Source organism: Melospiza melodia, chromosome 1 (assembly GCF_035770615.1).
Source record: "Melospiza melodia melodia isolate bMelMel2 chromosome 1, bMelMel2.pri, whole genome shotgun sequence".
Taxonomy (NCBI): Eukaryota; Metazoa; Chordata; class Aves; order Passeriformes; family Passerellidae; genus Melospiza; species Melospiza melodia.
The window spans coordinates 80,129,508-80,251,403 of NC_086194.1; the positions used below are offsets into that span (position 1 = coordinate 80,129,508).

General features: G+C 44.3%; 1 protein-coding gene across 6 annotated transcripts; it reads right to left on the reverse strand.

Annotated features, from left to right (window-relative positions):
* Positions 1-9,966: 9,966 nt before the first annotated feature.
* Positions 9,967-120,398, reverse strand: NFATC1 (nuclear factor of activated T cells 1). Of its 6 annotated transcripts, XM_063159537.1 has the most exons (11): positions 116,283-116,401; positions 110,359-111,457; positions 101,111-101,270; positions 76,967-77,169; positions 73,678-73,850; positions 71,596-71,736; positions 56,411-56,466; positions 55,046-55,178; positions 42,237-42,616; positions 41,930-42,125; positions 9,967-12,508 (listed from the first exon to the last, which is right to left on the reverse strand). In XM_063159537.1, exons 1-11 carry the CDS (start codon positions 116,356-116,358, stop codon positions 12,459-12,461), a joined length of 2,667 nt encoding a protein of 888 aa, XP_063015607.1. In that variant the 5' UTR covers positions 116,359-116,401; the 3' UTR covers positions 9,967-12,458. The 6 variants fall into 6 exon arrangements, with proteins under 6 accessions (XP_063015607.1, XP_063015593.1, XP_063015622.1 ...); XM_063159523.1 differs by lacking the exon at positions 116,283-116,401 and adding an exon at positions 120,266-120,398 and having other exon boundaries at positions 41,930-42,616; XM_063159552.1 differs by lacking the exon at positions 41,930-42,125.
* Between the last annotated feature and the right edge of the window lie 1,498 nt (positions 120,399-121,896).

Sequence of the window (121,896 nt, forward strand, 5' to 3'; positions counted from 1 at the left end):
CACAGCCTGTCCAAAAACTTTTTTTTTTCTTTTCTTTTCTTTTCTTTTCTTTTCTTTTCTTTTCTTTTCTTTTCTTTTCTTTTCTTTTCTTTTCTTTTCTTTTCTTTTCTTTTCTTTTCTTTTCTTTTCTTTTCTTTTCTTTTCTTTTCTTTTCTTTTCTTTTCTTTTCTTTTCTTTTCTTTTCTTTTCTTTTCTTTTCTTTTCTTTTCTTTTTTCTTTTCTTTTCTTTTCTTTTCTTTTTCTTCCCTTCCCTTCCCTTCCCTTCCCTTCCCTTCCCTTCCCTTCCCTTCCCTTCCCTTCCCTTCCCTTCCCTTCCCTTCCCTTCCCTTCCCTTCCCTTCCCTTCCCTTCCCTTCCCTTCCCTTCCCTTCCCTTCCCTTCCCTTCCCTTCCCTTCCCTTCCCTTCCCTTCCCTTCCCTTCCCTTCCCTTCCCTTCCCTTCCCTTCCCTTCCCTTCTCTTTGCCAAATTTACAAACAGAATATTCAGGTCTGTTTAGGGCTTTAAGTGAATAGTGAGGTGTGAGTGCATATTATTACAGAGCCCACAAATTGCAGGACCAGACAGATAATGCAGGTTCCTAAGTTCAAAAACACAACACTGAAAAATTTTGCCAAGAAAGAACTGGTGGTGATTAAAAGTGAAGCAAAACTCCTGGTGTGAGAATAATCTCTTCTGTTGTTGGTGGTGTTGCATCTTTGTTGGAGGCTGCCACTCTGCAGGAGCTCAGTTAGCAAGGCCTCTGTTAATGTCTTGTGCTGCACAAACTGAGCTGGGCAAACTCCAGCTTGGGTTACAGCTCCACAGCCACAGGGATTTCCATCAGGGCAGGCTTGAATCCCTTAATTGCATCGGCAGAGCCAGAAGGACCTGAGACCACCGGGAACAAGGCACTGCCCTCAGCCTCAGTGATGTCTGTACAGCCACACGGGAACACAGGAGGGTTAACCCAAAACCTCACATCCAGCAATTTGGCAGGAAACGTTCAAAGAACCTTAGACTGGTTTGGGTTGGAAGGGACTTTAAAGATAATCTTGTTCCAACCCCTCTGCCATGGGCAGGGACACCTTGCACTGGATCAGGTTACCCAAAGCCTCATCCAACTTGGCCTAAACATTGTACACAACCAAGGCTAAAATACTATTTTTTCCATTGTCCTCACCACACAGACACTTGGAACGATGTCAACCTTTGCTTTTAAATCTGGGAACCAGGACATATTCCCTATCTGAAGCTGGCTGCAGAACACTCCTTCTGAGGCTTCCTTTTTGCAATTTGAAATCATGATGGAAACTGTACAGAAGAAAGATTGTGTTGTAGCTACAGGCCTTCTAAAATAATTGCTTTGTGGATAAATGGATAAATATTGATAGTCAGCACTGACTTCTATTTTTACACAGCATAACTGAAAAGTTATACATATTAAACTCAACAAAAAATGTCTTTCTAAAATAAGGAGCAAACCCAACTTCAAGTAAAAACAAAACAAGTTATTTTGGGGCTTCTATTTTTTTTTTTTCATTTTTTTATCATTACTCTATCTGTGAGTAAAATCCCAACACGGATTTCTTTGGGAATCTTTGAGGCTGTGCAAATACATATTGTTGCTAGGTTGTGAAGCCTCCCAGCTCTGTGAGACACAAGCTGCCCACATGAGCAGAGTAGGAGTAAAACTGTCAAAGGCCACAGGATCTGACTGACCTCGGTTTTGTCACAACAGCCCAGAGACAGCAGCAGCAGCAGGTAATGGCCCAATTCCGTCTGGCAGGAGATGCATCCCTCAAGGGGGTGCATCCATCTGCGGCAGGGACACCTGCTTTGGGTCTAGGAACATCAATACTGGTCTAGAAACTTATAGTACTGTAAGACTAGAAACAGCAGCATTTATACTAACACTTTTGCTCAAATTTTTCCAAACATGATCATCGCTCCTGCGCTGAGATTTTATCTTCACACTGTTCAGTCCCCTCCAGGTTGCAGCCTGGGACATTGCAATGAGAGAAGGACAGGATTTGGCCTCACCAGTTCGGTGCATATGGGCAGCAGAGAGTCTTCCTCAGCTGAGTATGAGCCTGTGCAGTGAGATGTCCCTGACTCAGTGCCTGCTGAGTGACTCACTGGTCACTCATCTCTTGCCTCCCTGGCAGCCTGTGTTAAAGTCTTTCACCAGATGCTTCTGGTTTACCCCCTTGCACACATCCCTCAGTGCTTTGCACCACCCAAAATGAGACCCCCTGCAAGACCTGGTGAGCAGACAGCATTTTCCTCTCTCCAAACTTGCCTGTCTAGGATTGCAATCAGCAGAAGGCAGAAACAAGAAATGATGGGATTGCTGTGGCTGTGTTCCATGTGCCATGCAGCTAAATCACTGACCTGCTGAAGAAAGAGAAGCAGATTGGAGGCTGGTGGGAGCAGGCACGACCCCAAAGGCACAGGTTCAGCCAGATGTCCCCAGTCAGGACGGGTGGCTGATGGGGCTTGCACTGCTGATAATCAGCACCTCTGGGTCCAAGAATGCTGCCAGACAGAGCCTGGAATTCCGTTGGGATGAAAGTGATGCAACTTCACCTCCTCTGAAATCAGCTGGGATGAAAATCTCCTTTAAAGAGCCAGGGCTGAGGCACATGAGTTTTCCCTTCTACAAGGCGGCCAAAGGGTAAAGTGTGTAGCACAGCTGATGCACTGACCCTTTTTTGGACTGCAATAAAGCTAGTTGTCTTCTATTCCCTTCACCCTTTCTCTGTGTTTTGCACAACATAACTTTGATCATAAAGCTCTGGAGAAGCAGGATTTTGAGCCCAAATCTGACCTCACTTATTCTGGCATCATTCAGGAATAACTACAGTCCTACTTGTAGAAGATCAACATCAGTCCAGCTCCTTTTAACTGGACAAAATTACTGGTCCACAGAAAGAAGAAAATAATCAAAGATGTGAACAATAGAGCCAGCTGAAGAAGGATACTGTGTTTTCCTCTTCTAAGTTCAAAAATTTTTTTGCTAGCTCTTTATATAATGCAAAATTTTATAGAAGAAACCAAAAATTGGAAAATTCCCATCAGCTGAAACAACTCCTGATATTGTCTCCAGTGGCAACTTGTATTATAAGACAGAATATGGCGCTGCTGGGATGTGTGGTTTCACTTATTTCAGAGTACTGACTGAACCCATTGGCCAAAGTCAAGTGGATATTCAGAAAACAGAACTGAGAAAACACTGCTCTTTCCCCACCCTCCTGTGTAAGGTCCATGCTGAGGAAGAGCATCCAGCAGGCAAAACTTGTGTAAGCAAGCCTTACTGACCTTACCATGCCTGTCAAGTACAAAGCAACCAGGAGCTGAAAAAGTTCTCCAGGGATCAGCGTGTCCTGCTTTTGTTGGGGAAGATGAAACAGGAAAGCCTTATAAATATGGTTGTCTGGCAAAAGATTTTGAGAATATGGAAACTATAAGTGAGATTGAAATGAAAGCAAGCTTTGAGATCCCTTAGTTACTGAACAATGGGAAAACAATGGTGTGGTTGGCTGAAGGTAATCCCCTTTCGATGAAACAAGACCCTCTGCAAGCAGACAGGTCCAAGGGTCAGAGCAGACCTCGCTAGCTTGGCAGAAGGAGTCCAAAGAGGAGTTTTCAGGGTTTAAAATGTAACACAGTATGGGAATGTAGTGATTCTTATAGGCTGTATGGAAATGCTATAGGATTTGTATCTTGTAGTAGATTGGTTAGTGAGAATTAGAATATTCAACACAGAAGAAGATTTATTGCATTGTAATGAGAACCTCGCCCTTTTATCCTCTCTTTTACTCTCTCATCCTCTTTATCACGCTCTTGCCTCCTCTCTCTGTACCACTCTACTTCTCTCAGGCCTGCTCCGAGCTGTGCCTGGCAGCTCCCAGCAAGGCCCTGCACCCAGGCCCTTTGCAATACACCCCAGGTTCCACGACCTGGCTGCAGAGATCTCTCATCTCCGTCCATCCCGACTGTCCTGCCCCCTGACGCTCCTACATGCTGTGACTGCCATCCCTGCAGGCCCGGTTTCAATGCCAGCAGCACCTGAGAACCCCCGGGGCTCAAACCCCCTGTGCTCTGCGAGGCTGCCCTGCATCCAGGGGCAGCTGGATGCTCAGGAGCTCACTGGGATGCAGGCACAGCACGCCACGTGCTGACAGCACAGCCAGCGAGCAGGGGAAACTTGGCTGTGGGGCCTTGCCAAAGGGCGTCCGCCTGCCAAGCTCCAGGCAGCCGCGCTGGGAGAAGATGGGAGGAGAGAGGAACCCCAGGCACTGACTGGCTTTATCTTCCAGCTGACAACCGGTCCAGATTAACTGCATGTGTGACCACAGAGGATTAAATTCATTCCTCATCATGGTTATGAAGCATGGCTGTGAAGCACAAAAAATGCAAGAAACAGAGGTATTCAGAGCCTTCACATAGCATGGTGCTGCGTTGTGTGACTCACTGGGTCTAGCAAATGAGAGGTTTTTATGTGCAGTCAGCCCTCTTGAGCATGGAAAAAGCCCAGGAAGGCTAAAATCTTGATTTCTTGAATCAAAAGATCCCAAAGGGCTTTGACCAAGTACCATGCCAGCTGCTGGGTCCACACCAGTTCTGAAAAAGCTCAGTAGCATCAGCTGTGTGTTTGAGCGGGCCAGTGGCAGAAGAGGTCCGCAGCACTAGGATGCAAGCATAGGTACCCTCTTCTCTTCTGAAAACTGCCCTCAGACTGGGGAGGGCTGGCAGAAGCAGCTGTGATAGTCTGGATAAAGTACCAGCTTTATGTAAAGCACAAACCCCAGGGCCAGGCTGCCTCAGTGACTTTCCGTTCAAGCTGAGCAGTTCAGACACATTAAACCGATACATATCTGCCTTGAAAGAAATGGCCTTTCTGTGTTTACCATCAGCCAGCATGGCTGGCTGGCCAGTGGAAGTGACACCCTGCAGAACCAGGCTGTAATCTGCATGGGGAGTGAAATGCGTCAGCAGCCACACGTGCAGCCTCCGTTATCCCACACTTCTCAATCCAGCTGTGAGGAAAGGAAATGGGGGGTTTGGGGTCAACCACTGGAGCAGTAGGTAGCAGCGATGAGTGATGCGCTGTTCCTGGGCTTGACCACTGTTTTAGAGCTCAGACTGTGCACTTGAGTCACCAAAAATGCACATCCTTTAGCCACAAAAATGTTTTAAGCAGCTCAGCAGCTCCTTAAACGGTGTGTTATATAAGAAATTATTTAACATTATTTGTCAATCAATAACTCCTCAGACCTATAAAGCTCATACAGTTCTCGTGTATGGAATGAGATGGAACCACAAATATAACAAAAATTTCCCAATATTATTTTTAGCACCAAGTTTTATTTCTTTAATTACTGTTTGATACACACACATATTTTAGAAAGGGTGGGGTAGACTAAACATTTTTTGCTGGATCTAAGCCTTTATGATACTCTTTACTACAGGACAACCGGCTTCACAGACACATCCTGCTAATGCAGTGGTCCTGGCCCTCTTGGTCACTGGCAGCAATACCAAGGGGTTGGTCTGCTAAAGGCAGCATCCCCCTCTGCAAGCTGCTACAGATGCCCTGGCACCCAGTGCCCACAAACATTGCCAAAGGTCTCTGGTGCCTGCCAGCTTACATTGAAGAAAGAGGAGTGCTGCTATTGAATCATAGAATCATAGAACGGTTTGGCTTGAAAGGGACCATAAAGCCCATCTAGTCACAAACTCCACTACCCCAGGTTGCTCAGCGCCTCATCCCACCTGGCCTTGAACACTTCCCTGGATGGGGCATCCACAGCTTCTCTGGGCAGCCTGTGCCAGTGCCTCACCAGGCTCACAGCAAAGAACTTCCTCCTAATAACAGTGAGGTTCAAGCAGTCACCTGCCTTGAGGGTGGCCCTGGGACGAGCCAGGTGCTTTGCTGCTGTGCTTCAGAGGGCATGGAGTGCTTGAGAGGAGCAGCTCTAAAAGTGTTGTCTCATCCCTCCACCACACCCCCTCACATTATATGGATTAAACCCTGAAATTACTGACTTTCTAATTGGTGAGTGAGAGTTTTCTGATCTCACTTGCCTCTGTTGAAACTGGATTTCTGAAGTGTCAGTGGCAATGTGCACTGCAGGGAAAGCCCAACCAGAAACTCCTACATGGGTCTGAGTGTTTGTGTAGATGCTTAGTTTACATTTGTGTGGCTGGGGTCACCAGTCATGGGAGGGGTTGCACCAGAGCAGACCTGAAAAACCCCAGTGCTACCTTCTCCCACGGGCACTTTCTGATGAAAGAACTTTGCTCTTGAAGGCAAGGAGGGGCAGGGAAAGAGTGCTGGGGTTCCCCCCATCCACACCTCCTCTGCCCAGACCACACTGCTCGGTTGGAAAGTTAAAGAAAATAGATGAGTTTTCATACACCCACCTCTGCAGACTCATCCTGCAAGTTCGGTAGTTTGTTCTCCCTCCTTCCCACGCATCGCCTCTGCCGCTCAGCCTCGGCCCTGGAGCCCCTTCTCCCATGTGCCCCCTGCTGCTGGGCGGGGAAGCCACCATCGCCCCCCTTTCATGGCTCTGGCCAGCCCGGTGTCCCAGGGGCGCGCTGGCACCGCGTTTGTTTCTGCAGGTGCGCTGAGCTGTGGCTGCTGCCGGCCCACGCCGAGCCCCACGGGCTGTGCTGCGGTGGGTCTCCCCTCCCAGCCTGGCTGGCGGCGCCGGGTGGGAAAGCTGCGGCCCTGCTGCCTTCTCCAGAGGCTTGCTGCTGCAGCCATCGCCATGTGCCGGCGGGGCACGGCGGCTCAGCACCAGAGGAGCTGCTCTCCGTGTGTGGGGTGGGGGGAAAGCATAAGAGTAACTCATTATATCCACCAAAAGGCATGGGCTTCATTTAGTGTTGTCATCTGACCAGGGCTGATATTTTTTGTAAAATACAATGTACGAGAAACCTGTGTTAAAAAAAAAAAAAAAAACCAAACAAACAAAAAAAAAAAAAAAAAACCAAAAAAAACCAACCAAACAAAAAAAAAACAAAACCCAAAAAACCAAAAAAGATTGCCATGAGGATGAGAGCTGGATCAGCTTGGCCCAGGCAGGAGCCCTGGAAAGGGTCCAGAGAGGCAGGAAAGATTCATGAGGAGTTTCCTGCAGAGATACTGTTCAAGAAATTGGGCAGAGGCAGTGTACATGTGAGGCCTGTGCGGCTCTGCTTGGGTGGAAGGGGAGCTGTTGTCTGGGAAAGCAGCCCATCCCAGAGATTTGGAGGGGAGAGAGTGGGAAAGAAGGTGCAGTCTGGATCAACCAGATCCAAAATAATATGTGGTTTGTATTTTCTAAGTAGAAAATTAAAGAAAAAAAGACCCCAAAAAAGTAAGTAGAGCAAATGATTTCATGTTGGAGGAAATGTAATTTTTCCTATTAAAAACCAAAACAAACCAGACCAGAAAATTCCCAGGTTTTACAGTTAAAAGAATGTCCCTTGCCTGGATGGGAACACCATCACACCGAGTTTTGGGACCCCACAGCATGTGTGCTCTTGGAGGTTTTGCAGCTCTGACAGCAGCACCCACTGCCAGGGCTTCCTTTGTTACTCTGGACCCCAAAGCTCTCCATCAGCAGCACTGGAAACAGTATGGGTACAGGAGCTGAGTGGGTGCAGGAGCTGCAACTAATTCAGAAGAGATGCTGGAAACCGACACTGATGGCATCTTTGGAAACTCTTTTACCAAGCTGAAAAAAAAGGGATTTCCTAAAATGACTGAAAATGAATTTTCCGCATCTGCAAAGAGTGGCTTGTGGGTTATCTGTCCCTGAAAATAGCTAAGGAAGCACTACAGTCAGCAACTTTTCAGTTTAAATGACAGCTGCTAATGTGCCCATGGGTGATGGCAAGTTCCAGGTACACTACCAGTTGTCTTAAATCCTGAAAACCCAACCGTTTGAACTGTTAAAGCTCTACAAGTCTGCACAGTACAAAAAGACGGTCTCTTAGGCCAAAAAAAAGCCAGTTTTGGATTCAAGGATGACCTGAAATTAAAGCCAACAGTTTGAGGATCTGTAATTGATCTGCTCAGAACAAATTATATGGCTACTTGAAGCGAATCCAAATATTTTTATTTTTTTAGAAAGAAGTGCAAAGAAGAAAAATATTAACTTGTTGAGAAAGAGGAAATTGTATGGGCAAACTAAAACAGGCAAGAGTTTGACCTCCATATTGTGCAAGTGTGTGCAAAGGTGGAGAACAGAGGACTCAATTTAGTTTGATGAACAATCTAATCAGTGCTTATGACATAAAATTAGACTCCATGTTTGAAAAAGAGCTACAGAAACTAACACAATTTTATGCCATTGACCTTAACACTCCTCTGTAATGTACTTGATGAGGGGGATTTTGTTTTATTTTTACTGAGACAAATTCAATTGATTTACAGTGATGAACGCAATAAAATTATACACATGCTGAAGGAAAGCTTAGCTTCAAGGCAGTACAACTCTGTCCAAGAAACTTAACTCCTCGAAATTTGCCATTTTCAGCTGGAAAGGAAAATCTCAAAGGCATGACTCCAGCAAGGCTATTTAGTCAAACAGTACCAGATGGATGTGTGGGATTTACCTTCTGCTTTGGTTATGAATGAAAGTAGTCAGTTAGGAGTTTGCTGAAGGCTATTTTTGCCTGGAGAAGTCTGGTCAAGATAAGGTTAATGTAGCTGTGCTTGGGTCTGTTGTGCTCTGCGTGAAGGATGTGTGGAAAAGGGAGGGAAAGGAAGCTCACAGGAAGCCAGGTAATACAATGACTAAAGTACATTGCTTGAGTGAATTCAGTTTGTGACATTTTGCTGGGATACAAAATGTCATGGTCTCCAGGAGAATTTGTGACTGAATTTTCAGTATTTTCCTTTTTCCAGGAACCTCACCAACAATACAGCTCATGCTGTCCATGAGGCATAAATATCACCGTTTCCACCCTCCAGACTGGGAAGCAGAGAAAGAGTTCTTTGACTGATCCCTGAAGAGCTAGGCCCTATCTGGGTTTTGATGGGCTTGGAGCATCTGCCTCTCTTTAAATGGCCAGGGCTTGGGTACCAGCCCCATGGAAGCCAGGTGTGATGGACTAAGCAGGGACTGACACATCATACTTACAGAAAGAGAAACCCAAGGCAGAGAAAGATCTTTCAACAAAGACTTCAATGCATATTTGTGTCTCCTTCTCCTCGAGGAATTTTTGAATGGTTTTTAAGTGCTTATGTAGAACCAGACTACTGTGGTAGGCATCATGTATAATTTAAAACTTGCCTTTGGTGCTGAAAAATTGAAGCAGCTGAGGTTTTCTCAGCATTTCATGGCCCATCAGGTGTCAGATGTTGGTACATACAGAGGCACCACCTGATGAGCTGATAGAAGCCCAGAGCTGTGTTCAGCCCAGCTTTGACTAAGCTGACACCCTGGGGCAGAGCAGTGGGGAGGTTCGGGGCTAGGACCCATCATACAGAGCAGATCCATCAATCACACCATAGGCAGCTGGTGGCCAGAGATCCCCCCCTGCCAGCCCATGGCCATCCCTTCTCCTGAGGGCTACCAAAGCCCTCAGCCTAACAAAAATGTCTCTGCTATGTACTGCACTGAAGGCCACAGATCCTAAGCCTACCCTTAGCAACCCAGGCGTTTCAGAAATGGTTCCAGGAAGGGCAAAAGAATCTGTTGTCCAAGCAATGCACACAGATGCCAAGTACTTTGTTGCGTGATCAATAAGGTAGCTTGTTTCACCACTTCAAACTCAGCCAAAGGGCTCTTTTGAATAGTCAGAATCATCCATGGCAAAGGTATTTTTGAACGCACCTATTTTTGAACATACCTACGCTCCAAGTTCAGAGCATTGTGGCTTTTTTGTTTTGCTTTGTTTTCAAAAAGGTTGATGAAAATGATTTTCCTAAACTGACAGCAACAACCGTAACACATGTACAGAAACAAGATAGCAGTCTCATACAGGAAATATTTCTGCTTTCGTTTTTATTTTATGAATACATATACAACAGATGCATAATCTTCCATTATCCAGGCTTAAACGTAACAGGTTGGGGTGGTTTTTCCCCCCCCCAAAATAGCTTAAAGAGGAAAATAAAAATCAGAATGAAGGAGCTGCAACATAACCAAACCATACATTCGAAAACTTTGCTAAAATTACTGCTGAAAAGTGCCTCTGTGTGTATGTGTGCATTGTCCTGCACGGTTAAAGCCTCACTCAAGATATTTAGTATATAAATAAAAAAATACTTTGGCATAATCAGAGATTCCTCCATGCACAGTTTATTGACATTTCTGAAATAATGAGAGAATAAAATCTGAGGACTATATAATATATAATTTCCTCTTCTTGGGAGCCATGTCTTTAAATGCAGTGGGGACATGAAGAGGAGTCTGTTGACAAGAGACTTTAACAAGAGACATAATAAGATGGTTATATTAGCAGGATGCAAGCAGCTTCATATAGAAGAGATGGAGAGATATATGTATATAATTTAAAAATGTTATTTTATATGAGAAAATAAGATTTTTCAAGATAACATAAAATGAACCACTCTAAGACTAGCTTCCAGCAAAACACTTTGCTTTATTAATTCTATTTTCTAGCTACAAGTCAAGCTGACATTTGTCGAGCTTTTTAACTTTTCATATGGCAGTCTATAAGAAACGTTTCATGCAATGTCTACAAGGCTAAATACAGGGTAAATAATTGGGATTAAACAGGTGAGGAATAACAGACTGTTTAAGGACCGGTAACAGCATATTATGTACATAGAGCCATATTATATTCTCATGTCTTCACAGTAATGTGCAAATGTGACAAATATGGCTTTCATTTTTTTTTCCCTTAAGAAAGTAAGACATAATTATACAGAAGAATGTTTTAAAACACTTAGTTAGATTTCACCTTTTTGTGAAACCTGTTCAGTCTTCATTGCATCGGGGTTAAGGAGCCACCCCAGTTCGGAGGTGTAGTTAGGATGTGTTTCCAGGAGGGGGCACAGATTCCTAAGGCACAATATTAATGTTAAACATTTTTAATTTAGTCATGCTATTTTATTTTAGTTTTGTTTTTATTTTTTAAATTTTTTTTTGGTTATGTGAAGTAATAGGTCGTTGCTAGTTATATAATAAGCTGTTGATTGTAAAAAATACAATGTTGAAGGCTACACTACATGCCTACCTGTGAGTCCAGGAACGTTAGCTAATCTGAAAACACACTATACAGCGCCGCATGTGAAACCAAGGTGGGTTTTTGGTAACATCCTTTTCCATACACGTAGCACAGAGTTATAAGGCTTCTGCGGAATAATAATATTATAACAATACAAATATTTTACACTCTTCCATAATGGTATTTACAGTTACTACAACTCATATTCTGACATTTGGTAAATAACATGTATCTTATATGCATCCTTCTTGCCTATCTAAAGTGCTTGCTTAACTGCATGAGGAAAGAAAATGCATACCTGCTTTAGGTGCAACAAACCCTCAAAAGAAGTAGCTGAAATATTTGCTGTGGATTTGAAATGCATTCTCAGAAATTGAAATTATTGCTAAATTCAGTGCCCTTACTAGGCAATCATCTATATTATTTGTCATATATAAATATATGCATATATACTAGTATGTATGTACATGCATACACATTCATCTATCGTGTAAAAGATAGATTTCAATTTTTTGTCCATCAACCTTTTTTATTTTGTGCTATTCAACTCACTTGTGCTATGACAGAAGCTGGATCAAAATCAGAATCTTACCATGCTACTACTACCAACCCTATGATTCATTAGCACGTAATGAAGGTAATGAAGGCGATATGCAAAAAGAAAGCTGAGATGATGATGAATCAGGAGGCTTTTGAAATGCACTGAGAATAAGGCAATAGGCTGTACATTACAGCAGAGGAAAAGCTGAGGAAATTCTGGAATTCATTAAGGTGTCTTACTGGAGTTGCGATTGCTCTCCCTACTCTGCTGCAGAGTCCTATGCTTTTTTCCAGTATCATTCTCCAGAATTCAAGCTCTAGAGTTTCTGCACCTACCAACACTTTTAATGGTAAGAAATTCAAAGCTTATTAAAAATGCCCTGATGCCACAACCTGGTAAAATAAGGCACTTCCAGGGCTGTATTCCAGGGGTGCCATGCCAAAAGGATCAGCAACGGGAAGAAGCGCTCAGATTTTGCTGAGTTTCCGAGTTTTGTCCCATGAAATGCGCCATCTTGGAGCATACTCCTTAATTTCTCTTTTGAGATGATTTTCTGTTTCATCAGTTGAAGTTGAGGAGCTACTTCTCTGTAAGCAAGAGGTAAATCTTCAGTTCCTGACATTCATTAAGTTGGAAGATCAGAGTGGTACCAGGCAATGTCTTCAGTTCATTCGGTTTCTCCTGACTTGAGGTGATGTGCCAGCCAAGTCAAAAGTGTGGATTTCATACCAGCCCACACTGAAAGCTATGAGTGGACATTGGTACTGGAAAGGTCATTCCTTATAATTTCATTTACTGCAAAGAAAGAAGACAAGAAAAGGAATCAGTTAGTATCCTGCTGCTGCAGGCAGTTGTCCTCAGTGCACAAACCCCCGAACTCGCACTCATTCCTTGAGAGCTCCAGTACAACTCTGAACAGTAAGTGTGACATCACCAGGTAGCTTGTACAGGCTGATCACAGTGCAAACCCAGCAGGATTAACCAAGGTTATTAACATGCTAAATACTGTGTAAAACCAGGCATCACAAAACCAGCAGCGTCCTGGATCTTTGATTGCATCAAACATACTTAACATTTCAAATTGGTTACAGATAAAACATTTCATTTCCTCTAGAACTGCCTCAGAAATGCAAAGCCAGGAGGACCACAGGAGATCCTAGAATAATCTACTCCTTCCACAAAAAGAGCTGCTTGGAAAGTATGTTAGCCATGGTAGGTACTGGTGGCAGAAGGCTGCCAGTCTCTGAACCTGGATATGTGCAGCTGCAATGCCTAGATAGAATAAAACTTTACATGCTGATTTTTTCCACTGTGGGTTGACATTAAGGAAAAAAAAAAAAACAAGAGAGGAAGCTGCTGCATGCTTGCCCATTCCCTAGAGCTGGTAACATGTTTAAATATATACCCTCCCATAGTGGTGATCAATGCATGTGGACATGCACTCTTTACTTCTATCCACACAAACAAATGAGAGGAACAAACAAGTTAAAAAAACTCCAGGCAAGAGTCAGAGGAGAGAATAAACAAGGTCTGCTATCTCAGCATCAGCCAGCCAGACTGCATCTCCACTGATAAAGAGTTGTTTTCTTTATTCACAAGTCTTCTTTCTTTCTTTTCCCCCTCCCCTGAAGATCATCAAGCAATACAGTTTCCCACACTCCAATTATGTCCATGTGATTTTTGGCAGATGGACAGGAAATGACTGAACCTGGCAAAGGTCATCGACACAACATCCCTTTTATTTCCACTCCACCTCCCTACAGCAACTGCCACCACCTGATTTACATGGAGATAGACAAAATGCCATCAACAGGACTATCACTGCTTCTGAGCTTCTCTAACATGCCAGGACTGGGAAACAAGTGCCCACGTCATGGAAGCACCACGGAAAAGCCTGCATTTTCCTTTCCTTGCGGGCTGCTCTTCACAGTAATCCAGATAACTTCGTGTGTTTACTGGAAAAGACCAAGCCTGTGTAAAACCAGCTTCCTGAAGCAATTAGTTGGGGGTTTGGTGTTGGTTTTTATGGCTTTTTTTTTTTTTTTTTTTTTTTTTTTCCTGCAGACCTATTGCCCACTTAGTAATTGCAGCACATGAATCAGTCAGGATTTGTGTCACAGGTCCTGGCCATCAAAACCAATTCTACCAATGGATACACACGCCATACTTCAGAGAGGAAATATCAGTTGCATTTGTAACTGTCTATTTACAGCAGCAAACTAAGAACTATGGAAATGAGCTGTGAAAAGACAAAGCAGGTCTTCCCCTTGAGAGTGCTGTGGAGTTCATCTTTAATATTACCAAAGAGCAGAAACAAATTCAAGTGGCAAGCCCTGCACTGAGGCAAAGGCTGCTCTGTACGCATCCAACCCCAACCAGAAGTGCAGCCCCATTTACACATGGCCAGACTCCAGAGAGCTTTAGGGACTGAGTCGCTGCCTTGAGTGCAAACAGCATTCAACTTCTGTGGAATTCTGCCACGATGCTTTTGTAAAGATCGCTTCTGTGATAAACTTCTCAAGGCATTCTCAGGTCTGCAGCAAAACCACACAGCAACACTTTTGTATTTTATGTGACAGTGAAAACAAATCCTCCTACCGGCCAGGCAGCATCATAGTTTTGCTAACTTTCTCTCAAAGCTTCTCTTAAATCAAATAAAATTAAGACACTAGTCAGGGCTATCCTCACTCTTTGTACAGTTAGTTACTGCTTAGAAACATCAAATAATGAATATTCACAGTGCTTCTGTAAAAGGTAAACATAAACATCACTGGCATTTCATGGGGACAGGGAGGTTGAAACGTGAAGGGCCTCCCCATCTCAGTCAGGATTAGCACCAAGGCATCTCAAATCTCTCTGACTAATGCTGTAGCACTTGCTGAGTTACTCTTGCTTCTTTCAGTAAAACTTTCAAAAGCAACAGCCTCAGCCTGCCAGCTCATGCTTTCCCCTATTAAAGGTATGTAGCAAAGGTATTTTGGAAGCAACTTGATGACATGAGCCGAAGGTCCAACTCCAAAACCAGCTTAGACTCTCAAGAGGCTGCCCCTTCCAGTCCCTCCAGGTCCCTTCAGCTGATCCTCTGTCACTTGAGCGCTGCAGGACATGTCTTACTCCAGATATGACACAACTTTTCCTTTCAGCTGGGAGCCCACCTGCTTTGGCTCAGGCCATGAGACCACAGTGCTCCTTGAGTCACACTCTCTCCATCTCTCAGCACCCAAATCAATTTGTCCGCAGCTGAAATCACTCATATTCTCTTACTGACTCACAACAGTTTATTGCTTGTTTTTATTTTATATTACTTTCTTAAGAGAGGTGGACTTCTGCTACCTTGATGAGTAAGCCTGGTGTCCTCATGCAACAACATCTGGCAGCTGTTCAACAACAGTCACTAGACTGTCACCACAGACTTGGGAGACAGACTTGGGAACCTCAACCCAAATGCATCCATTGCCAGCAGATCACAACCAACGAGGGCCAAGACCACCAAGAGGACGCTCAACATCTCTCTCCTCCACAGTTGTCTGTGGACAGCATGGCTCAGATACAGCTCATTTTATTTCACTATTTCACTTGCTGTTTCACTTGCTGTTTGTAAAGACCCACTGCAGTGTCAAAAATGCAAAATATTCCCAACAATGCAGAGGAAAAAACCTGCAGAGAGGGACAAGGGTGCATGCAAAAGGCTGAGGTGGGGGAATATGTGGCAGCACAGCTGACCTTGCAGCAGCAGCCAGCTAGCAGAGATGAAAGGGGAAGTGTGATTCGAGCGGGCTTTCCCTCACTGCCCACCCAGACACCTGAGGCTGCAAGGAAAACCCTCTGGTGGGAAGAAATGGGGGAAAACCAGGAGGCAAGTGCAGGTGAAATGTGCTGGGTTTGCTAGAAGGATGATCCCCGCTACCCTCAACTGCATGGTCCAGCACTCCCATGAGGACTCTCCACATTTTTTATGATTTCTGGAAAATTTACTTCCTTTTAATACTCCAAAACATGTTAACATTTCTGTTGCATGCTAGGAAATATTTTATTTTGCATCAAATGGAGTATCTTGGAACGTTTTTCTTGACCCCAAACAGATTTTTCTTTCATTTGGCAAGAAAACATCAATATTCTTGTTGTAGGCTGACCCAAGACTGTCCTTCCCAACAGCAAATCAAACCTCTGTTACTAAAATATGGTTCTGCTGAAGTATCCTGTGTGTCCATCCATACCAGTGTTACAACCACCACTACTGTCAGTTCTTTGGGAAGGAGCATAAGAACCAGCACACCTCCACTGAGGCTGTCTCTAGTTCATCTTTGCTCTGCTGGAGAACTTTGTGAGCTGTCTCTGCAGGCCCTCAGCTGGGTAATAATTAGCACTGACTCCGTGATTGCAGAAGGCTGATCCATTGCTTCATTCTCTATCTCATACTCTACTGTATTTACTAAGAAGCTCATGACCCTTACAGACAGTCTGATACAGCTTTGACCTAATTGGTCAATCCATCCAAACACCATCCAGTGTCCAATTAAAAAAATCACCCTTTGGTAAACAAATCTCCATAACACATTTCTCATTATTTTCTCTGAGCTTTCTCACAGCCTTCCCCAGGAAAATCCTGGGAAAGTCTGTGCCTGTGGCTGTGGCCACTGAGCTGCTGCCACAGTGCCAGAGGTCTGCACCCTTGCTTCTAATGGACTTTGATGAACTTTCTTCCATTAAGTTTTCTAGTAACCTTCTGAACCTGTTTTGGCCTTCACGGTTTCTTGTAGCAGTGAGTTCCATGGTGTACATATGTGAGAGTGGAAAAAGTTTGGGGTTTTTTCCTGTTTTAAATTTGTTTCTTGTAAATTTAATTCATGTTTCAAGTAAATGAGCTGACTGTTCCCTGTTCACCATCTCCTTTGCCATCTATCACTTTGGTATCCTCAGAGCTCCACTTGGTCCTGTAGGACTACTGCAGAACTTCCCAGAGAGGCAAAATCTGATATGCAGATAAAGTAATTGACACTTTTCTCTCGGCTCTCACATTTGTAACAATATATTTATTATATAATCAAGGAGAATCAGCTGGTTACAGTCTTGAATGCTTAAGTTTTGACTCACAAACCTGCTACTATTACAGGAGGATTGTGCATGTTCCACAGAACAGCAATATTCAGTGCAATCAGTATTTTGGCCCAGGTTTGAGTTTCATTCCTAAAGCAAATGCTGGTCTTTGATTCCTCAGCTTCTTGGATACACATCCATCCATGTCTGCAGTACCATTCCAGGAGTCGCTGGGTTTTGAATAAGCACAACATTCTTCAAAGAAAGGTTCCAATGGTTTTACACTAATTTTTAAAACAACATGACCTGAGTACTAACAAAGACTCATTTTATAAGCAGGACAGATGAGACACAAATGATTACCCAGCTTGTTGCCGGCCCTACATACATCTTAGCAGCAGATCTGGGATAGCATGCAAGATGTTTAACCCTCAGTGCCTAGAGTAGCACAGCACTTCCCTTAAGCACCAGGTTGATCCCTATCAGACCAAACAGCTGAGTACTATGATTTACAGTGCCTTTGTCATCAGATTTTTTTTCACTGTTTTTCTGCTGGCTTTGGTGGGGAGGCCACTGTCGCTTTCATAGCTAACACCTACAGTTCCCCACAATGCCTTCTCTCAACTGATATTTTCCATTGTCATGTTCAGCTTTTCCACTGACAGAAAAGTCAAAAAATAATAACGCTGAGAAATGCAGGTAACACGTGACCTCTCTACCTGTCAAGGCTTCTGAAAGAGGAACCTTTCCTTTGCTAAACAGCAGATGCCACATTAGCAGGATGTGGTGAGCTGTTACCCCACATTTTAGTTTAATAAGGAGTTTTTTTCCTCTTATATTTAATTTTGCTTTGAAATGCCCTTGCAATGGAAATTTCTGCTTTACTAATTAGCAAAATCAGTGTCTTACCGATGCACCAGTTTGGGTTCCTGCACGGAACGGGACAACCAGATATATCTGTACAAATGTGGGTTCCATATATAGATGTGAACTTCATAGGAAATGCAGTATTTTTAACATTTGGTGGCTGTACATGGATTCCATCAACTGGCAAGACTTTGAATTTCTGCAGATTTCTGCTTTCCTTGCAGACTACTATTGTGGATAACAATGTGGCCTTCTGTTTTAATAAAACCCCTATTATTCAGAGACACAGTTCTGCCTTCCAGCTCAGACACTGATCCTGCTCAGAACAAAGAAGCTGCAAGGTCGGTGGTGCAGGGAGTTAGGACAGGGCAAATGCACAGGGTTTCCCCAACTGGGGAGTTTTTGGGGATACAAATAAGAGAGTATACAAGACTTCATATTCCTAAAGGTGAATATCCCCCAAGAGTCTGAACAAATGGGAAGTAAGCTGAGAGTCATGGTCAAGCTCACAATTATGAAAAGCTGAGTCTACAGTTTTGTGAGTGAATGGTATCAGTTTGAAAACATATCCCATTCCTTTTCACATTGCAAGCAGAAACATTAAATCTCAGGTTTCTGGCTAGGTGAAGTTGCTGTCTTGTCACACATGTGGAAGCCAAAGACCAATGTTCCCATGACTTCAATCCATGTCAGCATGAGCCCAGAAAGGCCTGTAGAAGGAGACTGAGTAAGGTTTTATCTACTGTTGTGGCCTTCTATAATGCACTCTTCTATTTCAAAAGGGAGGTTCACCTCACTCTTTTTTGATTCTCAGAGAGGTAAGGTAAGAGTTTAGGCAAAAGGACACTTAGATGCTTTGCACTGAGCTGACAACTTGTGATTCACATGCCCCCGTTGCCCTGTAAATAGCAATGGCATCAACTCAACTCCTTCAGGTTGGTTTTTGGTTTCCTCATCAATAGAAAGTGCCACATGGCATGTTCCAAGACATCCAGGCATGCAGGGTCACATGAAGTTTCTATCCACAACCTTTATTCATTACTTCATGTCCACCTGTGTCTGCGGGGGACCACTGCCACTAACATGGAGCAGAACTGAAGACAAGAGGCTGAGATGCCATAAACGCTCTCTTGATGAAAATGAACCAACACAGCCGGCTCTGACTGGTTCACATGACATAGAAAACACAAGTAATACCAGCTGCACCTTTCAAGCTACGTGTGTGGAAAACCTGTGGTAAATCACACTCTGATAGTGCCGTGTCCGGACAATAACACTTCATCTTTCTGATGGCTGTAGCTGCCCAAGCAGTACGATGCCATGACTGGACACCTTATTTGGATGGTGTTTGATGCTGGTCAGATTGCACAGCTTCTGTGTCACAGCCTCCAGAAGCTCTGTGCAAGGTCTGAGCCACCTCCAGAAACAAGCAGCAGTCCTGAAAGCAAAACTGCTTTGGTTTGGCTCATTGTTTTTGCCTCCTGGCAGAACTCACTAGCTCAGGTCAAGCCTCACATGCGTACAATTACAGTGACACTCAGGTCAGGAATCTCTCCACACAGCTCATTTCACAGCGTGGATGCACCCACAAGTGCTCTGAATTTCTGCTGTCACTATTCAGCACAGGAAGAGAGCTGGGGACACATAGCTCTGGAGTGACTATGAGTTTGATTCCTACACCATGCTACCTGTAGTAATGCTTTGTAGTATGACATTCACTTTGCTGCCTATAATTATTGCCCTCGAACTTTTTCCACCAGGAGTGATGCCATATCTTGCTCCATCAGGCTTCTGTGCTCTTGTACGCCCTTCTTTTAGATAAATGCCACATATTAGAATCACTGAAGAGGAATTCAAAGTTGCAAATGAATGCAGAGGAAGCCAAAATACAGGAGGAAATTTTTTTTTCTTATCTCCATGTAGAGATTTTATTTTAAGAGAAAAATGGCTAAATATAGATGCATGTACAGTGACTAAAAAAAATTAAGCTCCTAGTATAAACCATCCCATGACTAAAATTCTCCAGTTTTTATCAGGGTACCTATTTCCTCACAACTAATAAGCATCACTACTTTTTGACAGACAAAAACTGCAACAAACAACATATAATTGTTACTCAAATCACAGAAAAAAACTGGTTTTTCTTACAGAAAGTATTTTTTCAAAGCTAGTAAGCATTGTTCTGTGAGTGAGGCAAAACATCAAAAAACAGTGATATAAATTCCTGAGGTGCCAGACTGTAATCCAAAACTATAGATCACATGAAACCTTACTGAATTAAAAACCAAACAAAACAAGTCTTGTGAAGCAGTGGAAAATATAACTTCACACGTTCCACAAAGAAGTCAGATCTTGTATTACCTCAGGTGTCCTGGATGTGTTTAAACCTTAAACTTATTTTTATCTGTTTAATCATAATAAGCCACTACCACAGGGCATGCTATTTTTGGAGACAGAGAATAGGGCAGTGGAGCAAGTGAGTGACAACAAGCAGCAGGTTTAAATAAAACATGATCCTCCCATAAGAGCATCAGCTTGGCATGATGGAAGGCATTGTTGTGCATGACAGCCATTACCACGGAGCCATCTCCTACCTGCTCTTCCCTCTGCCTTCTTTAGTTTAACAACTCCAAGTCTGCAGGGTGGTTGCGCTGCGGAGGGCTAATGGGAAAGGTTCCTTCTGGTGTGATGACAGCACTGTGCGGCAGCAATTTAACTGGGGCTCTTGAATAGGTGCCCAGACTAAATGAGTCCCATCCTATCGCACCAAAATTTCTGGGTTTCAGGTTTTTTTTCCCTCCCATATGCAGCCCTGGAAACGCCCTGCGTCTCTTGCTCTGCAAACACTTAGGGATGAACTCCCCGGCTGCTGGAAATTAGCTTAAGGATCAGCAGAGCTGCAGTGATTTCCAAAACACTGGAGTCTAAACTTCAGCTTGTTTTTACTCTTAGTCTGAGGATGGCTGCACTCAATCTAATTTGTCCTTTTTACCAAAGAATCAGAGACTCAAGAGGAATTTCAGTTTGCCCTCACTGAGGCCAACCTTGCCTGGGGAGACAGGCATTTGGGCTGTGCAGAGGCTGCAGGATCTGCCCCGGTATGATGCAAGCTTCATCTGACACACACATACGCACACGTGTGAGGGCAAGGCTGGGCAATGAACAAATAAACCACATTTTAACCAAAATGATGTGTTTACGTTCCTAAGAGTATCTGTAAGGGAAACAAAACAGACATATTTTATGTTTTACACAAAATTTCCGTGCGACAGATACACTACACAAATGTTACCTAAGGCGGCCAGAACCTGAGGCCAGCGCTGCTGGAAGCTTTGCGGGTGCCAGTCTGGAAGGAGAAAGGAAGACCACGGACCCCTTTGCCAGAGACAACAGGAATTTGCTTGTCACGAGCAATGCAGTAATGCAAATTGATCTTGGTGAAGAGTTCTCCTTTTCAATCTAGTGCCCAACAGTGAAACAGGACTGTCAGATCCCAGCATTTAGAACTCATGATTCACACCCTGAAGCATGACAAGACTAGATTCAAAATCGAAAGAAATTTTAAACAATTCTGTATTTGCCTATTTTTCTAGCCTCCAGGCATCTCTGGCATTGCTAAATTCTGAATGTCACCAAAATGAAACTTCATTTTTGTCTTTTTACTCTTATTTTCCTAATCCCATCTCCAAAGGTTTGCTGTACCTCACAACTAGCTGGCAACTGAAGCATAGATAACACTTGTGACATGAGGGTCTCAAGGTATCCTATGGTTAGAAAAGCGAGGATAAAGCCCACCTGGTGGCCCCAAGGGCTGGCAGGTTCTAAGGTTCACCAGCTGTGAATGGGAGAGGGGGGTGGTACTGGACCGTGTCACAGAGCTCTGAACCTGATGCTGAAGGCTGCGACTCAGACTTCATGCCCTGCCAAAGGAGCATCCCATGTGCAGGCATCCAGCTTTTCTGTGGGCAGCTGACACCAACCCTTCAGACCTCACATGGCCATCAGGCCAGACCTTTCTACATAACACAAGAAAGGGCTTTACTCAGCGTGCTGGAAAAGTGACAGGTTAGCTTTAGAGAAAAAATAATTCTGGGGGTACAGGAGGAAAAAATGGAGCAAGAAAAGGTCCATAATCTCTGTGGTTTACTGATTTCAGAGTTTAAAAAAAGTAAAAGAAAACTGAATTTCTCTATCGATTATACAATTATTAATCTTTTTAGAAGCTTTTCTAACATTGCACATAATGAGCAATTCATCAAAGCATATTAGGTGCCACAGAAGTTGCATTCAATATAAAGGGGTCATTAAGTTTCTTGTAATTGCACATTACTGAAGCTTTCATTAGTTCTAAATCAAATCAATGGGATGTGCATGTATGCTCTTTAATTGACTTTATGTAATAATAGTGTGGCCCATAGTGATCCTCTGGAATCCTCCAAAATGAGCCACCTTGCACTGCTGTTCATAAAAAAACAGCTTGTGTGCATCTGGGCATAGCAAGTAAAGCAAAGAAACAATAAATGGAGGCAAGAAAGAAACACTTTAGGTCACATAGCAGTATTTGCTGAGTGCCCTTTTCTTTCCATGGGTAGAAAATGGCCAAGAGACTTCACTCTTCTTCCACTCAACCAGCCTCAAAATCTAATGGACTTGAGCAGGAGCAACATAGTCTCAAGAATGGAAGTGTCCTGGAGATAAATTAAAACACGGTCTATATGATCTTTTTCTGAGCAAGAAGTGTTTGGTTGTCTTTTTTTATTTTTTTTTCTTCTAATCAACCCAGCTTGTCCTACCATCATCACCATCACCACCACCTCATTCCTTTATAGCCCTTTTCATCAGAGAAGTGCATGCCAAACATAAAAGATCAAAGCCATTATTCACATCACCCAGCAAAGAGGGCATCTGGGCAGTGACAACAGGAGGATGCCGTGCAGGCCATAACCAATGTGGTGGCCACTGCGGGGACACATCTGTGCCTTGCCCGTGTGAAGGCTGAGCCTTGTTTGGTAACCCCTAATCCACAGGGGTTTTGCTCAGTCAGATAAAAGGATGACCATGAAGTGACTCAGTGAGTGGCCACATGCTGCTGAATGGAAGAGAAAGGCTGGGTGGGTCTAATAAAATTTTTGTGTGTTTGATAAGGGAAAAGAAATCCACCTATGAGCCTGCTGGGGACTAGGCTGGGAAAGGTCATGCTAGCTGGGGGAAATCCTTAGGCAATGGAACACAGCTGCTAATCTTCAGCAGGGGGCAAGAACCTGGCTGGCTCTGGCAATCTGAACTGGTAGTTGCAATGAGACGGCAAAAAAATGGATACAATAAAAAGCTGTCACGCAATAAATTTGCTTTTGGCATGATGACCTGGTCACCACCATAATGTGAGCTGTAAGTAATGCCACAGGATTTCATTTCAACCACGGCAGCATCTGTTCCTGGAGAACACTGCACCTCAAAGAGGAGTGCATGTTGTCTTTGTCATGGCTCCTTGGACAAGAGCACTGGCAGTGCTCAATGACACTCATGCTTTGGCTTTGTACCACCCTAACTAGGGACAGATCTTTTCATAATGAACCCCCCATCCAGTTTGGCTGTGAAGCTCTGATCCAAGGGCTGATTTAAGCAGACTTGCACTGGAGATATACCAGTGCAGCTCGGGCCATGATGTGGAAACCCCCAGGGTGTTAGTGGATGCTGTCCCTAGTGTGGAGACGTGGCTGTGAAAACTGCACCCAGACTGTTCCTGGATTCCAGTACTCCTTGGATGCTAAAACCACCTCCAGCAAGTATCTCAGATAACAGCAGCTGGAAGAATACTCTTATTTGTACGCGGTCCCAGTGTGACAGAGCTGCAAACATGACAAAATGTCTTTTCCTCTTTTCTCCTCTCCCACATGCTGTGCCTAGCTGCAGAATGGCTCAAGCTCTGGCTGGACTGACAGAGCAATGTCAACAGTAAAATCACCACATGCAGTTGCAAGAATTCAGCAAGAATCACAGCTGGGCTCCCAGGGAAGACAAAATCTTCCCCCTTGTGCTTGACACAAGAACCCTGCTGATGCTCAGTGCCCCCCACTAGAGAGGAAATTTATTCTGCCCCGAGAACAAAGCACTGTAAACCTGCAGCCAGCACTAGAGAACTAGGAAAAAGGCACTTGAGAGCAGGTGTGCAACACTCATCTCTCAAACACACTTAAGGACCTGAAATTTTATTCAAAATGGTTGCATTACACTTTCCAAACAGCTACTTGCAATGTGCAACAGGCTTCTTTTCTACCTCATTTTGAGGAGCTGGATTTCAAAACCCTTTCTTCTCAATAGCTGAGAAATGACAGGGTGCTTCCATGGCCCAGACTGCGATCTCACAGCACATCCAAACTCCAGGAGGAGTTGGCCTGTACTTTTGAGAGGTGCTCCAGGCAACAAAATGAGTGGAAGAACTTTAACAGTAATTCAAGAGGAGCTTTAAAAATTTAATAATGCTTCAATGAAGAAAACTGGTTGCTTTCATGAGATTCAGTCAGGTCAAATCAGCTAATTCAGAGCAGGAGGTAAATGCATGGAGGCTAACACAGCAGCTTTGGAAAATCCACACAACTACACATTGCTTGAAGGGGCAGGCAGGTCCCTGCTCCCTGGGGAGCTGAGCCAGGACATGCAGACCACAGGACCTAGCTGTGGGCATGCAGATGTGCAACATCTGGCTCTCTCTTCAGAAGCATCCTTGCAACAAGAGCAATCCAGCAAGGGTCAGCTCTTGCTGAAGACCATGTGAACCAAGCGCTTATCTGGAGATTTGGGAACATCAAGGACATTCCACCGATGAGATAAAAGAAAAAAGTGCAACAAAGGTTTTGATGAAAGGCCACACAAATGGATTGTTGTTTGCTCCACACAACAGCCCTTCTGGTGCACCACACCTTTTGTAAAACATAGTTCCATGAAACAAATTATTATCTCCTGTAACTTCCATCTACACACATTTCTGAAATACTTTCATTCCGAATTGTTTTCAGAGGAAACATTAAAAAGAATGGAAACCTGGCAATTAATCAGATGGAAACCCTTGTTTCCATTTTACAGAATAGGAAAAAAAAAAGAGAGAATTATAAAAAGAATACCCAACACTAGCTGCTAAGTAGGAAAATGAAAGATAAGCAGAGGCCGGGGACTCGGACCACTGGTGTGCTGCATGCATTTACCTGCAATCGGATGTGGTTCTAAAGGGTGGGTCAGATCTGCCTTTGCCATTCTCGTTCAAACCCACACAAACACCTAGTTTGAAACTGGGTTTTGACAGATGAAAATTCTATTTCCTTCAAAACTCATAAAATGAAAACCTTGAAAATTTTTTTCAAAGCATGGATGAAAGGCTCTCCTGGTCAAGACACAGAGCAAATATTTACAGGTGCTGGGGAGACACCATTTCCTCCCTTTAGGCTTCAACCTGGTGTCTGCCACATGATTTTATCCATTCAATGAATTTTTTTTTCCAGACATCTGCCAAGAGGAAATAACTTTGCTGTATTGGGAGTCTGGGAATCCTAGAAAACAATCTTAAATCCATAAAATAATTGAAGTGCAATTTTACTGAGCTGTTCAGTTCGATTCTGATTTTTACTACAATGTCAACAAGAGTTTAATTTGTTTTAAAGTTTAGGTTCTTAAATCTGAGTGATATACGGTAGTTTACAGCTTGCTGGCAACAGCTACTGTGGAAAAAAAAATGGAAAGTGCATATAAAGGCGGTTCTAACTTTGACATTGTGAAAGCAGGGAGCAGTGCCAAGAGCAGCAAACAGCATGGCTTTCCCAATCCTGGCTGGCTTTAGGGACTGCTTGCTATTGACATCAGTCGCTATGGGATACATTTCCCTACTCTAACAAATCTCATCTGGAGCCTGTAATTAAAAAAGAAATGTCTCAAAGTGTAATTTCTTTCCCTAAAACATTCACAGATGTTAACTAGATTGCTAATAGTGTGAGATGTCTGTGGGTGGACATCTTCCTCCTTATCTGCTGTGTCAAAGGGGCAATTTATTTATTAAAACAAGTCCTAAAGGTAATAATTTTTCTGCATGAATTTTGTGTATGGGGGTGGTGGTGTCTTCCCTAAACTGCTTGCCGAATGAATGATTTGGAGGTGTTTTTCTTATATATTTTTTTCTCTTTTCTTTTCTTTTCTTTTCTTTTCTTTTCTTTTCTTTTCTTTTCTTTTCTTTTCTTTTCTTTTCTTTTCTTTTCTTTTCTTTTCTTTTCTTTTCTTTTCTTTTCTTTTCTTTTCTTTTCTTTTCTTTTCTCTTTTCTTTTCTTTTCTTTTTTTCTTTTCTTTACTCTCAGAAGTCATCTCCAAAGTCAGCCTGATTTAAAAGGTACTCAGAGTGAGTAAAAATGTCTTTGCTGAGCAGATTAAGAAGTATCCTGTCTGAGCTGTAAAATTATAATAAAAATAAAAGTAGTTGTAACAATAATAATCACAATACTAATACTAGTAATAATAGTAGTGATGTAAGTTCCTGCTCCAGTGACTTTCCACCAGTGTCCTTGGCTGGTGCCCCTTGGTAATTGCTGCTAAAAGCATTTACAGGAGCCACTGGAGGGCCAGGGAAGCCGAACTGCTTCAGGCACACACTGGACACGCAAGGGGGAGAACAAGAAAAAGGAATGAGAAACACATGTCCCTGGGGAAGCAAGAAGGGGTTTCCTTGGTTCTTGGAGAGGGTGGCAGCCCCAGCTCTGCCACAGAATGCTGCTCCCAGCCAAGCACTTCCCATCCCACACGGCCATGTAGAGCATCCCCCGGTACCCCGCAGGAGGTGATGGCTGAACTCTCCTTCCTTACACGCGCAGCCCAGACGCAGTTGTCTGCTTGGGCCTTTCTCCCCGCCAACTTCCCCCCCCTCTCGCTTTTCATTTTCTTTTTTCAACCAGCTTTGATTGGAGCCAGAGCCTGGGGTAAATCAGAGGAATTTCTAGATTTTTCTGAGTGCTGTGAGCTCTTGCTGTTTTCCGATACCTACTTCCTGCCATATCTAAAATAACAGCAGCTGCAGGGGCCTGATAGAGAAGAGCTCCAGGGGAGAAGTTCTCACAAATGGGGTGGGAACGAAAAAAAAAGAAGAAGAAAAAAAAGACTTATTAGGGAGACGATAACACAGAGAGCCAGCATCAGATTAATTGTTGGAGCTGATAGCACCATAGGCTGTGGATGCCGTTGTCAGAGGCAAACAAATCCTGTAAAATGGCCATGGGAATGATGTCTCCATGTTTGCTGGGATAACAGAGGTAGCTTTACAGCACTTGTCCTGTTGTATGGAGTATCATGCCTCGATTAACTAATGTCTCTGAGGGCCAGATAAGTCAGGATGAATGTCCTGCCTTAGAAGCTTTCATGCTTTCTCTTTGGCATGGCTATCTATGGGGAGCTGCAACAGAAATCTTTGTACACAAACAGAAGGTCCCCTCTTTAGAGAAAAACATCAGAGAAAATGGAAAAATTGTTGAAATTACATTGTTTTCCACAGAGAGCACATGGTGCACTGTTGTCATTGTCTCATTACAGACCACATGAACGAGTACAGCCACTCAAGAGACTTCCAAAAAGGGACCTCATACATTTGTATAAGGACTACTCTAGGAGAAGAATGTCTCTGTCCTACTGGCATAAAGGATGACAGAAACAGACATGGCTCACTCATACAAAATACACTTACACAGCATTCAGTGTGCAAGAACATGCTGAGATCTCCTTGAGATCCCTTGCAACCAACACAAACATTGCTTTAAATATCAGCACACCCAAAGAACCAAAGTGAGTGTGCTTGAAGCACTGCCAGTCAGTGAAATATAGGCAGCATTTCAGGTTATTGTATGTGCCATTAAACTTAACTTATTAATGTAATTCTGCAGTTACTCTGGGAGCTATAACTTGTGTCTGCATCAAGTTTTGGGTCCTGAAATTTTCACACAATATTAGAGATTTTCATGCATTATTTATTTTCAACACAGGAGTTTTTAAAAGATTATTAAGTGAAGGTTGTGAATTGGAGCCTGATCCAAAGAGCACAGGAGACAACTGAAGAATCCCTACTTGCTTCAACGAGCCTTGCATCAAGTTCTTATTAAACACAGACAGACATCTGCAAAGGCAGTCTACAAATATGCAATGTACTGGGCTGATGGCTTGGCAGGAAAAAAAAATACCAGTCACTGTATTGTAAACACTCTATTTTCTTCATTATTCCCAAAAGATCATTTGAAATGTTTTAAAGTTGATATGCTAAAGAGGCAGGTAGATGTGTTCTCCTATTTTGCCTGAATTTTGAAGCACTCAAGATTTCTCTGATGTCAGCAGACTTCTGATTTCCACCACTCAAACAGGACAAGCACATTTCTGTGTTTACTTCAGTGTGTTGGTTTTAGTGCATATGCATGTGGGTACAGTTTGATCCTAGAGCCCTATCCACTTTCTAGGGAATAATGGAAAACCATGCACAGGGTTTTAGTAGCAGCATGCAGTTTTTCTTTTCTAAATTTTAAACCATTTCTCTAGAACTAAAAATCTTTGCTTCACTTGACTACACAGCACAGCTGCCAAATTTTAGTTGTTAAAATAAGATCATGTTAAGGTACTTGGTTCTTCCCATCCTCAAAAGAGGCTCCTTAAGATATGAACAATATCTGGTTCATATTTAGGTAATTAAACAAACTGACCAAGTTTAGACAGACTAGACAATATTCTGGCAAAAAATCATGAAACTGAAACTAGCTAAACCATTTTTTTAAAAGTTATTCTTGACAATACAAAGAGAGTGAATTTGTATTCCTGTAGAAGTAGAAGTAGTTAGAAAATATGAGGCATTGCCTTATCCTGTTTTAAGCACTGTTATGGCTGTGCTGAATTACGTATGCTTACAGAGCAGTACATTTATAGTAAACTGGGTAAGGAATTTGGGAGTAGGATTAACAAGCTTTCCTTTCAAACTAGACTAGATCAGATCACAGTAGGAGATCAATCTGCAAAAATTCCTAAATTTTGTTCAAGAAAAGCGAGGATAGTGAAGGTCAGAGACAGTCTAAAGTGCAGCATGGCAATTATTTACTGACATGAGACTGGAAAGAACATCACATGGAGCACAACTGGGACTTTAGACACGTAGGAAAGAATGGTTCATTTTATGCCACTAATCATAGCCAAGGATTAAGATATTTTGGAAAAGCCCTATTATTTCTCATTCTGCAAACCCGGATTTCATTACTGGTAAATCATGAAGTTTATGAAGACCATTCATACAAATTAATTTCCTTTTCTGATTTCCATTGGCATGTGAGACACAGATAAATAACAGAAATAAAAGTTTGCAAAGGAAAAGAGAAAGATATATAGAAACGTCTGTTAGTACTTAAAAGCAAGGTAATCTCAAGTAAGGATGTAGCCAGAATAATCATCCCTGCAGCTAGTACATTGATTCTTAACTAAATTGTTTTTGGGTCTGAACAGGTAGAAATCAGAGCAGCTGCACTACAATTAGATGGATCTATGCTGAGTTACTCCAGTTGCCTCTATCAAAAATACCCAATGGTAAGTTCTCCCATTCATAAGATTTTAATTTTGCAGCAATGTAAAATCTAGATGTCTTTTCCATATTATGAGAAATATTCCCACCTACACATCTCAGCGAAGAATTCTTACAATTATTTTAGTGTCACAAGATGTGGGGTTTTCCCCCTTCAGTGGTGCTTCCCCCCAATGAAAGTTTTTCATATGAGATGTAAATCTGGCTTCAGGCAACTTTCTGAACACAGATATTTTTCCAAAAATAGGCACAGGGAGGTGGTGGCCATATCCCTCAGGGGATCATGCACGACAGAAAGCATGATACAGCCTCATCTGGCGTCACAAGCATCTGCCAGCTCCTCCCTGAAGCAGGCTCTTAACTGACAACAGAGAAATTATGTTGGTTGCTGCAGAAATTTAGATGTTACTATCAGAGAAACCATAAAAATAGCATTGAAACATCAGGTATGCATGTGGCTGACCTCTGTCTGGCTGACCAAAAGTTTTTAGGGTCACAGCTCACACCATGAGATGCAGACAGCCATGTATCTTATCCCCTTCCTCACTAAAATTAATGACAGTAGGCTTGCTGCGAATTTCAAAAGCGGATTTTTCCCCTGAATATTCATCTAACAAACCAAGAAAAGGTCCATCCATTTGTAGATTTCTTGGCAGGAAATCTGGCATCTCTATCGAAGTCTGCTCACTTTTCATACACTCCTCTGTGCTGAGTGCTTGAATCCAAAATATTCCTTATAATAATAAAGCCTACCCTACAGTTAGCTAATGGTACTGTTATGCAAGGGCAGGCCTGGGTTCCAGCAAAGTAGTTCATGGTAGCAGAAGGTGCTATGGTTTAAGATGGTAATGTTCCCCATCCCACAAAATTCAGTGGAAAGGAAGGGATTAGAAAGGAGTTTTCTCTTTTACTTTAGCAGATGATTCTTTTTTTTAGAAGTATCCAAGTGATTTTGGTCTGGAAACACTTAAAAATTTGTGATGAGACACCATTCAGTCCAGGTGCTTTTCCTAAGATAACATTAAATATAGCTTTGGAAATTTCAGCAGATGTTCTGATTTTTTCTAGTTCAAAATTTCTTTTGCTACTACTCTGCCTTTATGTAAATAGCTGACTCTAATTGATTCTTTAATATAGTGATTCACAATCTGTTGTGAATCTTCTGTTAATTGACTTGAGAGTCTGTTATTATTTTCCCTGATTTAACACATCCTGTTTTAGAACACCCATCAAAGATGATGGAAAAAAATTTTGTGGCACTTGGATGACATCCTAAATGTAACTTGAATGCCATCTTTCAAAAGTTGCAAAGTAAGGGGATTTCCTGTTCTATTCTTCAGTTGTATATCCTGAAAGTGAGCTTTTACAAATTCTCAACTGCCTTGTCAAGGTCTGATCACTTCTACTCCTTCTAGCACTATTTTTTCTGGGTAGCTTCCAACTGGGGAAAAATAAATGGATCATATATTCTTATTTTTCTCATTTTTACTGAATACTCTGCTACACTCTAAGTGTTAAAACTGATATGACAATTTCTCACTAAGTTCAGGTGATGGGACTATATTTATTCAAAGACTACTTCCCACCCTCTTCATTTTTACCATATTTCTGAGGGTTTTTGGGTCTCCCTGAGGAAGCTTTCTCCACCCAGTGGCAGCTCTGAAGCCCTTTCCTTGCCCCTTACAAAACCTGTCTACAGAACATGGAAATAAGCCATGGGGTTATTTGAATGTCCTGCCCTGGGGCAGCTGCCCACCAAACCTTTCCACCTGCAGGCAATGCAGCCATCTCAATCCAGACCAACAGACAGAAAGGCTCCTCTACCCTCTCTCCTTGGATCTATGTAAGTTTAAGGAGCACAATGCTCATTTCATCATCTTCTCTCATTTTTCTCTATACTTAAATTATTTTGGGGCAAAGTATTCTTTAGACACACTTTTCCAACGCAGTCAAATCCTGGGCTCTTACTACTCATTTGTACCATTTCAATTTTAGACAAACTCCCCTCTCTCACACCCCACACCCACACTCCTCCTTTCTCCTCTTCTTCCAGAATTCATCTATGCTTTTTTTTTTTTTTTTTTTTTTTTTTTTTTTTTTTTTAATGGGGATGTTATATTTAACCCTCCTCTCATTTCTCTTTTTCTCAGGCCTTCTTTCACTCTAATTACGCCATCAGGTAGTTTCATACTCGAAGTCTGAAACTTTAAAATGCTTGCTGACGGTGCTACAGCTTCATGAGACAGCTGCTATTTTACCTTCCTTACTAAGTTTCCCAAATGGAGTAGATGTAAAGACACACATGCACTTGCCTGTACTTGTCACAAAGGGCCTCACTGCCCCATCCCTTCCAACGTGCTGAAACCTTTGCAGCCCCAGCTTTGACAGGGGGTCTTGGAGTCTGGCAACACAGATCTGCCTCTGCCAGCAAGCTCACACCAATTAAGCTGAGGGCTGCAGCTATCTCTGGAATTGTGAGTTAGCTACTAAAATAGCACCAAGGAGCTGCTTTCACATTAGCATGTCCTTCTGGCAAACCTGTCCTTGACTTCAGCATTGCTGGTTCCTCTTTAAGACTTTAGTTTGCCATTGAAATGACATGAAATATCTGGGATATCAGATTGCAAAAAGCTAAGTCTGAACCCTCTAACCCCAAAGGCCATGGTCACCTTTATCTCTACAACTCTACGTGCTGAAGAGGGCAGAAACCAGGAGTTTATCTGGTAACAATGGAGATTTGTGGGTTCCTACCAAGTGGTGACAGCTCATCCAACTATGAGTCTGTGTTTTAAATAGATGGTAGTGTGCTTTTCTGGCCTGTAAAGATCCAGCACAGGTTTCCAGAGACAGTGGGAGAATTCCTGAAAAGTTTTCTGAAGCAGCCATTGCCCCTGGGTTTGTCTGCTGATGCAAAAAGCAGTCTTTGTGGCTGATGGCACTTTCTACCCTAAAATCAACTTTGTATCTTTTTCTTTTGTAATGTGGTCTTTCCTCATCCTAACACACTCTCTGTGGGGAAGAAAAAACCAAGGAAAAAATGCCTGAGAACTCTTTCAAAGTTACCTAGGAGCTCAGGGTCTGGAATAGCACAGCCATCTCCATTTCTGGTGGCCCTTCCAGAGAGATCTTGTGCAGTGTCTGGATGAGGTACAACTTGGTAAAACTTGGACTCATTACAAGAAAAACTGGAAAAACGGAATTTGCATGGCATCAATTCCAGCAGCTTCAGGAAGCCTTTGGCTGCTGGGACCCACGGTGTGTCGTGCAGTGGTGAGCAGCTAATGAGTCAAGGAAGTTTTTCAGAACAAAAAAAATAAAGAGTGCAATTGAAAAAAAAAAAAAAAAACAGAACCAGTTTCTCTTTTTATATGGCAAGTTCATATAAGTCATGTTAGATTGTGAAGAACATTTGAAGTTCCCAGTACTACTGACCCAAAGACATTACTGTAAGAAGAAGATGCCTGGAGAAGTTGTTAATGCCTCGTGCAGATGGCCGGGGTGAAAGGCCTCAAGCCAATAGCTGAGTACAAGTGCAGCCTGGAGCTTGGTGGAACACAGTGATCACAGAGGAAAAAACATGTCAACTAACAGCAAAGAGATGGCCAGTCACTTCAGCTTTCCAAAAGAATAACTGGATAGCAAAAGCTCAGATGCCAGCACTAGTGACAATGGAGCTGCAATGGCTCAAGAACTGACTGTGCACAACAGAACCTCCAAGGGATGGGCTTCTCCACCTGACCTCATGTTTTTAAAAGGTTTTACTCAACAGGCACCTGCAGGATATTCAGAAGTCAGTCATGAGTACAAGAGATCACTCTCACCCACCACAACTACAAAGATGTAAAAGAACTGGAACACAAGGCCTTATAGATAAATTCAGATACTTTATCTGTGTATGGATTTGCATATGCAGGATAGAAATAAAGGTCAAAATAAATATTCTTCAGTTAGTTATTTTTGGAGGCTTCTCTTGTGACCCAAACCCAAAGTGTTTTTTCTACTTCTTAAGTAATCTGCAGAAGACACTGAAACACATATTTTCCCTGAAGCACTAGAAAAGGAACTGACTGCTGCTCCCAGGATATCAAAATGGATTCATAATATCTACAGCAATACCTATTCTGCAACCCCAATGGTATCACAAGAGTTATGAAATGGAATAGATCTTCTGCCCTAGCTCCCACAGAAATCTAACATCAAAAGTAATCTGGACATACTGACATGAAGAATAAAATTTTGTCTTCTGCATTCTCTGCAGCAGTATGGTTGCAAAAGAGTCAAAATTAAGTAGAGAAATCACTTAATTAGTGATTAAGTTTTAGTTGTACAAAGAAAGACAAGTGAAGAACATTCTTGTGTTTACATGACGCTTAGATAATGAGCTATAACTACATAAGGATCAAAGAATTAACTCACTAATTATGGATTTGGATAACCTGCAGCATTGCTTTTTCAGGACTGTTCCAGTGCTCATACTGCAACTTATTTTTTCAGGAACAATGTAGTTTGAGAGTTTTGACACACTTGGAGCCCTATCTCACTCAGCTTTCTGCTATTTGTCTTTCAGTAGGTTTCATGGTGGGCAAAATGTAGAAGACCTAAAAGTGAAGCCTGTAGAGGAGGTAGAGGGTTGGTCCAGCTCCCTGGTTTGCTGCCAAACCCAGCCAGGCTGGCCAGCGAGGAACAGGACTTCAGTTTTCCTACTGTATTTCTTACTCACTGATTGTTCCCAGGTATTTTCAATACCCAGGCTTTGCAGACTTCCTCAGTGAGAGAGGAGGAGGGAAACATTTTGAGGGTCTGCTTTTTTTCATAAGCTTCCTCCCAGCCTGGTGATAAGCCTGTTGTGGAAGCCTGTGCCCCCTTTGGTTGCAATCAGCATCAGCTCTTCAGAGAGAAGGAAGGACCCGGAGCCAGGTTATCAAGCAGCCTGCTCTCTGCAGCCATGGTCAAGCCACTATCAGGCCCCTGCCCCAGCCCCCAGCCGTCCGGCAGACACAGTGAAACAATGAGTGGTGCCGTGCAGGAATCTGCTTGGAAAAACTCCCTCTCTGCTTGTCTATCAGGGACTAGGCTTCCATGAATGCAACTATTATGTGTGCTTTAACTACCAGCCACGCGCTTGGTCCTGTTCCCAATGAACCCAAAGGGAACGGTGTTACTGACTTAAGTGGGAGCAGAGGCAGGCCCTCCACAGCTTGGGGATCCAGCAGCCTTCCAGTACCTCTCAAGAGCGCTGTGCGTGAAGTCAGGGAGGCTGCTCCCTCTGGCACGGATGTGTTTGCTGGGCTGAGCTGCCAGCCCAGCTCCGCAGAGGCGCTGCGGGGGCCTGTGCCGTATTCTGCTCCCTTGAGAAAAGGGGCTTGCACCACAACTTCCCCACTAATGTTTTGACAGAAGGGGCTCAGGACATGACAGCACGGGGGCCAAGGCACAAGGCCACACCTGAGCAGCTAATATTGCTCAGCTCAGCAGAAAGGATTCAAACAAACAACATATTCCTAAAATAATTTGCATCCGAACAAAGCTTTCTCACGAAGCTTGTGCTTCTGCAAGCCATGTATTTTCCTTGGCACTTCTCCAGGGTTAAAAGCAGATGTAACTGTTACCAAGGCTCAGATACAGCAACTTCTTCGCTCTGGTCTCCCAGGGAAAGCTTACAGAAAATAACCAACAAAACGCTCACTATTTGAAGCGGCAACACCAGCAGTCATTGATACAGAAATGGAAGAATGCATCGGGCATGGGAGTGAGAAGTGACTTCTTCCAAGCTGGTCTCAGCTAGAAAGAGGGGGAGCAACACAGCTGCAGACAAACACTTAATAACTCCAAGTGTTAACGTGAAGGTGCATGTGCAGATGCACATCAGCCAAAGACTGCTTTTTCAACACTGCTTTCTGCAGCTTTCCTGCCCCTTGGTCAGCCTCCGGCTCCCTCCACCAGTGTGTGGCATCACTGAATGGGGCTGGAGCCACTAAGGACTTCTCTGAAGGCACCAGACACTTTCTTGAAAGCCTGAGGCTCAAGGACCTCCCTGGAAATGTAAGTGCTGACATAGAAAGAAAGCAAAGTTCCCTACTATGTTTCACAGCATACCACAGCTAAGAGGTAGGCAGGTCTGCTCTGTGGGCAGCTGCACACCTGGGGCTGCAGAAAACCAGGAAAGACACCTAGTCTGGTCATCTGTGCTTCTGGGGGCTTTCTTCTGGCGGGCCTCCTGGGAGACCCAATTCATCAAACTTGCTAGAAACAGCAAAATGCATTCCCGTGGGTGTGTGGTTTCGTGTAACAGGATTCCCCTCCAACCCAGACGTGCAAGTCCAACGAAGGGCTGACTCGAATGCATTACTTCAGCCCTCCCTTACTCATCGCCTACAACCCAAGCCCCAAATGTTAACCCTCAGCATGTTTTATCACAGTAGCATGTACACTTTCAATCATCATTAGAGATGAGGAGGGTCTAGGCTCAGGCACCATGCCAGGTTAAGTAAAACTTTCCATGAGGAAAGCTATTTGTTTTCTCCCAGAGCTGCGAAGCTTGGCCAAGAGGGAGGAAGGGAAAAGCTCGCCCAAACCAAAGGTGTAGACAGTGTTACTGGACTTTACAGACTACCTGCATGTTGTTCTAATGACATTTGGACTACTGGAAATCACTGGGTGAACTCAGGAGTTTTCAAAGGCATAATTGTGGCAGAAGCAGACTAAACTTAACGCCTTAAGAGCCAATCGCTTTAATCATGAAGCTGAGATGTATGAAAAAGGGTACATTTCAGCAAAAGAATAATTCTGTCTGCTATGGTTCCTGTTCAAATAAACTATATCACCAAACCACGTGCATTTCCAGAATATAGAGGAGTAAAAAGAGAACATATGGTTTAGACGCAAAAAACTTTCATATATACTGTATAGGAGATATATGGACTTGTCAGACATCTAACGGTTCAACACTGTAAGCAATTCATGGGAATGACATTAGCAATAGCTCATATTACATCCAGGAGTTACAGCTTTTACTGCAAAAGTTATATTTAAAAGAGCCATGCTCAAAATGAAATGGCTGGCAGGACTGCAGCTTTCAGTAACACTTTACCTGTGGTTTTGCCACTTTTACATACTTATTGGGGGCTTAATACTCCCAATTTACCTTTTCAGAGTAAAATACAAGTCGCAATGAGTGCATTCATTGGCATAGTGCTATAAAACTCACAGCTGTGCAAAGACAATCACAAGAACAAAAGCCTTCTTGTTTTAGAAAAGATGATTATGTGGTTCTGATACTTTCTGCTAGCCACATATCCAAACATCAGATACCTTTGTTTATGGCCTGTGTATTTTCATCTTACTATGCAAAGATTTATAGATCTGATCAGGATAGAGACCTTTATGAAAGCATTCATGTGGAGAGGAGGAGGCTGAATTAATATACAAAACTTCAGACAGGAGATCTGTCTTTCAGATGCTGCTATTTCAATTTTGGCTCCTACACAAGACTCAGGACATTCTGGAAAAAATTTTTTCAACAGCATGTGGAACTCTGGCCTCATGGCCAGCAATGAGAGTGTGCTCCTGATTTCAACAAGGCTGCCACTGCATCTCAAAAGTTGAGATCAGAAGCCAGGCCTTCAGTACTCAAGCACTGAGTAACAAGCACCTTGATTAAAGAATCCTCCAGGATGCTGCTTTGCTTTCAATTACAAACTGCTTTTGTAAAGTTTTGTGCACTAATATAACAAATGGGATTACAGAATGTACAATACACTTTGAAATCTGCTGAGAATATAAGTCACACATTTTTTTTCTGCTGGTATCAATGTGTTTCCCCCTTACTTTTTCAAAATAGCTTCATTTTCATCTGTAATGAAAACAACATTCTTTGATGTTTCTAAAAGCAGGAAATAATTTCACAATTGAGTGTCATTCTGCTGCAGGTAAAATATCTAACAGCTTGTGGGAATGCCAGTTACAACCTGAAAAATATTTCTTGGCATCATCCGTCCTGGTGAAATGAAAGACTTGGAGCTCAGTTCCGTGTTTCACACAGGCTACACTAGGTCCAGGAAAGGGAAATGGGGATGAGGAAGGTGATTTCAAGTCACCTACAGCATCTCCTGTTGTGAGCCTGGCCAGTTCCCAGCTGCCTGGACATCCGGAAAGCTGTGTAAATTTCCACTCTCCTGCCTCTGGCTTCAAGTTTCTTCTATCACTAAGAAAAGCAGTTAAAATTCTGAAAAATTGCCTGAGCTGCCCTAGTCAACACAAAAGAAGGAGGACTAGTTCAAGAGCAGACTAGCATAGCTTTTGACCCAAGTGCTAGTTAGATAACTGCAGAGACAAGCACATTCAAAATATAAAGATATCAAAGATATAAATTAGGTAAATTTTCACATCTGGTTCAAGGGACCAGGAAGAATTCTCATCAACTTGCAGCTTTCCCAAACTACCCATCTCTTTGGACAATACTAATTCCATTTCACATCTCAAAGGGCTGTATAGCAGACACATCAATACCTAAATACCATGCATTTTCTTAAAAGAAATTACAGCATAAATTTGTACTTAAGAGGTCCCTCAAGCCTGTCTGCCTAATGACTTTCCATGAGCTTTAGCACCCAGCACCCCAAACTCTTCCCAGGTTAGATCTAAAAGGCAAACATCACTTAACCTTCACTGCCTAGGGCAGGAGTGACACAAGGACATGGAGAGTCCCAGCATCACCTACCAGGGTGCCCCAGTGTCATGGCAATATCTGCAGGAGCTCCTGTTGCAGAGGACAGGAGACACTCCCTCTCCCCCTGCAAAGGACCATGGCCTCTCACAGAGGACCGAAACCAGGCATAAATGTCACAATTTCAACTGCTTTTAATCAAATGTTCCTATAAAAGCAGCAAAGGTAGTCAGCCATAATCTTTGCTAAGAGGCTGAACTCAAAATGATTTGAAACGGGTGCTGGTATCCAAGCCAGATACCTTTCAGTATCAAGAGCACAGCCATAATATATCAGGTATCACTTTACGGCGTGAGTTTTAAATACATTCTATATGTGGAATCACATATTCACATGCTGAAATGGACAACATATTTAATGAGTAGCCCAGGTGGCTACTGTAGATTTTGATTTAAAATGAGATTGCCAAGACTTGCAAAATGGAATTCTCTTCATGTGCTATCTTTATATTACTTCAGCTACGCACCTCTTACCAAAGCAGAAAAATGTCATATAAAGGATCTCTATTTATATAAATTAATTGACTGTTTTTTTCCATACATACTTTGCAGTGTAAATGGTCTATATTTGGACATATTCCAGAACTAAACGAATGAATATTACTTTGAACCCATAAGCTGAAACCAAATGATTTCTGCTTATTCTGCTCCAAAATGGCTCTGTGTATATTAGATACATAAATCAAACCTTCCTAAAGTGGCAAACAAGCAACCAAAATTTTATCAGTTATAATCTGGGAAAATCAATTGGATATTTTTTTTTTTCTGGCAGTCCCCTAAGTATGTTATATGTCAATACCTCACATTTCTTAAATACTTTTAGATAAAAGTGGATGTATTAAATAGCTACAGGATCCTGTGAAGATATACTTATTAAAATGAGTGATGCTTTGAGAATTTAATTTTTAATGTCATTAAAATATTTCATTAACCAGGGATGAGAAAAAGAGTTGTTATACTCGAAGCAGCATGCAAGGGAAGCAGTTAAGTATACCTGACCTGTCTCTGGCTTTCATATTGTTCACAAGTGCTACAGATATTCCACCCACTCCTCCAACATGAAAAACACTTAGAGGTGGAAATACTAGTAATTAAATATGGTGGTACCTTCAAAAAGCTGCTATTTAAGAAAAAAAGTCAGGTACATGGAAAAACGAGTTGCTCCTATTTGGCACAAGCCACTCACCAAAACTCACGGTGGTCCCTTGTTTCACTGTTATGGTCAGAGGTGTGAATGAAACAGTACCAGGCACAGTACCAGGGCTGCTGCATCCATGCTTGGCCTTTTCCCTGATGATCTCAGTGAGCAGCACCCCCTGGGACACCAGATGCAATCACTGGTGGTTTCCAGGCAGTCACCAGAGTAGCCAAAATGCCCTTTAAGACTGGGAGAGGGTGCCCAGACGTCACCCTTCTGGAACTGACAGGTGAAGGGGATTTTTAACCAAAACAGGATGAGTGCTTAGATAGTTACTGGGGAGGATAAGATTGCATCAGAAGTGGCTTCAACTCACACTTGCTCTGGCCTATTGGTGGGCTTCTGCCACCCAGTGACCTAGCAGCACCCTCGACCCACAGCACCAGGCTTCCTGCCCTGCTCTCAAGGGCTGGATCTAGCTAAGGGACATGGTTCCATGAGCTGACCGACTGTGTGGATTTTGCTATTTTGGGCAGGCTAATTTTCCATTAGCCTGCTCTGCTGCTCCATAATCAATTGATATGACTTGAAGGAAGCAGCAAGAACACGTGACAGAGCAAGACAGATTGAGGCCACCCTTTCCATAGGAGCCTGCAGTTCCATCAGATTAAATGTAATGTGAAACCCATGTCTGCAGTGGTGGTGAAAACGCTGCCTTCATGAAATGCATATAGCATATACCTAAACAGGCTTCCAGCCTGACTCACAGCTTCATGCTCCTGTGCTGCGTGTCTGAGGCATGCCAGAGCTCTGCATGGTTTGAACAGGGTGTCTTGGCCAGCACAAATCCAACAAGAAACACTTCCTGCCTTTAGCCCCTCGTTCAGATACTGAGACAAATACAAAGAGCGTAGTAGTCCATTCAGCTATACATAGAGTGGATGACCTTTTCTTCAGGCAGTGAGATAAAGTTTAGATAGGAAAAGGCAGCTCATGTGGGTTGAGCTCCATCAGTGTGATCCCTGAGACAACCTAAATATCATTTTAGCCATTTCTGATTGACCTCTTTAGTGGGAACTGGTGGTACTTAATTCACTGAACCACAAAGGCTTGGGCTTCCTCCTAGTATATACCATTATCAGGACTGTCACGTCTTTCTTGGTCTATAGCTGTTGTGGTTAGCCACAGAAGGATTTTGAAAGCCTGCTGAATGCCAAAGGAAAGTCTATCTGGATTTGGCTAGCTGAAGAGATCTCCAAAGTCAACCTCAGATATCAGTGCAGATGTACATGGTAGCTTCTACAATTAGTTCTGATCATCTGTTAGAGGACTGGAGTGCAATGGAACAGAGATGAGGTTAAAGGCAAAACCATTTACACTTTGTCAGTTGGGTCAGCTCATGGAACCACACCCACTAGCTGGATCCAGCCCTTGAGAGTGGGGCAAGAAGCAAAGGCAAAGGCAGCTTTCATGGCTCTGTCTGAGAAGAGGTAGTGGGATTTTTGAGAGGTAAGGCAGGAAGGCTGCCCCTTTCTTGTGGTTTTCTTCAAAAGCAGAGTTTAGGTTTAGAGTTATCTAAACTTTGGGGTTTTTCTCAAACCCCATATTTTTTTTGTTTGTGTACATTTCTCATATACCTTGTTGAAATCATGCTCCTTGCAGCATAAGTAAGTGATAAAAATGCACACTGTATGAGGAAAACCTTGTCAAAAAGACGTGTTGTGCAAAACTGTTGACCTTATCTCCTAATTAGGGAAAGTTCCCTAGCTCTCTCTATCATGTAAGCAGTAACAACTTCTGTGAAGAAAAATAATTTTCCTAAAGTTAAAAAGCAAAGAGTTGCTACTCAGGCTCCAGAACACTAATTTTGAATCCTAATTCAGTGAGTAGCATGCTGTTTAAAATAGAATGACAAAATGTCCTTTTTTAAAAAAACAAAACAAAACAGTGCAATGAATTGTCCTTAAATTCTCCCTAAAGGACAATAACATTCAGATGTTCCTTGGCACCAAGTAGTTTCAATGCAGCCATTTAAGTGGCATTTCTTTCTTCAATGAGCATGGTATGTTATAAAAAGTTACGTGGCTATTGGAAGGGAATTCCCATCCTGCATTAAGGTAAGGGTCCAGAATACTACTGGGATTCTTAGCAGCAAATGCTCAATCGCAGTTCAGTAAGGTCACATAACCAAATTTCATATTTTCTCTTTTATTACATTCAACTAATAAATATTTGGGTCTTACAGGTTTACCACAGCATTTCAGCTTTTCAGTGCTGCATGTAAAATATATATACATACAAAATCTCACAAAACCAGAGAAAGAAAAAAAAGAAGAAAAGAAAAAGCAGCAGCAAGGCCACAATAAAAATGGGGAAAAAAGGTTCTTCTAAACATCAGATGCAAACAGACTGAAAAGTGATGCCGAAAGATACGCCTCCATTTTTAATTTGAACCTTCTCAGCTGAAGTAGAGCAGTTTAACATTTAGTTTCAGTGAACAGATTTGCACATCAGACATTTCACTGCATTATGAATGGGACAATGTTAAATATGTTTTCACTGCAGTTCCACAGGTCACTGGCATGGGCATAAGCCAAGAACATACAGTTAAGATTATTACAACATAGCTATTGGTCATGCAGCTAGAGCTCTATGCTAACTAACAACATTTAATGCTTAGATAATGGGGTTTCATTACTGCAAATGAAATGAAAGGGCCCTTTCCTGTACAAAGACAACCCAAGCAAAGTCCGCACATTTCCACCAGGCTATTAATGGAACTTCTTCTCCACCAGGATTCAAAAGAAGGGGGGCTTAAGGAAACTCACTGATAGAGCAACATGGTGAACGCAAACCTGTGTCGTGGAGGACTTACCATCATCCAGGTACATCTGGTCCAATTCCTCAGGTTCTTGCTTGATCGTTACAGGAATAGGGGCCAAATTATGATTACTTTCCTCATGCAACTCTGGCAATGACAGTGGTTGGGTTGTTGGAGACTCATTTCTGTGAACCTTCGGCAGTTGCTGCTGCTGTTGACCCATTATGGATGAGTGAGTTGGACTGCAGGACTGCAAATAGGTTGGCTCTTGGGTAACAGATGGAACTGGAGAAGAGGGACTGTTGGGATAAAGTGTTTGTTGATAACCAAGGGGACAGCTACTGCTCAGATGTTGACTCACCTGCGGCTGCAGCATGACGTGAGATGATTGCTCGGGGGGGCTTGGGTGCACAACTATAGACCTTGGCACTTCCTGTATGGTGGGGACACCTCCAGTGGGCTGCTGAAGTCCGAGGTGACTGTGGCCCGGGTTGGGGATGCACTTGTAGGGAGAGGATGAAAGGTCGTGCAGCTTGGGGCTTGCGTTGGGAGAAGGTGACATCATGGCGTTTCTCTGCTGGCAGGAGGCGAAGCCGGCCACGAGGCACGAACCAGGATCAGGGGGCATCATGATCTGCTGACTGTAGTACGGTTTAGAGAGAGGGCTTAAGCCTTGGTTCATTGGTCCACAGGTTTGAGCAGGCTCATAGTCATCTGTGGGTTCTGTTTTTATAATTGGAACTGTTAAAAGAAAAAAGGTTTTAAATAAACATGAGTTGCGTATTGGTATGATCAAGTTGGCTTGTGGCTAGGATACCCTTTGCAAAACAAACAACGTTGTGAATAAGACTCTGTGTGTCTTTTGCCTAGTTCTCCCACCCTATAAAAAAAAATGAATGAGTCATCAGCACAAGAAAGTCACAGCTGGTTCTAATATTGAAAAGGACTATTTTCTTTGGACTCTCCTCCAGCACTAATGTGCTATAAAAATCTATTTGCAAATAGCTGTGCTTCAGTGGAAGCTTTGGACCCAAGGGCTCCATGGATTTGTAGTAATCAAGGCAAGAATTTTAACTTGGATAGACTACTACATTTCTACAGCTACCGATGGCCCATTTGATAAATGTCTGTACACGCAGTAAACTGGAGCATAATAAGGTAGAGATGGGGCTTTTAGAGTTCAATGAAAATAAAGTTGCAAAGATACATGACAAAGTGCTATGTACAAGAAGTTTTAAATTATGAAGATATTTTTGAAAGAGTAGGATCTGATTTGTTTACTTTTTTACATAATTGCATTTGAGTTTTGCTAATGCCAACTCCTAACAAATGTTAGTCAGTCTCTGGCTACCAAGAAACACTGATTCGTGTTTTAGACCTCTGCTTGCTCTACCCACTGTCCCAAACAATGCCCTAACTGAGCAGTCACATCTAAAAACTCCTAGAATGTGGACTGAAATGATTGTCAGTGAGCATCAGCTCAGTGGTGACAAATGCAGAGCTGCTTTCTCCAATCAAGGAAAGATACTTTGTCAAATTGAGGTGTCTTTTCAACATTTGCTTTCTCTCTCAAATCAAAGAGAGGCGTCTTTGAAGCTTCTCCTACAAGAGATGCAGTATACAGGCAAAACTGACCCACATTCTCTGTCAGGAAAATTACAAATAATAGAGCCAAGCTAGACCATAGATGTATTTTTTTCTAGTCAGATGCACCTCTAATGCATACAACAATCAAGTATGGATGCATGATGGCATTTATCTTCTTTCTAAAAAATTTCTGGTGACACTAGAGAATATTTTTCCTAATATTCTAATACCCAAACCATTATGGCACAAAGTTAATAATGAAACACTTTTCACAACTCAGCTCAGATACATGTGTGTTGCATGAGCATCTCTGATTGTATTTTTATTTGCACGTGTTTTACAAAACACACATTTTTCAGCCATTTATTATGTTTGTGTATGAGTCTTTTTGAGCCTGTATGAGGCTCTGTATGAGATTTTGTTGGTGGTGAATGCACTTCACTACCCTTGTTTTACAGTCCCTGAGCCCCTTGTTAACTTTGTTCCTTTTATGTTCTTTTACATGTAGCTGCTTGCAACACTTGTTTCAAGATTTCTAGCACCCCAGTAAAAACAGGTCTATATATGTAACAGATGCACAGGTGCTGCTCAAGACAAATAGGCTAGGTGTGATGGACTGTCATTGGATTTCTCACAATCTTATTTTCACCAGCTTGGGTGATGCACACTGGCTAGCAGGGCTACTAATGCACTTGGCTAGAGAGAAACAGATTCCATGTTCAGCGACAGCTTGACAAAATCACTATCACACACTTTAGGAAAATGCAAGACCGAAGAAATGCACCTAGATAAACACAGCAACTCAGATATTGTAAGAAAATACCTTTAACAAGTTCTTGAGCTAGCAAATATTCTCACATGTTTTATATTAGGATCACTATGCTAGCACTAACCACAGCACAGCTGGAAATATGATGGTTGTTGAACACCAAATTTTCCCAATATATCACTGTTATAGAAACACCTGTGCTAAATAATTCCACGCTCAACCACTGGCAATACAACTCCAATAAACCCTGGAGTTGTCTGACTTGTTATAACCCAGGGAAGGATTATAGCCCTGGTGGCAGGCAGGCTGGAGGCTTTATGGAAGACAGGTTCCTGATCTCAGGCTGGCTTTTCATTGTAGCTCTTCTGCAGCACACCATTGCACTTTATTGTCACTTCAGTCTGAGTCTTTTCTTTAAAATAGCAATACCATGGGGTCCATTTGGAGGTCTGGTTAGTGGTCATGAATATTGTAAATTGTTTTGTGTGTGTTGCTACACTGAAATATACATACTACAGCCAATGGAAGACCACCAATAAGTCCTGCTCAGCACAAGGTGAAGGACTGATGGGTGGCAGGAACTGTATTCCACACCTGTTAGTCCAAAATCTCACTTTGAGATGGTGACAGCAGCCAAAGACACTCCTGATGCCTACAAATTCAGATGGAAAACAGAGACTGGTCAGGGCTAGTCAGGGTTGTTTTGCTTGGAACTAATACTTATGGGCATCAGTTATTTCATGTAATGGGAAACAAATTGTCTTTCAATGGACAAATACTCGATTTACTTATGCTTAGAGCTACCCGAACTTGTTCAACTGAACTGTTATCATTACCTTTTTTGATGTGTTTTTTCAACACAGTAAAGAAAGTCAGACATTGCTCTCTTTCATATATTTTGTTTGTATGCTAATCTCATCATTAGAGTATCACACCAGAAGACAGAAAAAGTTTTCCTGCTGAAATGGTGAAGGGATTTGTATCTGACTTTTCTGTGTTTTGCCAGCTGCATAGCCATTAACCCTGTGTAGAGTGAGTGTGAGCATCATACAGACTGGGATGGCAGCCACTCAACCCCTTAAAAAAACAGCAAACCTCTTCATGAGGTACAGGTTTGGAGAAAGGAGGTCTGTAAGAATTTTTTTTCCCAAGAAGAAACCATTACTAATGATCCAGATGATCTGGAATCAGACCTGTAGAGCTGAGCATGTCAGAAGAAACGGAAGACATTAACATTCCCTTTCCGGCCAGATCTCAGCTTTAGTATTTTACATGAATAACTGTAGTACTTGACTTGGAGGGGATACAATACCACAAATTGCTGCATTACAGCAGTTAATGGCTTGTTTATGCCCATTACCTGCTTCTCCCCAGCCTACATATCTTCAACAAACAGAGTAACAAAGGCCAAAAATCTTTGCCAATGTTTGGATTTGCAAACTCAACTCAAACTACCTGTGGGTCTGATCTGGTCATTCTGAAAATACTACTATTAATAAATATTAATCAAGTATCAATTCTGATTGTGTCAGAAGTTGGTGTAAACCACCTTACATTTTTTCTTTGAAAGGGCAACTGTTTTTGTCCACTTTTCAACAGACTTTAGAGGGCCCGAAGCAAGAGCTATGGAAATTTCAAGGCACACCTCCCCAAACCAAAGCAGGAACAGCGTGTAACTGTATTCACTGGTTACCCACTTACCATCACAGTGTCTATTGTGTACTCAAACACTGTAATGAGGCTACAAGGAACTAACACATCCTCACCCACTGTCTCACTGACTTCTGGGGGACTGAAACGCTCAGCTGGGGTGGGCAACTGTACCTGACTTCGAACTTGATGCAAACCTTAGTACCCACCTTCACCGTTTTCTCCTAGATAAGAAAATCATAGAATACCCTGACTTGGAAGGGATTCTCAAGGATCAAGTCCAAATCAGGGCTCTGCACAGGAGAACCCGAGGTAGTTCACAGGGGAACCCTCTGCACGAGACAACACAGCAGACAGCCCTGTTCAAAGCCCAGCTTGTGTTACCACTTATCTACTGACTCATGCTTGATGAACTGCCAGTCTTTACAAAACCAAGATTGAAAAAGGGGTTTTAAGCCCTTTTATACATCCCCATGGAGGCATGGTAAGCTAGCTGTCATAACGCACATCCACTTCCATCATCACTGACTCCCACAAGTGAGTATTTCAGAGGGAGATGCAACGTGATATAGGCAGCACTGCTAATTTTCTCAGGAATAATATTTAACAGAAAACAGTATTAGCCTAACTTTTAGCCCAAATATTTCAAATCTTGAATGACTTGGTAACATCCTGCCAGCTAAAAGAGACACTCCTAGTCAGTCACACAGCAGGCCTGGCCTGGCAATTAACTGCAAAGCCTCACAGCTGTTCAGAACCTGTGAACACTTTCAGCAGAAAGAGTCACTTCCTAAATCCAGCAGAACCACACCCAACAGCAACAATTATTCTATCTCAGAACTGCTCTGTGGTGCTGAGGTAGCACCCAGTCTTGCAGACTCTCAGCTGGCTACAACAAAAAACTGTGACTGAATTTGTGATACACTGAGATTCACCTATAATTAAGTGCAGCAATGAAGCCAGAATTTGTGAAATTGTAAACACAAAAGATGAGACTCAGAAGCCACATTATTCATTTAAGAGTGCTGAAGGATCTGGCCCTTGCCCTAAAAAGGTAAAAAAGAATGCAAGTTCGGTACAGTGACATTTTTAATGCCTGTTACTTCACAATGCACAAGGTCAGCTGACAGATGGTTTTATACAGTTCTTGATTTTCAATATTAAAATATGACGGAAGTCACTGTTCTAAATTAGTCTGATAAGCAAATTAATTTCAAATTAGTTTTCAATGGTTTGGTGATGCCTTCTTAGACTCTGAACTCATGTCATTATGTCATCTAATTTAATATGAAGTTCTGAGAACCACGCATTGGCAGCAGCCCTAGCTATAAATCAAAGCTTCTTACTCAGAGAGATCAGGGTTATGACATCATACCAAGGCACTGGTGGAAGACAATGGTCCTTCTGTGTGTGTCTGAATCTGGGAGAAATATTTCAGCCAATTCTGCAAGCCCACATTTAAATGAAAGCCCTTTCTAGCAGGTAAAAAGTTAATATATCAAACCTAGAAGAAAAATAATAAATCATGCACATTCAGTAAAAGGAGTCAGAAAGTACTCAGATATAAACTATACATATTTTTTGACAATTTTAACAAGTGTGTGTTTGCTTTTACACTTCAGCAATCCAGATGGGTTTTTAATTTTTTTTTTTTTTGGGGGGGAGGAATGTTATTAAAATATGTGAACTGAAAAAATAAAATCTTACCAATTAAGCAGATGTTTATCCTGATTAACATTTAACTATCAAATTCCCAATTCCATGTAGTATTATCAGTGTAGACATTTATGGCACTAAAATATATTTATTTTATCTGTAAGTTTGATTGAGCTTATCCAACAAAATAGCTTCCTTTCATGGTGCAGACTATGATGTAGTTCCCTGGCACCTGCACACAGATTTTAGTTAAGAGTATGAAAATCAAAACACCACTTTTTTCATCATGTGCACACACACATTTCTTCAACTTCTGGACTAAATATCTGGCAATTGGTAAGAATTTGGGATGGGACTTTCAAAGAGAGCTGAGGAGTTAGCTGTCTAAATCTCCATTACTGAGTTGAGCTCTGAAAGGCTGTCTGTGCCTTTGAAATCCTCCCCTGTCAGTCAGTTTTGATACTGGCAGCACACCTTCAGAAGACATTGCACTGGCGACCCCAGCTCCTGTCACTGCTTTGCTGCTGGGTGACCAAAGACTAATTAGGGATGTGGACACATCTCCATGGATTTGTGCAAAGACAAAATGCTGGCTGCTGCTGCAGCACTGGCCAGATCCAGCATACTTGAGGCCTCACCCCTTGTTCTGACTGCGGAGCAGCTGGTGCTGGGGAGAGGCAAGGGACTGGCTGCCCTCACAAAACACAATCCCTGCTTCAGTAACACCGAGCAACATGGCTGAGCAGAACTTTCTGAAATGCCCTGCCAACGTACATGCAGCAATGGCAACCTCAGCGACACGGGATGAGCGCTCAGTCCCAGGGATCTTGTGAGACAGTCAACTACAGGGACCTGTGCAGATGCTGTCTGTGAACTTGGTGTTTCCCCCAGGCACCTATTAAGCCAAAACACTTTTAAAGGTCAAGCTGCTATCAAGCCTTTGCTTTTAGTTACTAAATCCAGTGCACGGTGACTCAGACACAAAGGAAGCCTCCTGCCATCAAGACACTGCAGGGAGCACATGGGTGTGTGCAACTTTTATCTGCACAAGTATCTGAACGTGCCCTCTCTTACTTGTTCACTACTACTGGGGCTACTCATCAGGAGGGCTAACTCTAAAACATGCCTGCCTGCCAGCCCTTTTTGGATTTTGTGTATGGATTTTTTCAGGTTCAGATGAATATGTACAGTTTTATACAAGAATGGCTCGGGGAGATGGAAACCTTGTGCATACACATAATCTCGGACAGTGACATTATCTGATTTGGAAGTGCTTTCCAGCTAACTCATTTGCTAAATGCTTTTCAACAGCTGTTAATCTATTAGGTTATTCTACACATATTTATGAGACAGAAGATTATATACAGTAGCTTGTTGCATACCCTGCTAAATCAGGTGGGGAGAACTAGAAGGTAGGTGGAGGGCATTTTGGGTTGTGCTAGTACAGAAAATTATGCATTAGCTTTCTTTCAAAAGAAAGAGATAAAAATTCTTAAAAGTTACAATTTTTCACCAGAACAATTTGTTCAATCCTACGGTGTTGAATAGGAAAATCAAGTCCTGGGATATGCCCACTTGGGCTGCTCTACTGCTGCTTCCAGAGCATGGTGCAGCACCTGGCTCCACTGCTGCCTTCAACTGGACGTTTAACTGTGCACAACACCCACTCTGCACCAGCCAAAGCTTTCTATGTCACCTCTGTCAGATGTTAAAATCCACTAGGCTGAGGTCTGTTTTGATGATGCTACACAATATTACACCACCAGTGCTGACTTGCACTGGAAAGCAAGGCAAGGAGTCCTCAAAATGTTCATGCAGAGGAGTTCAAAGACCAAAACTACAGGCTGGGTTTTTTTACAGCTGAAGGGGAGTATTTGAAAATTGAGATACTGAGAAAATATAACTTTATACACTGGAAGTTAACTGCTAGGGGTGATCATTGCTGATGGTCAGACACAGCCAGGGGCTTCTACAGAGCACTTGTCCACCCCTGCCTTTCACAGGGCAGTCACACAGGTGATGCTTTTTCCTGGCCTTCCAGGTGAAGATGGAGCACCACAGAGAGGCAGTGTTCCTCACATGCCTCTCCACACAGATCAAGACAGACTCTGTGTGCAGGTCAGATGCAGCTGGCTGGGCTCTGTCTGACTGCTGAAAATGGATGTCACCTGGATGAAGTGTGGGCAATGCACAAAGTATGGGCAGCTCCAGTGGGCACCCAGCACCTGAGGATGTAATGCTGGTGAGTGCAACACGAGCCTCCTCTGCTCCTCCACAGACCTCCCATGGCTCCTGGATGGGAGTGGAGGGGCTGATACACCCAGTGATGATGAACTTTGTGATTGTCATAAATGAGAACAGGACTCTGACAAAATCTCACCTGCTTTTAGTTACTCTGCTAAATATCAAAATTACCAATCAGCCACTGAGTAGCCAAAATGAAATAAACTGTGTCAGTGTACAGTGTAAAAATGAGTAACTGTGATTCCTATTTTCACCTAAAATAAAAGTCCTCTGGGGCCAACCATTAACCCCGTCCCCTCTGTTGACCTGTCCTGCCATGTGCTGGCTTTGCAGCAGTCCACGTGCTCCTGGGGATGAAAACACCTCCAGCAGGTCTGAGGCTCCAGGCCTGACTCAGCCACGCTCCGTCCCCTTGCTGAGGCACTGCTGAGGTTGTATTGCACCAGCCACAGGTTATGGTCCCTGCACGACACAGGCCCTGCATTGGCCCTGCTCCCCCAGCAGCCCCCAAGCCACCATCGTTTGCATAAAGGACTAGGCTGGTAATTTTGCCAACCTCAAGCAGGAAACTTCAACAAATACCGAGAGGTGAGAGGTGTCAGGAGATAATCAGCACAAGCCACATGCTGTGTCACATCAGAGTGGCAACACTGTGCATCCTCATTTCTGCTAAGGGGCTGATGTCATCTTTGAACTTAGGGAGTGAGGTGTGGGTGGAAGGGCTGAGGTGAAACAGAGGCATGGCTGCTCAATGCAGCCATAAGCAAAGTGTTGCTGCACCCATCTGTATGGTGGGCAGGGGATAATTTTAGAGCAGAGGCGGTAAGTCAGGAGAATGCTGACAATATGCTGTGGGCAGCACATACCCTTTCCAGATGTACACCAAGAGGTGGTCCTGCAAGGAGTCCAACTCCTGCAAGGGGAGTTGGACTTAATGATCCTTATGGGTCCCTTCCAACTTGAGATATCCTACAATTCTATTCTACAATGTTAAGAGCTTCACTTCTGCGCTGCTGGGCTGTAAACTACAACACTGAGGCACATCTAGTCACCACAGGCAGGCTCTCACCCACAGATTCAAAGGACTTCCACCAAGTCACTGTGGCCAGGTTTTCAGAGAAGTGCAACATCTTGAAGACTTGTGCAGATGACTGCAGGGAGGCAAAGGAGCTGCCGAAAAGCTCTTTCTGTGAGTGAAGGCTGTGCAGTTGGAAATCTGACCCTGTGGGTAGCGAAACTCATCTCAAAGTAAAAGTTACCCAGAATATCCACACCGTTTTAATAAATACCAGAAGCAATTAAATGATCTTTTAATAATGCTTTGACAATTACGAAGCCTGTCAGAAACAGAAACTGGAAATACTTTATCATCAACTCTTTGCAAAAGCGTATTTTTCATTCCAGTAGAAGAAAACATCAACTCTCCTTTTTCCTTTTTATTAAATATTTCCTGGACAAACTAGCCTGTCTTTAGTTAGTCAAATATCACTACTTTATAAATAAAATTCAAAGAAAAACTTTCCTGTGTTCAACATTCTTGATATCAATACTTGTTGGATAACAGAAAACATAGAGAGTACTCACTCCTATCTGCAAAAATAAGTTCTTGATCACATTTCCTCTATTTTTTTGTACCTACTTAAAAGAAATCTAAACAGACAGAAATCTAATCCTTATCATTCATTGTTTAAAGTCTTCTGAGCAGGAGAAGTCCTTCAGCTTTCTTAGATGAAAACACAGGATTTAGAATCCCAGCATACACGCCTGTGTTCTTCTTCAGATACTTCGGGTTAGTTTAACCCTGAAACGTGGTTTTCCAAAATGTTCTGCCACACGTAATGGAGCTGCAGAGCCCCCTGCACGGAGCCACAGCAGTGGAGGCACTTTAAAAGCTGAACATCCAAAGGCTCTGCTCAGAATCCTGACTGCAGTGTCCAGAGCCTTTCTCCTCAAATTTTGATGGGATGTGGCAATGCAAAATGCATCAGTACTTACCATATGAGCTGCAGGAATTCACCTGTGCCAGAATGGTATGGAAACTACTTATATTTCTGTGCCAGGCATGTCTGTGGAGGAGTCTCCAAGGGCCTACAAGCCTGCAGGCTCCAGGACAAAACTGACATGCAATTGCTCAGTGACATGGATCATTGAAGTAACACTAAAAAAATGACATTACAGTCATTTCTGTACAATATAAGCTAATACAGCATTCATGAGTTGCTCAAATTCAGCAGAACAGTAAATCAAAATTTCAATTAAAAGTGGATTATGAGTACTTAGGTTTACAGTCTATCCCAAGCCAAAGACTTAAGCAAGCCCGTTGTCAAGATCTTGGCTCCTTTTGCAAAGCATCTACTTTCTGTTTTGCTTTGTTATTTAAACTTTTCATTTACAGAGCAGAAAGATTTTAATTTTTACAGCAGTTTTTTTTTTATTTTTGAAGCAGAAACTCATCTTCACCAAGTAAGTCCCTGCTCTGCCAAACACTTGATCTAACAGAGGGAAGGTACAATCCTGCCACATCTCTGCAGCACGGGAGAAGCCCTGAGATGGCGAAATAACACTGCTGGAGATGGCAGCTTGTGCTGGCTGCATGTCACAGAGCTGAACTCCATGGAGATGCTATAGGACCATCCATGGGAGGTGGGATGAGTGAGGTCACGTGTCCCTGGATCCACTGGCTGTTTTCCCCTAGGGAATGAGGAGAAATAGGAGCTACAGGAAAAACCCCCTACAGCCCCACAGTGGGGGTGGGAGCTGCACAGCGAGCCCATGGCTCTCCCACTGCTCTGCATGTGCCCACACCCACCCCAGGAGCACAGCCAGGAGGTTCACATAACATTCAGGCTTTAGTCCACATTTGGTATTTTGCTTTGGCACAGTCCAGTTGAGCTGTAAAATATATGTCTGATGCGCATCATGGAGCTTTTAAAAGCTCCTTCACACAGAAATACCTGCAAAACTACAGTAGGCACTGAAATGCAGCATTTGATTAGTCCTAAAGCACAGAAGATTAAGAAGCAGTTTACAGGATACTGTCTCATTTGTGTAAAACCACATCTTACACTTCATGATCACTCTGACATTCGCTTGTCAAAACCCTCCACCTTCTCTGTTTGTGGGATTTGTTTAAACAACAAACACAGTGTTACCTGGGCCAAAATCATGCTTATCTCCTCTGCATTTTTTTACATTGATCACCCAGTGGTTCTTGACTTAGGTAATTTTTTCTGCATGAGCTAAACTTTGGTTTTCTACAATGCCTTGAAGCAGTAAAAGAATGTTGTGACTGAAATCAAATGAAGCCTAAAATGACTCCTAGAAATACAGTAGCATGAATGACTGATTCAATTACTGTACGTGGTTTCTAAATACACAGCAGAGGTGATTGTATCTATCTTTGAAAGGCATGATGGCAAAAAATACCAGCCACAGAAGGGCAAAACCTTACGGCTGTAACACAGGCATTACAACACATGCTTATTAAAAACATACTATACTATTAATTCTGATGATTGCAGAAGCATATTCACTTTTACCACTGCTATGGGTGAGGCTGCAAAGAATGCAACGTGTTTTTCAATTACCTACATGCACATATACATATGTATTAAGAGAATGTGAATGGAGAACCAAATAGGAATGGAAAGAATATTTACTAGGAATACTGCTTTCCTTTATCCTACCCTGCTGTTACATTTTTTCTTTCAGGTTTCCTCACACAGAAATGAAAAGATTTCACTTGAATTTAAATTGGTGCAGCAGACTAAACAAGATTCCTAATGTTTTCAACAATTACCATAATTAAAGATGCCTTTGCAGAATAAAGCCTAGGCTGGTTCCCTGTTGTCACTAAGTCTGCTGTCACTAGTATGTATTCTCATCTCTTCGCATCAAATGTTCCAAACACAGAATAGTGATAGCATAAACCAACTCTGCAGGAGTGCACACTATTCCCAGGGTTTAGAATACAATGGTAAAAAAGGCCTATGTAAAGGCTGGAGGGAAGATGCTGCCTAATAAACAGCAGCTAAGAAGAGGCCTGAATCTGAAATATTTATGAGGGTAACTTGGGTGACAAGGCAATACCTGATTGCCTCTACAACTGATTTTTGTTGCTGAAAAGTGTTGTGGAAGAGAATAACAACTCTTTTTCTTTCCAATTTAAGAGATGAACAGTTTTTAAATGTACAGACATCCCCACTGGGAATGAAGTTTGCATAAGTAGGCTGATTCAGTGAAGCACAGCTACACAGAACATATGCAATAAGCACTCCGTTGCCAGGTCAGGTTTCCTGTATTTTTAATTTAAGTCCCAATAAAAGTGCATGCATGCTAACTGGGTGAAATTGCAAATGTGTATTTTATGGGATTTCACTTACAAAAAGTTAGCATGTCTCTTCAAGTCATGTGATGTGACTTGAATATTGCTTTGTTGGTATTTCCCACAGAAGGATTATTTTCACTTGGAAAGAAAAGCAAAGCTTCATAATTTTTTTCTAATTCCTTTTGTTCCCAAACAACAACAACAATTGCTTTCTTTTCCTACTTTCCCCCAAAGAGTGCTCTTGGTAAAAAAAGCCATTTCAAATAATAATTAAAAAAAACCCCTAAATTTACTAGCTATTAAAATCTTCATACAAGCCTGCTTGGAATTCAGCTACCATGAGTGACTTTATTGCCACTTCACAGCTACCAATATAAGCTCAAAAAAAAAAATGGTCACACATTTCTGAACATTTCGCATCCACGAAGCATTTTACATGGAGCACTCTGATCTCTACCCATGTTGTCCATCTCAGTTTTCACCCCGTGCAAGGCAGCAAGATGCGAGATGACTGCAAGGGGAATCCACACACCACCTCTAGCTCAGAGCCCAGCATGCTTAAAATACTGTGGTGTGAATTTAGAAATGTTATTTGAATGCAATTTACCCTCTGGGGTTAGAAAGTCAGTCCAAGGGTTGACCATAGCTTAGCAGAGAGCTCAGTGCCTTCACAAACGTCTGAGTTTGTGCTGTGGCTCTTCAGCTCCCAAAAGCAGAAGTCCTTGTTTCAACAGGTCTCTGCCACCGATGCAAATGGAAACAATCTGCATTGTCTCTTTTGTGGGCAGCAGAGACAAAAGCAGCTCTCCTGGACTTATTCTCACTCTCATAGCACCAGGTATATTTCCAAAATATTCGAATTACTAAAGAATTATTAGAATCATGTATGATCATTATCTCACTTTTACTAGCAGAGATAAGGAATTTGTTTTGTTACCATTAGCAGGAAGATAGGTGAAAAGCTGGTACTGGCTCCTCTTTCTTTTCCCGTTGCAGACATAGAAGTTGACCTGAACAGGGCTGGTAATTCTCTGATTGCGGAAAGGTGGTATCTCAACCAACAATGAATTCTGCAAAAGCAACAAATCAGAAAGTCAAGGCACAACTAAGGCAGTCTAGCTGTACAGTAGTATTGAAAAGTTAACCCCAAGAAGGAAGAGGAACACTCTCTGAAGGGAAACTGGTGGGCTTTGTGGGCAAGGACGGCTTCCCACCAACCCCAGCGTCCTTGCCAAGGACTCTAGAAGTAGGGAAATTATTTTAGCATGGCTAAGATCTTTACAAAATCACTAGTGCTCCCTTCTTCCCTTTGGACAGCAAATATGATACTGCATATGGACAAGGCTCTATCCAGCTTGCCTCTGTCAAGAATCTGGGACCACAATCAAATTGTGGTTTCCAACTCAGCAGGAGAAAGCACAACGCCTCGGTTGGCAGGTCATCCCTGATGTATCTGAACCTAACAGTATTTCCTTTGAAAGGCATCAGGACAGAATTACTCAAATAGTTCAATTTTCCACAGTGAAATATATTTTTATATAACAATCCAGGGAGTTCTAAGCACGCTAGCTTCTGTGCATGGGAGAGTCACTGCTGCAAGCACATCTAGTGCAACATGAAAAAGGGCTGGTGAATGTGTAGATGCTCTTCCACTGCCAGAAACCAAATACTCCAGCATGGGGCTAAGGAATGACTTAGCTTCTAGGGCATCAGCTCAGACATATGCACAGTGAATTTGCTATGACCATCAAAACCTCCCTTGGCACTTTTTGAAAGAGTAACGGGGAATTCTCTTTGCATTTGGCCTGAATTCAGCTGAGATCTTTAAATTGTTTGCCTGCAATTTTGCAAGTATTGCATATTCCTGCAGACGTGGAATAGTGGACGTACTTCCCACTTGGAGTCATGGCTGAGAGAGCCACACGTCTCCAATGTGGATCTCCTGTGAGGGGACTCATGTTTCTCCTGCTGAAGATAGAGGAAAGCCAAGGAAAATGATCAGAAATTGCTTTGGGAGCAGCAGAAAGAACTGACCCAGCAAGACAAAAGGCGAGCAGATGGAACTGGCCCATCCCGGACAATGAAAAAATATTTTCCAAATGGTCTCTCCTACTTTTGGGATAGCTTCCAGCAAAGGCTTTTTTACCCCATGCTCACGTTAAAGAAAGATTTCCAGGAGGGGAGGCCTAAGTACTTGTTCTGTTTCAGTGCCAAAGCCTTGGAAATCCCTCTTTAGTAACAATGCTGGAGAAGGCAATATATATTTTTCATCTTGATGTTAAAATATTTAAGGCAGACTTACTGGCTTGCACATTTCTTTGTCGGTTTTGGCTTCCATTTCCCACACATGGTGACCATCTAAAAGACAAAAGAAAAAGATATCTAGTTCTTTCCTTTCTTCCTTTCCCAAGCCAAGAAAGGAACAACTTTCACAAAAACAATCTCTTTGAAGGGGCACTGCATATGTGAAAAGGAGCTCTCACAACACATTGCCCAAAGCGTTGCCCACCTTAGAGACCATCTGGGTCACCTGTGACAGGAGCCCCTTCAGCTTTTCTGAAGGGAAGAACCACAATTCAGAGTGCATAATATCATGATGGGGGGAGCCACTGGGAGTTTGCTCTGCCACTAGACTGGACAAAATATGCAACTGTTCTACATCTCAATTTGCTGAACTTTCAGACCACAATACTTCTACTTATTACACCTTTTGAACACTACCTAAGCTGTAAGTTATATTCAATATTAATACTAAACAATACAAAAAGAAAGGTAGCATTAAGGAAGCTACTCAGCCATGCAGGATTTCATTTTAATATACTCCTAGTCTGGCTTGTCATAATTCTGCTACTTGGGTCAAAAGGCAAGGCCACAGGCTTGGAAACACAGCTTTAGACTCCATTTTGAAGTTGGTCTTGTTCAGCTACAGTAGTCCCACTTCTGGAGCTGCTTTTAGTGGTGTGTTGGGTCCTCCAAATCTACCAAATTTCTGTTTTCCAGCAAACACAGATTTAAGCCACAACTATACCTTTTTCTGGGAACGTGTCTTTTGAAAGAAACTGGCTTTGTCTGGTCATTTTTCCTGCACATTACTGATACAGAAATCACTGGAAAACAAGGTGGGCTTTAATTTCCTTGCATCTTGAGACCTCAATAGGAAAGAAACACGAAAACTAATACAGAATGTAAGGTTTCCATTCTGCAGTCCTAGAAAAACACAAATGAAAGGCCATAAGCAGACTGGATAAGCTGGATGGTGGAGACACATGCAGCTTCACAAGTCCCACCACTGTCAGATGTTACTGAAACGAAGGGGAAACGGAAACTTACGTCATCTCTTTTGTACATTTATTGCAGCACTGGGACATGCAAATGCAAATATTAGTTATTTTGAACTTCATCTCATGGATGTGGGCTTGCCTTAGAAAAACAGCCCTCTGAAAGGTAAAAGAGTGAATGGTACTTTTTCTTTTCTCTTCGCTTTCATGGCCAGGATGAAGGTGACGCATTTAGAACTGCCTGATTTATTACAAATGTCTGTAAATAATATTTTTGTGTACAGCTGTCCTACTGTGAAAGGAATGCTGCTGAGGGACTATCCCTGGCGATTGTTTTAATATCCAAAACCTCTTTCTCTTAAATGTATGGAAAGAAGTACAACATGAAGGCTGCAGCACAAATTCCACAGTGAATTTGGCAGGTCTTCCCATAGGAAAACAATTAGCAGATCTACCCTCAGTTTCTTCCTACATTTTAACTTGTGATGGTGGAAGAGGAATCCCTTTAATTGGTACTGCCACATTCAGCTGCAGGGAGAGCAGGAGCAGCCAGACTTGAGAGTCTCAGTGCTTGAGCCTCCTTAGCGATGCCTTTGGAGAGTGCCAGAATTGAAGTAGGCTCCTTGGGAGGACTGGTGATCACTTCACAATTTATCCAACAGATGCTTCCCCTGGGCTGTCAGTAGAAAACCCTGACCAAAATTCAGCAAGCCAGGACACATCCCATGTCTGGGAGAAGCCTCCTTTATCTCCAGCCTCTGTAGCACTCCCTCCCTGCCCCTAATTAATCCAATCAGCTACAAAAGAAACGCAACGCTGAGACACTATCGCACTATCGCACATTTTGTGAAGTGTAATAACTTCTGCTTTGGAAGGGGTTTGCTGGGCCATTTTTTTTAAAAACCTACAGACGTCCAGACTAGTAGTTAACATGTGTTCAATTTGCCTTTGTAAATGGATTACCAGAAGTTCAGTTTTTTTGCTATGTTTAATTTGTGCTTTGCAAGAGGAATGATCTGATTCAGGTTTCTGGTTTTTATTTCCTGCTGATACTTCAGGAAAATTCAAAATGACTCCATCTCCAGCTATTCTTTCAATTATTTCATGCAGCACTCCCTTTATGCATTTTTAAAATTTTTATGGTGACAAAAGGAGTTTGTTCAGAAATATTTTAGATGCTGTAATCCAAACTATTAGAAAAATAAAAAATCCAGAGCTGTGGCTTGTCTTTGGAAGCTAGGAAGAACAATACGGGTTTTGCTCCAAAAAATTCCCACAGGACTGTCCAGACCATCGGCAACCGAGGGGAAAGGGAAGAGAAGGAAGAAGTAGGGAATAGACAACTCATTAACAGCTAGTGACATTTTATTAAAAAAAACACAGGGAGTAAAAGGAGTAAAAGTTGTTATGAAGCAAGAGACCAAAAAAAAAAAAAAAAAGAAAAAGAAAGAAAGACAATTCCTCATATTACGTCTGGTGAACCAAGAGGGAAATCTCAACGCCCACGGACTGGGACCAGCTCCAGGAGGGAAACCTTAGACCACTACGTCAACCTTTTACAGTAAACATGTTTTGCAGGTTTAAACAGTTCAGCTGAAATTAAAAAAAGAAAAAAGTAAAATAAAAGGAATAATGGCTTTGGAATGGTTTGTGGGAGCCCTAAGCCTCAAGATAGTCCATCTGTGCCGGAGAAAATGGCTTTGCCCTAGTGCCCATCCGCCGGGGAGCCTGGCGAGCAGGCGGGATGCCGCCTCCTGTCAGCGTGTGCTGGAGAAGTGAGGGCTGCTCGCCCACAAAAGTTTCCATTGTACGCCTGCCACATCTGCAGCAACGCGCCTGGTCTGGGCCCGAGGCAACTCCCTCCTGGCCGCCAGCCAACCCAAGTACCCCAAAGCAATTTATACCTTTCCAAAATGCAAATAATTCAAATTACAGACATAACACAAAGCTGAAGCAGACACATTTCAGGCATTCCCGTTAAAGTTTGCTCTCTGGAATTACCGTACCCAAATGGGCAGTTGTTATACAGGGAGGGGGGGCGATGGAGTCAGGAGAGGAAGGAGAGGAGGAGGCACGAAGGAAAACGGAGAAAACGTCTTTTCCAAAGGTCTTATTTCATTCCCTTTCATTTCACTATTTACTTTTACGAAGTAATAAGAAGTGTCTTCTCCAAACCAAATGCCTGGCTTTGTTTTGGCGTTTTTAAGATTTATAGTGCAATATTTTCAAGAGAAAGACAGTTCTTTATATAGCTAAAAAGTTGGGTCAAGGTATTATACTGATTTCTTTCATTTTGTGAGGGGCTTTTTTTACCAAATGGAAATAAACCCAAAACATCCATGCACGGAACGGCAGGGCAGAAGCCCTGCAGAGTCCCTGGTAGAGTGCCCTGCTCCCTCACTGCCAGCAGAACAGCCATTAACCCGACAGAGCCACGGCTTCAAGGAGGAACCACGCATGGGCTGGATGAATGATCCTCAAATCCCTCCTCCTCCAAAGAGACAGTGGCAGTGCTGGGGAAGGAGAAGCTGCTCTCACCCGCTCTGCACAGGCTGGAGGCTGTGCTGACAGGTGGCCATCAGCACTACTGCCAGCTAAGACACCAGGTTGGTCAGGAAGCCTGACATTTACAGACCCATCCCTGTTATTTATAGCCATCCCTGCTTCACCACCATCCGCTTCTGCCTTGTTTTCTTCGTCACTGTGAAACTCGAAGCACCTGGGATTGCTAATGATGAAAATGCTGTGAACCCACATGTTATGAGGGTGGATTTTCAGCTCTGCAAGGCATAAACACCCTGTTTTAACATGGGGTAGCCGAACAGTGAATGGACCTTTGTAGCCTGCTCTTATCGGCTGCTCGCTCCAGCGTTGAAGGAAACTGCGCACAAGTCCAGAAGTAAAAATACTCTAATTCATCAGGGAATTCCCTGCAGTATGAGTCACCAAGCGGCTTCCCCACCACACCCAGCTACAAGATTTCCACATAAAAAAGCACTGTAAAGGTCTGTTTTAACACAGAAGCAGGGCTGAAAAGTAGCTGTGTAAATCTAGCAGATTCAGTTATTCACCCATAGAGCCTTGCAGACCATGGCATACAAATTTTCCTCATGGAAGAGCAACACAAAGAGCTGTAAAGACTTTCCAAAGACATTTTTGTAGCATCTTCCCCACATCACTGCCCATTCAGAGAGATCCCCTGGGGTTTCTAGGGCTGGATTTACCTTTGTGTCTCAGGGAACTCCAACCATAGTGTCAGAGGTTCACAAGCTCAAAACAATCAAACCACCAGCTTAACTTTCCAAAACGATGGATTGCAGAAAGGGGGGAAGAATATACCAATGCAAAAAACCCTAAGCTTGGAAACTCAGGAGGGTATAACATCTGGCAACCACTTAAATCTTGCCTCTATGAAATGGGCATAATGGGAACATTCAGATATATTTAAGTGATTCCACTCTACTACAGGATATTTAAAAAGTCTATAATATTTAGTGGACCTGTGTTCACTTGAGATATGAGAAGAATAGACATTATCTAGGATTTCACAGCCTATACACAGGGTACATTTTATATTCTTCCAGTCTGTGCTTCAACACAGTTTGACTGCACTGGCTGCACTGTAAGTCTGTATTTGAATTCATATATTCCAAGTAAAATGGTGAAACAAGCCCTACCCTCCCAAAGGAACCCACTACTTGATTAATGTGTTGCGAGATTACCCTGAACAATGATTCCTATGTTACAGCCCAGATTACTTTAACATGTCCACAATAGGCAGGGCACAGATGAAATGCAGAGTCACTTTGAGGGGCTCTGCAAAGGCTGTCTGCCCTGTTATTTGGCTCTAACAATGCATATTTAAATCCCTGAGGAACTAAGAACTTGAAAGCTTTCAGCTTGCACTGCTACCCTTCTCCCCTGGTGAGTGCCCTCATGACACTGAGAGGACTGATCTGTGAAGACGTTCAGAAGGAGTGGATGGGTTTCTGTGCAAAGAAGAGGATGAAGACTATGGCAAAGTCTCATCATTCAGACTTAAGAGTTATCCAGTTCTCTGCAGAGATGCCATCAGCTTCCAGGGGAAGGGCAAGTTGGACTGGCAATGAAAGAGGCAAGGAGGAAGCTCTGTTGCTTGGAGGACAGCACTCCCCAGGGCAGTCCTGGGCATGACCCACTGGCACTGTCTCACCAGCTGGCACTTACGGGTTGGCATGGGTGTACTGCTGCCAGATTTTGCAGGGGCAGCAGCCTGCTGAATTTGAGGATACCACAAGCAGCCAGGGCAGCTTTCTCAGCCGGTCCTACCGCTGTCTTGCTGCAAACAATGTTTCCCCAGCTGGACACCAGCAAGGGAAGGGGATCCCACCAAGTGGGTGGGATTCTATACCAATCCTTATACACTGGTGTACATCTTAAAGACATTTACAAGGGTCAGGCACTAAGGAGGAACCAATACCAGCCAAGCAGTCTGACATGGGATGTACAGGGAAGATGGGGCAAGACAGCAATGAAACATTCAGAAATACGGTGTGTGCTAGTAGAAAGCAAGTGTCTGAATTGCAAGTGGCCAGGACCTTTCTTTTGATCTCCTCAGTGGCACTTTGCTCTCCTGAGATCTCAGCTTCTTAGGGACCGGCAAGCAGCGAGATGCCTCCTAGTCCCAGAGCCACCTTCAGAGCAGCTCTACCTCCTGGGGCAGCTCCAGCTGGTGCCATGGCCTGTCTACTGCCCAGCACGTTGTCCCTCATTGCCTCTCCAGCCACCCTCATCTCTATTCTTTGCTCTTACACCACTTTTGCTATGAGACCACACAGCTGGTCTGATTTTCATTTACTTTATTTCCCTCTTCCACGCCAGGAAGCCCCCCAGGTCTTCTTCTGCCCTCCTCACAGCCTACTGTCCTGCTACAGAGACTTCCCCACAGCTTTGCTCCCCATCCCTGGCATACCTTTTGGCATGCCTCTGTCCATGTGTGGCAGGGCTCGGGCATTACTGACCTATTTTTGTTTCCACATCAAAGGTGCTGTATTTGTTGGTGTCTTCTCATAAGCATTTTTGCAGCATATGTATTTTGTCCACTCCTTCAGCTGTACATTTTTGCAGTATTGAGCTGAGTGCCATGTAGACTTAGGTCTGTTTGCCATCAACATGTTACTCTCGAGTTACTTTTTCTCCCTTCTTTACCTTAAATTAACAATACGAATGTCATGCAGTGAGCAGGTGTAAAAATCCAGCACAAAATGGATCTTACCATACTTTGGAGTGAGTGCCAGGCACGTGCTTCCCCTCTGGTTGCTCAGCTGGGTAAGCCAAAAGCTGAGGGACTCACTTTGCCTGAATGGTGAAGCCTTTTTAGCTGCCTTTTACCACAGTCTGTCTAACAGATGCAATTATTCTGAGTTCCAGTGTTTGCAAATGAACTGTAATTTTAGTCCAGGTAATTAAAAGGAGGCAAAGTGCTGACAACTGATGGATCGAGGTTCGTTTTGAGCCAAAACCATTGGAAAGACCTGCCAGATACTATTTTCAGCAGAATGGAAGCTGGTTGTGCAATTTGTGCTCTCTGGCACCTCCCTCTATTCAAATTATCATTGGTCTGAGGGTTTTATTTAATAACTTTAAGTAATTCCAGGTCTAAGACACACAACTTCCAAGTAAAACTGCAGCTTGACATCCCTGAAAAATCTCTCTGGAGCAGGCAGGTCAAGCAAAGCACATTGAGCACAGCCACCCACCAGCAGTCATGACAGCACTTCACTCTGGTTTTGATTACATTCACGTCATCTCCTTGTCTTCACAATTTTACTTTCCTCTGGGAAACTCTAGTAGGCTGAACCTGTGACTCTGCAGCTGAAACTGAGTAAAATATTCCTGGTCCATCTTCTTCTGTCTAATCTGTCTCATATTTTCTCAGACTATTGGAGTAACGAGCCTCACAGCCAGTTTAAATCAAGTTCCAAATTTTTCTTCCATGAATAATTATTTTCCTCTACTTCTGTGGTGGATGCCAACACCACCACCTGTACTATAGCTACTTCTAGTTATTTCTCATCTTAAAATGTAAATTTGATCCAACTGCTTTTAAATCTTCCTTCTTCATTATTTTTTGAGATACAAACACTTCAACTATATGACCGCAACTTCTCAACTTCCAGAAACTACTCATTATGGCAACTCCTTGTGACATTTTGGCAGATAGTTTTGAAGAGCTTTTTTTTTTCCATCTCATTGTCCCCCTCATGTCCCTTTTCTTGTTTCTCTTGTCCAAGAAGGTCAGGCTCAATCTTAGAGGTCCCTCCTGCTATAGTTTGGTTTTCTGCCCTGACATCAGCATCCCAGCAACAAGGCACACTTTGGAAACAATCTATCTCTCTATTCCTGTCTTAAATGTCATTGTATTTTCTTCCACATTGAAGGTATAATCTGGCTTCCTTAGCAGACCTAAAAGGAACACGCTCCTCTTCCCTCAGCTCTCTCCACATTTCCTGTGCTACCCACCTGAGACACGAAGCAATTCTTAATGATGTCAGGAAAGCAACAAGAGACAAGCTGTCATTTTCCAAAAGAGGTAGGCATTCCCTATAAAAACAAACAACTTTGAAGGCATCCCCTTGTACCGGTTTACGTAGCAAGGTCTAGCTAGTGGCTTTGCTGGAGGGGTGGAGAAGATTCCAGAAGCTGCCCCCACGTCTGACAGAACCAGTTCCTGATGGCTCCAAGATGGACCCTGAGCTGGCCAAACCTGAGCCCATCAGTAAAGCTGGTGGAACCTCCCTGCCAACGTACTTAAGAAGGGAAAAAAACCTGCAGCAGCTGAGACAGGAGTGAGAATAAGTGATGAGAACACCCCTGCAGACCCCCCAACAGTGAAGGAGGGGGAGGAGGTGCTCCAGCAGCCAGAACAGAGATTTCCCTGCAGCCTGTGGGGAAGACCACAGTGAGATAGCTGTGCCCCCACAGCCCATGGAAACAACCACGTGAGAGCAGAGATCCACATGCAGCCAGTGAGAGCCCACGCTCCTGGCAGGAGCTGCAGCCCCTGAAAGGGAGCCTAGGCAGAAGCAGGTTTTCTCACAGGAACAATGGCTGCAGGGCACCCAGGCTGAAGCAGGCTCTTCCTGAAGGACAGAACCTCGTGGAGAAGACTCATGCTGAAGCAGTACATGAAGGACTGTCTGCCATGGGAGGACCCCACACTGGGAAGGAAACAATGGTAAAGAGGAGCTCTTACGGACTGACCAAAGCCTCCATTCCCTGATCCTCTGTGCCACTCAGGGAGAGGAAATAGAAATCAGGAATGAAGGAGTGAAGTTAAGCTTGGGAAGTGAGGCAGGGGCAAAGGAGATTTTCAGTTTTACCTTTGTTTTTCACTATCCTACTCTATTTTTAATTGACAATAACTTGCTTCCCCCAAGTGGAGCCCATTTTGCCTGTGACAGTAACTGATATGCAATCTCCCTGTCTTTACTTTGACCCATGAGATTTTTCATCTTATTCTCTCCCCCCAGTCCTGTTAAGGAGGAGGAGTGAGAGACCCACTTGGTCATCTCCTGGCAGTCAGCCAAGGTCAATCTACCATACTTCTTTCCTCCACTGTCTTCAGGCACTGATCACTTCGTTAGACTCTCAGATTTCTTGTAAGGGCTGTGAACTCCTGTGTGTTTGGACAGACGGTCCTACTGGAACAGTAACAGTAAAAACTATTTGAAATCTTGTGCTAGTTGTAAAAGTTCAGAGACAAAGCTTTGATTGCACAGATACAGCTGCTTGAAGCCACTTAGTCTGGAAGACATGAAAGAATGAACTTGAAGCATTCAGCCACATTTTCTATAATAATAAAAAATTTACAAGATTACTCTGACAAGTGACTTTTGAGACCATGTGGTTATTCCCTATTTCTTTGTTGTCCACAGTAAGTATCTGTGATTGATTGATCTCATTCTTCACAGTGAGAGCAACACCCTGGATGAGACTTGCTGCTGCTGACACCATCTCATGTGTATGGCTGCTGTCCCACTCTGTCTTCACCATTCCCTAGACTAAGCAGCCAGGAAAAACTGAAACGTGCTGACATTTCCTACAAGCTGCATCACTACTCCTCCGTGCGCATGAAAGGGTTCCACCATCAAATGACTCCAGCATCTGATGACACAATTTGCCTAAGGATATCTATTTCTGGGCAGTGGCCAGAAACCCCTTCAGCTATCAATACATCTCTAGGATCTAGGTTCAAGTGACCTTCACATGAACTCCATGCTCCCAACTTGTATGCCTTTGAAATTTCCAGTTTATCTAGTTTCCCGAATTTCTAACCTCACTGCGCATGAGTCAGCATGCAATTGCATACTGCCAACTGGAACGTGTGTCCTGAACTTGGATAAACAGACAGATAAAGACAAAATTAAGTAGTATCTGCCTATCTGACTGGAGGGGGAAAGAGAGTTTTGCCACTTGCTTATTTATTACGTGAGCTACAGTATGATTACTGGTGTGAAACCTGACCCCTTTTTGGCCAGTTGCCCCCCAAACTGCTACTGGCAGTGGAAAGAGCAATGGAAAGATCTCTGAGAATGTGAGATCTTTTACCACGTGAAGCTCTGCCAAGACTCAGGTCACCCATCTCACCATCCCATCACATCACGTCAAAACAGACTCCAAACCCTGAGCTCTACAGCGTATCTGAGTCAAACCAAAAAGCCCACATGCTTCCTCAACACATCCGTTCCATTCACATGCCACTCAAATGTCTTGTCAACATATCACCTTCCAGAGCTTTTTGTAAGTTTTGCTGAAGCTAAAGGACTGTGTTTGAGTTACCTGCCATGTCACAAGGTAAATCCTGCTCACACATGTGGGAAACAGAACTGAATTTATAAAACTGACAATTGTACCTTAAGGCACCAACTGATTGATTCTAGTTTTTGCCAGAGACAGAGAAATTTGAGAGGAACAAAAAACCTGTGATGTGCTAGAGTGGACAGTTACATTCATCCAGCTTCCTTCTTTTCTGTATCACATTTTTCTTGTGCAGAAATTCAGCTCACTGAGCTTGACCACACATCTAACAGATGGCAAACTGTTAAATTTTCCCATCTAAAATACTCACAGAAAGTTATGATTTCCTTTGGCATAAATATATGTTTAAAAAAATTGTATTAGTGATTTCACCCAGTTATCTTTCATCTGCTCTAGTTATACCTTCTGTACATCAACACCTTCATGTTCTAAGAGCAAAATCTGCTCAGCAGGGAGGAGGAACAGTTTTGACAGAAAAATTCATTTAATAAAATATAAACAACAGCAGAATGAAGAATTTGACACAATAACTAAATCTGAAAAGCTTCCTAATTGTTTGAGATTATTCAAAAAGAAAAATTCCTGGAGGAAATGTTGCTTACACATGGTTTATTTTACCATCTTTCAGGAACTCTGAGTGTCAAAGACTTTGGGTATAATAGCTGAGGATATTATGCAATTAGGTTACAGAATTGCAGGTGCCAGGATTATTGCTGAAGTCTGAGTAATTAACAAGTTGTTCAAAACCACTGAAGTGTCTAAGTCTGGAGTTACTTAGAGATAATGTGCACACTACAAATGTCCATCAAAGAGAGTGATGCATCTTCAGGGAGGGGCAGTTGTTACAGGGAAGATCAGACACAGCCTCTGACCAGGACAAAATGACCCTCAACATCAACATCCCAGAGTCAAAGAACCAAAGTCAGTGTTATTTGAGAAACTAATCCCATAGTGAAGTTGGGTGTTACATTTCTGCCTTTTCACTCTTTAAAACTCTTGCCCTGAGTTCTCGTCACTAAGCACAAAAGACAAGAAATGGGTTTGGAGCTCTGACTTAACTAGTGGCAACTCAACCCTATGATAATTAATAATAATAATACATACAATGACCATTTCTGCCCATAGGTCACAAACTGATTATAAAGACTTTGTCAGTTTAACCTGATCTTTCAGGTATGCCTAGACTTGGCCAAATCTGTGAAGTCTGGAAATACTTGAGCTAGTTCCAGTGTTAAAAGCTATAGGAGTGAGGAGCGATTTTTGAGCAAGGAGGGATTTTCAGGGTAGATTAACTATTTCAGATCTCAATACGAGACTTTTTCTAACCCCCAAAACACTCTTTTTATCCCAAAATATCCTACAGCATGCCAGGAACTATAATCCATAATTTACCATAACATAATCCATAATTTTCCTGCGCATTATCCCTTGTGATACTGGATTTGTGTCTCATCACTGACCTTTCTTTCATCAGTTACAAGATATATTTTGTGGACAGAAGGATGAAAACCGGGATTTTTTCAGTGCAGTGAACAGTTTTATAGATCACTGATCATAATCTGATATACTAAGAGCCAGCATCTGGTCGTTTTGGTTAGTTAGGATTTTGTGCTGCTTTGTGTTTAATAACTCATTACCTTAAAAAAATTAGCTTTGAAAAGAGTGTTTGCAGAAAGAGTTATCAAAAAAAAGGTTGCTGATAGATATGCAATCCCTAAAACACACTCCTCAAACATCTCTGCTTTTTCTGAACTTCCCTCAAGACTTTTGTTGCTTGGTACATTTATAATCTACAAATAAAATAAAAAGTTTTAAAATTTTAAGTAACTAAATCAGTCTTTTGTTATAATTCCAGCTCATGATCCATGCAGATGCACATGTTAACAGGAAACATTTTCACTCCTCACCAAACACTTCCTGCCATAGCTAACAAACACCAATTTAATTTCACCTACTTTCGTAACTAAAATGCACACTGTACTGCACAGCAACCCCCAGCCTACAGACATCAAGGGACCTGGCCAGTAAGGAGTTGCAGACTTTTCAGCATTTTACAAAGTACTGATTCTTCTGGTGACAGACAGGTGTTGGCCACCCTCAACACGGCACTCAACAACTATGACATGCACAAGACACTTTTGAACCTCAGGAAGAGCAACATATGCCTACAAAGACAGACAGAAAGTGAAAGGAGATTAAAAAAAAAAATTAGTGTAATTTTTAAGCCTCAAAGTCATTGTGGGACTCCACAGTCTAAGGAAATTCTGAATTTAAAAGAATTCAGAATTTGAATTGAACCTCTCGAAGTACATTTGACATTCACATTTTCACTACTACTAGGTTTCTTTGACATTTTATACCATTGCTCATCACTGGAAAAAATGGTCTGATGTGCAAGCAACAGAATATTGCCCAAAATCTGGCAAAATAAAGCCTCACATCAACATGTAAGAACTTTTTTATGGTACTGTAGAATCTTGAGCAAATTTTAGTCCACTTCTGAACACTCATTATTTATTCAAAGGGGCACCTTCTGCCTGACTTCACCCTGAAGGCCTGAGGGGTTCTCCTTCCAGAGAAAGTCCTCACAGTGCTTCTCCCGTGGTCCTTTCAGTGTGCCATGCCTTCACCCCCTGGACACCTTATTTTCCCTGTGTGAGACACAGTCACGGGGCTGCAAAGTTTGTTTTACTCTGCTTCATACATGTGGCTGAACAGCAGCTTGCAAGGGGTTAAGCTAAAAGCAGGAAGCCACTGCCGCCCCGGCAGAAAGATTGATTTGATCATTCTTCAGGGATTCCCTCTTGTATGAGTCACTGCTCAGACTGACTCCCCCACCAGAGGAGGCCAGGATAATGCCATTCCTCCAGAGACTACAACAGCTGAGGGCTAGCCCTGAAGACTGAAAGCTTGGGACTCATGCTTGGAAAAACATTCAGCAGACCACAATTCACTCAGCAGACTTAGGAAAGCTGGGGAGAAAAAAAACGCAAACAAAAAGTCTTCTCAAACTTCTTTCGTTATCCAATTAAGTATGCAGACTAGGAGGAATTAGACAAGCTCCAGGAGACTGCCTCCCAGCTTGGGGACTCTGCCTGAGTAAGGACTGAAGACATAAGTTGACGTAGTACAATATTTAAATTTTATACAAAAGATACATTCTCTTTATGAGCACAACAATCTATTACTTTGATCTATTACTCTGTAATAGCTGTGTTTGGCTGCTACCTACTAGGAACGTGATTAACATTCCAAATTCAAAAACAAAAGTGGTAACAGCAGCAAAACTAATGAATGTCTTCAGCTAATCACAGAGGTTCATAACCAGTGCTCTAAGAGAAAGAGAAACTATGCTGGTGTTCCTTCTCTTGACCTACTTTCACTGATGTTCAAGAGCTGAAAGGAAAAGAAACACCCCAAGCTGATTTGCAAAAGTGAAGGCTGCTAATGCTTGTTCACTTGACATTAAACACAGTGACTGTTCAAAAATCCAGCCAGAGCAGTCTGCCACTAAGGTAATGATACATTACTCTGGTTTGCTTCTGATACATTGAGCTGTGTGAGGCAGCATAGCACACAAACCATGGAAGCCTTGAAAATTGTTCAGCCCAGATTAGCCAGCAGCTTTGCTTTTTGTGTGTCACTTCTACTGACACAATTATTGCAGCTCCTGGAGATACCACACTCTGACTCTAAGGGCTCAGCCCCTGCAGGCTGTACTGCCCTGCAACTGCAATAAATGCACAGTGAGATTACTAAAAAAAGGCAGAACCTTAAATTCTGTAATTGAAAGCTATACAGTGAATATCCTGTTTTTAGCGTACCTAATGTAGTATAGGAATATAGGAGTGGGGAGACAGTGTTCAGATCACGCTGTGGTAACACACAGCAAACAGCAACAAAATCACAATCCTTCGGAAAGCTATACTTAAATTTTCCAACTCAAAAAAGGAAGAAGAAAGGAAATAAGTATTAAGGAAGGCACCCTTTAATGTGGTTTCCTCCTTGAAATGAGACAGATCGAGGACTTCTGACATGTCACACTAACCCAGTTCTGTGCAGCAAAGGAAGTTTAAAGTAAAGTAGACATTAACTTTCTTCTCCCATGAGGGGAACAGAGAGAACAGAATTCAGGTTTTTTTCAATTGCTATACCTATTTTTTTAAACTTTCTTATGAAACAAAAAGGATGTTTCTGCTGATGTCACAGCCACATCCCCACTGTGTGTGCTGGAGTGCTTGGGGTTCACAGAAATGTGCCAACTGGCTCTCCCCAAAAACCCAAGGCATTACCTCTGCATAGGCACTTTTGACAACTTAAACTTCATGGACCCAGGATTCTGTTGGGGAATTTCAGGGGAGTCTTCTGCTTTTGTCCTGAGCTTGCTAAGCCCAAAGACTTGGGTGTCTTTGCCTCCAGAGCCTCCCCTGCTCTCCCTGCCGTCCTGCCCCATGGCCCAAGCTCCTGTGGTGCCGTAGGGGCCGTGGGCAGGGGAGCAGTGAGGGAACCTCGTGGGCATAAAGGGTTAAACAGGCGCGGTGTCAAAGCTGGTGCAGCGGCCTGAGGAGTGCCCAAGATTGTTTTAAGTTCGGTGGGGGTGGGGGGCTCAGCCGGCAGCTGAGGAATTCATAGCTTGTGCCAGTGCCAGGGAAACCCTTTCCAAAACAAGACTCAGAACTATCCTTAGCAGTCTCGTTTCAGGGCTGACTTTGACTCCCAGCTCCACTGCCACCGCTTATTCCTGCGGGGGGCATTCACACCCATTAGGCGCTGTCACCCTGTGACCCACCGCTCCTGCAGGCACAGCCTGCCCCAGCCCCAGCTCCCACTCCATGCTGTTTTCCCCGTTTCAGCCTGGCCTGCGATTCCTCCAGGGGAACCAGTCCCATCACCAAGCACTGCAGGAGCAGTGCTGGGCAAGGGGAAGTTGTGCTCAGTCCTTCCCCCAGTCCTCAAGGCAAACCTGTCCTTCAAATGAATATGTGTGCTCCAAGTCCTCCTCAGCCAGCACCTTGTAAATGCCACAGGAGACACAGGTGCACACACACCTGCAGCAGCACAAATTGCAGAAATGTTTAAGATGCACTGCACTGCAGGCTTTAGGGGGACATGGTGCCAGAGATTTCCAACCCCTTTCACAGGTCCTGCCTGCTACACTCACGATTTGCTACAATAAACAAAAACCAAAGGTTGACTTTCAATGTCTCTATTGTCTACCTGTAACTACAGTTGTCACAGTGTGAAACCTCAGCATTAGGCACGGCTCAGATCCTTTCCACAGCTTTGCCCAGTGACATGGAAAACATATTACGTGCAGAAGAAAATGTCATTACCATATTTGTGCTTTCATCATTTGACACAAACATGGTGGGGGGGAAGGCAGATTGGAGTCTAGATTGAAAAGACATACCTGGTGCTTTCTCCACAAAGATGACTTTGGAGTCTTGCAGAAAGTTATGACCAGTCAGTACCATTTTTTTCCCTCCAGTAACAGGAAAACTGTCGGTACTTTGCTTTTCCACCAGAGGCAGTTCTTGGGCAGATCTCTGAGCTGGAGAGTTACAAAGAAGATTTAAAAAAAAAGGCAACCACGAACACACAAAAAAGTAAATACTGCATTAGTAAGTAACTTAATGCTTACCTTCACAAGATAAGCTGAGTTTGATACAGAAACAAAGAAAGGTCACAAGGTTTACAGGAAACATGGTTCATTTTCAAGTGCTTTCATTGTAAACAATAGTGTTAAACAGCAGTACAGATTGAAAAGACTCACAAAGAACAAGTGTTTTAACACTCAGCTTGATATGTACTATATCAGAAAGTGTATTTTAATGGAAATTCATTTATTTTAAATAATTTTCTCTCATTCTATATGCTGTATGTTTACAAGGCATACAGGACAAGGTAATCATGCATGTGCAAAATTTGTTTCAGTCAATATATACCCTACAGTCAATTCTGCACACTGTCTTGTAGCAGCAGCAGCAGACATAGCCCTTGTGATCCAGCAGCAGCTCACACTTTAGAAAAAGTATTTCCAAATGAACCTGAGGGCCCAAGCACACAGGATCATGTAAACGGAATCTGGTATTCTTGTGGCACAAATTTTATGCCCCCTCAACTGTGGGACATGAAGAGAGTGCTGCTTCAAGGGACAATGCGACATTTTATCCAGATTATATGGTTCCTTCTGGTGTCACATGCACTAAGAAATGTATGAAGTTTTTGGCACCAACTTATTCTACAATCTGCACTGGAAATACCACTAGCACTTATTTTTTCTCCTGTTTTCCACTTCTTTTAGCAGGCATGTGCCATGCTTTTGCTCATTATGCAACACTCAAAGCAGCAGCAGTACCCTAACACAAATCCAACCAGCTTCACATTTAGTGGTTCCTTGAGCTTGGCACTTTTGCACAGACCAGTTCAGGATAGATTCAAACTGTGCCTTATCCTACTGTGTAGCAACTGAAAAGCTCTCATAAACAACTGCAGGATGAAACCATGACTCCTCACATTTTTTGCTTTGCCCTCCAGCATGAATGGAGCTAGGAATGGTCAGGCCTTCCTTCCCATCCCCTCTGCCAGAGCTCATCCCTCACATACCTGCCAGATATCAAGTTTCCCCCCTTACTCTGTCAGCATCAAAAAGATCCACTTTGTGAATAGAATTCAACAAAACCTTATAAAATTGTTTCAGTCCATCCAGCCAATCAAAATAGCATTGGGAGTTAGACTGAAATTCAGCTTCCACAACTTATGCTGGACTGTTAAAGCTACACAAAGCAGATACATTTTGTTTTGTGTGGGGGAGGCTGATGAGGCTTAGAGAGCAAAAATGATATAGGTATCTTTGAAGGATGTCCCAGTGTATCTGAAAAAACACAGGCTGTTCATTTAAAGAGACCCCAGTGCAGAAACCTGGCTTCTGGAGGTTTTCTGAAGCTGCAGGCCAGTGTGTCAGTTCTAGGATATTGCTAGCTCCTTATCAAAGGGGCTGGGGTTTTGTTTACTGGTTTTTTGCTTTATGATGGGGAAACAGAGTGACCAGGACATGAGAGATGTTTTCCAAAACTTCTACAGCAGTTACCTTTATGATAAGGAGTCCCCAAAACCAAAGGCCCTGTCCTTCCCAGGTCTACTGTTAACTGTTACTGTTAACTGTTCTTTACTTGTGTGTGTTTGTCTACAGCACTCAATGCACAAAGCTACACATTTTTTCCTAAGACACAGATATTCTGTTCTCAATGTAAATCATGTACTTTTGGAAAGCAGATTAAAGTTCACTAACTAGACAGGTAAAGCAAAACCATTGTAAAGCATGCTGGTGTGGACAGAATGCACATAGGGCAGAAAAGTTAAAAACTGTTCAAAAGGTGTGTGGACATGGCAGTGCTGAGTTAACAGTGATCTTAGACATCTTCTTCAACCTTATTGATTAAAAGATTTTCTGATAATATCCAGCAAGAGGACGATGTTTGCTGCTACTTACAGCACTCAATGGGGTTGGAGGCTACTTGCAAGGAGAGAGTCCTGCCATTGGCCTGTGGGATGTGAACCCTGAAGACCAGACGCACACGCGTGTTCTTACGACCGATGTCCGTCTCTCCCTTGCGCAGCTCGATGTCAGAGTTTCGGAGCTTTAATATCCCAGCACAGTCGATGCTATCCAAAAGGAAACACAGGGCAATTCAATTCACTTCAAGAAGACTTCAGGAAGACACGAGCGTGCATATCTTATCTCTCTCCTGCACGCTCTTCTTAAAAAACTGCATCAGGCACGGCCCAATGACCAGGCTGAGCGCCGCAGACTTTGTTTAGTACTTGCACTCCCAAGAGGCTGAGCTGGGGCTATTGGTAGCAGCAGGTAGTGGCTGCTGTAAGAACACTAATTTAGGAGGCTACCTCAGTTCTCAGAGGAAGAAAATCTAAAGGACCCTTCCTCCCCAACACATCCTATAAGGATTGTAGTTAAAGATAAGCCAAAGCCCAAAGAAACAGCAAGACTAGGAAAGCCAGTGGGATGCGACAATAGTGCAGAAACTGTTACTAACGTAGAATGCCAGGCTACTTAAAATTTTACTTGTTACAACTAATTTAGACAAAAATCTGACAAGATTTTCAATCTAGGGTGAAGTCCTGAAGTTCTTATTAATGAGCAAAAAAGCTCTCCCTGAGGTCAGTTCTACTGTCAGTTTGTTTGTATTTCAATGAGTTAGAAATACTCCCAAGCTTAGCGCTGAGCTGAAGCTCTGCATGAAGAAAACAAAACTCAGAGTCCTCTCCTCACATTAGGGAAAAACATGCTTTTCATCAGATACAACTACTACAATTTCTGGCCTCACTGTCTTTTTTAGTTTTTTAACTTTGGTTTTCTCCTGGATGAGTTTATGAGCCAAGATTTTTGTCAAAGAATATTTCAACAGAAGAAGCTCCCAGAGCAAAAGACATATAAACATATGCACTCAAAAACCCACTGCAAAAATACCTCTGCCTTGGCCATGACTACAAAGGCTGCATGGCAATTTCTTCTGGGTACTGGTCTCTGGCATGCATTTTATTACATTGAGTATGCATAGTTAATTTTATTTTGCATTCAAAGAGTTTAATTCCCCCTCTAGACCTTTGAAGCTCTTCTGAAGCAAACTGCAAATAAACACTATGGCAGCACAGTTTTGATCTGCGTTTTTTCTAAAGTATGGATTTCAGAATTTAAAAAATGCCCTTGCTGACATGATCAAAGAAACTAATGAAAGTATTAAAGATTCCCAACAATGCTTATTAGCAGGTGAAGCTGTAAGAACTATATAAGAATTACATAAGAATTCTTATAGTCTGCATAAGAATACAGAGTATTTGTATCCATGTCAAAATTCTACGCAAAGATCCGTAAGTTATGGTGCATTTCTCCATATTGTCTCTCCTACAGCAACACTTGTAAACTGAACGACTATTGACGTACAACTCATACCCAAATGTTCAGAGAAGAAAAAGTATTTAAATTCAAGCTTGTAAAGTCATGGATATTGAAATCTGAAGTCAATAGGAAGTTTAAATGGGCAGATGAGCTTTGGTGTTTCCCTGAATCAAGGCCTGAACACAAAGTGTGAGGAAAGTCCTTGGCTCCAAATTTCAATTCATTGGTAGTCCTTCATGAGGTTTTAGACTACTGACATCTAAGCCTCTATATGCCAAAGCATTGTTTGTGATTCTTGAGTGAGCTGTACCACAGTCTGGCACACATGCCACAAAAATGTTCAGCTCGGCTCCCAAACTGTGTAACTTACCTTTATTTTAGGGAGAAAGATGAATGAAATGGTAATAAAGTTCCTAGATGGCCAAAAACGTGATTCAAACTGGATAAATAAAGTGCCAGATAAATACTGTGTGGGTACAAATTGGTGAAATTTCCTTAACCCCAATGCAGCCCCACCAACATACGATGGCAGCGAACAGGGCCAATAATTCTGAAGGCTTGTTGTGACTTTTAACACAATGCACTGAGAGAGATCTTCAGGTCTTGAGTGATTACTCTAAGCCCAGTTGGCAATGCAGCTAAACATATTCTGGCTCTTCTATTTACATGAGGCACTCCAGGGCATGTTGTACATGACACTGCAAACCAGCTTCTAATAGCCACTATGTGTGGAAGGACTTTAGGTGTCTGACAGCATTTTCCACTTTGTTAAGGCAAGGCAAACTGTATGACAACAAGGAGTGAAATTGTGATTTTCTTGTGGTATTTGGTTTGGTGGAGGTCAGGATTTCTTGCTTGCTTTCTATCTTTCTATATATACACTCACAAAGGAGCATGCATCTCTATATAAATATTAATACATTTATATTTATACACACACCAAGAGCTGTACTTGCACGCAAGCACATAGAAATTCCTCCCAAGGCAACCACCTCAGATAATGTTTAGGATGATTTGAATGAAGGGAGGAGACAACTCAGGGGGTAGGCTGATTTGAGGGAGGGGTACAGAGAGGACAGGATAAAATAGTGTGAAAGGTTTGCTGTATATCACTTACACAGAATGCTGTTTTAACCTTTATGTACCATCCTATAACGATGTTTACAGATGCTTAATGGACCTACAGGGCACTTAATTATCACCCAGATATCCTAAGATAACCATGCCTGCTTTTCTGCATAGCACTAAACTTAGCCCAGTTTAACAACTCAATCTGTAAACTACATCAAATTTGAATACAGGTTCTCAGAGGTAACTCTTAGTTCTGGAAGATTTGCTTGTAAGCAAGTGCCATGAAAAATGCTGAGTTTTATTATGTGAGAAATGAGTGGTTTCACTCGTCTCAGAAAAACCACAAGGGTACTTGGAAATGATCTCTAAGAGTTTCCTTTGACATCCAAAGATAAATTTTAATCAGCTCTGTTCCTTGTGCTAGTGCGTATAGGAGCAACAGGTGTCATATTTAGAAACTAAATGCAGGAGCTGAGGTAGGAGATATTTACAGCTCAGTAACCGAGATACTTATTTTAAATGGCAAATAAGCACATTGGCTGAAACTCTAGAATGAAAGCAAATCAGTTGTCATAAATATTTGTGCAGTTCGTTTTGCTGTTACGCTGGTTAGCAGCAATTTGTCTCAGCAACGTTATGGAAACCTACTATTACAGAGAGAAATGCGGGGAAAGAAAAAAAAAGATAGGGAAAGGAAAATTGTGTACAGAAAGAAAGGAACAAACCCCAAAGAAATTAAGTGAGTTGACCAAGACGAAACTACTAGGAGTCAGACATGGTGCCTTGGTCTTACATTGCTCTCATGTTGTTCTCTGGAAGAAGAGGGATTTCCAGGACTTTGGTGTTGGAAAGTATTGTTTCATGGCTGGTGGTGGAAACGGTCTTGCCGGTGATGCGGTGAACCTGGTAGAAGGCATGGGGTCGCAGCAGGCGGTCGTCTGCCGTCCCAATGAACAGCTGCAGCGTGAGCGGCTCGCTTTCTAAGTAACCATGGAGCTGGCAAGAGAACAGAAAACGCCCACTGAGCGCCACGCACATAAACTGCTAGGAATCAATTAAAGTTTTATAAGCAGGAGAGCCTAATTCAAGGAGAGAACCTGTGACAGGTGCTATGCGTTAAGTTCCCCCCTTCCATTTTTCCTGTAATGTAATATTGGTACAATAAAAAGGTGCGCTCACAAAATGTCTCATTATCCTAAAGGACCTGAGGCACTTTAGATGGGCTGAGCTTTTGAGTACTCCTGCTACATCCACAGAAAACTTTGCATAAATTCTGCTGCAGTGCTCAGCAGAAAAACACAATGAACTCGATGTTCCTTCACAGTACTGAGGGATGCAAAATTGAAAGAGTTTGCACAGGGTAAAGGACACAGCTCACCCATCCCCATGCTTCCTTGGACATCTCTCATGCAGCAGCAGTCTGCTGCTTGTGACCTCATTAGCTGATTTTTATGCTGGTAAATAAATCCTGGGACAGCATGGAGACAGATCACATATACATGATTAGCAGCTCACCATGTGTGTCAAATTCTTGTTATAATCACACAAAAATCTCATTGAAGCTCTTGGGCCTGGGTTGAACCTCATCCACATTACAGTGACTGCTCTGATGACAACAAGAGTTATTTCTGCCACAGGATGCGGAGGAAGCAGAGCCTGACCTCATCCGTACCATCTCCTGTAGTAGCTACTCATGGTTCCCACTGCTGTGGAGTCCCCAAACAACATCCCACTCGTGGCTGCCACCTGACATTGGGAAATAAGTCTCACAAAACCAGTTCTCTTACAGGGGTTAGTGGTGAAGTTTTATCCCAAGGGAAGGGAAGATGCAGCAACTATAGGAGGGAGGAACGTGGGCAAGGTGCACTGTCCCAGGAGATGCCCCACCCCAGAGCAAACCTACTCATTTTGTTGTAGGTTTAGGTTCCACTCTGAATGGTTCATGTGGGTTTGGGCATGAGTTATTCACCATCACTGAATACAGAAACTCAAAACTTACCACAATTTGGTAAGGAGCAACGCTAGTTTTAAGGTAGCTGCAAGTTCAAAGCTAAATAAAGCTGAAAACAAGCAGTGAAACCCATATATCAAATGCTGCTTAAATTTGTATTTTGTCTATTTTCACTCTCCTTAAATTTTCACACTCCTTACAAAGCAATTTCATATTAACTCTCTAGGGTATTTTACCATCTGATAGCAGGAATGCCATTAAAAACAAAGATATTGAATCACTGTTACTCCTTGCACCCAGCAAAATTCTGGTGGGTACTAACAGGCCCAAAGCCCTCCCTCCACTATCAAACATGGTGAATGGCAACAGCACTTCACAGTGGCAAAGTTTCAGATACCAAAGTGACCAATGCATGAGGAAGGGAGGACAATGAGCCTAGACACATCTTCCATCGACAATTGGGCACACCGTAAATTTTTCACCCCACACTTTGGTCAGTAAAGCAAAGAGAACAGAAGCATTTTTGTTTGATTTGGTGCAGCAATTTTATATCCTTACCTAAGGCACATGAATACTGGAAGGATGCAGGGATAGGAAGAAGAGAAGGCTCATTTCTAGCTTTTCTACATTATTTTATCAGCTCTGCATTCCTGAGACATCATATGACGGCAGCTCAGAGCCAGGGGGTTGTAACATGATACAATATGATTATGATATGATATGATATGATATGATATGATATGATATGAGGGTTCCATGCCAGAACTGTAAAATTGGAAACACATTAGTAGCACTTTGATAATCTGCACTATCAGCAAAATAAGAGAGAGAGAAAAGCAGAGCCCTGTCTGTATGCTGCCTTCAGTGGGATGCCATGAGCTATGAACCTCCCTCCAGCTCTACATGGAACACCCACTCCTACGGTCCCTGACACACACATCAGCACTAAGCTGCAAAAAGCGGGACTCCTGGCTTTCTCCCCTCAGAGACAGACATGCAGCTTGAGCTGCAGGTGGGTGATCATAGGTGTGCTCCTGGTACAGTCAGTGACCACAGGGAAGCCACTGTCCTACTCATCACCATCCTGTTCCCCCTCCATGACAGCCTGGCTGCTCATTAATTCCAACGGTGTGTGCGAGCAGGGCTGGTGGAGTGACCTGGATTTGTCCCAAGCTGATCTTCCCTGCCTCACCACTTCCAGAGCCTCAGCAGCAAAGCTTAGGTAAGGGAGGAGACACAAGGTATCCCAGGGTATTTTTGGTCAAGACCAGCACATGGGTTTGCAGGGGGAAAAGTAAGACAGTGTGACATGCCAGGCAAATAAATTTCTATGCATTGCCAGCGGTCACTTCTCCAAGTCGTCATGGAGGATGCTTTTTATGGAGAGTGTAAAATTAAAACAAACACATATTGAGTTACAAGGACGCTTAAAATGTAAAAATAGACTAGCGAGTAACTCAAACCTCAATTCAGCAAAAGCAGAATCGCACACCAAGGTACCCATATGTTTTACTGAACATGGGCAAAGAGGAACAAAAATGTTGGTCTTGCATTGGGTTCTGCTATTTCAGGCTTTATTTTTAAATCTGAACTTGCCTGCTGCCATAGTTTGTAACCTACTGCTGAGCCTCAGCTTGCGCTTTTCCCACAGGTTTCCTACCAGGAGGCAATCAAACACCCAGAGTCCTCAGCTTTGCACACCTGCCTTCCTCTGAAAAGTGTTCCCATGCTGGAAAATAAATAATGAGATCTGAGTTGCATGTTTTGCATTGTTTTTTAAGGTTTGTAATCGTCAAGCTGAATTTATGTTTGCTTTTTTTAAAGGCCTTGTCCTAGAGCAGAGCCATAGTTAACTTTGGATCTATTACCTAAAGTCACTTACTCCTCGACTTAGAAAGTGCCAGAAACCTCCAGAAAGACTCATGTAATTGCTATATGCTCAACTGCTATATGCTGCCCTCAAAATAAGAAAAATTCACAGTCAAGTCACTGTAAGTTTTATGTCATATTCTGTGTTAGGAAGCATCGGATCTCTAATTTGTATTTCCTTTTGAGCTTTACCCATTGCATCACATTATTTACTTTTATATTATGTCACATAATCGTGTATGCCAACAGAAGCAATAAAAGAAAGCGATGCAAGGATTAACATTTAAATGGGCACATACTGTGAATGACTTATTTTAGACTACGCACCCAGTGCATTATTTCCATGACAGACAGTGCTGAGCCTCGGGAGTTTTCAGCACGCTGCAGATGTCTGGTGAATGGGCAAGATCCTGCTTACTGTCAGCTGGGTGCAGTAAGAATATTCCACAGTTCCCTCAAAACATGGGAGACAGGTTTAACAGTGAGGAGCAGTGGCAGTAAAAGCACAGTTGTGGGACTTTAGGCTGGTAGGTTTGCCAGCAGTCAAAGGGAATATCAAGCTAGATCAATATAAAATGGGATGGGAATAAAGGGTGACTGAGCATTTTTCTTGGTGAGGAAAGATCTCACATGTTCATATCCATGCATATTTTCCATATATGCTCTGGGGTACTGTACTAGGTGGAAGAGCGATTCAGTTTCCTGGCGTGCAACATGGGATGCATGCGTCAGACACCCTATTTTTATCTTTTTCTCTGTGTAACACAGTCCAAAGCTCCTAATAACTCAGCGGTTGAGTATGGGTGACAAAGGTGTGCTCAGCTACAGCATTCATATTAAAGGACGTGTCTTTCCTATCAGGCATGCTTTCCTTGGCAATACATAGATCCAAGTGGAAAGAGGTGTACTTTCCCCTGCCGTGAAACTGTGAAAAGAATTAGCTGCAAAAAAGGACCAGGAGCACAATGTTTCTGAATGAGTTTCCCTTCCCAAACAAAGGCAGTGATACAGCAGTCACCTGGTTTGGTACAAAGGAAAGATGCAGGAAAGACTCAAATATGCAGATAAGAACTGTGTGGCCAAGTGTTTGGTTTCAAAATGAAAATAGGTCATATTCTCTTATTCTGACCAAACACTGACTACTCTACGCTTTTCCTCAGAAAACTTTGAACAACACTGTTAAAAATACTTGAACACATCTCAAATGACATTTTCATTTTTATTGTCTGAAGCTGCTAAGATCAAAATCAGACTTAATTGCAGGCCTATTACACACTCCTCTAATTCTATCAAAAGCGATGCAGTCACTGGTAATTAACACCAGAACAGGACCGATCACAGCTAAGCTCTTCGTCACCTTACATCCTCTTATGCAAGAGAGAGGGAAAAGGCTGCATGGGCTGAGCCACCGCATCAGGCCTTCCCTTGGATTCCTACACCTCTCTGTCATCGCTTTCCCAGCGCTATCTCCCACCAACATGTCTCGATTCTCACCAGTAGGCTGCTGCTCATCTCAGTGCAGGGTGCCAAAGCAAACACCAGCCTTTCCCCAGGGAGATGCACTGGGGCTGGATGTTTTCATGTGTCCAGATGCCATGGCACTGAACGCCAGGAATCTTCCAATCTCCAGTGGCCAGTGAAGTGTGAGGGAAACAGGGCTGTCACCCCTCACAGCCACGAGCAAGGTACTATCTGATTCAGTCCTACAGCTATGATGACCTCCGGTTTATCACAGACGTGAGCATACTGAGGCTGCCTGGATTCCAAATGTGCTCCTGGTACACATCTATTAAATCTGCCAATTGGAATTGAACAGACTTGGAAACGATGAGCAGAAGGAGATGAGGTGTTCTGAAAGCAAAACCTTCCCAAACCTTCCTACAGTTACTAAATTTTGAGGAAATTTTGCAAGTGCCACATCCAATAACTCAAACACTATTTCAGCTTCAGTGGTTATTCTAGAGTCAGTGAGGAAAACTTCTATTATTTAAGCCATGGCATTTATTTTAAGAAACACAGTTGAAATATTCTGCACGTTCCCTTTCCAAGTGCTTTTATGCTTTTGGCATGCCCAAGCATCTGTTGAAATGCTCAGAAAGCTACCTGTCATAACAAGGAAGCCTCTGTCTGGAGAGGCTCCTGGAGGCCACCAGAAGAATGGCCCTGTTCTCACGGGACACACCAGGTACACCCTCTGCACCACCCATGACATCAGTCAGGAAGAAAGGGAGCTATCCTGTGTAATGGCTTTCAAGTGTACTTACTGCGAGTTTGGGGAAAGAACTGCAAAAACCCTACAGTGGTGCATTCCTACAGACCCGGACTCTTTTGCAAATATATCAAATGAACATTGGGGTATAATTTAGGGCTTAGCCTGCCTCAATGCATTAAAGGCTGAGCTCCCACTAATAACAAAGCAGGGCATGACCAGGGACTTAGTATTCACTCTCCACACCAGTCAGCAGCTGTGCTTGAGACTCTTGAGGCCCGTAGGGGCTGCCTCCTTAATGATAATGATGTGCCAAAAAATGCCACAGGGAACGTCCATATCAGTGCGTGTGTTTTTCTTGCCTGGTTTCTTATGTTTGGTATATAATAAAGACAACAATCCATTTTATGCCTCTAAAAATACTAAGAACAATAAATACTTACCTGACCATGTAACTGATGGCCACACTGCTTGCAGCAGGTACCACAGTGCTTATGCTCAGCAAAGCCTTACACATCTATCTGTATCATTTGCACTCCCAGAAATGTTCAAGGAATACCCGAGCCAGTCTGGTGAGACTCATCAGGGAGACTAACAACCCAAGTCTGGTGTAAGGGTGCTTCTTTCCCTTTTATCCCCATCAATGTTTTGGAAAGCAATGCTTTCAAAAAAGGTCAAACAGAATTAAATCTATAAAATAGGGACATTTTAAAGTCAAGACAAGGGCTGCTTGTCTCTTTAAGCTAGAGCTTTGGAGCTACACACTAAATAGCTTTATTGCTTTTCAAGCAGCAGGTATGTTTTTTTCAGGAACTGCACATGATGAATGATAAAATAAAACAAATTGTCCTATTTTAAAAGTGTACCTAATATACAGTCTCAATAAAATACCATCAGTGAGTGCTCAGTGTCCTGGTTTTTTAAAACCAAATCAAAGATCCAGCTGTTTAATCTACAAAGAAAGTGCACAAACATCCTGTGTATTGATTTCAGCAGTTAGCACTGAGCACGCATAAAAATAGCGTCGTGAATCTGATTTTCGAGAAAAAGGATTTACTTTGGGCTCCCACACGGCAGCACTGGAGGACGTAAGCCACTGCATCATGGGTTTGAACGGCAGGAGGGAAAAGCTGATCTTGCGGGCAGTGACTGTCATGTGAAGCGCAGGCACAGGGGGTGAGGTCAGGAGACCAGAGCATCTATTCTGGTGTGCACTGCAGAGATCCTGCCCGGCCTCTGCCTGGGCAGCCAGTGAGCTGCCCTGCCACCATGCCTCCAGGTGAAAATGCCCAAAAACCTGCTGCTGAAGACTCTGGGAGCCAGCAACACCTCTGGGAAAAAGAGTCAGGAAAAAACTGCCCCATGCGTCGCAAAATTCCCTAATACCTATTCTGACCTGGTTTGGGCTTTAACTCTTTTGTAAGGGGAGGTCTGAGAAAAAAAACACACCTCAGATGCCCTGACATGGGGGACTGGGACTGTAGCAACTCTCCTCTCAAGCTACTCTCCCAAATCCAGGTGCCATGGGAACTAGTATATGGAACTCCCCTCGACCCCTCTGCTCCAGAGGGAAGCTGGGCAGTCCTCCTGCAGATCAGGGGTGCATGCTGAAGAGCAGCAGCAGGGCACAAGCAGGCAGCTGTACCCTGAGCTGCCAAGCAGAGCCAGGCAGGGGCTGGCAGCCCCTACTCTGGGGATTCTGGTCCCCACAGGACAAGGAGCAAGCAGCCCTGGCAGTGCCAATGAGGCAGCATCGACAGAGCACCAGCAAACCACTGAGGCACGTGTCTTGCTGGGCATGTTGCAGAATCCCTGTCTCTTTGCAGCTGTTTCTCTCCACCTTCAGGCTCACACTCTGCAGGTGTACACATTTCAGTCACTGCCACACCATCCGTGTGCCCCTTGCTCTTTCCAGACGCCTAGATGCCCGCTTCCGTGTACCTAGGACTGAGCGAGGCACATCATCCTGACCAGGAAAATCTTCCCTTTGCCAGCAACCAGGCAAGCAAGAAGGGGCGCTGGTTTTTGGATGATGTGCACTGCTCAGCTCCAGACTCTAGTACTCAGGTACTAAACTTGGTCTGCTTGGACACTACTTCGAGAGGACAAGCCAAAAAAAGGGGAGCATCTTATTCAAAACAACAGAGCAGACAGACTTCAAAATGAAATACAGTAAAAACAGAACAACTTCTCAAAAAACAACCAAACAGAAAATAAAACACTTCCTTAGGAGCTGAGATGACCCTCTGGCTGTGACAGATTTTGCTGTACTACATCTGATGCAGTTAAACAAAAAAAGAGACTAAATTATGCTCTGTGCAATGAAACACGTTACTATCCCATAGTCTTTCACTTACTTAATATAACATTGTAACAGGAATTCCTACAGATTTTTGTGCTACTTTCAGGATTTATTTTTTCTTTCTGAAAGTGACTTTCCTTGGATTTATCCAAACTCTGTTTTAAGATCCAAATGCAGTCAGAGCTGGTCCACAAATAAAAATAAGATCGCTTGCTCCTGCAAGGGGCCAACCCTGGGCCAAGGACTAGAGCTGGACGGGAGAGCAGTGAATGCAAACAGCAGGAGTGTGTTTTATGTGGCACTTTCTAGTGCTGCCACTTGGACCTTAACTCAACAGAGCAGCAAAAGAGCAGCTGTTCACATCATGATGAATAAAGATCTATATAAAACTTCCAGCTGCAAATACGCTGAGGAATTATTAATCTTAATGTAATAGAGATGCTGTACACTCAGTCACTGGCTCACAAGTAATTTCAGTCTCTATCCAGGGAAAAACAGCCTTCGTGGCTGCTGGCTCTGAGCACAGCCATGAAATCTCCTTGTCTAAACAGCCACAAGATGCTGCTCCCTATTTCTAGAAAGGATTTTCCTCCTAAAAAATAGACGTACCTAAAAACCAACCCATGTCACACTCCTCCTAAAACTGTTAGACTCACAAGAGAGATGCCTATTAGAAAAGGAGCTACTAAATATTATAGATTTGTAAGTCCTGGGCACCTTATTCACTAGGACACCAAGAAATCATTACGGTTCTCATGACATCTTCTACCCCAAGACCATAGAAATGTTCTTCTAATCCTTGCTGCCTCATCACTCTCCAAGGATTATAAACCCAGGTCTGGGGTAAGTCCAACACAACGGTGTCCTCCCTGAAACTACCCAACCCCTCACTCTAGAAACTTAAGAAACTCAGTAGAGTAGATACTCTGTTAGGTTTCTACTCAAAACATTTGTCTTCAGCATCCATCACAGCTTTCAGTTTGGAGAGTTATACCCATGGCCATGCATGGGTTAAAAAAAAAAAGATCACAAGAGCCCTACAGAAGGAATTTATGACACCTTCTTAGGCAGATAGCCTGGACAAGCTCACACTTGTGAGCCCGCCTTTCGCCATGCTGCTGACGCACCGCTCGCACCCAGCACGCTCTTGTGGTGAGCACAGGCTGGCCCGGGATCCTCGGGTGTGTGTCAGGTGCCGTCAGCACCATGTCCTTCACCGCTGCCCATCCCAGCCATGCTGCAGCACACTGTCAGCATCCCTCGCTGACTCCATCCCAGACACACCCTCAATGCCATGTTTTAACTTGGTGGCTCACGAGTGCTTCAGCAAATGCACGACTTTGAATTCTCACCCTTGTGCATTTGAGGACAATGGGGCACCCATCTACTCACAAGAGTTATCTGATTAAAGGCCAGTGCCTTTGAGGTGCATGTCAAGATAAACACTGGCTTGTATGGGACAGAGAGAACTCAGTTTCAGGCTGAAAACTTTTGGAGTTCAGGGACATCAGTGAGACAATATTAAACTAGAAATGGCTGCCTTTTTTCTCAATTTTAACTTCTCTCCAAATGACATTTATTTAAACCGCTACTGAAGACAGAAAGCTGGGGCTATGTTTAAAGGCTTTATCTCTGTAAATATTTGGAGAGCTATAAATACTGAGCCATATTCATAATATGAATATTGCACTTACTGTTCTGTTGCCACGAAAATTACTACTTCCAATTCTTAATTTCTCTGATTTGCCAAGTACTTGTTTAAAAAGACCAAAAAAATCTTATGTGAGACATTTTGCTATTTAATTAGCCAATGGAGTCAAAAGCCACAGCACAGAGCAGGAACTAAACACCCAAGGGTGGAGGCAGATAAAGCACGTAGTGCAGCAGCATGGTATACAGCTGTATGCCCCAAGTGAGACTTATTATAATCAGATGGTCCATGAATCAAGCCCTGACTGCTTTCTGTGTTTGGGGAAAGGAGGCTGGCTGAAGGTATGAAATAAACCTCTGAAAGCTTCTTCTGAAAGCCACATGTATACTGATGGCTTACAGCTTTCACAGTACTTCTGTCCATTTTTGTCTGGGTTTTTTTTTTTTAATTTTTATGTAGGAATTAATTAAAAGAAGGAAAACGTTTCAAGGCTTTTTATAAAAGTGCAGAGCAAAGATGTCTCAGATGAAGGTGCAGTGAGCTGGGCATGGAGTGAGCAAGTTCCTATCTCCAGCACTGCCAAAGTTTTTGCTTTATCAGAGATTATGATTTGATTAGAGCAGGAAAAAAATCATAACAACTTTTTACGTATTTCCAGATTTCTTTGTTTAATTAATCTGTGCTTCAACCTCCTCACAAAACAAAGGCAGTACCCACACTGCCAGGAGACCACTTCTGGTCCTACTCTACTTCCCCAAACCACCTTTGATCCACCTGGTGCTAAGCTCTGATTACACTGCAGTTGTATCTGAGAGCATGTCTTCCATGGAAAACATCTAAATGCAGCAATAAAAATAGTTCAGGTGTATCTTATAACTTGGATTCAAAGTTTTGACCTTCAGAACAGTCTGATTAAACTATAAGAAATATTGAGAGATTGGATTCCACACTGTAAGTTGCTCGAGGGTGATGCCATTGGTTGATGGCACTGCTTTTTTTAATGAAAAAAATCCAAAAACCAAATGGATGGAATAGACATGACTGACCAATGAGCACACCATGAGGTGCTCTGCCACTAGTGCTACAATGAACGGAAAGGCTTGAGATCTCCAACTGCAAGTAAATAAAATAAGCATGAAAGATTTCTAAAACGTTCTCAACATACAGGGGACTATTTTCAATCAATCATTCTAAATATTGTAACGTTGAGGAACATTATTTAGCAACAGCTGTTGCACTAGAATTTCTGACTTGAACACTCAAAGGCTAACACCACAACCCTGCTTAAAGCCAGTGGGACAGCCAAGTAAAATGCTGCAAGTATTAACAGCAGAACTTGCCAATTAAAGCCTTCTAGAATAGCTTATCTGCTGCTGCAAATGCACGAGACTATGCTGCAGTCAGTGGAGCAGGATGCCAGGGCATGACTGGGAACTGAGGAGGATGGTGGGGTAACAATATCTCCTTTGAAGGGAGGTAGGACAAGGAGGTGATGGAGACCAGAATCTGTGTTTTTACACCCAAACCAAGACTGTGACCCTATCAACCTGCTGACGTCAAGCATGAGGCTCTAGTATGAATCAAGTTCCAAGCCAGAGACAGAAATGCCAAGGTCTTAAAAGGCACTGCTTCTCCCAGCCATAGTCCAGCCTTACCTGGGTATCCAGCCTAAGAACTACATCTCAGTCTTGGCAAACTGGTAAGACCTTAAAGCCTGCTGAGCACAGTGAGAAACAACTGTACACAACACATCCAGACAAAAGAAAAAGGGAAAAGCCAGGTGATTCATGCCACCTTACTTTTAACACGTACAGGCTGGACAACAACAGGGTCTAGTCACCTTGGCTGCCATCACAGCCAGCAAAACAAGACAGGCACTCTGAAGGTGTGATTTACCCAAGCAGCTTCAGATCTTCACATCAGAATAAAATTAATAGCTCACTAAACTCTGTACTGATGAGCCTTCCCCTGATTACAGAGAGAAACCAAGGCAATTAGCTCAGCAGCAGACATGTAAGAAGCTCTGAAATGTGGACTTGCCCCTGTCACTTGCCCAGGCCACAGTTCAAAGCATGAGTGTCCCACAGTCCCTGGGCAGTGCTGTGAGGCACACACACTTTACCCTAAGACACGGGGCAGATCTCTTGGGAAAAGGCCCCTGCAGAGGCAGAGCCCACTACAGACACGATGCTCTGCAGCAACTTCACCAGCAGGCATTTCATTTCAGGCAGCCACCCACAGCTTTCCACAGCAGAGGCACAGGACCATCACCTCGGACAGCGGTATTTCGCAGCCCTTTGCCTTCCCAGAGGGAAAGCTCAAAGTCGCCTCCCCCACAGCCTACATTCAGTGCTCTGGCTTTTCCACCCTGGCCTTGGGAGCCTGCTTCAGCCTGGTCCTGGAGTCAGCCTCGGCACAGGCTGGGCACAAGGTGGTCATGGCCATGGTCATGGCAGACACTTGACCAGCTCTCTGCAGCCTCCCTCCCCGTGCCTGCGATGGGACTACTCGCCCTCCCTCCCTTCCTCAGAAGGGTGCCACAAAGCAGCAGCTCATGTCCCTGCAAAGACTTCAGCAACCCCCCTAGTCCCAAAAGGGCTCCCGACCTCTGCTCTGGAGCACACAGGAAGTCCTGGAGCACCATCATGTACAGTTTCAATGGCCTTGCTGTAGTCATTGTTCCAAAACTGGATGGCATACTTAAACCTTAATAAAAAAAAATAGAATCCTGAGCCCTATTCCTGCTAATTACTACTTCTTACATTCAATTCAAGTGTGTATTACACACCTTTTTCTACTACAAAAAGGGGAAAGAGAATTTAATAATAATTGGAGAATCCAAGGGCCAAATTTCCTAATTTTTTTCTTTATTTTTACTCAAACTGGAGGAAGAAGAATGCTTTTACTCACCAGGCCATTTTCCTACAAACATCTGCTATTACAGATAGGCTTCCAGATTAACACTGCCCTGTGATTAGAACAACTACCCCTGTAAAATCTATTTGAGCTAAGATTTGCAGGGATTTCATTTAGGACAGCAAAACTGCAGAGCCATTACCCAGCTCCACTATTTTCACTGCACTGTCTTGTTCTTTGCAAAGCCTCTCCAACCTGCTTCTTTCTCAACTGAGGCTCCTGCAGCCAGCAGTGGGGCTGTTCCAGTTCACATATTTTAAGGTTTTCCTGAAAACTGTGAGGGATTAGAAAATGAGGCTTTGATATATCCAGGACATGTGCTTGAGATTACTTGTGCACCTAGATGCTAGCACATGTGCCTGCAAGTTGTGGTCTAAATTTGTTTGTCCCTGGAAACTGAAGTTTGCAGCTGTGGGTGGAGTTTGTGTACAAGTCTACAACTGTATGTCAGTTTGTGGTCAGTAACACTCTATAACCCACATTCAGTAACAAGATTTGAGTCCATATTGAAGAATACTATATCACTCCAGATTAAGAGCTACAGCATATAAGGCTCACATAATGAAAACATTATCACCGCAAAAGAGGTGGTTGAAAATTAATTTGAAACCCATTTAGAAAATTATTTCAGGATTATTAAGGATTGATTAAAAATACCATCTAGAATTCTTTCTTTTTGTAACTGCATAGTCTGAGCAATTTATGAGCAATTTATGAGTTCCTGCACCTATAGGAGAGATTTGAATATTTTATGTAGCTTTTTAAAAAAATCTCATATGACAGATACTATCTAAATATTCTTGTATATATAAACAAGACTGATCCATGCTGCACTGTGTTACAACCAGACTAAATACTCTTCACTGAAGAGGAGGTGTTACAAGACCTTAATATGGCGTGCTGCAAGAGAAGGCAGGATTTTTTGTGGCTTTTGCCTTTTTTCAACAAGTGGTATCTTCTGTGGACTTCTCAGAGATGAAAAACCAAACTGACCCATATCAGTAACACTTTTTCAGCACTTCACAACTTTTAGACACGCTATTCCTGTTCAAGTCACTAAGAGTTTTACAGCTAAATCTACCCCTTCATGCTTTGCCAATTTTCTCTGGTGATTTTGTCCTAGAAATGCAGACAGTTGGTACATGTATACAAGTGGAACTATATTAAAACCCACAGCAGGTAGAAAATAGTGCAACCCAGGGAAGTTTTGTTTTTGACTCTCCTCATAATCAAAGCTATGCACAAAGCACAATGAGGCACAGTAAATAAAGACATTTCACACAGACAAGCACGAAAATCTTCCAAAACAAAGAAAATTAAATTATCTTTCAACTAAAGAACACACTGCAATGAAAGACTAAATGAGCAGTTCTAATTAAAACCATGCTGTGAATCTCCTACTTTCCACCACCACAAAAAATCAGCTAGTATTTGTGCATGTACAGCCACCCTCCAAAACCAGTCAAGCAGCTTTCCATCCAAACAATGCAAGACACGGCAACTCAGAGCTGTGAAACATATTGAAATTATTTCCATAGCAATCATAACAACAAGATGTAAGGCCAGGATATGCAGGGAGGGGGGCTGGCAGCAGGAGCTCAGCCCCTCACCAGCCCTGGTGCTTCCTGCTGTCCCTGGCATGCTGCTGGGAGCACCTGAGCAGCATCCATCCCTTTGCTCCACATCCATCCCTTTGTCCCACATCCATCCCCTTGCCCCACATCCATCCCCTTGCCCCACATCCATCCCCTTGCCCCACATCCATCCCCTTGCCCCACATCCATCCCTTTGCCCCACATCCATCCCTTTGCCCCACATCCATCCCCCTTCTTCACATCCATCCCTCTGCCCCCTATCCATCCCCTTGCTCCACATCCATCCCTCTGCCCCACATCCATCCCCTTGCCCTGTGGCTGCATCCAGTGCCCTGCTGCCCTGTGCATTAGTGCTTGCCTTGGCAGTGGTGGGTCTCATCCAAACCAGGCACTCTGATCCCTTCTCTGCCCATGCTCAGGGGCAAAGCGTTACATCCCGGTGGGCACATGCAGGAGAGCCAAGGCACTGCTAGTCCAGCTGCCAGCAGCACCCTGCAAGCCCTGCTCAAGCCTCTTTCTGCTGACATGTCGCAGCCATATGAGGCTCAGGTGTCTCTGCTTGCAGCATTAAACCAAGCAGCTGCCTCAGGTGAAAACGCTAAGAGAGGGATGAAAAGTCGAGACTAACCCTCTATGCGTGAGCTGCACTGGGGCTTCATGCACAGCTCATCTCTGAACAGCTCTCCAGAAACGAAACATGATCTCTCTCCCACCCCGCTCCCTTCTAGCTATTAATGTGTTTGTGCAGTGACGATGTGCTGCGGGCTTCCCAGGCGAGCCACTGTCCTTCCCTGCCAGAGAGCCGAGGGGACAGGAACGTGCGGCTGATTAGGCACAGCAAGTGTGGGTATCCATGGCCTGCGCAGAACATACATGCTGATACTGCTGTTTTCATGCTGGCACAGGGACAGCAAGCAGCTAGATAGAGTAGACTTCACTGAACAGTCTAAATTGCACTCTTAGATGACATGAAGAAAGGTACAGCTTGCCCAAAGACAGAGGAAAGTAATGGGAAGATGTTGCGCAGTGATGGAGAGCTTGGCTCCAGAATCATCACGTCTGACTTGCTATCAAGACATCCGGTAAAAGCTTCAGAGACTTCATGGCCATTAGATGTAGACAGGCACAATGGTGGCAGAAAAAAACCAAGAGGCAGTCACCCTGAGGGATCCCAAAATCACAGAGACTGAAGACAGAGGAAAAGGATCCAGTTAGTAGCATTCACCTGAAAACCATCAAAAGGAAGTAGCAATATACAGGGATGCAACTGATGCCCAAAAAGTATCGGATTTTTAAAAGGGAAAACTTAGTAGGCCTCCTGAAAAGCAGCAAAGAGGCCTGCAAGAACAGAATGTAGCTACTGCAACTTGCTCCCCTTTATCATGCTATTTTTGGGCAGCTCACAGCCCCACACACTCACGCCTGACACCCAATCTCTTATAACACCCGTGGCAAGGCAGCAAAAATGTCTTAGGCAGATTTTGCAGCCGAGTAACCTGAGTAGCAATGCAGTGTACAATAATTGCCAGTTAATCAATGTATTCTTGCTTGATAGAAAGCTTAAGTACATGTTCAACATATCATCCAACTTTATGAAAGTTTAAGGACGCATTTAAGTACTTGGTTTCACTGTAACAGATCACTTTGCTCCACCTCTCAAACATTTATTCCCCCTCTCATTACACAGAACTGGACCAGCAGTATTTCTAAATAAGCAGGATTGCAAGTGGCAAGGAAGACGTTCTCTTTCTCAGGAAGACTGTGGGTTTTCACCAGGATTCACATTTGGCTGTAACACCACGTTATCGATGTCCCAAAGAGCAAAACTCATTGAGGGAGACTCCAGAGCCTGTAAGTCCCAAAATGTACCCACACTGTGCCTGCAAGTGCTGTTTACTGCATTTGAAACCTAGGCAGCAGACTTTTAAATCCCAGTGTGCATAACGTCTGCATGCAAACCAAAAGCAGGAGTTCCTCTGCTTTATTGGGTATTGAAACATTAAAAACAGGTGTTTAAAAAGTGCATTACAAATCTGTCTGCAACCTATATTATTTTTACCATGTGTAAGTAAACTGGTCACTAGCATGTTTCAACTGTTCCAGTGAAAATATGCAACTTCTGCTAAATTATTTCTTAAACATGTCAAGGGAGACAAAAGTTTATTTGATTTCACTGCACTGACAGCATGCAACAAATTTTATTTGTGTATGTATACAGCAGATGCTGTAATGGATCATCTCCCTTTCATGGCATGTATCACAGTAGATCTCAAGCTATTCTTCACAAAGAAAGAAATTATAAACCCCTGCTCATAAAGGAAGATGCAATGTACTTTGAGAGAGCAACTGAGTAATTGGACACCATATTTTCCACTGATTCAGCCTGCTAGTTGAAATAATGACTAATTAAAATGGAAAATCTATATTATAACCATATATACTGATATTCCAGATCACAAAGTGTGTTACAGATGTAATTTTTTACTCTTCTTACATATAAAAATTAGAAAGTATAAAACCAGAAATTCCATTGGAGTGAGGTTGGTGTGAAAGGGATCTGAAATATGAACTGGCCTCCAGTATATCTTGATATAGAATGCAGGCAATATAATTTTCATGATATATGTTTTATGTAATTTGGAGTACCAAGAAAAAAAAATCGTTTGCCCTGAGATATTACTTTTAGGAACAGAGGACAGATGTCTAGTTCCCAAAGCAGACTTGTAAAAAATTAATCGCCTGCCTCATGCAGGTTAGCAGTATTTGGCAGGTAGGTTAGCTCAGCTCATAATGAAGCATCTGGCTTCTGGTAAAGCTGCATTTTAATTTTAACTGTGTTTCATTTCAGATTCTGGGTACACATTAACGTGGAATAATCTGGCAAGTCTGGAGCAGATTTGCTGATTGGTAACTTTGGTGTAGGTCTTCTCAAATACACCAAAAATAAGTCAAGTGATGAATGTGGTTCATGCCCAGACCACAGCCTCACATATCACCTGAACTGCCATGAAAAGCTATTTTAAATCCATTTGTCAACACCTCACCCATCCAGTCTTATTTTCTCAAAAATGGCTAAACTAAGAGTCAGCAAAGCCCTAAGCACGTGCTTGAATTAGGCAGGCTAAGCTGTCTGACTTCAGGAGTGCCTCAATATGGCTTTGAATGTAATTTGGTTTGAGTTAGGGGTTTTGTTGGTTTTATTTTTTGTTTTTTTTATTTGAGGTCTGCAAGCAAGAGGTCTACCCAGGTTGTATTTTTCCTTAGAAAAGTGGGTAGCCATTTCTAGCACTACTGGTACTCTCTGCCTTCTGATTCTGTGACAGTGCAAGACACATAGCATCTGCAACTTTTAGCAGGAGTGATGCAATATAAAGCACAGGACAAAAAGGATGGAATTGGCAGGAAAAGGTATCACACTCTAACAGTCAAGTATGAGTCGTGATTCCTTGCTGAAAAGTAGCAATACTCATTTTAGAGGTACGCTTCCAAAATTATGATGAATTGCCCTTTTAGACCACATGCAGGAAAAACCCTCTGTCCACAATGCAAACAGTTCCCCAAGTCTAAAGGATGCAGCACAAGGCCTGAGGAAAAGTAAATCAGAGAGGAATCAGAGAGGACTACTACAGTTATGTTCTGCCTTTCTTGACCTTGCAGAGACTTCTATCACACTGGCTGCAGAGACTCGGGGTGCATGTCCTGCTGGTTACCAAAACCAGACTGACAAGGGAAGCAGAAAGGATGGCTCTGTGGGCAGTGCTGGAGGTAAAGGTTCCCTTCTAATCCAGAAGGTCTTTGCCATATCAACTGCCCCCAGAGGCCAGCTAGAAGACAGCCCACACAGTGACAGCAATGCCACTGACTCCCTTATTGCAAAGAAGAAAGAAAGGAAACCAGGAGAGGCCAATGAAAAGGACAGCTGGGAGCTGGTGTCATCACCCCCTTTCCCAAGGGAATGGAGACAGCACCAGCAGAGAATGTGAAGGTTTTCCATCCTCTCCTCCCTCAAGGCCATAAGCAACTTCTGCTTTGCCTGCAGCCACTGAGTCCAAAGTGAAGGCAAACCTAGGGCTGAAGCCTTGAGGCTGGAAAGCCAGATTGAACATCTCAGCATCCCAACAGCCGGGATATGTACTGCAGCGTCCATCATGCCAAGCGTGGGCGAGGTATCATTTTTAACAGAGAGCAGAGTGCATCCCCCAAGCCCTGGCTGATGGAAACTTCATTTCTCATTTGTAAAGGACCGTTGCACCAAACAGCAGAGGCCTGTCCCCAGGACGGTTCATAAATCAGAACTGAAGTTGCATTTTCAGGGTCATGAAATCTTCTCCAGCTGACAGCAGCACACTTTCCAGGACAGCTCCCTTCTGGACTTATCCCTCCTCAGGGAGGCCACAAGCTAGTGATACAGCTCTGCTTGTGGAACTACTTTGTGGCACCAACTTCATGTAAACCCCAAAAATGAGAAACTTTCTCCTTTCCAAAATGCACACTCCTAATAAAAAAAACCACCCAACAACTGTGATGAAAAGCTTTCAATGGGCATTTTTCCATTTGCTGGATTTATAGAAGCAATAGCAGCCTTAAAACATCTGCCAAATCATTCTACATTTCAGTTTTGATTATCTGTGTGCTAGTTTGAGGTTTTTCTTTAACTATACAGATGCAAGAAGTGAGAAAGCTATTCAGCTCAGATTTAGTCTTAAGAAGTATGGGCTGCCTAAAACAAGGTTATAAAGTGTAGGTTCCCTGTCTGGTTTGTTGTGTGATTGCATGGCTTTGTGCTATTAATTGCAACCTGGCTAACAGGTGCTTGCCAATGTCTTTATATGCCCAACATAAGGAAGGATTATATTTCCATCTGAACAAAACAGTGATGCTGCAATCTAAAAAGAAGCTAAGAGCAGCACAGAGAGGAAGTCCACCGTAGCATGATGAGTTGAATCACTGCTTAGTAATGAGAATATGCCTTCTGCTCTGCCCCAATATACTCAGAGAGGGAAGGGGGAAGCAGCTAACACTATTTTTTCCACATCCTCTCCTCTTGCTCAGGTGTCAGAGGGCCATGAGCTGGACCCACAAGGGACTGTTTTTTCTTTATAATTCCCTTGACTCACTCAGCAATGGTGGCAGTTCTGCTGTTTAAAATAAACTTGTAGCAGTGGGGATCCCTACCAAGAAAAGCACTTAGGAACGCACTGCAGGTCCCACAAAATGGAACTCGCCATGGGTTCACTCTTACTGTGCAGCACCACAACAGTGCTGCAAAGAACTTGGCCTGCTCTGTCTGGAAGAGCCTTCCTCTTGGCTTCCTTCTACCTTCGTCCTCTTTCTATCATCAGTGGTGAACAGCTCCTTCCAGTCCTTTCCTTTAGCTCTCCAGTTCTCTCTGGTTCCCATCAAGCCTTCTGGTTATCACAGGAATGTCTGACCTCGTGCTGCTGGCTGTGTATGAAGCCAGGGTATGAGAGGTGCTAATCAGAGTGAGACGGCCCCTGAAGTTACACTGCTTTGTCAACAAGGCTTTCTATTCCCCAGGGGGTTTGCAAAAGGTATTCATTCCTCATAGGACTGAAGATGGTCTATAGGCTCTGGCAGATAGCTGTGGTGGCCAGCACCTGCACTGGGACTTTGTGCTCGTTAACCAAAAGCAACAAAACCAACCGATCCATCAGAAGCAAACAGTAAGACACTCCATGTGTTGCTGAAATGCACAAATCACTCAGGGGCATGTTGGTGCCTAATTATGGTGATGTGGAGATGTACAAAAAATACCAAGGCAGTGATTGCCATAGAAGGGAGCCTGACACTTGATAGTCACAAGGGGATTTAAAAATCCCAGTGTATGCCTCAAGGCCTTTGAAAATCAGACCTGAAATGCCTACCTGAGGTCTTGTCAAGAAAGGACACGGATTATTCTTGAGCAAATCTCCCAGAACAAAGAACATTTTGACTATGTAAATCAGCAGACAAATAATTGAGTTCTGCCTGTAAAATGAGGGCGTTCCGACAATTCAGCTCTGCACAGGCTCAGATGAAATTTTGTGTTGGAGCACAGAAGCCAAACACAACTTCTACCCTCTCACTCCAAGAGGTAGAGTGAAAGACAAGGCAGCATTCACTGTATATTCCATAATAACCTAATTTTTCAAGGGGAAAACAAATTCTGGATAGTACTGGTTACTTAGATAAAAAGGAAAACCCCTACAACTAATTTTCTTTCCTTTTTCTAACCAATTTATCAACTTTATGTCAGGAGTGACCTGGAAGAGAATTCATGGCATATTTTGAGTCAAAAAGTTTAATAATAGTCATGGCTTTTAAAAGTGCTTACTAGACTACTCCGTGCATTTGAATATTTTCTTTCACGGTTGAATACAATCTCCTATGGGAGTACATCATGCCCTTTAATTAAACATTCTTGAGTATTTGGATTTTATCTCATAGATACACCACACCCTGCTTGTAAAAATTCCATCTCAGGCAGTCAAAGTGCTTGACTTATTTCAAAGATGAGTTATTAATTAGAATATCTACAGACCATGTATTTACAATCTGGTGCCATCCCTCCCTGGGGAGTGCAAACTTTTATCTGCTGCATTACTTACCTGTAGCTGAAACAGAGCCATCACTGGCTGGAATGCAAACCCCATCTTGTGCAACTCCTCACCACTACTCTCAAAAAGAAGAATTGTGAGATAGGTCCAAATGGAGGACATTTTTAAGGTGTTCTGGATGTAAACCCCTTGAATTAAATTCATTTCACTTAAAATGTGTCTGTAGCTACGTAATACTGTGGGTTTGGCTAACTAACCCGTTTGCTTCATTTTGCTTTGTTAAAAAAATCCTCACCTGAGCCACGAACTCTTGAGAAGGAGTAAGTGCCAGCAGGATGGTAACAGACAGGATTTTGCTCCTCAGAGTGGTCCCAGGTTTAACAGTCACCGGACACAATATGCAGCTTCCCAATGCCTGGTACCTGCCAGGGCACCATCCCTGTTCTGACTCAGAGGTGGGAGTACTCCAGTCTAAAATCACCAAAGGCAACAGCAACTCGCGAAATACTTCCCCAAGCCAAGGGGTGAAAGCCAGTGCCAGCTGTGAGCTCACCAGCACCACTCCCCAGCACCACTTGCTTGCCAATCCTCTGTGGCATTTTTAGCTCGCCAGGCGCGCCGGCTCATCCCACTCTCCAAACGTTTAGCAATCAGGAACAGCGATAGCTTGGAGCTGCCATGGCAGCCAAACACCCAAACAGGCAAAAGCAAAATGTGAAAGAGAGGAATATTGTGTCACCAGGCTCATGAGCCTTCACAGGCAACTTGAAGCACTCCAAACCATATAATTCCTAAGTGCAGTGGGGAAGGTGCTGCCATTCCACAGAAGGAAATCCACAGGAAATCCTGCTGGCTGAAATACGCCTGGGAGATGGCATGGGAGCTTCCAGTGAGCAAGTCCCATACATGATTCAGAGATGATAAGGAGCAAGTGGCAGACAGAACTGCTGCCACAGGCAGCCCCCAGCATGCACCAGGCTTGCCTTTGCGTGGGTCAGTCTGAGCTCCTGAGGCAGCCTGCCGTGCTCAGCTCTGCCTGCCCCTCCCTGTGCTCCGTTTGGGAGAGAAAAGCAATCTCATACAGTGGTGGCACTGAGCACAGTGCCAGCTCCTCAGCTGTACGTGGGGCCCTCTCCAGCTACACACAAAAGTCACCAGAGTGGAGGAGCTAAGGAAAAAATTGGCTCTGAAGCTTCATGTCATACCCGTGAGAGACTCCTGCCCTCCTATGCTACTGCTCTCCTCATCCAGCATGCTTGCCTCAGAAACCTTTGATCCTCAGACATTCCACCTCTTAAAAGAAGAGATGGATCAGCAGCAAGGAAGCTAATGTTGCCTAGGAAAGATAGACAAACCTGCTCCAGCTGCAGAGAAAGCAACCTCCTGGCAATTTTGCTTGGGAACCATGCCATGAACAGTGGATGTTTTTTGGATTTACTTCTTCTCTGCCTTAGCATGCCCAACAGATTTGTGGAGGTATTAATGTGAGAACATCTCCTACTTTGGGAAGCAAGATGCCAACAAGAGGGGGTTTGAAACAAAGAGAAAAACTGAGAGAGGAGAGAGACCTCATCCATATTCTCCTCTTGTTGAAGATAAAGGGGGAAGAGCTTTAACAACAGCAGAATGAAAGCAAGTTTCCCCAAAGTACCAACATAAGAAAGACCTGAGGGTCAGCATGGGAAAAATGTAACAGAAAAGGGTAGTACAAGAGGTCAAAGCAGTTTTATGAGCGTTTTCCCTGAGTCAACAGAAAACACCAGAAACATTAAAGAGAGAAAAGCTTGATCCAAAATCTCTCTCCTGAAGACATTCAGATTCTGTTTGAGCTTACATCTGGGTTTGAACTTCAAAACTTGGGCTCCTTTCTGTGTAACCCAGTGGGATGAATCAAACGTGATGCAAACCATCTGGAAACCTGTTGATGTTTCAGAGATGCATTTTTCAGGTTGCGCCAGTCAGCAATTTAACAGAAAATACTCCCTAGATTTCCTTCTTATCCATTTATTTATACATACATTTGTTTTTCAGGTACTTCTTTATTTTTAAGTACTTACTATTTGTCTTACAAAAATTATTTATAAACACTTCTTTTCTTTTTGGAAGTACTTTTAATCCATCCATCTACTCAACTCTGGTCTAAGTCAGAGCTTTTATGCATTTCTTCAAACAGATAATTTGCCAAGATGGCAATATCAGCACAGAAAAGCTTTTTCTGCATCTCTTTATGTTTCTGTTCTTTTTGGAGAAACGGACGTTTGGGTTGTAACAAAAGGACTGAAAAATACATTAATCCTTATTAAGCCGGTAGAGCCAATTGACAGGGCTGGGACTGTCTGCTTCCTCTGCCCTCCTTTCATGGCCTTCTGTAATTTCCTCTCCTCTCCTCTCTTCTGACACTTGTTTGTGTTTGGAAGCAGCATGCTCCCTCCTGACAGACCGGGACAGGGGATGAGAGGGGAAATGTCTGGACACATTTAGTCCAATTAAATGTTGGCATCACATTCAGTCTTTCCAAAATGCACGTAAGAAACTTTAAGTGCCAAGCTGGCCATTGCAAATTGATACCTCCCCATTTGCATTTCCTTGCATCAAGCCACAAACAGAGAAGGCATTAATTGTAAACAAGCATGTCTGCCACATGCTCCTCTTTAATATCATTCACAAATGTTCTGCTAAAACCTTTCAACTTCCAGCAGACAGCTTCCATAATCCCATGTCACTGACAAGTTCTGGCAGAGCTTAAGTGTGTTTGCTGCTGACAACTCCCCTCACTTTCCTTTTCCAGCTGTGGCAGCAGCACACATTTACACAGCAGCATTCTCTGCCCGGCGTCATCCCAGCCTCCCACCGTTCCTTCCACAGACATGTTTGCAAACAGGGACTTACAGCAAATAAACAAACACGCACAGCCCTGCACGTGTGGTCCGTACATCATCTCGAGCCATCGGGGCTTTCAACAAGCCACTGCTCCCACAGCATGGCTTGTGGCACGAGCCCAAGCTGTGTGAGCAAGGCAGCAGTGCCCTGGCATCCATGGGTCCTGTGGCATCCTGGCAGCGATAAACCCTGGGCTCTGCTGCACACAGGGACACAGCCCTGATGGGCAGCACTGGAAATTTAACTGCTGGGTGAGAAAGCAGCAGCTGGGTAGGGGCAGGCACTGTCTCCCACTCTCTCCCACTACTTTTTCTTTTTTTGTTTTAAACAACCAAATCTTGTTCTTCCTACTCCTGAGCAAAGGCCTTTAAAAATGAATGAGACTACTCATAAAAACAAATTAAGGGTCAGTTTAGAGTGTTATTAAATTAAATGCTTTATACAGAGTAACTAAAGAGCTTGGTGGAATTCATGAAACTAGATTCAGATCTCAGATGCTTTCCAAAGCAGCTGGAAGGGTTTTAGAAACTGAACAGAAAAACTCTAAAAGCCTTTGCTCGGAACTCACTGCAACATCTAAACCAGCAACATCTACATCACTGCTACAGCTCTGTACTCCAACATGCATTCACAGATCTGATTAGATCCAACTGCCAGTTAAGGACTAAATGTACTGAGGCACGTCCCCAGCTGATTTCAGTATAAACTGAATAAACAGTATAAAGTCTGGAGTCTGACTGCACAAGTCGGTCCATGGTCACCACTGAACACTCGCTGAGCCCTAAACAGACAGAGCAGCGATCCACCCTGTATTCACATTGCTCTTGCATTGTTTTCACCAAAAACTTGGTGCATCCAGTTTAAAATGCAGTCTAAGGAGTGGTCATATGCAGGAATTTCTGAGGACAGGAAAAATCTCCCATTACTTTTTGGTTTTAGAGAAGAAACAGCGCTCACCACAGAGCACTGAGATACACAACCTGTGCTGCTGGTTACCCGTTTGGTACCTGCACAATGGGGTGCCCCCCTGCAGATGCTTTCACAGCCCCTCGACTGCCTTCTGTCTCGTAATGAGCTCGGTGGTGGGATTTCGGCTGCACCTCGATGCGCAGTTCGTAAGGTCCTGAGTGAGATGGCAGCTGCCAATCCAGAGCAGGCAGGGACGGGCTACAATGGAAAGGAAAACAGATTAAAAATTAACATCAAGGACACTATCACAAACCACAAGCAACCAGCACTATTACTTTAGACACCAAGTCTCACAGTTCATCCTTCACCCTCTTACAGTTAAAATTTAATCGATAAGGATACTGTCGTAAGTAATTTAGAAGGTATCGGCTATTTTAGGAAGGTTCATGGGTCGAGCATATCTGTTGGCCCAGATGCTACCTGATTTGTATCCAAAAGGGAAAATTTTTAAGACACAGATTACAAATATTATATATGCTAACTCTCAAAGCAAAATAAAAAGGCAGAAAGATGCGGGGGAGTTTTAGAAAGACGATTTCTGCTGTGAAAGTGAATGCCAAACTAGTTTGGCATTTAATGAATCTAATGGGTTTCAACAAATCTGCTCTGTTTACAGGGGGTGGAAAGAAGAAGGAAAAGCTATTTCCCTGCTTCACTCCCAACACAAAGCATGTCTGAGATCCTCAAAGCAAAGCTGATCTCTTTTGGGTTAATACACTGCAAAGGAGAAAACTCTGAAGTCAGGACTTGCTTATGAATCCTATTGATGGTGATGAGCAAGCCTGCAGAACATGCAGCTCACTCTTCTGGCTCAACACTGACTCTACAATTAACTAAAATACTAAAATACCAAGCACCTATTACCATCAAGCAGCCTGACAGCATTCAATGGTGGGAGAATGAGATTCTTAGAAACCCTCTTCCAGTATAAAACCACACTTGAAAATAGCTGGGAGACCTCTAAGAAATGCCAAGTTGATGCTTTGAACGAAAAGAAACAAGGACAGTAGAAACAGCAGCCCTGAGACAGACTTACTAACCTTAAAATTTAAGCAATAAGGTTTACAATTAAAACACTAATTTCATGTCCACTCTATATTCTTTCCTTTGGTGAATTTTCTTCACTGAGTGTCTTTCAAAAGTCTTGGCAAGTAGTTAAACAGCCCAACTGCAACACCCTCCCCTGCCCTTTCATGTGAAACTTCATTACCTCTCCCATCAGCCTGGAGAAGACAACCAGCAAGCAGAAAATCATGACCCTTTGTAGGTGCCATGGGCCAGGGGTCCCTGGCACTGTGAGAGGACTTGTGCCACCACAGCCTGCAGGTAAGGGCTCACCAGCTCTCCCCAGCCTGCAAGGGGGCGGGGAACTGGGGATTTACTGGATCCTTGCCTCACTGCTGCAGCCCAGGAGCAAGGGCAGTCTGAGCAGTAGGAATCACAGGTGAAATCTTCCCTTTCCCTGTGAGCTGCCTGAAGGGGAAGGGATGTGCAAGAGCTTCCACACTGGATGCATACACTGCAAACACTTGTTCAGCTGGAGGCTGGATACTCCATGTTACCATCCCAGTGATCCACACTCAGTGCACTGGTATATTCCATAGGCACTACAGTTCCCAGCAGCCCTGCTGGCTCCACTGCAGGACAGGACTTCTACCACTAGCACAGGCACTTTTGTGCTTTGCCTTTTGGGTTTTTGAGTGCTTACCCAGCCCTGTACCACGAGCATATTGAACTCACATCTGTTACTGCCTGTGTGCTGAGCACTGCTGAGACTTCAGGTGGTGCTACATTTCCCTACCTTATCCTTCTTCATGTTTTACAAGTCTGAGCCACGTATCTGCACACATGGACACACACTGTACACATTACAGGGGTCAGCTGGAGCCACCACGTCCCAGCCCGGGTGAGGACCAGGACCACCTTTGCTCCCTGGGCACCTCCTGCTATTCCAGCACAGCTCAGTGCCAAGTTGCAGGCTCCAGACATCAAGGTATTCTGTTCTCCAGCCTTCAGGACATGGAGCCCAATAACAGAGAGAAAGGGAAGTATTCATCATCCCAGCTCACCCTAAGGGGAAGCTTATCTAAAAGAAAGATGTCTCTGCAGGTTCTGAGCTTCCATGAACATCTGGAGTCCGGAGAAGCCAGGGGGGCACCCTCTCCACTGGCAAGATCCTGCAAGGGACAAACTGAATTTTCCTTCTGCCCCTCCACACATGGAAGCCCCAGCCTCAGCTACAAGCAGGATGTTGCACCCTCTGAGCTCCTGTGCAAACCTTTCCCCCAAAATGGCCAGGGCTTATTCTGGAGGTGAGGGGAATCTCTTCTGCTGCTACATGCTCATATAAGGAACGAGAAGACAGCAGAAAATTATGGACAGATGGCCATTGTATGTAGCCACTGCTCTTTGCCTAGCACTTTAGGTACACATATTTTAGTCTGAAAAAAAAATCTGGATGAAGCATATTTGAGTAATGATAAATGACAAAGAGTAGAGCAAAACAGCTGTGTCTCTCCTGGTGATGATCAGCACACATTTTTAAACAGATGTTTCTGGTTTTAAGTAAATTCTCACTTGATGGATTTTTTTTTTCTGAGGATAGAACATCTATCAGATTAGAAATTTTTAACACTTAAAAAGGAGAACTCTGACTGACAGCATGTAGTCCTCAAGTGAAGAGGGTTGTTTTTTTAAAGATACATAGAAGTCATAGTTTTGTAATTAATGACATCTCTTTGAAAGAAAAGAACCAAAGAAACACACAACCTCCTCTTTTTAAATCAGCACCTGAAAATGTTAGTATAATCAAGTTGCAAAATTCATGTTCTCAAATAAAGTATGAAAACAAAAATATGGTTTGCTGTTAGCCTCAAATCTACAATCAAAATTCCAAAGCACCACCTGCCCAATTACAAATTGACAATTAATGGGAGTTTTCCTGATAAAGGAAGCAAAGTGAAGCATTTAGCAGTGTCATGGACTGGGGCTGTCAGAACTATTTCCTGTTAGGTTATCTTCATCATGCACTTAATTTTCTGCAGCTAAACGTGCCTAAAGGAAAAAGCCAAAAACGAAAAACCAAACAAATGGTGTAGTGGTAAAATCAAATCTGGTTGCTGCAAATATTAATTTGAAAAGGTCCAAGCTACCTCATCAAGCCTGTGTCACATAGAAGGCTCCCACCACAGCAGTCAAGAAGAGGAATTAAAGGTCTTCATGCAGTCTTCCTATCAAATACACATCAGTCTTTTTTCCTCAGATGACATTTTCCACCAGCTGAAAACCTGTCCCATTTCTTTCTGTGCCCTAATAAATCTCACTGTAGTCTTCCTAAATGCTACAATGAGCTATGGTTACTTCAAGGCAGGTTCACAAAACCTGGTGCTAGGCTGTAGCAAACTGGCTCAACATAACTCTGTCCTACATAAATCAGATTAAAAACCAGATGAATAGTGATTTATTTTGCATACACCAGATACACAATATGATTAAATCAAAAACAGATTATCCAGTCTGGCTGACTTCTGCCTTTAGCAGAAAGATTTATCAAGTTACAAAAAAAAAAAACAGAAAAAAAAAAAAAAGAAAGATACTAAGTAGCCCACTGGAATATATACAGGGAGGAAACAAAGCTAAAAACTTCTGCTAAACTTTTTAAAGGTGTTTAAGCTCCATTTTCACATGGCTGCTATCCATTTGGGAATTAAATTATAATTACACTTTCTAACCTACTAGCCCAAGGCCACTGGAAAAAGAGATTCACAAACATTTTTGTTCCTAACTGCAGAAGGCACAAGAACAACTGCCAGTCTCACCCTGGGACTATCCCTGTTCTTGGACAAATACTGCAGCACAGAGTCACCTACCCCAGACAGCTGAGAGCGGCATGAACCACTGCCTAGAAGGAGAAGAGGCTCAGTGTCTATCAGCACCCAAAGTAAAGTGAGTGACCTAGAACGAATATAGCTGAGACTGGATGCCCTGTGCTAAACATAGTTTTTTCTGACAAGGAGTTTTCCTGTAGAAACAAAAACACAAACTACAAAAATCACAGGGCTGCTGAAACTTTTACCAAGCTGCTAGCTTGAATCTGCTCCAACTCTGCACCAAATGCAATTATGGTTATGATTTATTATTTATTACTCGTCTCACATCGAAGTGGATGCCTGTGAAAGATCCTTGTGTGTGATTTTGAAAGAGTAAGAAAACAACGGTGATGACTACGTGTCCACCAACTCGATTGTGGTTAGAAAAATACACCTGCTTTATATTTCACCTATGACTTAACGCGGGCAGATTTTACTCTGTCTTTTTTTTGAATTTCCTGTCTGACAATTGAGCAATCTAGCTGTGGGCTGTTAAAATAGATGCTGTGTCCCACCCTAGACTTGGCTGAATTTTGCTGGCATGTGGAGCAAGTAGCTTCTCTCTGAAGTGCATGAGGTACCCTGGAATTCCTCATGCTGAAGTCTGGAAACATGAGTCGTCGTCATTCTCCCACATAATACCTCACCCTTTTGTCCTAAAAATTCACACTCAGAGATTGGTTTGCAAGGGAAGTTTCATATTTGATGGCTTAGAGAAATGACAAGAAACTATTGCTGCAGGAATGGAGATAACAAGTGGCTGGCATCGCATTTCTGCTTATTCTGAATTTAGAATCCTAGGGTGTCAAAATGAGCTGGTGAAGGAAGGTCATTAATAAGATGCTCACAGGGTTGTTTGAATGAACTAAAAAACAGTCGGGAGAAAGCGTGGGGAGGATTAAATCAAACAAACAAAAATATATCACTTTACTGAGACAGGCTTCCAAGTAGTCTTCAGCCTTATGGTGCAGCAACCAAATGTAATAAAAAATCACTGCTATGTGATGGCAAAACAAACATGTTGAAAGCATCCAAACATTCCTATCCAGCAAGAATATAGCAGAAATAAAAAAAAAAAAAAAGATTAGCGGCATTTTGGGCTCTTCCCTGTCCACTTCCCAGTGCCAGCCCCTAAATTAACACTAATGAGTCCCAGGAGATGGTCACTGCCACACAGCCACAAGTCCTCACTTCACTGAGTCCTGCCCAGACAGCCCTGCCTTTGCTTTGTCTGAGGAATTTCCTCTCGCCTGCCATAAACACGCAAGCTCGCCAGGGATGCACAGGTCAGCAAATCCGCTGCGGCTGCATCAATGACTGTCTCATCTCATCTTAAGATTGCTGGTACCTTTTTCTTAGAAATTCAACTTTTCCCAAGTAGGGTTGCCCTCTATTTCATGGTCTGAAACAAAACACCTATAAAAAAACAAAAACCAAAAACAAAAACCAAAACCAAACAGACAAAAAACTCCTGCAAAATCAAAAGCATCTGAAAGGTCTGCAAATGAATTTTTCTTCTTTTGAAAGAAGAAAAATTTCTGCAACATTTTAAAGTCATAGTTTGTAATCATAGTTTGTTTGATACATCATTTGTATAATTTGGGGCCTCAACTTTTGCATGCTTGAGTTTAATACTGTCAGAGTCCCAAAAGTAGAATCCAAAAAATCCACAAAAAACCCCAAAAAAGCTCACTGATGCAGACAAAAGTCAAATATGCTTCTTGCAACATGGAGAAAGGTATCCAACCATACATTCTCTAGGTACAGACTTCGGTCTCCATATGTAAAACTACATAACCACGTGCCTGTGAGGTGAAAAACATATATGCATATTTTTGAGACTGAAAAAGAAACGGCAGCTAAAGAAAATGTGGCTTTTGACTGTTAAAAAACAATAAACTGCGTAAGTAAACACCATTGGGAGCTTTTAAAAGTCACCTGTAATACCTGCAATCTCCTTTGGGTGTGGTAGACCTCATCTATGCCATACACCCAACCAACAAACCCAACCATTTCTCCTACTCTTGAAAAACACTACATTTAGTGCAAGCTCAAGTGTTAAAGGCCAACACACTCCTTGGATTAAACTGATTACACTTGATATAAATACAATGCACTGCTTTTCAAAGAGTAAGAAACTGCCTCTGAGAAATCTCACTTTGTGTTTAATCAAGTACAGCAAATGAAGAGGAAGTCATATAAAATGTGCAAGATACTCAGAAACATGGCATTTTGGTGAGTGACTATACTTTTTGTTGTGATATAGGGTGATTTAGGACCTGCTTATGAGCAGGTGCAGAATACAAAAAATGGGATTTCAGTTTGGAAGTAGTCACTAACAGTGCCCCCATAGCCGAGGGCAGAAGTCCAGTCTTGTACTTCCATTTTGGTTTTGGCATTTTTGCCCACAAGACATCCTGCATTACATAGCACTTAGGAGAGATGGAGAAATGGCATAGAAGGAACACCACTGACACAGCAAGGGCTTGAGAAACACAGAGCCTCCTCTGCTTATACAGTAACTACCCAATAGAGTGCTTCTCTTAAAATTATTTCCTACAGTAACTCTAAGAGAGATACTACAGACAGAAACTAGTTGCATTTGAATGAGACAGCACAATGCACAAATACTAAAATAAAAAAATATGTTGGAAATAAAACTGAAAGAGAGCTCCACAAAGACCATCTCTTGACTCTGCATGATGATTTACCTCCAGGGCTTTTTGAGGCAGACTGGTATATTTAGATAACTATTTTGGCGTAGAAAAGGTGTGATTCTCATTGTTACCTCACTGCTTGCTCCTGGAATGTCTGCTTGGTCTTTAAATATTTTCTTCATCCGAAATTTGGTGCAAGGCCCTGGGCTGCAACCCCGCCAGCCCTGGGTTAACCTGTGCAGCTCAAGCCTCAGCTGTGAGGTCAGGCTCTCTCCTGCCACCCTGCCTGTGATCCTCTGCACCCTCGAGCCCCGTGCAGGAACAGTCACATGATCATAGTCTGAAAGGAGATGTGTGAGCCCAGATCTGCACCACAGAGCCCACGGCCTGGGGACTGGGCTGAGCATCCCAGCTCATGAAACACATAAAGACTCTATTTCTCTTAAGACAGACATTATTATAGCCTCATTATATACTCTTATTATTCCCCTGCTCCAGGATTTGAAAAGCCTAAAGCAGGCTGAACTTTAATTATGAAAAATTAAAAACATCATCAATTTTAGTAACAATAGCAAAGAGCAGTTTCCTTTTAAGACTGATGCCCACTACAAAACCTTGGGAACGGAGACAGCACTCAGCTGATGGTGTGCCTGAGCCCGCTCCCTCCTGCTCCCAAAGAGATGGGAATGCAAGAGAGGGAGGGAAAGGCGTCAGTGATTTTCCAAAGCATGCTGGCTTTTGATGAAAACTGTACCGCATATTCAGGAAGGGACAGAGGAGGTAATCAAATCTGGTTATCTCAAAATCATTATGACCGGGTAGATTTTGGAGCCTGAGTTGTTTGTTGGAATCCACCCCTCCAGTCCTCGCATTTGAAATAGAACAGATGTGTAACATAACAGGAAAAAAATCCAGCTCTGTTGTGACAAATTCTTAACCAATTTTTTTGGAAAGATTTAAAATAACAGTTTCTGTTGCGTAGGCTGTGATCCTGTTGACGTCCGTGCTCACTTGCCCAGTACTTTCATATACATAAAATGAGAGGTATTTTTGGTGGAAGGAAGCACTGTCAGTGTATCTGATTGGTAAAATAACTTAAAAATCACATTTCAACAGTAACTTCCAACTGCCCTAGAGCACGAGTTAATGAGATCACATGGAAACATATTGCAAACCAGGAAACATATTTTATACAAGACCAAAACAGTGGAAAAAATGTTAAATACACAACATAGTGGGGCTTCGTTCTGTGCACTTCACCTTTCTTGTTTGTGTTAGCACACAGGCACTCCGGGTGCCTCCTGACGGAGCGCGGCACAGCGCCTACGGCCGCTTGCTGCACCGGAAAGATAAAAGCCTGTTTGGGCAAACTGTCCTATTCCTGCCCTTGAAGTCATCGACAAAAAGCTGCCCCTGACGCAACAGCTGAGGGCCAGCCTTTCTGATGAACATGGGCTACTTGGCACTGCAGTGGGGGAACAGAAAAGGCTTTTTCTAAGTAAATGGGAAGGCTCTGAAGGATTTGCCTGGTGTTAGAAGTCTCCACCCCAGCTCTGAAAGATGAGTGCCTAACTCTGGGTGGCTCGACCCAAAGGGGTTGCTGCGTTTCCCAGCACTGATTTGAGCCAGGGTCTTGAAAGGAGCTTGGCAATGCAGAGGAGAATGAGAATGATGAGGAAGGGGAGTGTGCTGCAACATTAAGAGCCATGGACCACTCCACCTCAGTTTCAGGAGACAGCACAAGGCAGAGAGGTGCTGGCTGAAGAAAGGTGAGACTGACGAGGCTGGAAACCAGGAAATGCATTGCTAACTAAAACACTTCACACTTCAGCTACACACTTACTGCTTTCATTTTGAGAAAGGCAGCTTCACTGTCAAGAGCAAGAAGCCAGGTGTGCTTGGGGAGGAGGAGGAAAGGGGGTGACCATCAGAATCAGGGACTAGGAACAGCCTACAAGCCCTTGGAAAGCTGAACTATTTTCCTGCACCACATGCCTCTTACAGAAGACTCCAAAATAAAGTCTGTATCTACGACAGAAGGAAAATGCAATGAATGTAACTAGGATTTCAGCTATTCTGTACTGCTTCCTACCCAGAGCCCTGTTGTGATAAATAAATTTGATTAACAGATTGAACCACCAGCAGCTGAAAAATTAGTTTTTCTTCTTTAAACAGAAGTAGCAGGGAAGACAAAAAAACCCAGAGAATCACTGTCCAGTAGAGACAGAAAAATATTGACAGACAGCCTTCAGATGAGCTGAAAAAATTTCAGATAAGCTGAAATAATTCGCAAAAGAACCATCTTCTTAACTAACTTGTATTCACTGTGCACAAAGCATAAATGTAAAAGGCCCTGCAACAATCACCATAATGAGATCATATGCTTGGCCAGCAATATAAAAATATTGAGACATAATAAACTTCAAGTAAAGCCACAGGTTTGATGGCACGAAATGGTCCTGCTCCCTGAGCTTCTGAATGCCTGATTTCCAGACTTCCCAGCCTGGGGGTCATCCCCTGGAAAGTGGATAACTGGTTACAACCTATGCATAGCCAGCTCCTTGAACAGCCTCTTTCACCCTTCAAGGCTTGACTCGTGGTTACACCACACCAACAACAGAGGCAGTGTCACAAGACACAGTTAAGTGGAGTGAGTGGATGGGCAGATTTGGCAGGAAACAAGACAGGAAGGAAAAGGAGGAAACAAAAGCATGCAATAAAGATACTACTGGGATTGTCCTCTAAGTCGGGGTTCCTTACCTCATGTAGGATGTTGGAGATAGAGGCTTTGGTTTGGCCCACTGATAAGGATGCTGTGGCACAGACAAGTACTGCTCGCAGAAGTTTCCTTTCCTGATGTGCTGGAAGCTGGAGAAGTCTTCTGGTGACAAATCGGCAGTTGGCGATATGGTCCCATGATCCTCGCCAGCCGGCTCCGTTTTGAGCGTCATGGATGGGGTGTGATCAATGGTGGTCTTCCTCGACTTGATGGGAATCCCATCGTTCATATCGAGGGTGCTGTCAGTGGTGAGGGCGTTGATGGCAGCGACGATGGCGGAGCTGGTGTACTGGTTTGTGTTCCCCAGCCACGTGTCATCCGTGACGCTCACCCGCGGTGAGTTTTGCGGAGAAGGAGTGGGGGAGTGGTGTGGGGAATAGGAAGTCTGCCGGCCATTTAGGCTGTACTTCCTTTTGTTGCAGGGAGACGGAGGCCTGGAGTTGCGAGCTCCCAGCCAGTTCTCCTCTGTGATGCTCGTTCTGGGAGACGCCGATGGAGAGTGCCTCGGGGAACTGAGCAAAGTACAGGCCACCATGCTGCGCTGGTAGCCCTCCTCTGTGTCGGTGGTCTTTGGAGACACACACGGGGATTGCCACGGAGAGGTCTGAGGTGAAGTGTATGGATATGAGTAGTTGGACTCATAGGAAGACGCTTCAGAGTTGCAGCTTCTGGAAGACAAGCTACTCGCTGGACTGAGGCAGGACGGGTCTCTGTACGCCTCGATGTTCGGCAAGTTCAAAGTGGCAGTGGAAGGCGACCGCTTGGCGTTAGGGATGGCCTCCTCCACCTCATCGTGGAAAAACTGGTTGTTGTTGTGATGCAATCCCATGTAAGACGTGATCTCAATTCTGGGGCTCTCCAGCGCTGGAGCCCCATTAGGTCTCATGTTTGGCGGCAGGTAGTACTCGGAGGCTCCACTGTCAATGTGTCCTCCGTATCCAGAAGGATGGCTTGTCGATGGGACAACTGAAATGACGGGATTTGATGTCTGCAGGCCATGACATGGAGTTGACAGTGAGGAATGTGCCACATTTAGAGGCAAGCCAGCATTTACATTTGAAGATGCATAATTATAGTGTTCTGGAAGAAACAAACAAACAACAAAGAATGACATGAGGTGCTGCACAAATATACTCACTTAGTAACATACCCAGCTGAAATGGTGGGACATGGCACAACACACAAAAGCACAGCTCTCCTCAACAGCACAGCCCAGAGGTGTGCCATGTTGGGCAAGAGGCTGCAGACTAGCATCCTTGAAAACACCACCGACTGAACAGAACAAGACAAGGTATCTTGGGATGGGGAATGCATGCAGACAGAGCAGGTCTTGAGAACATGGTTCCTAGGTGAACCTTTAAAGCAAAAAAGTTGAGTCGCCAAACAACATTGCTTCAGGATTCTAGGAGACTGCAGCCTTCAGAGATGCAGCTGAAGAGATGTGTTTTTACATAAGTGAGCCTAACTCCCTCACTGAAAAGTTGGAATTCACAAAAAACTGGACAAAAAAACAAAAGTGGAGGCAGACTAAAGCAAAGAAAAAGATCAACTGCATTCTGTTAAAAAAATTATACACAATCGAAATTTCAATTACAGCAAGTTTCCAACTGGTTCCAGTTAACTAAGATTTTGGAAAAAGATGGATCTATTCATCTGCTCTGGTTTCTGGGACCACTTATCCTCCAGCCCAACTGGCAGAGGCCAGGTGAAGGATAAACATGGATGTCTCACTACTCAGCGACAGCTGAAATTCCACTGAAATTGCTGGTTATTGCGCACGCCACATCAAGCGTTGCCAGCAGCGTGCTCTGGGCCAGCTCTCCAACCATTTAACAGTGACGGGAGTATAAAACCAAGAGCAGAGCTGCACAGCCAGTGTGGAAAACCTGGAAAGTGACAGATCACATCACAGCCTTGTGCCAATGGGCTCCCTGACCAAGCACAAGGAACAACGTGCCCTTTGCATGCCTCCATCCCTGTAGAGCAGCATCCCTGTGGACCAGCGTTTCAAAACTGGTCCACATGGCATTATCTCTGCCTAGCCTGGCTGTCTGCCTGCTGAAGGCATTCCTTCAGCTCTGCTCCCTTGTCCCAGGGATGTATAAGTGACTCTTTTTGTCACCCAGAGATATTGGTTGGCTGCCCATGGGGGAAATGGGCAGCCCTCAACCAAGGACAACATGCCCCTGGTGCTCTGAGCTGTGGTGGGATGAGGAATCCTCACCTCTATTCTTCCTGATATAGGGAGGCTCTGCGTCACCAGGACACACGAACCAGACACGTAAGCCCTAGCACCAGTATCTCTTACTTTACTGGAAAAAGAGAGCAAAATCTTTGTATCAGGGACAATGACTGCTGAACTCTGAGTCTGGGTAAGGCTGGTGTACAGGTTCCTCTCAGAAGTCTGGAAATGGCACCCAGCTCCAGCCCCAAGCTGTGCTTGCAATGCATCAGCCTTCCCTGAGGTTTATTATGGCAGCAGCATCACTTTCCTGCAGGACAGAGGGAAACTCCACATGCCCCGCGGCCACAGCCAGTCCACATGGGAAACCTGTCACTTTCTATCCCAGGAGGCAAGTTCCCTTGGCAGTCATCTTGCGCACCTTCCCTCGGAAGATATGGAAAGGCTGTGTTAATTACTGCAGCTGCTGTTCCGGAGGTGACCAGGGAGCTCTGCAAATGCAAACGAGTCTCCAAGCTGGTAACCAGCACAGCCAGCTATTCTCTTTCTCTTGTTTATCAGCTCAGCCCTCTCTGGTGTCATCCACCTGTGATCCCACGCTCACCTTTCTCTCTGGCAACGACTCCAAGGCAAACGGTACTTAGGAAAAATTAATGTGCTGTGGCAGCTTCACAGCAGCTCCAGCTGATGCATGTCATAGCAGGTAACAGTTGGGAATGATGAGCAACAACACCTTTTGAACTTGCTCTCTAGTCTGCCCTGAGATACTGGCCACTTGCTCAGGAAGGGTCATTAAATTACACTGCAGTGTGCCACAAATAACACTGGATTATTCAAAACATGCTGCAGCTTCACGCTCTATTCAAACAACCAGGGAAGCAGGAAATACAGCAAAAGAGGTGCTACTTGACAAAATCCAACTGCATTGGTCACACCAAGGGGCAGATCTGCCAGGGGGATCAAAATTCCCTCCTTCCAAAATCAGTTCTGTTTTGTTGCTGCCTTGTCACTTGGCCGCACCACCCACAACCACCACCACCACTTCCCTCCCTCCTACCCGTCATGGAAAAAACCCCTGACATGGTACAGCTGTGGTAAGACCTTATCTGTTTCAGAAACTAGCTCAGAGAAAGGGTCTAGAGTAGTGCCTTCAGGGCAGCTTCAGCCCCTTCACTGCTTCCTCCAGCTCCAGAGGAAGGTGACGTCCATGTCCACACTGCTGCTGGGACACTGGCTGTGCTCTTCTTCCACATACCCTTCCACAGGCTCCTGCTCTGGCACACAGCTGGAAGGCACTGGTGACATGGCACAGCTGGGAAGCGCTCCCAGCCAGTCCCTACCACGCACCATGCAGCCAGACACTCCAGGCAGGGACTGGGGGCTCGGCAGGCTGCCCCAGCTCTGCACCCACCAGGTGGGCTTTGCCTCTGCTGACTGCGGAATCAGCGCTCTTAGATCTTGTATTAAAAATAAATAGGTAAACAAACAAAATAACAGGGACAAGTACTGTGAGCCCAGCAGTTTGCTCAAATTCTAATGCATGACTGGAGTGAATTCAAACACTGCAGTCTGCTGGAGATCTGCAGCCCAAACTCAATAGGCAATACAAAGCTCAGATGAGCCTTTGGAATCCAGTTTAAAAAAATTTATTAAAAGACAGCCTCAAGTGCTATAAGCAACAAGTTCCTTAATTCACATGACAAGGAATAGCCACTTTTAGAACTATTATGCTTTTTTTTAAGCCAACTTTTAAAGGCCCAAGAAAAATAATACCATACAATTCATAGTTTGTGTACAATAGTACACAAAATAAAAAGATGCAAAATCCAAAGCCTTCCAAACGTATTTAGATATCTTAAAATTAAAAGCAGCATGTAGAAAATATGTCTACCAAATATATAAGCCAGAACTAGGAACAAGACAGAGACCTTGGTTTGTGGGCTAAAAACCACCATCTAAAATTTCTGAAATAAGCTCATTCTCCAAAACTTCCATATTTACAAAATTCATCAAACACACATCCATAGTCAGCATTTATAACATGCTGATGTTTTCCTCACCAGGGTGAATGAGACAGGTAGAAATAAAATCCTGCATCACATAATGTAGCTATGTAGGATATTTTGACAGTCCTGATGCAGATGAAAGGCAGGTAATGCCTGTGCCGTGGGGTCACTGTTATGACTGTGACTCACAGAGGCACTCAGGACCAGTGTACAGACTACCAAGACACATTTAATAGGGTATTTTAATATCCTGGGCCACAGCCCAGTATCAGATAGACCAGTGCAGGTTTGCATCAGTTCTGCTCCAACAAATCCACACTCATGGTAAGTATAACTAGGGCAAGAAATTGGACCCTTTTGAGTTGTGAGCACACCTCCACATATTACATTTCCCTTTGTAGCAGTTATAAAGCTCCTTCTTTTCCTCTAGTTATTTCACAGTCAGCAGGTTTTATTCCTTTCTATCATTAATGGTCGGATCCTGCAAGGCATTGAGCACCATTGTTTTTTATTTACATATTTTAAATAGGAATGCTGAACACCTGCAGCTTGTAGGGCCTTTAGAGAAGATGAAGGCTGTCTTACATTACTCAAGATGAAGCCATATCTATGTGTTTAAATTCATGCTTTCAAAATTGCCTAATGGAGTTAGGTACTTTTCTCACACTAGGACTTTGACATTAATTTGCTTAGGCCCCTCCACTTTAGACACTCAGATGTCTAATCACTAGAACGCTTATCAAAAAAGCTTGGTGTGAAACTCTAAAAACTGCCTTCTTCTAAAAACTAGAAGCTCATAACAACTATTTGGACACCAACATTCTCAGAGAGGTGGGCAACTGGGGAGAGCTAGGAAGGTGCAAACACCTTCGCTCATGTCCTGGCAGGTTGCGTTAGGCAGCCAAGGATTTGCAAACCTGCTAGAATTTACAGGCAAAAAGATAAGGCACAGAGCAAACACAGCCCTACTCTGAGGCAGCGTTAAGTCACCCACTTGTACAAGAGCTCTTACGGTGACCCGCTATCACCGACGCTGCAGCGAGTTAACCACGCACCAGGAAGCGGCAACCTTTTCTCTCTGCCAGTTCCAGCCTTGTTCGCCGCATTTCCACCTCAAGCGTTGCTTAAAAGCCATAAAAACAGACAGCCGGACCGAGACACCAGAGTTGGAAACAGTTGTGACGCGTGACAAATTCACGCCCGTTATTTTTATTTGCGGATGACCTTCAAGCTAAACCCTGAGCCTAACTCCGGCTCACGGGGGGATGGGGAAAGGGGGCTCAAGTGAGTTCTCAACCAGGCTCTGTCACGGGCAAGACCCAAAGCCAGCCGGGCAAGCCGTGCGAGCGGTCAGCGAGGGGGTCCGGTCATTTCAAACAACTCCAAACTTCTAAAAACTCTGCACCGGCGTCCCCCCGGGTCGTCTCCCCCTGCACCTCGTTCGGCTGCTGCCACGGACCCGCCAGAGGAGCGCCTGCCGCTCGGTCAGGACTCTATCCCGCTCGCCGCGGCCCCGCTCGCCGCTTCCCGGCGCGGCTGAGGCGACCAGCGCCGCCCGGGGCCGGGCAGACCCGTCAGGGCGGGATTGCCGGCTCCCCCACCCCGCGAAGGGAGGTAGCCTTTTCCCCTCCCGAACGGGGCAGCGCAAGGAGGGCTCCCCGCAGCATCCCGCCGCCAGCACCCCCGGAGGTACCCCGGCCGCCCTGCCGCGACCCACCTCCACCCTCATCGCTGTGCTTGAACTCGAAGAGGAAATCGAAGTCAAACTCCTGCTCGGCCTCCACGCCCGTCATGGCTCCCGCCGCGACCCCCGCCACGCTCCGGCACCCTGGCAGCGGTGGTGGCGCAGCCGCGGCCCGCCCCGTCGCGCCCGGACGCCTGCTGCCGGCGGGCCGGGCTGCGCGGAGCCCCGGCACGGCGTGGGACGGCTGCGCTCGGTAACGTGATCTCGGCCCCGACGGGCGGCCTGTCTCGCTGCCGCCGCCGCCTCCGATCCGCCCTCCCGCGCGCTGTTGATGTTTCCGGGTCGATGCAAACAACCGCGGTGCCCGGCCCACCTCGCACCCTCCCGCCGGGGCTGTGCCCCTGCAGCGCAGCCCGTGCTCCGCGGGAACCCTCTCCCCACCCGGGGCACCCGGCACCGGGGGAGACCCAGACCGCCGAGGGCTCGCCGTGGGCGGGATGGGGAGCCCGGGGGTGGGCAGGGGGCGGGAGTTCACCTGCTCCCGACCGGCGGTAACGGCGGGGGGCCGGAGCGGCTCCTTTCGCGCTTCAGCGGGAGGGAAGTGGGGACGGAGGGCGGCTCAGCCCACTCAAGGGGGACACCGGCGTGTTCCCTCTTCGCTGACGACTGATAAAGTTTCTTCCGTGGATGCCCACCACGCCGCGTCTGTGAGCCAAGAGGCTCCGCTTTCATTTATTTATTATTAATTTCACTTAGTCGCAGCACCCACTAGTGCCAGCTGCTATAAAAAGCGCAGTAAAGCGGGACTCGGAACGCTGCCGGCCGCCTCCGTGCGCCGGAGAGGGAAAGGTCCTCTCCGGGCCGCCGCCACACACCGGGAGGGCGCCTGCAAAGGGCTCCGGTGGCTGTGCTGACAGGACTCTGCCCGGCCTGTCTCTCTTCCCGCTCGTACGGGATACAAATTAGGGGAAAAGTAAATTAAGACTTTCTTTATGTTTCGAGGTGCTTTCCTGTCATGTTACACCGGGACCTTCTAAAGATCCCCGCCAGGCAAAGGAGCGTCCGCCTCAGCAGCTCGGCTCGGCTCCTCAGTTGCCGAAGCTTCAGGTCGGGTTTCAAAAGGAAGTTTTTTAAAGCCGTTTTGGAAATAGTATTCCCTTATAAACTCAGGGAATACCATTTTCCAGGCTTGCGACCGAAATCTCCGTTCTAAAGTGCCAGGAAAACACAATTTTTTTCCATCTGAGCCCATTATTCTTTCCCCCCTCCTCGCCGGGACGAGCCTCCTTGCAGGCTCGCTTCTCACAGGAGCCGAGCTGGGCTTCGCCCCGAAGGGGCCGTGAGTGCCGAAATGCCGGGGCTGACCCACCCGAGTGTGCAGAAGGCCTTGGCAGCAGGGGAACCGCTCCCCCTGCGCCTGTCCCGACCGTGGTCGCCCCGGGGCGCCGGCTCAGGCCGCGCCGCAGGGAGGAGCGGCCCGCTTCCCCCGTGCACGCCCCTCAGCCTTTGCCCCGGCAGCGGGTACGGATGTGCCTCCTGGCCCCCTCTCTGCCCAGGGCCTACAGGCGGGACAGCCGCCAGGCCCCCGGCTCCACCAGTGACAGCCCTCCCCGACACTGCTCTGCTCCAGACGCCCATCTCCTGGAGTGCCCCGGCAGGGAGGAGAGGAGAAGCTCCCAAGTACCTGCTGCCCTCGATCCTTCGTCTCTCCCCCATGAGGTACCTGCAAGACTGGTGAATTGTCCCACACTATTTACAGATGGCTTGATTTGTCAGTGCCATTAGTATTAGTGATGTCAATGAAATATTTCAATTGGCACCCTTCCCGTGAGAAGGAGAAAGAGGAAAGATGTGCCATGAAAAGGTTAGAAACGAAGCGACACCGCATGTGCGTACAGATTAACAGTGGCCCTCCAGCTAACAGTCCCGTTCGAAACAGTGTCATTGAACTGAGGAGAGAGAAACGAGCTATGGGGAGGCAGTGCGCCCTGAAAAGGCCATTTCCGTGTCACCAGCCGCCCTTGCACACCCGCGGACCAATCTACCAGCTCAGCCGCTGCCCACCCAGCCTCTCCTTGGAGTTAATTGGACTTGTTCCAACTCCATAAAGCGGGTTCAACAAGGGATGCATCAGATGGTCTGCTTCAGCTGCAGCCCCCCAGCCTGAAGTGAAATGTAACTTGTCAATGGCATTAAACCTGGCATAAACACTGGCATTTTCAAAGGTAAAGGACACCACACCTGGCTACCACCCAAAGAAAAAAACGAGGTCCTCCCACTGGGACTCTTTGCACATTTCTTCCCAGACTAAACAAGAAATAAAGTATTTTCTTTGATTGTTGTAGTTTGGCAATCAAATGGCACCTTAATTTGCAGACAGCAATCCTGACGTGCAGGGCTCCCCTACGTGTTTCCTGGATTGGGTCACTCTTTCTGGCTGGACTCATTTTCTTAGTCCCTTACAAAATACACCACACCACTGGGGAAGAGAACTGTCAACGAGGGTTGGCACATTTTAACATAGGCATCAGAAATGCCACAGAAATAAAGCCTCATCCTTTACAAGAGGCTGCAGAAGGCATTTTATGTCAGCTGCCTCTGGATGTAACTTTTACAAACGGTGTATTCAGTGTGCTTGGAGCCCAGGGCATTGGAAGAGCCGTGCGTGCAGCCCACGGATGTCTGAGTGTGCGACTGGCACGCCAGCCACTTCTATTAAATACAGTATAATTAACTTTCATCCCAAAAGGCTCTCCACTTCGCAAGCCGCAGTCAGAGCCGCGCTTGTAGATTTCGCCCTGGCAGAATCTTGTCAACTGCAATGAACCCCAAGGGTGAAAACAGCTGTGTAAAACTAAATATTAAAAAAAAAAAAAAAAAAAAAGAAAAAAAGAAAGAAAGAGAGATGGGTCTTGAGCTCCCTTCCAGCTTTCCGGGGACAAACCCGGGGAATGGAATCCCGTTGTCCACGCTGCAGAAAGAACGCGGCGGACATGGACAACCCCCCCACTTCGCCTCTTCACAACTTTCTCTGCCCGGGACGTGCCAGCTCACTGCGCCCTGCCCGAGCCCCAGCAGCAGCCGCTGCAAAGCGGCGGCACCGCTGGATAGGGAGGAAACTTGTGAGCCGGGGAAAGCCAGGAGGGGAGCAGGGAGCCGTCGGGCCCGCAGCGGGGAGCCAGGATCTGCCCCACACCTGCCGCGGCGCGGAGGCGATGCCCGGCGGGGATGCCTGCGAGGTCCCGCTGCCGGGGCCGAAAGGAGCCGTAAGCAGCGGCGAGGTCCGAAAGTTTCGGCGGTAGGCGGATAGCGATGCTCCGGAGGGAGAACAGTGTCTCGATTGGCAAGAGGGGAGGGCGAAGTCAGCCAGACGCTACCCATGGCAGGAGCCAAGTTCAGCCGGGAGGAGCTGCGCGGTCCCGAGCTCTGCTCCCACCATCTGTCCCTCTAGAAACTTTGCCACTGTGTTTTCAGGGCACTTTTCGCAGCAGGAGAGAAAGAAGCTGTGATTCAGAGCTGGGATAGAAGGGCAAGCGCTCCCCCCGAGCCGGGACGGCGGCGGCAGCGCGCCCGCCCGCCGGGGGCGCGGGGTAAGCGGGGCGGCGGAGCCCCGCAGCGCGGCCGCGGCGTGCCCGCCTGTCCCGGTGTGCCAGGAGCGCCGGTACGGCGCCTGGCACTGCCCGGGACTCCTTGCTTTTCCCGGGAACGTGACTGCCTGCAACGATGGGCTTTATACTGACCCCCCCAAATCAAACCCCGAGATGGGGAGGGAATCCCCAAGCGTGCGCCCCTGACAGGATCCCCGGCGCCCTCGTAGCCCCTCCGGCTGCGGGCCCGGGCCCAGGACCGGCGGGAAGCGGCCAGGAGCAGCGGCGCGGCTGTGGCGGCGCCCTGCGAGAGGCGAAAGAGACACCTATTGGCAAGCGGCCGCCGGCGAGCCTCCGGGCCGCCGCGGGGAAACACCGGGGGACACCGTCGCCCGCCCGCCCTCCGCCCCCCGCAGCGCCGCCCGTTACCTTCCTCCGCCGCCTTCATGGTGCTGCCGAGCGGGCGGGCGTCGTCCTGCGGGGCCGCCGCCGGCCTCTCTCTCCCGCTGGATGGGTCCCGCGACGGCGGCGCGGCGGCGGCCGGCGGGGCAGCGCTTGGCATCCACCCGGCGGGGTGGCGGAGCCCGGCGCCGCGCCCTGGGCCACTGCCGGCCCCTCGTCGCCTGTCCCGCCTGTCCCGCGCCCCCCCGCCCGCCTTCACGACCCGGTGACCGGGACCGCGCCGCCCCCGGCGTGGTAGCCGCGCCCGCGGAGGCACAGGAGCTCGCCGCTGCCGCACCCCCGGGGACGGGGCATGGAGAGGAGGGCGGGTGTGCGTGGGGACTTCGGAGGCACTGCCCGCGCTGAGGCGGCGGGACGGGGCGGCGGGCGCTGCCGCCCGCGGAGAGCTGCAGCCAGGGGACGGGGGCAGTGAGTGTGCGGAGCGGGGAAGTCTCGCTCTGACGCAGGGCTGCGCTGCCCGGCGCCGCCTTTTTAAAGCTGGAAAACACCCCCCCCACCCCCCCACCACCACCCTTCCCCTCCCGGCCCCTCTCCCCGCCCCGGCCCCGTGATGTCAGCCGGGCCCCGGCCCCGCCGCCGGCGGGCCGCCAGCGGGAGGCGGGCACCGGCGGGCACCGACGGGCCCCGGCCGCCCGGCCCTCCACGGGGCACGGCGCCCGCCCAGCCCCGGCCCCGCCGCCACCGCCCGCGGGGTCTCCCCAGCCTGCGGGAGCCGGGTGCCCTCCTGCGGGAAACGGGCGGCGCGCCGGGGTCGCAAAGTGAAGATGGGGAAAGAAGGTAGACTGGGGAGCGAAAGAGGCAAGCAGGGAGAGGGGAAAATAAAAAAAAAAAAAAAAAGAAAGAAAACGAAAAAAAAGGCGAGGCAGTCTCGCATGCTGAAATCATTATGTAAAAAAATCGCAGGCTTCCCCCGCTGTGGAAATTTGGAAAAGAGCATCAACTGGCAGGCGAGAGAAAGGAAAATCCCATTCTGCTAAATTACTAACAGACCCGCGGACTCGGTTTCAGTCGCTCCAGATTTATTATTATTATTTATTATTATTCTGTAAATATCTCGGCAACACAGTTGTGTCTCATCACTTCGTAGCAGGGAGAAGAAGAGATTTCCATCCCACTGCGACTCCTCCTCCCACCTCCCGTCTCCGGGATTCCCCGTCCCGGCCCCCGACGCGGCCGTGATACCCCGGCCGAGGCGGGAGCCTCCCGGACGGGAGCTGCTGAGAGGGGCCGCGCCGCCCCCGCTCCCAGCCCTGCTGCCCCTCATCCCCCGCTCCCTCTCCGGCCTCCCTCTGCCCCCACAGCTGGCAGGAGAGAATCAAACTTTTGGAATGGGACATGCGGGCCAGTTGGGGTGGTTTTGAGCATATATCTGGTGTGTGAAGAAAAAAAAAAAATCATAAATCTAGTCCTTGACACCCATGTGTAGTTGGAAAGTACAAAAGAAAAGTATAAAAGAAATATTATACAGTATAAAAGAAATATTATACAGTATAAAAGAAATCTTGTCTGCTTCTGGGGAACGGGAGCCCGCGGCCGGTTCTTCGGGGCGGGCTCCTCCACTGAAGAGCGGCGGAAGACGGCGCCCAGCAAGGAGCGCG

What these genes read in the sequence shown, in the direction of transcription:
- NFATC1 (XM_063159523.1), bottom strand. Translation starts at nt 120,398, where the DNA reads ATGCCAAGCGCTGCCCCGCCGGCCGCCGCCGCGCCGCCGTCGCGGGAC. An exon ending in TCTCCAACATCCTACATGAG is followed by an intron (nt 101,271 to 110,358) that starts GTAAGGAACCCC and finishes TTTCCATTGTAG; the next exon opens with CCCGTCCCTGCCTGCTCTGG. An exon ending in ACAAAGAAATGTGCAAGCCA is followed by an intron (nt 55,179 to 56,410) that starts GTAAGTCTGCCT and finishes TTGCTTTTGCAG; the next exon opens with AATTCATTGTTGGTTGAGAT.